The sequence below is a fragment of the Sphaerodactylus townsendi genome, linkage group LG12 (assembly GCF_021028975.2).
Source record: "Sphaerodactylus townsendi isolate TG3544 linkage group LG12, MPM_Stown_v2.3, whole genome shotgun sequence".
NCBI classification, from domain to species: domain Eukaryota; kingdom Metazoa; phylum Chordata; class Lepidosauria; order Squamata; family Sphaerodactylidae; genus Sphaerodactylus; species Sphaerodactylus townsendi.
This window is the reverse complement of record NC_059436.1, coordinates 6,976-151,154: the sequence shown is the minus strand read 5'-3', so window position 1 is coordinate 151,154 and position 144,179 is coordinate 6,976. Positions and strand designations below refer to the sequence as shown.

Below are 144,179 nucleotides of genomic sequence, written 5' to 3'. Positions count from 1 at the left end.
GGGACAGAATGACACACACACCTTCTCAAAAGCATTGAATTTTGGGCAGATAACCTCTGCAGAAATGTGTCCTGAAATTTAAAGCTGGACCAAGCCAAGGCCAGCCTTGAACTGCATTCCGACCCCCAAACTTCACATGAAGTTCCGGAGCAGGGTCCACAGTTGAATGGTGGATCCAGGCCCAACCTTGAACTGTGTACCCCACCCCCAAATTTCATGTAGAGTTTGGGGGTGAGGGCGAAGTTTGATGGTGGGCCCTCCTCTCCCACTGGGTTGCCTAGTGCACCTCCTCAAGAAGCATCCAGGGCATCTGGTTCCCCTCCCCCCATGGATACGCCACTGGCCAACCAAAGGCACTAGTGGGAGACTTCACCCATCTTGTTCTGATCACCCTGTTGAAAAGTATATAACACAGCTGGGAAAAATATAGAAAGGAGAAGCAAAATAATCTAGGGGTTGGAGCAGAGGTGGGATCCAGCAGGTTCTCACAGGTTCCCGAGAGTAAGTTACTAATTATTTGTGTGTGCCGAGAGGGGGTTACTAATTGGTGATTTTGCCACATGATTTTTGCCTTAGTTACGCCTTCCTCTCAGCAGTAGCGCGCAGAACTTGAAGAAGTCTAGCAGGAGGTGCACCGGCATGTGTGGCAGCCTGCACCTGCATGCATTCATTTCCCGCCCAAGGACCGGCGCAGTGGCTGCGTCCTTGCCACAGCCCTGCCCCAGGAATGCCCCACCCCCGGAATGCCTGGCCACGGCCCCATCGTGCCCCGCCCAGCCCCATTGGCACTACGCCACAGTTTGAATCCCACCACCATAGGAACCTGTTACTAAAATTTTTGGATCCCACCACTGGGTTGGAGTACCCCTCTTTTGAGGAAAAGCCAAAGAACTTGCTTTTTAGTTTGTGGGGGGCGGGGAGAGACAACTGAGCTGAGATTTGATGGAAGCTTCCAAACTATTTGTGGTGTGAAGGAAGTGAAGTTTTTCTCCCTTATCCATAAGACTGGGACTCAGGGGTGTCAAGCAAAATTGTCAGGAGGATTCAGGATGGGGAACAAGAAAGTATATCTTTGTGTACGTGTGTGCAAAGTGCCATCAAGTCATACTCAACTTCTGGCAACCCCAGCAAGGGACTTTCAAGGCAAGTGAGAAGCAGAGGTGGTTTGCCAGTGACGACTTCTGCAGAGTCTGCCTTGGTGGTCTTCCTTCCAAGTACCAACTCTGCTTAGCTCCTGAGATCTGCCCAGCTTAGGCTGCCAAGTATATCTTTACAACCACACAAATTATGGAATCCATTGCCACAAAACAGTGATAGCTGCTCACTCAACTTCAAAGGAGATTAGACCAGTTAGTGGAAGGTGGTTCCATCAACAGCTGTTAGCCATAATGGTGAAATAAAACTTCCATTTTCAGAAGCAGTATCTTTCTGAATGCCAGTTACTGGGGTATACTGGCAGAGGGAGGGTTTGTGTTCTGCTTATGGGCCTCCCAGGGGCATCTGGTTGGCTACTGTGGGAAAGAGAATGGTAGACTAGATGCGCCTTTTTCTGATTTACTAGGGTGTGTAACATCCTTGTAACAGCTCCTTGGACAGCTAAACTGCTTTGTGCAATATCCCCCACGGTATTTAGCTGCTGTCTGGAATGGCACCACTTGAATTTTCCAGCTCTGCATTAAATGACTTCAATTGATTTTGGTTCAACAGATTCATGGTGCAAAAGATCAAAAATCAGGACGGGCTCCAGTTTCTGTGACAGCATTTGGGGCTCTGTGCTGCTTTGGATCAGTGCTACTGCCTCCTGTTCCCTTCATTGATGTTTGTGCAGGAGAACTTACGATCTGTGTTTTTTCTTCTTCTTCTTCCCTTAGAATTTCCTCATTTTTATATAAAACAGCTGGGGGAGTAACAGTAACAGCCTTATTGGCTGAGGGAATACTTAGAAAAAAAAATTAATAGACAGATGCTCGTAAAAATAACCAGAGCGCTGCAGAAATAATGAAGGGTTGAAAATAGAAAATCTATTTCAGGAAAGGAGATCTTTGTCAAGCCAGTGCAACGTGCCACCTGCAACACAGGTTTTCTGAAAACAGATGCACACAGCTGACAAGACAACCTTGCTGGATAGTACAATGAACATTTGCAAAATGCAGGAAGTATTCCTGCCAGAACTACCTGTCAGGGCTTTGGGAACTGCACCCTCAGAGGGCTGCATTTCCTCTGTTATACCCTGTGGAACTTTATATTTATTTATAAAAATGTGTACCCTGCCTCACACCCACGTCTCTAGGAGGCTTACACAATTAAAACCACAATAAAACATCATAAATAAAATGTAACAATTATTTGCGTTATGTATCACGCTAAAGATCTTGGAACATATTCCAAGCAGAAAAATGGCTGGAAGAGATGAAGGCAAGAGGAGAAGCAGCCTTTTTTACTATCTGCGTGCTATATTTATCTAAAGGCCAGCTCTGTTCAAAGAACCACATCTACATTTTCACCCTGTCAGAAATGACTTCAGGGGCCACACAGATCACAAGTACAACACCTGGATCAGGTACCTGGCTTAATGCCTGGCACCCCCAGTAATAAAGAATCTGAGGTAAAAGGTGTTGTTTTACTCCATTTTTCAGCAGTTCGCTTTTTGAACTTATGAAGCTGCCTGGGTCAGATCATTATACCCTTGCCATTTGCCTGCCCAAAGTAGGCAGCCCATTGCCCTCAGTCTAAATCCCCTGCCCACACTCATTTGAGAAGCGGGAGAAAAATGGTGGAAGATGGCATTGATTGTGTTCCTCGAGTCTAGGAAATTCCCCAGTATCTATGGTAAAGATAGTTGAGACTGCTGGAATTCCTGGAGCATCAGCCATAAATCACATCACATTATCCAAACCCTCTGTGACACTCTAGGAACTTCCCCAGTCTCCACAGTCTTTACTATAGAGATTGGGGAAATTCCTAGAGTGTCACAGAGGATGGAACATCATATCCCCAGTAACTCTACCCTTCCCAAGCACACACACACCCCAGTTTCCTAGCATTTGCTGGATAAGGACTAGCACCCCTAGAACAATGGTCCATCTGTTTTAGGCCTATTATGCACAAGGAGTTTATCATGACCAGAAGGAGCATTCACTGCACAGTTGTTGCTTTGGGGTATGGTTGCTGTTATTACCCATTGCCTTCTGGGTTATTACCCACCTGGAGAGATGCTTTGAGCTCTGAGAACAGAGTTCCCGTTTTTTATTCTTCAGCACAGAGCCCCAGTGCAGACTGTAAGACTAATTACCATTTACAAAACCCTTGGGTCATGTCCAGGGCCCCATGACAATGTTCAGTCAGATGTGAGTTGCAAATTCTTCACTGGAAATACAGTTCCTAGGGAACAAGGCCCAACAGTGCCCACCCAAAGTGAATAAATTGCTTGCTTGACACCAGAGGCATAGCAAGGGAGGAAAGCACCTGGTGCATCAGTGTGTCCTCCACCCCTGCCCCAAAATGCCCCCATCCTGCCCCATCCTGCCCACCACGCCCCTGGAATGCCCCCACCACGCCCTCGCCACACACCCCAGGGGCGCGCCCAGGGCATGGCGCGCACCCCTCATTCCCTTGGAGCTACGCTTCTGCCTGATACAGAGTACTTTTTGACAACTACTATTTGCATCCTTCCTAAAAATCATGATCTCACTGCAATAATCTATGCCTAGTAGCATTCAAGCTTGACTAGAACACTCTGTTGTACATGGACCTCCCTTTTGATGACTCTTTGGAAACTTCGCCTGCTTTAGATGGCCATCTGTCAGGAGTGCTTTGATTGTGTGTTCCTTCATTGCAGGGGATTGGATTTGATGGCCCTTGGGGTCTCTTCCAACTCTATGGCCCCTTCCGCACACGCAAAATAATGCGTTTTCAAACCACTTTCACAACTGTTTGCAAGTGGATTTTGCCATTCCGCACAGCTTCAAAGAGCACTGAAAGCAGTTTGAAAGTGCATTATTCTTCATGTGCAGAATGAGCCTATGGTTCTAGATTATTGCAGCTGTGTCATTGCTCAGAGCTTGCTGTAACACTGAAAGAACTATGGTGATTCACTTCTGAGCACAACTGAAAGACCTAAATGGTACAGTTTCAGGGTACTTAAGGGGCTGTCTCCTCCAATATGAACCTACCTAGCAATTAAAGTTGTCTTTCCTAGCTTCAGAGGGAAGGCAGGAAGAGACACTTTTGTGTTGTAGTCCCCTGATTGTAGAACTTGTGCCAAAAGAATGTCCATTGAGTGCTATGAAATTTTTTGAAATTTTCAGGTGAGTGGCTGTTTTAGTCTGCAGTGATAAAACAAAATGAAACTCCAGTAGGACTTTGAAGACCCACAAGATTTCGCAGAGTATAAGCTTTTGTGAGTCGAAACTCACATCATCAGGTATCTGATGAAGCGTGCTTTGACTTAGAAAGTTGATACCCTGGAATTTTTTAAGGCGCTACTGGACTCAAAATTCATCCTGACTTTCTTGATGGTACCTACAGAGCTTTGTAGACTTTAATACAGGCTTAATGTGTGCATTGGAAGCTTTTCATAATGTGTGGAAACAGGCATCGGAAGTTTCTCAATTAAATAGCATCACCTGACAAATAAACTCATGAATCTTCTATTAAAGGGAAAAGATATTTTTCTCTAGGTCCATTGGATACCCTGTATCCAAACAGCAAAACTATCCCTAGACTGTGCCACTACAGGGTTTTTTGGGGGGGGATCACATGACTAATCACTCTTTGCAGGGGAAAGAACTTATGCAGAGAATAGTTATATGTAAGCACAAGTAGCTGAATCTGTCAGTGCAAGGATTCCCATTTCTCCTCCATTCCTGAAAACATTCGCTCTTGCAACAGTTCCTAGTTTGAAGTGGTACAGTCAAGGAACAGTTTTGCTGGCTTATCCACTAATGAAGTTCAGTAGGCCTGGCAGAGTTTTACAGAATGGTATTGTATGTGTGTATATATCACTTAATTTTCTTACATGTGCTGGAAATCTGGAAAAAGTAGGCAAATTGGAGTATTCTTGTCTGTATTGTGGTGTCTCCTTGAAGCGTGACAGCTGCAATTGCTTCCAGATGTTTTTCCAGCAGGCCTGGGTGGATGTGGTAAACTCCATGATGGAAACCAAAACCTAGACCAGATGTGCCATGTCCATTTCAGTAAAGCACACATCTGGCTTCAGGAACCACCAGAACAAACAGCTCTTATTCCTTTGACTGTCAGCATCAAACACTAGAACAGACTTTCCTTCAGCAAACTTATCTGGTAAGGTTTTGTACCTCCAGTGCCGCATGCTATCAAGACAGGTTATAGTGGACTCTCATGACTATCAGATGCAATGACCAATGATAAAAGTTCTTGAACGGTGCTAGCAAAAGTTGTCACACCTTTGAGAGCCGGCAGTGGTTGGACTAGGACTGGGGAGAGACTTGGGTTCAAATCCTGATTCAGCCTTGAAGCTCACTGTGTGGCCTGAGCCAGTCATTCTGACTCAGGCTCACGTACAGCACTGAGCTGGTGTCAGGATGAAATGGGGCGACAGAGAACCATGCATCAGTCCAATCCTTAGCACATTTCTGTCATTCGAAGTTATCATTCAATGGACTTAAAAAGGATATATCTCTTCTTAGGATCACATTATATGACACCCTGAGCTATAAGAACCTAAAAGTTGACAGTCCAAGAGAGGAGAATTGCATTTAAGTCTCTGACTCAGCAATAAAGGGTCTGCTTCCCCCACTCCCCCATCCCGGCACTGCTGCTGCTAAGAGTGACTCAGTGAAATTAAGCAGGGGATGCTTTGCTTCACAACTACCTAGGCTAGGAAATGCTTTCGTCGTGCAATTTCTGTGGTGTCAGTCTGTCATTAGAACGCTGGAACAGAGCCAGGAAAATAATATGGTGATGATCCCACTAATGCTTCTACTTGATTCCTGAGAGAGTGGCTAATGTATTGTCACTAGATAGTCTCCCATATAGCTTATCATAAAAGGCAAAAACCAAATGAACATCTAAAAGAGAAATAAAAATACAGTATGTTTGATCCAAAATGGAGCCACAGCTGAGGAGAATAAGGGTCAGTGTCTGTTTCAGTATCAAGGATGGTAGAAATCACTTCATCGACCAGTGTTCTTTCCTGTGCCAGGATAAACTCACTTGCAGGAAGAAACCTGAGAATGATGTCATGTTGCTCTAGGAATCACCAGAAATTCTGTGGTTTTCCCCTAGAGTTGCCATCAATTTCTAGCATGACATCACTTCTGAGTTTCTGCAAAGTGATGTCACACTGTGCATGCCACCAGCACCTCCGGGTCCCCACCCTTCATCTTCTGCTGGGTGCCAGCCATCATCTGACAGCTTCTATATAGTAAAAGTTGCTGAAGGTGTTTGGATAGCAGTTAATCTATAACAACTCTGAATAGGTCCACTGAGAGTGTAATTAAATGTTCTATTAAGCATGGAGTCAAATTTAAAATAGGGGAAATATTTATTACTAGTGAGCACTTGCTTAAAAGCAGCGCTGATTCTGGAATTGCAGAATTTAAAAATGTCGTGCACAGCAGAGAAAAAAGGAATTTTGTATAAGGGGTTGTGATTTTAAAGTTTGTTCTGGGTGTCCTTAATTTCATCCATGAAATGTTGTATCGCATGAATTGCTTTGGGGGAATTTTGTTTACAGATTCGGTTTAGTGTAAATTCTGTTTTTTAAAAAACAAACAAACCTGTGACCTTAGCTCAGGGGTCTGTAACCCGTGGCTCCGGAGCCGCATGCGGCTCCTTCAGCTTTATACTGCGGCTCCACGTGGCCTGGAGGTCGGAGGGTAGCGTGGGCGTATCCCTCCAGCCTTCCAGAGCAGCGCTGGAAGGAAAGGTGAGTAGAGGGGCCGAACCGGAGGAGGCTCCATGTGGAGCCGCCTCTCCAGCTCGGTAGATCTTCGGGGCCGTGGAAAACGGGTCCAAATGGCTCTTTGGGTGGTAAAAGTTGCCAACCCCTGCCTTAGCTCCACCACAATTTTATCTCAGATACATAAACTATCATAGTCTCCTACAAGAGAAACCTGGGTACTGTTGTTTGGTAAGGATGCTGAGAATTCTTCATTGGAGATCCCTAATTTACTTAACGGAAGTACAGTTCCACAGGCTTTTTGGGGGAAGGAAACATCTATTTAGTCAGTTAAAGGCTGCCTAGTTTTGACAAAAAGGATCACAAGTGGTTTGCAATAGATGAAAAATATAAGTATAAATAAATCTAAATTAAAACAACACCATTTAAAAGTCTCTCTCTGTGTATGTGCATGTAAAGGGGTGTCAAATCAGAGCTGACACATGGCAGCCCCATAGGGTTTTCAAGACAAGAAAAGGTGGTTTGCCATTTGCTTCTTCTGCAAAGTCTTCCTTGGTGGTCTCCCATCCACATTCCAACCCTGCTTAGTTTCTGAGATCTGACAGAATTGGACTAAACTATACAAGTCCACATCCCAAAAGCCACCGTAACAATGTCTAATGAATCCCCAAATGCCTAGTAGTGGGAACAAACAACCAAACAAATATTCACCACACACTGAGAAGAGACCAGGGGAGTGGGGCCTCTATAGATTTCTTGGGGCCCTCGCAGAAAATGCTGTGCTGCTTGTAGAGGACAATTCTCCCAACCTAAAATGACTGCAGCGAGGTACCTAATTGAGGAAACCTACCAGTGGTGCACATTCTGGCATCATTACAGGCTACCCTATCAGGGCAATTACTGACTCCTTGGGGCTGTTTCAAGTCAGGGGAGTGACATAACAGAGAAAGTTTAAGCCTCCTCCGTGTCACAGTCCCTATCAGAACTGGGTTCCCACCAGTGTGAGAAATGAGTTCTGAGCATGGAGCTCACAGCACATATCTAATAGGCAGGGCTCAGCCAGGATGTAAGGAAAATGTAATGAGTAGTTAAGCTAAGCTCCTAGCAGAGTCACTCAATGCAGAATGGTCACAGGTGAGATACCCGATTAAGATGCATCCACCCTCTTCAGGAATCAGTGGCCACATCAGCAGAAGAGAACAGGCAATTCCAGTGGTAATGGGGGCAGAGGAGTCCTTGAAGAGTAGCTACAAGGCTGCAGCAGTTGTGAAAGGTGACACTGGTGGAGGATCCTTCATAGGCAACAGCAGTACCACTTCAGGTAGCCCTGGTTATTACTCCACAGAAGAAAGCAATAGTTACAACTTCTGGTTGTCTCCTATTTCAAAAAGGGGGCTCCTATGATGAAACAATCCAATACTGAATGAGATGTAGTGGAACCGCTCAGATCAGACAGGACTCAATCAGTGGGGAAGAACTGAGGACATCTATGAATAGTGCTATTCTTAAAGACGCAAGTTGGACAATGAAAAAACTAAAATGAAAGTCGATTCAATTGAAATGTGGTATTGGAGGAGAGTTTTATGGATACCATGGACTGCCAAAAAGATAAATAATTGAGTTTTAGATCAAATCAAGTCTGAACTCTCCCTAAAAGCTAAAATGACTAAACAGAAGCTATTGTTTGGTCACATTATGAGAAGACAAGAATCACTATAAAAAAGACAATAATACTATGAAAAGTTGAAGACAAAGGAAAAGGGGAAGACCCAACATAAAGTGTATTGACTTTACAAAGGAAGCCACTGTCTTCAGTTTGCAAGACTTAAACAAGGCTGTTAACAATAGAATATTTTAGAGGTCCTTAATTCATAGGGGCACCATGGGTCACAAGTGACTTGAAAGCACTTCACACCTATAATCTACTACCCAGTCCTTAGTTTCAGGGATTGCTCTTGGAATCCTGGGAAATTATGCAAATAAAGCATATGCCCTGTCACAGAGCCAGAACCCCATCTGAAACCTAGAAGACAAAGTCACGTTTTGCCAGGTACCAAAAAACAGTGATTGTTCCAAGTAAATGTATGTGCTCCAGTGCTCTGTTGCTCTTCCGGGCCAAAACCACATACAGCTTGCAATCTCTTGACTTATCCTCATGATGCTGCCACATTGGGTGTTTGCTGCAGCTGCCTGTTGCGTCATCTCTCTGGTACCTGCTCAGTAGGGGGCTCAGGGGGAATGATTAATCTTGGCTAAGTACTTTGAAGATGAGAAGTGCTAAGTGTTGCGTGTTATTATCCTGCCAGTGGGAGTTGCTGCATTGGAATGCAAGTGGAGACATTTGGAGCAAGTTAATACAAAGTCAAATGACATTCAAAATGGCCTTATGAGATGGAAATAGCATGTTTTCCCCATCAAGACTGCAACACAAATGTGCTTTTGTACTTCCCAACCAGAAGAGATCAAAGCCCCCTCCCTATCCTGTTAGCAAAGCTACATTAGATCCTCTACACCCAACCCCAAACCAGTTAGTGATTTATTCCCTTAAGCAGCCCATGACTTGGCTTCATATTACTGTCATATTACTGTCTTTGCATCCCAGTGCAATACAAAATTTCAGGTGCAACCTATTACAGGTGAGAAAAGAGCCCTGGAGACTGGATATATTTTTGGTAAGATTGTTTACAAATGTACAAATTGTAGCAATCAGGCATCTGATAAACATTGTTAGCTTTAAAACAGTTCCCTCGTCCCTTTCTTTCCCACCATTTGCAAAAATAATCAAATGCCTGTCTTCTTTGCTAACATTCAAAACTGTTTCTCCCTAGCATCCATACAAGCAGGTGGAGTGTGCTTTGACAGCTAGTAGCCTTCAGCTGTTGAAAGTAATCCATGCTCATTGGAACAAGCATCTGCTAGTAAAAATTTACCCTGCCTTTCAGTGAACCAGGAAGGGCAAAGAACAAGGGGGCAAAGTCTGTATTCCTGCAGTTCTGAAGGCTAGCACAGGAGGAGAGTAAGAAGCCAGAAGTCTGTAAAAAGATAAATGTGTGGCATTGCTATACATAAAATAGCTATAAGACTACATAATCCATGGTGCATTGCAGAACTGAGCTAAAGAAAATACACACACCGGTAAGTATTTTGGCTAAAATCTATTCAGAAATTTTGTGCATAGGTAAAGAACTGAATTAAAATAAGTTGCTTCAAGTAAGTTTTGGATAATGTTAGATTTTCACAAGTGAGAACATAGACATTTCAACCAATATCCAACAGTGTATAGCGGATAAGTTCCAAAACACAAATATCTATCCCGCTAATATACAAGCCTCAATATAAAGTGCACAGTGCGTTTATTGTGCGAATGCGATTTCTAAACATCCACTTATCACTATACCTAACAGACTACCAATATTAACCATTTACATTTACATTTATATTTTTACTCTTCTGATAACTGTGGTTAATCGTTGCTGCTTTTAATGTTTTATTTACCTGTATTATTGTTTTTACCTGTTGTACACCGCCCAGAGCCCTTCGGGGATGGGGCGGTATAAAAGTTCCAAAAATAAATAAATAAAATAAATAAACTATTGCCTACCGGCAATTCTACCACATAACAAATACTTATTACCAAACATACAACTCTTACTCATAACATACAATTAAGACATGCAATTAAACATACAAACATACAAAAAAACCATTAAGAATGTAGAGATTGGGGGTGTTGGCCCTTAACTCATCAGTTTATGCACTCCAATTATATTAGCTTCCTCCTCTTCTTGGACCATGAAACCAAAACAACTCAGTTGTCCATATCAAAATTCCAATCAGTCACAAATCTTGGAGGCCATCCATATGGAAGACTTCTCTCTTCTCTCTGTCTGAGCATCTACTAATCACCCAGTCAGTTTTCACAACAAGATAGGGATTCAGGCTTTGGTCTCCCAGACTCTACTTTGAAGTCAAATCATACTTGTTTTCATAGGATGGCTGCTGTTGAACAGTTGCAAGGAGCCAGGCCTAGGTGAGTCATGCAACTTGGATGGTATCAAGTCACCCAGTGGTTGCTGCCAGCCTGGCCCCATGAATGTTCCCTCAAAGGCCAAAACAGCCTTGAAAAGGACCCTGTTCCTCCCCTGTTTTTTACTCATAGAAACCAAGCTTGGAAGGCTGTAGTTGCCTAGCAACAGTCATTGAGGGCATTTGTTTCTTAAAGTTACAGGCACTCCTTTTATCCTTTTGGGGTTTTTTTTAACCCCCCATGGATTTCAGATTTCTCTGGAAACCAGGGGCATATTTCAGGGTTGTGGGAAAATCTGTCTTGTCTGTTCACAGCTCCAGTCGCCAAATTTAAGTATCCCCCATTTGGCAGATTTTTCTGCTGGAACATTTGTGTGGGTCTATGAGACTCATGGAGGAAATCCCATCTGTCTGTTGATGGGCCAAGCACTGCTCCTGGGCTCCACTACAGGCCAGGCACAATTCCACACCACCATTACTGCTGCTGGCCCTGAGTGGCTCCTGGGTTCCACTGTAGATGGGCATGTTGTACTCGGATTTCTATGGCTGCCACCAGGCCCAGCACAACTCCCAGGCTCTGTTATAGCCACCAATAACTATGCAGGAGAACCATCTTTTTTTTTGGGGGGGGGGGGGGGGGGGTTTAAATCCCCAATGTATATTTTAAGATTTTAAATTTCCTTCCAGCCCCTGGGAGACAGTCCCTCTAAATCTGCAGGAAAATCTGTTTAGTGTCAGCATGGCTCCGATCCACAGATTTAGATATCTGCAGATCAGCCCACACATTAGATGCATAGATGACAATTCAAACAGACAACATTCTGTGATGACACACTCCCATATAAAGATGTTATTGGAATGCTATTGTATTGAATTAAGCGAAGGCATAACCATTTCTAGGCTCTTGTATAGCTCAAGATGTTTCTTTGATGGCTTGTGGCTGCTAACTGTGACACACACATACACACACACCCACTTGGATGTGGGTAGAAGAAAAGTATTTGGAATTGAACTATAGCCAACCAAGGAAGCAGAAATCAGAGCCTTCACACCCCCCTTTTTTTAATTTGATCAGCACGTTTCAGCAAATGCTGTCTGGTTCGGAACTTGATGCTACTTTACAAACTAAGGCCTGATTCACCCATGGCAAAGAATGAGGTAATAATATGGTGGCAGAGATTAGAGGTGTAGAGTGACCCCTACCACTTCAGACTGCAACTTTGCTACTCATCTTCCTTTGCATGAAAAACTGCATGCAAATAGTTAATAAGCACAGCAAGAAAAGTGCTCTACCCACTGTTGGCTGTGCTGGTTTTCCAGTTGCAAGGAGGTTTAACTTAGGGGAGCATTTCAAAATGTTCCTTCTTCTGCTTGTGTAAATCAGGCCTGTCTGGCTCCTTCACCCAGCCATTTTCAGCTGGTTCATGGCTAGGGAGACCTCCAGGTTTCCTGCCTGCTGCTAAGCAACAGAGGGGGAAAGCCAGGGGAATGGTGGGATTGGTGCCATGTTGATGGTGTGTCATCACTTCCAAAGTGGCATCATCGTGTTGAATGACACTTTAGCATATGCTCAAAACTTTATGGTTAAACCATAGAGTTTGGGTTGAATGCAAGAGTGTTGTCCCTAGCACAATGATGTCACTTCTGAGTTGCACCAGAAGTAACATCATGCCATCAGCACAACACTGAAAAATAACTACCTGTACTCATTCCACTCCAGGATTTTCCATACCAAACAATCCAGGAGACAAAGTACAGTGCCCAACAATATGGGGATCCAGGTTTCTTGGCTGAGTGAACTGAATGGACACTTCGCACATTTCATTCTTAAGGGTACCCTCATGGTGTTTTATTGCATCATAGCCCATATGATACTGCCACCTGGCTTTGCCCAGTTAGGGTAGGGGTGCCAACTCCAGGTTGAAAATACCTGGAAATTTGGGAGTGGGGGTGGAGCCTTATGAGGGATCCATATGTTTGATCCATAATACCCTGCATCTCTGTATCAACATTTACCCTGGATGGAAAATTCACCTTTACTTCTCTCTTCTGTGTGTAAAATGGCCCTTAAAAGAAACCTGCATTCCAAATGAAAAGCATGCATGCCTTTGGTACAATCTGCTGCTCAGTTAATTTCAGTTCTTTTGCTGTTTGTTTGAAACAGCATCTGTCTTTGTGTTCACATCAAACTCAGCCTGATTTTGATTTATGGCTTTCTTGAGTGACGATGAAACTGTCTTCCTTTCCTCTTTCTCAGCAATGATTTATGTTCCAGCCACTTTGTAAGTGTTTGGGGGAGTTCATTAAAATTCAGCAGGGGCTGTGTATTGTTTGGCGATAAAGATCGCAATGAATTTAACCTGCACAAAAGAGGATGCATTGGGCTTATCAGTTTATTAATAGGACTAGGAGAGGCCAAGGTTTGGGTCTGGGCCAATTCCCAGGGCCTTCTCATGTTTTAGAGAAAAGATAGGCCTAGGTTTGTGTGTTTCCACAGTGGGATGACTGCATCTTTTATATGTTAAGCTGTAGAACCATGTTGCATTGTATAACTGTTGATGTATATTTTGAGCTATCAACAACATAGGCCAGGACAATTGGGGCCAAAGACTGAATTATGTGGAATGGGTATGCTCTACCGGTAACTGAGGAGTGTGCGTGTGTGAATTGCCGAGGCTGTCAGCCCATTGCCATCATATTGGTCTATTTATGTGGTTTCAATTTTTTCCTCTCAAAACTCCTGTTTTCAAGATTGAGAGGGAGAGTGTGTACATATGAACGCATGCAAACACCTTTTGAATGGCTTAGAGCAGGGGTAGGGAACCTGCGGCTCGAGAGCCACATGTGGCTCTTCTGCCCTTGCACTGCGGCTCCACGAGCCAAGCCACTGGCCCCATCCTTGCCCACCCTGCAGGGTGGGCACACCAACTGCCGCGGCCGGCTGGGCCGCGGCGCGGGCGTCCCCTCTCGCCTGCCCCTTTGGAGCGGGGCGGGTGCTTTCCCGGCGGCTGGCGAGGCCGAGCCGCTGGCCCCATCCTTGCCCGCCCTGCAGGCAGCAGGGCGGACGCATCCATGCACTTCTCAGAATGAGCGGAGTAAAAGGTAAAAAAACCCAATATATACAGTGTTATCTTTATTTTAAATGTCAAAAATTATTTGCGGCTCCAAGTGTTTTCTTTTCCCATGGAAAATGGGTCCAAATGGCTCTTTGAGTGTTAAAGGTTCCCTACCCCTGGCTTAGAGGAAAGATTCCAAGACTTTGAGGATCACTGTCTTTTTCTAATGGGGAGTTCATTAAAATGGGGAGTTCATTCTACTCATTTTGAATGAGTAGAATAAGTAGCTTCCTACATTTTACGTGGAAGCAGGTAATTTTTGGATAAAATGAACTAACCACACAGGAGTTAGAGTCAAGCCTTCCACAGCATGTCACAGAGGTTTGCAAACTCCAGTTTAGAAAATTCTAGGAGATTTAGGGGCTGTGCCTGGGGAGGGCCGAGGGTGAGAAGGGGAGGGAGCTTTGCAGGGATGTAATATCATAGTCTTCCCTCCAAAAGCTGCCATTTTCTCCACAGGAACTACTGGGTAATCTGGAGGTCAATTTTGGGAGGTCTCCAGGTTGCATATGGAGATTGGCAATCCCATTTCTACTTGATAAACGACCTTACCTCCCCCATCCAGGTCAAAGAAACTAATTCTTTTGAGTCCTGTCTGTCCTTCCTTCCAGAGAGAGATGCAACTCATGTACACTCGTATTAGCAGGAATACCAACTATTTGGAAGGGGGAAAAAGTCCTGTCCCTTCTGTAGGAAGGGGGCATACAGCAAACAGCATCAATATATTTCAGTGGAGCAGAAAGAACATCTAGACAGTGGTGGCGAACCTTTGGCACTCCAGATGTTATAGACTACAATTCCCATCAGCCCCTGCCAGCATGGCCAATTGGCCATGCTGGCAGGGGCTGATGGGAATTGTAGTCCATAACATCTGGAGTGCCAAAGGTTCACCACCACGGATCTAGGATCAGAGGATGCTGTCTGCTGTTGCTAAGTGACTTCTGTTACTACAAGATTGACCTTGCGGTTGTCTCCTTCAGTCAGCACAAAAGTGATGGCGGATGGTGTCTTATAACTGCCAGCTTCCTCTTTCAGGATTTGCTGTAGGGTTGAGACCTAATAGTTTGCACCAGCTGTTCAGTATGTGCCTTAGTTCCTCCCATTTGGAAAATGGAGAAGAAATTGTGAACTACATTGCAGGTGTGATCCACCTTGAGTGTTTGAGCACAACCAGTACAACCACTGTGTAAACTGAGAACTACCCTACAAATGAGAAACATGGTGGGAGAGCTTCGGCTTCCTCATGTTTTACATAGGAACGCATTTTCCCCCTTCTGTTGAATTTATACCTCCTGTGCTTCCTGATTCCCCTTCTGGTGGCAAGGAAAGTGGAATCTCCTCTTGCACCAGCAAAAAAAAAGAATGTTGCATGGAAGCTTATTGGACCTCATGACCTCTCTCTGGAAAGCAAAGCAAGCCAGCTTGCCTGCCAAGTTGCTGGTCAGTAGCATCCGTGCATTTCCTGCCTGGAAGCCTGGTTACGGCAATAGAGCCCGCACCTCACCAGGCAGGAAACCGTACTTGGCTGTGTTCCGGAGCCTCATATTCTTTGGCACGGTGATGATGCAGCCAATTCAAGAGAACTGGTGAGCATTCCACGGTGGCACATCTGTTGAGAAAGCATCATTTTTTCCAGGCGCTGTTGCCCAAATACTTTTGGTGGAAGCAATTAAGACTTTCCCCAAGAGCCATTCAGTTTTATGCAGGCATAGTAAAAATGCGCAGCGTTTCAGTTATGTCTCATAAAGGCCAGAAGGCTGTTGCCTTTAAAAGCACAGAGAAATATCTTGCAGTTTTGAATGTTCAGGATCCTGCCCCCCCCCCCTTTTCCCTTGATCAAACCAAACTTTCCTCAGACAGCTCTCTGCCTGAATGATTTCGTCTGTGGTGGTGCATACACACACTTTACCTTATATAGTTTGATCAAGATCTTTGTCAGAGCAAAATAGAGATGACAAAATACTGTGAGATTTCATATAGGGCCTTGTTAGTGCAGATTGATTGAGAGAACCTTGGCTGCTTTAGTTATCCCCCATTTTCCCTGTCAAAAACCACTGTACATTTTCGAAGCATTCCTCATTCTGAGCACAAAATTCCACTGCATGCCAACTATCAAGTAATATAAATGGTTAAATATCAAACATTAACAGTTTTAAACTGTTTGTGAGAATCCACTGATTAACTTGGTTGGAAAGATGTGCCTTGGTTGGAAAGATGTGCCTTTTAAAACTTTTTTTTCTGTCACGTTTGTTGGGGAGGGAGGGTCAGGTTGTTAACATTTCAGCCACTTTATTCTGCCTAGACATTCTGCCTAACATTTCAGCCACTTTATTCTGCCTTTCAAGCTATGCTGGTTTTCCTTATTGCGTCTTTTAATGCGACTTAATACATTTTATGGCTCTTGTATTATTTCATCTTGCTTTGTTGTATTCACATTGCTACCTTTCAGCATACTATTGTATGATTTTATGTGGAAACTGCCTTCGGCACATTTTTTTTTGAATGATATAAACATAGATCAAACAGCACAACAAGTAGCATTTGAAGTTTTCAAAAATGTCTGTAATTTGGGGGTGAAGGTCAGTTTTTCTGTGAGATGGGATACATCGTATTAGCTAGGACTTTTCTGCAACTGCAGGAGTAGGATTAAGCCCGTCATCCATCTCCCCGGCCCCCAAGTACTCCCTGTTTCCCCTCCCCTCGGTCGGACATGCTTGTTTGGCCTTTGAATCCAGTGTTTCATTCTGGGTCCAAGGCCCTTTCAGCAGCCTAACTGCTCTGCAGTTCAGAGCCAGATTTATGGGCTGCTTTCAAGAACCAGATGGCAGGCTGTGCTTGGGGGAAGGTGCTTGACTTCCAACAGGCAGCACAGTGTTTTCATTCCCACATCCATGAAAAAAAAAAGGCCCCAGCAACTCCTGTGACATTCATTGCTCAATGCTGTGGAAAAACACCTCACTTCCAGGAACGGTAATGTGATGTCTCCCCCTCAGAGCGGAAATCAGCCTGCTCACATTTACATTGCATCAGTCGGTGAAGGAGTTGGGCAAAACCGCTGGAAAGAGTTTTCCCCTTGTCACTTCAGGCACTGCAGATCCTTTACTTCCTTGCCAGCCGGTAGTGGTGGGGTTGCGTGTGTATAAATGTGTGTGTTTGTTCCATGACTTGGCTTCCGAAATTGTGTTATTCAACTTGCTCCCACAGAGAAACCTTCAGCAGCTTCAGATTAAAGTCAAAAAGGCAAACTGAAGAACGAACAGCCTGATTTTACCACCTGGAAAAGTGTGTGACCTGCACATTTTATCAGTTTTTTCTATCTTTCCATCTTATGCCATGCTGTACATGCTCCTCCGATTGTCACGGTTTAGCTGGGACAACAGTTTTGACTTTCTAGTGCTTGATCTTAGTACATCCCTGTTTATTCCTTGTGAGGCTTTAGGTCTGGCCAAGGATCAGGAGAAAAATAGTTGGTGCAGCTATTTAATCTTCTACTGGATTTCATTTACAGGTGAAAGTTCATTCTCTAGGTTACAGCTTAGTAACTCTGCCTGGCTCTGGGACCTTCAAAGCCCAACACCTTAAAGAGCAGAGCTAGAGTGGCCATCTCACAACCCTGACACTTATTTCATGTCTAGATGCTGCCAGACAAGATATACCCACAGCTTCTCTCATCCATTACCTCTCTGATCCTATTTTTGCCCTAGGCTTGCCAGCCGATGAGTGCCAATATAACAAACACATTCTAAGACATTAAGGACATGATGTGTGATACAATATCAGCAATATTTTATTATTCTAGAACACATAGTCCTTCTATTAAAGTAAAGTTGCCTTTTGCAGTTGTGGCACGTTGCGTCTTCAAAAGGAACTCCAGTTTGCCACGTGGAGTAAAGGAGAGGGTGGGCCGCAGCCCTACAGAGGGAATATTTTGAAATTATTTCTGTAAGGTATATTTCCTCTGCAATACATCTGATGCAGAGGTGGGGGTTGCTGTATTCGAAGATTTAAATCCACATGTCCAGTACAAGTTCTAAAGAGGTATCCCCACTAGAGCCTGCTGGAAGATAAATTTCCCCTCTTGGCCGCCTGCTGTTTACGACAAACTGCTCCTCAAACATGTGTCCTGGGGCTTTGCCAAAGAGGCTCCGATTAAAGTGTGGAGTTTTGGGGTTTCACAGCTGACAAAATTCCATAATCAGCTCAGCTGTCATTTCTTCCCACTCAGAGTGAGAGTTTCTGTCTCCTGGTCCCAGAGCCATAGCGAATGAGGAGTTATTCCAAGAATCTGCCTGTCTACTTAACACTGCACAAAATCACCAAGAGGCCTTCGAATGTTCAGCGCAGTAGGGACCATGAGATCTCAACTGGGAAACAACGTGAAGTTGCCTTCTTCAGAAGGTACTTATTAGAAGGTACCTATTAGAAGGTACCTATTAATAGGAGTAAGGCAGAGGTGGGATCCAACCAGTTCTCACCACTTCTCTAGAAGTGGTTACTAATTTTTTCTGAGTGCCGAGAAGGGGTTACTAAAGCAACCTCCCTGCCCAATAGGGACTGGAGGTGCGTGTGTGCAGCGGCGCCTCTGTTTGAATCCCACCACCATTGGAACCTGTTATTAAAATGTTTGGATCCCACCACTGGAGTAAGGGTATATCTTGTCCGGCAGCATCTAGAAATGAAATAAGTGTCAGGGTTGTGAGATGGCCACTCTAGCTCTGCTCTTTAAGGTGTTGGGCTTTGAAGGTCCCAGAGCCAGGCAGAGTTACTAAGCTGTAACCTAGAGAATGAACGTTCACCTGTAAATGAAATCCAGTAGAAGATTAAATAGCTGCATCAACTATTTTTCTCCTGATCCTTGGCCAGGTTATAAGAACATAAAGGAGATCTCTACTTGGTCAGACCTAAGTATTTGTATACTCTAGCCTCCTGTTTCCAATAGTGGTCAGCCGGAGGGCATGGAGGTCACAGAATCATAGAGTTGGAAGAGACCACAAGGGCCATCAAGCCCAACCCCCTGCCCTGCAGGAACACACAATCAAAGCATTTTTAAAAGCTGTTTATATGGGAGATTATCCACTATGCATTATGAGTGACTTCTGTATATACATTTCACAACATAGGAAGTGATCTGAAGATTACAGAATCATCCCAGTAAAGAGTTAAAAATGCAATATGCACATTTTAAATAAAAGCACTTGTAAAAGAATGCATTTGAAAAATGAAATATCTGAGGTGCTTTTTCTAATATGAAGTAGTTGTGGCAAAGGGTCAAATGCAAGTAACACCTCAGCCTCATAAGAATAAGCAGCATTTGAGTGAGGAAAAAAGCCGCAAGGGGAAGAAAATACACCATTAAAAAACCCCTTGTTAGCAACACCTTTATTGGGAGGCTGACCAGTATGAGAAAAAAGCCAAGACAGAAAATGGGAGGCTGGGATTTTAAAAAATGGGGGTTTATCAGCATCAACCAATGAGGTTTTCGTAAGACGTGCAGTAGCTAGAACTGCACTCCAGAAAGATACAGCGTAGGTCAGTGGTTTGTGTTCTCAGGACTTCATCTTACAAACTCTGATTGGCCTTTCTTTGCAGCATTTAGAAATCAGTTATACTGCTGCACTTGTATAAGAAGGACCCATTTAGTTATCATGGTTAATAGTTTCTGACAGTCCAGTTTTTCTTGAGTGTCTGTTCCCCATCTAAGGCACTGGCTATATTGTATACTTACATCTTGTGTCAGTGGCTCCTTCTATGTTCAACTTGCTTTCCATCTAATTTAGAACCCTTCTCACAAGAATGCATATGGACCATTTTTCTGGTAAGAACTTACTTAGGCGTGACCAGGACACTAAAGTTGGGACTGAGGCACGCCTTTGTAGCCAGCAGGTGTTAAATTATGATTTACAGAAGTGCTGCAAAGGGATACTTACATCTTGTGTCAGTGAAAGGGATGAACCAGGGGCATTCTTTGGAGAGTCCAACTGGCCCTTTCTGAGCCACAAGTAGTTTTCCTCATACCTTCTTTATAGGATGGTGTCCCTTTCCTGGCCCCCAAGCAGGATCGGCAGCTCCCACAAAACATCTGGTTGTAGTTCAGGGTCAAGCTACACAAGATATCTGGAGTTCCATGTTGGGGTCTCTCAAGTGTTTTTTAAAAGTTATTTTTTTAATGAAACAGCAATCTATGCTTAATAGTTATCTACGGCATCCAGTGGTGGGATTCAAATAATTTAACAACTGGTTGTTTACAAGCACCATTTTAACAACCGGTTCTGCCGAAGTGGTGCGAACCTGCTGAATCCCACCACTGACAACATCCCATCTTGAAGCTTGCTTTTCCTGAAGATGACAAGAAGTCCATCTTTCAGCAATATTGTCAGCAGTGTCACAGTACTGTTCCTGATTTTAGTGGCACATGTACCCAGTGGCAAAGCCATGGTAGCAGAGGACATCAGAACAGCCACTGTCATAAATGGTCTGGGGTCATTTCTTTCAGGCTCCTCCTCAGTGAATGGGTACTGCAGGGTCATGTAGCCACAATGCTGTTCAGTACCAAATCAGACAGTCTGCAACTCAGTATTCTCTGCTCTAACTAGCTGTCCAAAGTCTCGGGCAGAAGTTATTTGCGGACTATCTACCTGCTTTGAGATGCCAGAAACAGAATCTGTAACCTTGTGTATGCAAAGCACTTCTTGACCGCTGACCATATAGATTATGGAGAGAAAATGTATGAAAAGGATTGTCCTTGTGCCAAAATGCCTGCTGAATGGGAACTGTGCTGCACATTGAGTCTGCATAGATACTTCATTCTGTGTGCAAGGAATGTAACTTCCAGTGACAGCCTTTTCCCTAAAGCTACTTGCTTGGACTGAGCTGTGGAGAACACTCTGAACTGTAACGGTTCTTTGGTCATGTCTGGCTGACCTGGATTTCCTGTTTGTGGACAGCAAATTTTCTTGTTCATTGGAACTATTTGACTAATGGTGTTCTCTTGCAACATCTGCACACAGGGAGAGGAATCTGATTCAGTGTGCATATGCCTCTTGTTATAAGCTAAAGTCCTCATAGTCAAGTGAACTGAGAAGACAATGACTTCACGTAACTTGCTGGTGTTACCTACAGTTATAATAGTTTTCCTTGGCTGTGATCTTCTATCTGCCAATAAACAAATCAATATTGTGCAGAGAGGGGGTGGCAGCTAACTGGATTCGTATCCCCCATGTGTTACTCACATGACTCTAACCAGATCCTGTTTATCAGCCTGGGACTCTGCACTCTGCTACAAACTGTCAGGAGCCAGCCCTTGGACACTGACCTGGGCACTGGGGATTCTGATGTAGAGCCTGAAGACACTGAATTCAGAGTTGGCTCCTCACTAGGAAATGCAGGGGGCAGAGCCCAGTTCCAAGCCCTTCCTTGCAAGCTCAGGCTGAGCTTGATGCCGTGGAGCTGAAAGAGCCACCAGTAATTTCAGAAGAGCCGAGTAAGGAGCCAGCTGCTCAATGAAGGCAAAGACAGAGGCTACAGCTGCAGCATAAAAGGAGAAGTGCTTGCATTGCAGCAAGGTGTGGCAGAAGGCTCTGCCAGATGGAGGCATCTTCATCTGAAGAGGATTGAGGATCCCAGCCTCATTAGCCAGGACTTTCTATATAAACCCTGCATTGGGCTTGGCTCTGCCTGGGTACAGCAAGTGTACTTCCTGGTAATCTCCACATGCCCGGTATCCCTCTGATTTCCAGCTTGCAGCCTGCCTGCCTGATCTTCTGCCTGTGGCTTGACTCACCTTGACCACACCTTTGCATGCTGCCTTCCCTGACCCTGTATTGCCTTGACCACACCTTTGCTTGCTGCCTGCTCTGACTGGTTATGACTACACCTTTGCTTGCAGCCTGTCCTGACTCCAGACTGGTTGTCTACGCCTCATGAGCTGCCCGCCTTGACTCTGGTTCAAATCAAATCAAATCAAATACCTTTAATGGCATATAAATAGAACAAAAATATAATATCACAACCTTCCTGTTAACACAGTTTAGAACAATTTAAGATTACACCGTTTAAAAATTTGGCCACAGCTTCCAGCACCTTACAGCAATGACTGTTTAAAAGAAATATAACCTTCCATTTATCAGTTGTATGACATATAGTAGTCCTAATTATTTATGTAGCTTTGGCCCCAATTCACAGTTCATACACAGATCCACTCAACCAAGTAGAGGGAAGCTGAAATAAATGTACAGGTAAGGGAGGCCAATGTTCAGGATTTGCTCCTAAAGCGCTGTTCTATGTACAAATCCAAAAACCTGGTGACTGCATCGTTTGCATCACTACTGGAGCTGTCCAACAGAAAAGTAATCTTTTGCAAGTCAGATGCATACTCTTTTTTGAATAGCAGAGGTGACAGGTATTTGACTCTGGGTCCTGTGTAAAGTGGACAATAAAGTAAGATATGATCTATAGAGTCTACACAGTTCCCGTTGCATATGCATAGCCTTTGGTGGTAAGGGGTTTTAGTGAATCTCCCCGTTGATACGGCTGATGGAAGGGCATTGCAACGGGCCAACATCATTGCTCTACGGAGCCTGGGCACGGTTATCTGGTGCAGGTACCGAGCCCCCCCGTTACCAGTGTAGGTGATACCCAGAGCTAAAGGAGAGCAAGTCCTGGCAGCCTTTTCGAGTAGGATCTGATGTTCCTGGTCAAACAGCCTTCTCCTCAGAAGCTGGAAAATCTCTTTGGATGGTAACATGGCCAGATAATCCAAGGAATAGCCTAATTTGTTAATTTTTGTTTCTATGATGCCCCACCATTCCGAGTGACAAGAAGTCTTGAGGGCTTTATATGACAAGGAGGCTGCATCGTGGTTGAAACAGATGCGCAGCCAATATTTGAGCGTGGCAAGCCATGCTCTTGTCTCTAAGAGATGTTGCCCAGTTTCGAGGCACAGGGTGGCGTAAGGCACGCAGTGAGGCATGCCCAAAAGTTTAAATAAAAAGCGAGATTGTACTCGCTCAGCTGTGTTAGACCAGGAGCCTATCCAAAGTGGGACTCCATATAATAATTGCTGGGCCACCTTGGTGTTAAAGACTTTTAATGCTGCAGGCACAAATTGATGGCCCTTGTTATAGAAAAAGCGTAAGATTGCTGATACACTGACCATGGAGTTTGTAACAGCATGGTCTCTGTGGCTAGCCCAACCCCCTCTATAATGGAGGTGCACTCCTAAATATTTAAAGCATTTGACCTGTTCCAATTCGTGCCTTCCTAGCATCCAACGGGATGGCTTCCAAGATTTTGCAAACACTACAACCTTCGATTTTTGAGAGTTGAGTGTCAAGCCATTGATTGTACAGTATCCGTTGCAAGTTGCTAGGAGTCGCTTCATGCCGATTTTGGTATACGACAGCAAAACTGCGTCGTCGGCATATAGCAATAGGGGGATTGGATGTCCATCTAGGTTTGGGCAGTGTGAATTTACAGATTTAAGTTTACTTGCTAGGTCATTTAAATAAAGATTGAAAAGAACTGGTGCAAGGACACAGCCTTGTTTTACTCCCTTGGAGATAGATATTTTGGGTGTAAGCGATCCCTCCTGATTGCATTTAACTTGACAGACTGTGTTCTGATGTAACACCTTGATTAGGGAGATCAATCTATTCTCTACACCCATTTTTCCAAGTTTAGCCCATAGCTTATCTCTTGGGACAGAATCAAAGGCCCCCTTGATGTCCAGGAATGCTGCATACAATGGCCTTTTGATTTTGTTACAGGTTTTGGTTATTAGTTGGTTAATGACCATTATGTGGTCAAGGGTAGATTTACCTTTGCAGAACCCTATCTGCTCGGGTCCTAGAACTCCATTTGAGACGACCCAATTGTTCAATCTGGTTAGTAAGAATTTAGCATAAATTTTTCCCGGTATTGATAATAGACTAATTGGCCTGTAGTTTTCTGGAGCAAGATGGTCACCTTTTTTGAAAATTGGGACTATTATAGCCTTTGTCCAGGCCTCTGGGATTAAGCCAGTTTTATTGATTGTTGACTCTGGTTTGTCCAGCCACACTCTGGCTCTGGCCTGCCTGCAGCACACAAGCTCAATGTGTCAAAGACGGAAGAAATTCAAGAAATACTTATGCTCCAGGCTTTTTTTCTTTCCTTTTTTCTTTTCCCAACCTCCGACCGGATAAACAAGTTCCAGGACAGGAATATGTGTCCTCTGAGTGCAGAGTCAAATCTGGAATTCATATACTCTGTAAATGTACTTTATTAAATGCAGGAATCAAGAAAGGTTTTGGAATGATTATGTAGGCGAGCTTGATAGCATTGTCAAGACTTGGAATTAAAGGATCGTTTTGGACGTGTAAGTCTGACCATGAAAAATTGGAGAATTATATGTTTTGACTTCATACCCTTACCCCTCCCTCTGAATTCCAAGCCACTATAAGTCAAGTGGAAAGCGTTTTAATATGTACACCAATGCTCTTCTTCAGTGGACATTTTGAAAAGTTTCCTACACTGCTTGGGCTCAAGGGATCTATATACTACTAGTACATAAAGATGTAAAAGTTGTAGAATCTTTTATTATGGGCTCCTGGACAAGTCTTATGAAATCTTCCGAATATGTCCAGATTTCACAACTTGCCACAACCTGGTTCAAATACACTGTGGGATGTTTCTTCAGGATATGTAAAGTTGTGGGCTGGAAATGTATGACACCGATATGTTGTGCAATCACTGTAGTGCTCTGGTTCCAATGGAAAAGCCAAAATGTGCAATTTTATTAAAAATTAAGAATTAGATCTGCTATAGCATACAGAATAAGACACTGAGCAGAGACCAGAGATCATGCTCTTGCCTCTACCATGAATTCACTATACCATGTCTCAATAAAACAGTGATGGCGAACCTATGGCACGGGTGCCAGAGGTGGCACTCGGAGCCCTCTCTATGGGCACGTACACACAGAGTTCATCATGTAGGGGTGGAAAATCACCCCACACACATACACACACATCTAGGCTGGCCACTGAGCACAATGGGCCACTGAGCACAATGTTCGCGCACCACAGTGAGCAGGGAGAACTCGGCTGGTGGGCCTGGTGCCTGTGCTCCGGGTGGCTGCTGCCCGAGGGGGAGGGGCACAGAGGAGGCAGAGATGCTAGAGAGGCACAGAGCGGTGTGAGCAGGACTTGCTGGAGGCTAGAGCAGGCTGGCCCCTGCCCGAGCGAGTGGGGCGGAGGAAGAGGGAGCCAACCGTTTTTTCTAAACTAAAACCTCAGCATTCAGGTTAAATTATCGTGTTGGCACTTTGCGATAAATAAGTGGGGTTTGGGTTGCAATTTGGGCACTCGGTCTCAAAAAGGTTCACCATCACTGCAATAAAAGATAAAAATGTGGTCATATGTAATGCAGCGGAAGTGAACGTTGTGTCCTTCCACAGTTCAAAAAAGTCCCGATTCTCTGGTAACATTAAAAAAGCTATTTTAAGTGCTGCTTATATCAAAACCTTTATTCTGTGCACTATTAAGTTTGATATTTTGATAAAAGAGCGTTTTGAGAGAATCCAAAGACTACTTGCAACACTTGCCTTTTTCTTATAACTGCACCCACCATTTTGTGTCAGTTTTAGTGCTTAATATTGCACAGAATAAAGGTTTTTACATAGGTGGCACTTATAGCTTTTTAAATGCTGCCGGGAGAATCAGGATGGGGTGCGAGGTGAGGAACAGAACTAATTTTCACAAACAGCAGACAAACGTGTTCCTGGGCTATGCTGCCATGTCGGAGGGCAAGTGTGCTCATGTGACATAGTGCTCACACATTTTTAAAAATAGGTGCAAATACAAATCCAGCATGTCAGGGGAAAGTTTTGACTAGAATCCTTCTCCCAAAAATGTTACTTCTTTTTATGCGGAGTAATTTTTGCAGTAGAGAAGCAATTCACTTGCAAACACTCCAGGGGTTCTTCAACAGGCAGAACAGGTTCATTCCAGTGGTGGGAGCCAAAAATTTTAGTAACAGGTTCCCATGGTGGTGGGATTCAAACTGTGGTGTAGCGCCAATGGGGCTGGGTGGGGCACAACAGAGGCGTGGCCGGGCATTCCGGGGGCGGGGCATTCCTGGGTGTATTGTGGTATGACGCAGCCGCTGCACTGGTCCTTGGAACGCATCAATAATGCACGCAGGTGCAGGCTGCTGCCACGCACGCTGGCGTGCACCTAAGCTAGACCGCTTCAAGTTCTGCGCGTATACTGCTGAGAGTGAGTAAGCGTAAATTAGGCAAAAATCAATGGCAAAATCACCAATTAGTAACCCTCAGTAATAATACATAAATAATCTTTCCAGTGTAACCTGGCAGCACGCCGTGGGAACCTGTGAGAACCTGCTGGATCCCACCTCTGGTTCATTCTCTTCAGTTGATTTCAGGTCAGGAAACTATTGAGGCCAATTTACAATGTGTTGGTTACCTAGCCCCATTTAGTGACAAATCAGAATGCATTATGTATTTATTTTCAATATATCCCACTTTTATGTCTGTACTTGTGTGTGCGTACTTCCATCTTGGATTTGCTCCTACTTATGATGGAGATTTTCCCCTTCCCCCTCTGTCGCTGCTGCCAAGTTAGCAGTTGCCTTAATTAATTTTGCACAGTGGAGCCTGAGAGTTTGGAAAGGGGGAGTCAAGGGTTTCGAAAATAGGCAGGGAAACCAATCTAATTAGGCAGAGAGGGAGCCAAAAGTTACTTAAGTGACGGTAATGAGATCCAGGTTCCCCTGCACCAGAGGGTGGGGAGAGAAACACCTTTTCCGCATTGAGAACAATCTGGCAGTGGCATCATCTTGTTTGCTGGAAAAGAAAGGCAGCAAGCCCTTGATGGTGGACTGCGCTGTCTCTGTTGCACAACATGGTACCCATTTGGGATGAAGTGGAAAGTGCTAGAACTGAAGAGCTCATCAGTACCAAGGCTAAACTGAGCAGACTGTCAATTCTGAATCCTCTCTGGGCTATACTAGATATGATTGGGGAGGTGGACCATGTGCAACTTTTCATTCATTTGGTTGTTCATGTGTGAAGGCTCTGAAAACACAGGTGACTTCTGAACTCTGAAAACACAGATAAGGGCACTTTTCCCAGCCATTCCTTGTCACAATATTTAAGTATGACAGGACCAAAATATTTTTGCACTGCAAAAAGTATTTTAGGGTTGCCAACTCTATCTTAGGAAATTCCTGGAGATGTGTAGGTGGTGCCTGGGAAGGCAGAGTTTTGGAAAGAAGGAATGAGATGCCCTGTAATTAGGGCTGCCAGGCTTCAGCTAACAGATCCTCCAAAATTACTGCTCATCTGCAGGCTTCAGACATCACTTTGCCTGGTAAAAAATGGAAGCTTTGGAGATGAACTCTATTGCATTGTACACCACTGAGGTCACTGTCCTCCTCCAGCTCCTTTCATAAGTCTCTAGGAGTTTCATCGCCCTCCCCTCCCACATCCCGTGCCAGTGGTCAAGGAGGACTTGGTTATCCACTTTCCAAAGTGGCCATTTCCTCCCTGGAAAACTGATCTCTGTGGACTGGACATCAGTTGCCCCTAGAGGTAAGGTGATGAACTGCATGCCCATGTGTGTTACTGACTAGCAGTGGCGTAGCGTCAAAGGGATGTGTGCGACGTGCCGAGGGCGCGCCGGTGCAGGGGCGTGGCAGGGGCAGGTGTGGCAGAGGTGCAGGGTTCACACATGCACTGAGCACAGTTTCCCCTCGCTCTGGCCTTGCTGACTAGGATGTAGAGGTGTATCTAGGGAAAATGTAGCCCGGTGAAAAATGTGAGTTTTCTGCTCCCACCCCCTACCCCCGTATGGGTGGCCATCCTCTCCTACCATGACCAAACAACTTTTTTTTGCACCGGTCTTGAAGTCAGTGTATGGACCCGAGGAGGAGGAGCAGGAGTGTGGAGGATAATTTTCCACTCCCCATGTGACTAAATGGCTGCAGCCCGGGGACATTTGACCCCACATGTCCCCCTGGGTGGTACGCCCCTGCTAGGATTCCTTCTACTTTTGAGGATGTCCAGGTTGTCAAGGTTCTCTCTCGTTACATAAAACTGAGTCAGGAGAAAGATTCTAAACCTAGCCTTCCTCCCATCACGTGCCACTATGCTAGCTTTGAGTTCGAATTGGAAGTTTGTTAGCTTAATGCAAAAGTATTCAGCCATGCAACTGTCTCGCCTATATAAAATGTAGCCCAGGAAGCATGCTACCACCTCATCTGTTGTTGGTATAAATTAGGCATGAGACAACCCTGCCACATTGCACCTGTATTTTATTTTTCACTGTCCCATTGCAGTGGGCTCTACTGGAATGAAACTTTGAGGTAAAAGGCACCGAGAACTTATCCACACTGGGATTTTTTTTTAAAAAAAACAATTTGCATTTATTAGTACAATTTTTAAAACTATATCAAATAAAATCTGTGTCTTCAAGACTATACACCTCTTATTCTTTTCACATTTCTGGCTAATTTGTTATGTAATTTTTCAGTAGATATGTATACTGTAGTTGGGTACTGGATTTGAGATCTGAGATCTTTGGGATAACAGCCTTCAACTAAATTGGTTGGATCCTGTGATATCTTTCCAACAAGTCTTTCTCCAATGGTGCAGACTTCCTTACCACCAAAGGAATAATCTTTTCTCCATTGGAGGAAGCCTTTCTTCATTGGAAGAAGTCTTTCTGTATTGAAGGAAGTCTTAGTGTGAGAGATTAATAGAATCCAGGTTACCAGAAGGGAGTCATGGGGGCTGTCAGGAAAATGGCACCGGGGGGTGGGGGTGGTCCTAAGCTCCCCCTTCCCCACACACCATGGTCCTTATTTAAGTCAGGCTGCCATGCACCTGTGAAATATAGAACTTCAGAACATGCCTGTCAACCTGATGTGGGGACATTTCCGGGGGAAACTGCCGTCAAGTGTCTGGATCATGTGAGGGTAAGAATATGCATTGGATACACATCCAACCTTGTTTTCAGGTGATGTTTAGCTGCACCCTAGGAGTGCAATGGTTGCGGGAGCCAGGATAGATGCTGCAGTGGCGGAAAAGCATTAGTCAAGAGATGAGGGCCTGCCAAAACCAGCAGGGTTAGGTCATTGATCTGAAGAGAATCCCAGCTGTTAACATCTGGCTCTGCATCTTCCCTTGCACTGGCTCCCAGTCAGTGAGAACAGCAAGTACACAAAAGCTCTGTTTTTCCAAGGATACAGTCCTTCTTCAAGTGGCTTTCTCCTTCTGTTTACTGGTAATACATTCTTTGTGGGCACAGATAAACATAATGATTGAAATTGCAACCAAGTCCCCATTTGTGGCTTCATCCTGGCTGTGTCATTCACATGACAGGTAGACATTCCATAACGTCACATGCCATTAGTCTTGTTCTTTCCTTCTTCCCGTATTTTGGGTGCATTAAAAATGTACCGCATTATATTTATTTGCTAGTGTGTTCATTTTTCTTTATTAATGGAAACTTCTTTAAAAATATTGCAAACTTATCTCAGAAGCTACATTTTGGGGTGTGTGGTACATGTCATATTAGTAACCCATGAGTAGCCAATCCATGCTATAAGTAGTGAGTTTTTGTTGATTGAAGAATTCAGTTTGTAGAACTTGATGGTGAAGAAAGAAGGACAGTGGTGGGATCCAAAAATTTTAGTAACAGGCTCCCATGGTGGTGGGATTCAAACTGTGGTGTAGTGCCAATGGAGCTGGGCGGGGCACAACGGGGGCGTGACCAGGCATTCTGGGGGTGGGGCATTCCTGGGCAGGGCTATGGCAAGGACGCAGTCGCTGTGCTGGTCCTTGGGCGGGAAACGAATGCATGCAGGCGCAGGCTGCCATGCACGCCGGTGCACCTCCTGCTAGACTGCTTCAAGTTCTGCGCGCTACTGCTGAGAGGAGGGGCATAACTAAGGCAAAAATCACGTGGCAGAATCACCCATTAGTAACCACCTCTCGGCACACACAAATAATTAGTAACCTACTCTCGGGAACCTGTGAGAACCTGCTGGATCCCACCTCTGAAGAAGGATGCCCTTATAATGAATGACAGGAGAGTGCTTCTAAACCAACCTTTTTAAAACATCGTCGTAACTGACATGGCAACCCCACAGCATTTCCTAGGCAAGAGACACTCAGAGATGGTTTGCCATTGCCTGCCTCACAACCCTAGTATTCCTTGGAGGTCTCCCATCCAAATACTACCCATGGTTGAGGCCTTGCTACTCTTGAAATCTTACACCTGTTTCACCTTAAATCACAGCAGATATACACAACTATCCCTTGTAATCTGCACTGCTACCCATTTTAAATGATTGTGGGGTGGGTGTTCATTTGTTTTCATTGGTAATGTTGAAGCAGGATTGTTTTGCACTATCCTATTTCAAGAGATGAAACCATTGTCATCCACATAAACCTTGTTTCAAACGTATGTTCTTTTTTCCAGGGCTTGAACAAAGGACACTAATTTTGCAGGTTTTTATTGTGGATCAGCTTGGGGGGAAAGTAACTGTAGACAGTGCAGGTTGGCTTGCCCCTCTGCTGTTGCCCCCTCCCATGCTCAAAACAGCTTTCCAAGTGTTTTAAGAATGTCTGTGGTTCACCAAAAAGAAAAGGGGGGGGGGCGTGGACACATAAACAGGTGTGTCAAGGAAACAGAGTAGTGGCCATATTAGTATGTGAGATCCTGACATACAGATGCAGACGGCAAATTGCAAAGTAGGACCACATTGTGAGCTAAGATCTTGTTGTGGCCACAGTTTAAATATTATGGCCACTTATGCACATGTGGTCTCCTTCACTTTGAGCGTACATGACCTCTAAGTTTGATTCTCATTTACTCACTCATTTCCCCCTCTTTGGTGCCACTCACTCCATTCTCAGATCTGAGAATCCCTGTGACTTTTTTCTCCCTTGCAGGGAAACTAAAGGAGATCCTTATGTGTTAACACTGCCTTGGGGTTTCTTGCTCCTCCTCACCTTCTGCTGCTCACACCACAGTTCCTTCCACTCCACTGGTTACCATTTTAGGACAAGAAGAAGCTCTGGGGATCTCCACCACCACCACCCCACGTTGGTTTTCATAGCCGCCTTCTTTCCTCTATCCCTCTCCTCCTGCAAGAAATCTTGCTTTTGTAACTTGGCATGACAGACCTTGCCCTGGCTGGTAAATCAAACTGTTTCAGCAAATTGTTGATGGTCTTTTAGATGCCCTCCACCCAAAAGGAGGCAGGCAACCTCCTAAAATGAAAGTTGCATGGCAACAAGAAACAGGCTGTTGGGTCGACTCAGATGGGGAAACAAAAAGACATGGTGAAACAAAGAAGGGTGCAAACAGGAAAATCCCACTGTGAAGCAAAGTTAGAGAATTAACTGCTTCACAGCCACAGGGTAAGTAGTAAATGCATAAATGGCCTATGTCTGTTTTCAGCTGTGTAGATTTATGCTGGACTAACAGTGTTTGGATGCTGCCAGTCGATTCAGTGACCGACAGACTTGGCTGTCTCTCAGCGAGCTTGCAATTTGCACGGGGCTTCTCCAGCACATTATTTTGTAAGCTCTCACTGGTTGTGTCTTACCCTGCTATATGTGGGTCAGCCAAAGGTAACGTACTTGGGATTATATTTCCTTAGCTGATGATCAGCTATACCCAGTGGGGGCTCAAAGAAGGATGGATTGGGGGGGCACTGTGCCAATGCATCCTTCCCCCGCAGGCACATGCCCACCTCCGGTTAATAATCGAATCATTAAGCTTCGTTCGTTTTTGATTTCTGGTCTGCCCCATTCTTAAAATCTGGGTAGACTGCAATACAGTTTAGCCTTCCTCACTGAGTGGCTCTAGAAAGGGCCCCATCCTGAATGGTCTTGGGGTCCCTGAAAAATCTGACAGGGGAGAATTGAGCCCCAGAGGCTAAAGACTTTGGGCATTCCCAATTTCAACGATCCCTTTAAACCTGCTTGCCATACAAATTAAGAATACAATTCTGAAAACACTTTCCTGGGAGAAAGACTAAATTAATAAAATGTGGTCTATTTTTGAGTAGACCTGTTTAGGATTGCTCCTTTAAGATAAGATTGACATCTGGCTTGGCTAGCTGAATTTTGCCTTGATTCTAAGTGTAATGTGAGAATTTTGCAGCTCAATTTTGGGGAAATGGGATACAGCAACCCTACTTAACAACATGCTCATGTGCTTTAAATGGAAATGGTCATGTCACAAATTAAAAATCATCAAAAACATTTTTGGGTGGTTCTGGTAGGTTTTCCAGGCCATGTGGCCGTGGTCTGGTAGATCTTGTTCCTAACGTTTTGCCTGCATCTGTGGCTGGCATCTTCAGAGGTGTATCACAGAGGGAAGTCTGTTACACACTATGTCTAGAGAGAAGGAAATGTTTGGGGTATGTATTGTCCATGTCCCAGGGTGGGGAACCTATCAGGGTGGGGAACCAGCCACAGATACAGGCAAAACGTTAGGGACAAGATCCACCAGACCATGGCCACACAGCCTGGAAAACCCACCAGAACCAGTTGAATCCGGCCGTGAAAGCTTTCGACAATACATTTTTGGGTGGGGCCAGTGAATGCACTGCAGTGAATGCATTCCAGTGATAGCCCAGGTGCAATAAGGCAACATACCTGATGGGATATCTCAGGGTAAAGTGCCTTGAAAGTGGATTGAAAGTGCATTATTCTGCATGGGCGGAAGAGACCTGAGAAGGCTGGCACAGTGTCACTTTGTCTCTAAAGATTCTGTACAGTATTCAGAAGAAATGGCATCATCAGAAATACACTGACGCTAGAAGAAGAAAGATATGTGTCCAGAATTAAACCAGCTTGAGCAGGCATTCCTTTTCAAGAATCTTGGCAACAGTATGGAGTGATGGGGAGTAGGCATATCTAACAGAATTTGCAGCACTTTTGACAGACTACAAACCCCAGAATTCTTCATGCTGATGGAGAAAAGTGGCCTAGAAGCTTTTAAAAATAATTTTTAATTAAAGGGAGGAATATGACAATTACTGTAGCACCAATATAAATTTATTGGAAAAGCAAACAATGATTATTGTGAAGCTAGCCTGTTTTGCCTTATCCATAGCTGCTCCCCAGAAATGGTATGGGGGCAGGATAGGGTTGCCAACTCCAGGTGGTGGCTGGCGAATTCCTGGAATTACAACTAATCTCCAGAAAACGAAGATCAGTTCACTTGGAGAAAATGGCTGCTTTGAAAGGTGGCATGTAAGGCATTCTAACCCACTGAGGTCCCTGCTGTCTCCAAACACTTCCCTCCACACGGTCCACCCCCAAATCGCCAGGTATTTCCCAACCTAAAGCTGTCAGCCCTAGGGCAGGGCCACCTCCTCCCTCCGCACTACAGTGGTCCTCACCAGAACCAGACCCCTATCGCAATCTTAAATTGATTTGCTCAGTGCTACAAAATGGAGGCTTGTCCAAAGCCCAACCTCTGGAGGTAGTGACATTCTCACACAAGGAGGGGGTCTGCCCCTTCTTTAGGCTGGTCTTTAAAAAGATGATGGAGACAGATTGGTCTTTGTTGGATGAAGAGCCTAGCAACCCTTTCCCTTTCCAGAGCTGAGGCCTTAATAGAATGGGCAAATGTCCCACCAAGCAGAACATGACAAGGCTACGATGTGGATTAATTTGTAGAGGATGAGTGTGTCTGTGCTCCTTCTTATGGAGGGACTTAGTCTAAATGACCTTTGGGTGTATTCCAGAGCCTGTTCTGTAATAGGTATGAGTTACAGTCCATTTTTGGACTGACATTCCTAAATTAAGACCCAGATCAAACACAGACCCTGCCAAACAGCTCTTTCCAAGCCATTTCTAAACGTGCTGCTCTCAGCATTACAGAACTGAGTCGGGGTGGGCTGGGGGGGCTGCAGTTATTCTTAAATCCATCTTAAAAGTACCAGGCAGTTCAAGGTGGTTTGGGGACAGAGCTCCTAAAGTGAGCTGCGAGAAAGCCTGCCAACATTTCTGCAGTTTGCATTTAAGACCCCGTACCAGAAGTTTCTGAAGAATAATTAGCTTTGGGCATAGGTGAGACTGATGACATCTGGGCAATGAATAATCTGAGCTCCTGGCTCACGTCAGCATCTGTGAAATAATGTCAGAGGGATCTGCAGGCACTAAAAGTCTTCCTTTGTTAAGTCATTTGCATAGACAAGACTCTAAAAATCTGAAATGGTAAGAAAGTGAGGATGTTTCAGAAGGGAATTCCAATTCATCTCGTGTCTGTGTGATTTAATGATCTTTCACACTGCTCTACTTTCTCTGCATATCGATTGCAGAGTCTAGAAGGTGCTTTTCCGCGTGCTCAGCATACTCCTGCTTTTTGGGAGCTGAGCCACAAACATTATAACCAGTTTGGACACAGTGGTTCTGCACACCAGCCCTCCTGTGCATTTCACAATTGTGGGCTCAGTTTATTTTTTTTTTCTGTGTGTGCCTTCAGTAATAAGAATTTTTGAGATAGACTGCTGTTGTCATTGGTAGTGTCATCAGTGGCACTACAGCACCCCACCCCTTTTTGCGTGGCACTAAAATATCAATATATGGCGGGAGCATTGTAACAGTATGCTTAGGACAGTGATGGCGAACCTTTTCGAGACCGAGTGCCCAAATTGCAACCCAAAACCCACTTATTTATCGCAAAGTGCCAACACGGCAATTTAACCTGAATACTGAGGTTTTAGTTTAGAAAAAACGGTTGGCTCTGAACTGTGTGTTACTCAGGAGTAAGCTTGGTAGTAGTCGGTGACTTTGCTTTGAAGCAACCGTGCAACTCTTCCAACAAGTGAATCACGACCCTAGGAGGGTTTACTCAGAAGCAAGCCCCATTGCCAGCAACTGAGCTTACTCCCGGGTAAAGGAACGCGCTTTAGTTCGCATGAAAATCAGTGGGGTTTAACAGCGCTTAACAGGGTTACCTACACTGCTTCCCCAAAACTAGGTCTTAGGTCAGTGATGGCGAACCTTTTCAAGACCGAGTGCCCAAACTGCAACCCAAAATCCACTTATTTATCACAAAGTGCCAACACGGCAATTTAACCTGAATACTGAGGTTTTTGTTTAGAAAAAATGTTTGGCTCTGAGGCCTGCGTTACTCGGGAGTAAACTTGGTGGTAGTTGTTGGCTTTGCTTTGAAGCAACCAGGCAACTCTTTGAACAGGTGAATTGCGAGCCTAGGAGGGTTTACTCAGAAGCAAGCCACATTGCCAGCAACCGAGCTTACTCCCAGGTAAAGGATCGCGCTTTAGTTCTTTGCATGAAAATCAGTGGGGTTTAACAGCGCTTAACAGGGTTTCCTATACTGCTTCCCCAAAACTAGGTCTTAGGTTTAATGCTAATAATCGAGCCCAGCGGCCCAGGCCAGCCTAAATGTGTGTGTGGGGGGGCGCGATTCCCCCCCCACATGATGAACTCTGTTTGTGCGTGCCCACTGAGAGGGCTCTGAGTGCCACCTCTGGCACCCATGCCATAGGTTCGCCATCACTGGCTTAGGAGGTTCTCTGAATTCCTAGCTTTCACTTTTTAAAAAGTAAGTCTCTGTCCTTCTCCCTTGCAGAGATATGACTTTCTCCTTACATCTCCATTGGGGTGAAGGCTGCAGACTTACTTTAAAAAAAAGCTGGGAATTCAGCCAACTTCCTAAGCCTATTGTTATAACTCTCCAGCTATATATATAGATATTTTAGTGCAGTTTTTTAAAACAGAAAAGTAAATCAGTTATCTTTGGGGTGGGGAGAGGGGATGCTTTAATGAAAATAACAGTCTAATAAGTGAAAAGTGGGATGGAGGTGGGAGTGAATGGAACAAAGAAAACCAATAGAAACATTACATAAAAACCTACTCAAAATCAGCTTCCAGAAATATTTCAGGGTAAAAGTGGTCTTGAAAGGGCCCGCCAAAAAAGGGGGGACCCCAAATTGAAAACTATAAAGGCACAAAAACACTTGTGGGAATCAAGAATAAGCATTATGGAGTCAAAACTGACCAAAAGAAACCCATGCAGAAAAGCTTTAAGAGCTAAGATATATCTGACCTTAACTGCCTGATTCCTTACACATCTGCAGTCAAAACTTGAGTCCAAACTACTAATTATATTCAAGTTCCATTACTAACGTTCCCATTGTGTGATTTGATCATTAAAAACAGTCACAAAGAGGGGAGCAGTATGGATCAGGTCTATTATGATGAGAAAAGAAGACTTCATTTATTCCTCCCTATACCATCTCCCTGATCAAAAATCCCTCTCCCAACAGCATACTGGGCTTGAAGCAGACAAAGGGACATTTCCAAATAGGGGAGGAAGAGGAATAGGGAGAAAGAACTAACCTTCTTTTACAATATTCTGGGTGGCCCTGATCCATACCAGCCCCTTTCAGTGGCTTATAGGGCCAAATTACCGCTCAGAACTTCAATATAACGTGTATGTTTCTAGCCACTACAGCACAGTGGGTCACAAATATTTATTTGTGGAGTCACACAAGTATGACTTTTCTGGCTATGGTATTGGAGGGTCGTAGTACTGAGTAGTTCAGCCTCTGTGTTAAACTTGCATTTTGTACCTTTTCCTTCTCATAAATTTTCAGCAGTGAAAGTTCATCATGCCTGCCGCTGAAAATTACAGCACTGCTTTTCCATCTATGTGCTCCATTTTTATCCTGCTGAGAAATAGTAACTGGCCCAAGGTCTCTCAGTGAGCTTCTTGGATAAGTAAGGATTTACATGCACATTTCCCCGGTTGCAGTGCAACGCTCTGGTGTCCAGAATTAGGTCCTCCTGAAACCATAATTCTGCCAAAACAATAACATACAGACACACTTACCTGTGTTGTGACATCATCACAACGTCTTTCTTCACTCCCCATCATTAACTGTTGCTGGTGATGGTAGGGAAATACACATGATGATGTCACAGAACGGGAGAGAAAAATGAACATGAGACTGACATTCTCAGTAGCAGCTGTGTGTGTGTCAAGCACAATTACTGCAGTTTTGCCCTCATACTATACATCTTTCCATAGGATCATAGATCATATAATAATACCTCATTTAACCTTCCCATCGTGTCTCCAATTTAGCAATTCCATCTTTTGATGATTCACTTGATATCTTATAAAAAAGAAAACGCTTCACTTGGATACAAGGATTCTGTCTGTACTGAACATACAGTTTGCAACAAGATTAGTTTAAAGACCTTTCTGGAATATCCCCAAGATACATATGTCATTTTTCAATGCTATAACCAGTTACTTATAGCGAATGATAAAATGGTGACAGAGCGCCCTCATGAAGTCTCAGTGTAGTGTACTGAGAGCACCACCTACTGGTGGGTTTCAACAGCTCTCATTCATTCCCGTGAAGCTGGTGCAAGAGAACTTCCCAATGGGTGTTGATGCATGGCTGGCCAGACCAGAGGTGTAGCTAGGGAAAATGTAGCCTGTTGCAAAATCTGAGTTTTGCTCCCCTCCCATGTTCATTTGTGTTTTTTGAATTTTTTAGTGTTTTTTCCGTTTTTGGCCTGCAGGGGGCGCAGTTTTCAGGCTAGCAGCATCAAATTGTCAGGTTATCTTTAGGAGACTATCCTGATGATACCAACCAGGTTTGGTGAAGTTTGGTTCAGGGGGTTCAAAGCTATGGACTCTCAAAGGTGTAGCCCCTATCTCCTATTAACTCCCATTGGAAACAATGGGGGATGGGGGCACCCCCTTCGGGAGCCCATAACCTTGGACCCCCTAAATCAAACCTCATCTAATTTGGCTGGTATCATCAGGAGAGTCCCCCGAAAACTCCCTGAAATGTTGGTGCTGCTAGCCTAAAAACTGCACCCCCTGCAGGCCAAAAACTGAAAAACACTAAAAAATACAAAAAACAAACCTGAAATTTTTGCCCCCCCCCCCCCCCAGGCATGCGCCCTGTGCAACATGCACACCCCGGCCCTCTTGTAGCTCTGCCTCTGGGCCAGACCCTCTCTTTCTGCTCCCCTTAATAGCAACTTCTTACCACAAAATAAGCCTATGATGTCGACTATCCTGATTCAAATTCTGTGCTTTCTCCAGTGTACAAATACTTGCTATTTTCTGACTGCAGACACTGTTCTAGGGCTGTCAACTCTGGGTTGGGAAAATTCTGGATTTTTTTTGGGGGGGGGCAGTTTGGAAAGGGTGAGATTTGGGGATGGAAAGGCCCTCAGCAGGGTATACGGTCATGGAATCCACCCTCCAAAGCAACCATTTTCTCAAGGAGAACGGATCTCTGTCATCTACAGATCAGTTGTTATTCTGGGATATCTCTGTTGGAAGATCCACACCTGGTGCGTGTGTATCCCTTGAAAAGTAGCAGAGTGCACAGAGGCTAAACACAGGGAAGCTTACCTGAGCACAAACTCGTGTTTGAGCTTGCTAGAGAGAACTTCAGACACAAAAGAAAGTCAGAGTCATTTGTAGTTTCTAATCTAATGAAAAGAGTATTTATTAGTGAACTCCATTCTGGATAGAAAGGTGGAGAGATAGGTTCACTATCTAATCTAATCTAGCTGGATGGAGGAGGATGCGTAGGAGACACATCCTCTCCCTAGGCATGGTGAAGGTAAGAGTAATGGAGAGGTCCGAGAAGAAGGCGGAAGCAAGGGAGGAAGTCCCTAAGAGTATCAGTCTACATCAAAGGGATAGACTCAGCATGATAGAGTAAAGGTGACAAATTCCTAAGTCCCTATCTAGCCACTAGCTCGCTAGTAAAAAACCCCTCTGTAGGATGAGGCAGGAAACAGCGTAAAGTCCCTTTTCTTCCAACAATCTCCAGGTCCCACCAGGAGGTTGGAAACCTTATGTGGCTTCTTTCAGTCATACTGTCGCCTCCCTGCTGCTCAAATAGTCTCCCAGCGATGACACCACCCACCCACGCAGCCCCTCTTGACGTGAGCATTCTCTGCCTCGGCTCATTCTGAGAAGCAGAAATGGAAATAATGATGTTGAAATGGCCAGAAGGGGAGACACAAATAGGAAAATAAACCTTGGCTGTGTATATGCAACAGACCAAAGCATGGTTTTTGCCAAATACAGTTAAAGCTGGTTTAATAGGAATGGGGGAGGCAGAAGGACTTTATTGTACAGCCCCACCTTTTAAGAGATCTGCAGGCATCTAGTGAATAATAAAACAACTAGCCAACAATAAAGCACACCAATAAAAAAGCTTGTTTGACAGTAATTAGGAGGAAATATATCAAGTTTAGATTATGGGAGTAAAGGAACCAGAAGGGAGGTCTTAATGGGGTTGCCAGTCTCCAGGTGAGGCCTGGAGATCCCTCGGGATTACAACTGTTCTCCAAATGACAGAGATCAGTTACCCTGGAGATAAGGGCTGCCATGGAGGGTAGGCTTAATAGCATTATACCTGCAAAGGCTCGTCCCTTTTACAGATCCTGTCGTATCAAGGCTCTACTCCCAAATCTCCAAGAATTTATCATCCTGGAGTTGGTAATCCTAGACCTTAATGAGATTCATAATTACCTTTGTGCCAATATCAACCTTGACAAAGTGGGGCAAATTTTGGACATAGACAATAGCTGAAGGGATTATCACAAAAGGCTAGATAGAATTGCCATGTTGGGAGAGATACCTGAAGAGTTTGAGGAGGGAAGGGGAGGGGCTTCAATGAGGTAATGCCATAGAGTTCACCTCCCAAAGCTGCCATTTTCTTCAGGTGAACTGATCTTTGTCGCCTGGAGATCTCTAGCCACCACTTGGAGGTTGGCAACGCTAGGACTGGCTAGGTCCCTTGTAATATGTGCACTCTTTGAGGCCTAACTGGACATGCTGGTAGTGGACAGTTTGGTTAAACCCCGAGCTGTCCCAATGCACATAAGGGAAAGTGGGCAGCACCAAACTTTTTTTTGAACCAATGGAGTTTGTGTGTTTGGTCTCTGTGTGTGAAACTCTACCCTCTCTTGCCCTCTCTTTACCTTCTGCCTTCTGGTTTATCTGCAACCTGGTGCTTCGCTACTTGGCTGATCTCTGAGAGCGGGCTTTTGGTTGACAGAAAGCTACGTGTGGAGAAAAGACAGGAGGTAGCGAATAGCAAACAAAGAAGTGTCTAGCTCCCTAAAGTTCTGCTTTTCAACTTAAAAATCAGATGACTTCTCAACTCAGTGCTGATTTTCCAGGCGAGCTATCCAAGTAATTGCTTGGGACAGCCCACTGAGGAGGATGACAAAACATCACATGCTCTTGACTCACTGTGAGAATGACTATGATCCCCTGAACCCACCTTGTCACTGAGTAGGACCAGAGGCTGACAGCAGTGAGTGGAAAAAAAACCCCCTTTCTTGGGCAACAAAATGTGTTCACTGTCTTTCTTCCAGACCTGCTCTCTATATAATTTTGGGTCAGGCTTCAGTTAAGCAAATGGGTGTGTCATTTGATCTTCAGAACAGTGCTAGCTGCGCACAGAATATTCCAAAAGAAACATTTCACATATTTTTTTCAAAATCAACAAGCCTGTAGATTTGGACTCTGGTAGGCCTCACTGGGGATAGAGTAATGGTTGATGCCGGAGGCTGATAAACACTTACACTGTGTGGCAGTGGCTCACAGCCAAATTGCTGAATTACTTAAAGGAATTGTTTTAGAAACAAAAAGTGTCTCTCTACAAAAACAACAGGTCCTGGAAGCATTGGCAAGGCCAGGCTTCCACCTGGGTGCCCACTAGGCTCAGTGGTGTTAAAACTTTTTGTACTTTGTTGGGGCTCTTAGAGCCACATTCACTTTGTATATACAATTTATGTGTTTCTTCTCACTTAAGATTGTATATACAGTGTATAGTTGAGAGCATCACCCAATTTAAGACCTTAGAGTTTAACTAGAGTTGCCCTGTGTTTAATTTTTTTCAAGGGGCACTCTTTTTTCCTAAATCAGTTCCTTTCAGTAATTCAGCAATTTGACATCGAGGCGCAAAGTGTAATTGTGCTAGCGTTTGTCTTCCTGTTTGTCTTCTTGTTACTGATCCCTAACCGTGGCTTGTAATGAGTGACTCTGTAGTAGTTCTGCATCGAGAATGCTGGAATTGTCCATTTGTACCTGATACAGACACAGACAGTAATTACTGGTCTTCAGAGGAGGTTCATTACTGTTTCTCTGCATGAGTCTCTGCTCTGCCCTGTCCATGAATTCTCCCAGTTTAACAGTGAAGCATGCTTGCAGTTTCAGTTCAAAAAATAGTGTGTAGAAGCTATCATGGGTTTGAGAAACAATGTGGTAGCAGAATAATGCACTTTCAAACTGCTTTCAGTGCTCTTTGAAGCTGTGCGGAATGGCAAAATCCACTTGCAAACAGTTGTGAAAGTGGTTTGAAAACGCATTATTTTGCGTGTGCGGAAGGGGGCTTAGTAGAGATGGTGAATGTGCTTTTGCAGGAAATTAAGGCAAAGCAATGGCTGCTCCCTACTCTAGTACATCTGGGACTCAAGGAAATTGGCATCTTCTGCATTCATTTACTCCCACTCTCCCCCCACCCTCGGGGTTCTTTTCTTTGCTCCCCCTTGCTCAGAAACACATTCAAAATGACAGCAATTGAAAACAGCACAGAGGATAATGGCGGGGAGGAGAAACTGAATCTGTGACAACTTTATGCTTACCAACTGCAACATAAGAGGGGTGTAACACCAGGGGCAGAGAGCAAATGTCAATTACTCTACCAACGCTCCTGCTCCCAGAGCAAATTAAGTGCCAATTTTCTGCACTGCTGAAGAGTAAAGAATAAAGATGATAAATAGCAGGAACTTTCTGATGAAAAGAAAGAGGAAACCAGGAGACTGTAAAGTTATGTCTCTTAGGGTGGAGATCAGCCTGTGAGTTACCAAGCGTAAGTATGCCACAGCTGTCTGCTGGCTCAGCAAGCAAAAGAGAAGGCGGCAAAAAGCAAGTATACCAAATATATAGCTGAGGCCCCTTCCGCACATGCAAAATAATGCGTTTTCAAACCACTTTCACAACTGTTTGCAAGTGGATTTTTCCATTCCACACAGCTTCAAAGAGCACTGAAAGCAGTTTGAAAGTGCATTATTCTGCATGTGCGGAATGAGCCTGAGGTTTGTTGTATTTATTTAGTTTATTTAAAAACCCTTTTGTGTTTTTCTTTTCATCTGATCAGGGCCCCCAAGGCGGCAAACAAATATTAGAACATCAGAACAATTAAAAACAGCCTTAAAATATAGACTAATCCAATTAAAACGCACAAAAGTCAGCACAAGAACTGGCTAAGAGGGCAAATAATTTTTCATTGCTGGTGGGCCTTTAGGCACAGAATTATGATGTGGGTCCTAAGTACCAGCTCAGCTTGGATCTCCAACGTCTTTGAGTCTGATGCCTCTGTCCTTATTCATTGGTGAGAGTTCTTATGGAGGGGAAGCGGGGCTAATGTGGAGGAGCCAAAGCAACTGGTGAAAAATAAATGGATTCATTGCAACAGAAGCTTTCCACTTTGCCTCATGCTGGAGAAGCTGCATGAGCTGAATTTTTCTCAGCTGTTCCTTTGCTTTGGGCTCCCTCTGCAGGAAATGTTCATCTTTACAGGACGTCAGCAGCATCTGCAAAGACTACAGCAGTGGTGGCGAACCTTTTCGAGACCGAGTGCCCAAATTGCAACCCAAAACCCACTTATTTATTGCAAAGTGCCAACACGGCAATTTAATCTGAATACCAAGATTTCAGTTTAGAAAAAACGGTTGGCTCCGAGGCTTGCGTTACTCGGGAGTAAGCTTGGTGGTAGTCGGTGGCTTTGCTTTGAAGCAATCGTTCAACTCTTCCAATGGGTGAATCATGACCCTAGGAGGGTTTACTCAGAAGCAAGCCCCATTGCCAGCAACTGAGCTTACTTCCAGGTAAAGGATCGCACTTTAGTTCTTTGCATGAAAATCAGTGGGGTTTAAGGGCGCTTAACAAGGTTACCTACACTGCTTCCCCAAAAGTAGGTCTTAGGTTTAATGCTAATAATCGAGCCCAGGCCAGTCTAGATGTGTGTGTGGGGGACTCTGTTTGCGTGTGCCCACAGAGAGGGCTCTAAGTGCCACCTCTGGCACCTGTACCAAAGGTTTGCCACCACTGGACTACAGTATATGACCCAAGTCAAGAATTATGATGTGAACAGCCCGGATTAAAACCCTAAGCACTGAAAACAGTATGGTATCCCCAAATACTGTATATGTAATTCAAAATAAAAACAATAGTAAACTGTGAAACACACCCATACACACACACTAATGAATAAATATCATTGTATGAAACAAAACACCTGTTATTCCATTGCTTTCTCGCCTTGAAGATACACAGCATTTTAACTTATAGGAATCAAGGATGCAAAATTATGCTTACTGTTGCTTACTTATAACTTTATACTACAAAAAAATTATCCTGCATTTTTTAATTGCAAAGTCTTCGATCATATCCTCAAATGTGCTTCAATACTTAGCAGAAATAAGGAGAAAAAACCTCTGAGGCCCTCTTTACTTGGGGCCCTAAGCACATGCTTATTTTGCTAAATGTGAATCTATAGCTGGATGTGAACCTGATACAAACTCGCATGAGCTCTTCTTGCTCCATATTTCTAATTTCTATGCATTGCCTCTGGGGGAAATAACCAGCTCAGCCTGTGGGCTTTCTTGTGACAACAAATTTGTGGATCAAGAAGCTGCACTTGTTAGTGGAGGAGAGTGACACATAATGGTAATCCAGATATTATAGACTGTTACCTTTCTCATCAGTTTCTGGCAAGCATGGCCAATTGGCCATGCTTGCAGGGGCTGATGGGAATTGTAGTCCATAACACCTGGAGTGCCAAAGGTTCGCCACCACGGGTAGGGTATTGCTGAGCCTGATCCGGTTTCAGCTTTGCATAGGATTTATTTTACTGTAATTCTGCAAAGTGTAAGGCTATGTAAAACGTTTTCCCCTGTTGCTCCCTTCCATAAGACTTCCTCAAATAAAGAAAAACCTGATGAAAGGCAATCTTCATAACATAACAGAAAGGATTCCTAGGATGTAGTAAAGAAAAACCTGATGAAAGGCAATCTTTATAATATAACAGAAAGGATTCTTAGGATGTAATAAAGAAAAACCTGATGAAAGGCAATCTTCATAATATAACAGAAAGGATTCCTAGGATATAATAAAGAAAAACCTGATGAAAGGCGATCTTCATAATATGACAGAAAGGATTCCTACGATGTAATAAAGAAAAACCTGATGAAAGGCAATCTTCATAATATGACAGAAAGGATTCCTACGATGTAATAAAGAAAAACCTGATGAAAGGCAATCTTCATAACATAACAGAAAGGATTCCTAGGATGTAACCGAATGGCTTTTCAGAGAATGGCAGAGCAATCCCATCTGCAGCTATACCAGCTGAGCTGAGTGAGACAGCTTTCTGCATCGTTTCTGTGGGCCCCATACAAACTTGTAACATGTTCCCTTCATCCCATATTAAATGAGTTTTAAAAAGTCTATTTCATTTCTAGACTGTCAAAAAGACCACGTCTACTCAATAAGTTCGTAGCCTGGCCAACCCAAGGCCCTTCTGGATCCCTGGACCCCAGTAAAAGGAACTCATTTTCTTCCCCTTTCTTCCTCTTTCTCTGGCCTTGAATCTAGCTGTTCTACTGCAAACCAACATGACCCTAGGAATTAAAAAAAAAAATTTTTAAGCACTGCTTGTATTTATCTGTTTTTGCATGTATCTGTCATGAATTCATCTGTTTTTGAATTGCCCTCACTAAAGGAAACCTTGGCTTAGGTGAGGGGAGGTTTCTTAGCAACTTCATGGAGGAGTCAGCCAAGCACCTTCTGTAAAAAAATTCCAGAACTACATTTTAGAGCGAAGGTCTTCTCTTTCCTTTTATTAGCAAAAACCACCAGATGGTGCTGTTTTGCTACGTGTAGTTTTAAAACATTGTACAAGTTCTCTGGAATAGAAGTTGAAAAAACAGTTTGCTATGGGAATGCGAACATTTTTTTTCACTATGCCTGCTGCTGATATACAGAAGTTTAACAGAGGAAGTTTCCCCCAACATCTGTGGCAGACAGGGGAACTCTCAAATCACAATTCATATAGGTGTACTGATATCGAAGCTCCCAGGTAGCAGACTGCTGTTATAGAAGAGCAGATCCAGCTGTTTGTTTAAAAGAAAAGACTAGCTTGTTTTCTACACTCAGATATTTAAGGGTGTGTTCCTCAGTATAGTAGATAAGAGTTAATATAACATGCTTGCATATGTTGTACTTGAATGATGACTGTAGATGTGAATTGCTTGTCACAGATCAAACACCCAAACAATTATTTTTATTTGCTGAGGTTCACACCTTCAGTTGTGTGCCATCAGGTGATAAAGACTAGAACATTATACATGTGCCAAGTACCAATTCAATATTGTGCATCTGATTAATCAAGTTCAAACTCGTGAAGGTTTATGCTGGAATAAATTTTGTTTTAAGGTGTCATAGGATTCCTGACACAAACTTTCTAAAGGAAGTCATTGTCTTTCCTTATGTGTTTCTTTACACTATTAACCTTGTTGTGGTCAGAAGGGGGTGACTGGCTCTGGTATTCACTGGGTTTATGCTTGCTAAAAGCTTGGAAAAAATTGGGCTTTAATTTACCAAGTGATGCTGTTCACCTCCATACTATAAAAAGGTTCCACTACCCGTTTTTGCACATTAAACCTCTGTTAAGAGACACAATATTTTTTCTCCAGGTGGCAACACTAATTTTAGTTGACGCTTGTATTCATTCAGTTGGATCTTGTATTATAGGAACTATAGCACACCTACTGCTGCCTCTTGCTTTGATTGTTCTTTTTTACTTGGCTATTAATTTTCCCTCTTCTCTCTCAGAGCATGTACACCTACTGACTTCAGTGATTGCTTTGTGCGAGTGATGTAATTGGCTCTGAGTCAAGAAATCTGGAGCCAAGCTAAATATGATTGAGATTCAAGAAGCCAGAATACTCCTTAATGTTTTGATTAAAAGTTGTCGAGTCCAAGAAGATCAGAATGGCAAAAAATAGCCTGTTCACAAGCACATGATGGTGTGGGTGTCAATTTTCTTCGCAGTTTCATCCATATGCTCTTCAAAGATGTGGTCTTTGCTAGCTGGGGGAGAATCTACCCTCATCACACCAGATATATCCAATGATAGGTTTGAGCACTGAGTTCTTTGCAATGAAGGAGCCCACTGGAAACAAAGCGCCCCTCTATCCCCTGCAAATGAAAGGTATCCCTTTGCATAAAAAGAAATTAACATCATGCAGACTTTCCTGCAGAGAGGCCTCCTGCTCTCTCTTGGGCCGAGCGTGCATTTTTACAGCATGAGAAGATTGGAATGGCTAGAGGGGGTGGGTAATAGAGTTCAACCTGGAATTTAGTTTGTAAGGAAAAAACCACAGGGGTTCTTAAACCTCGCCGCCTTCTGAGACTCAAGCCCAGCCGTCTGGTTAGAAACTCCCAGGGCGCAGTCAGCTTCCTTTTGCCAAAGATTACAAAACATCCTTTTCCTCCGACCAGCAGCTTTGCTTTCTGACAGATGCCCCTGGCCCATCCCTCCCTGCCTAAGTTCGTCCCCTTCCTTCCACAGAGTTCCTTCTCCCTTACGCCTGTGTTGCAAGAAGCAAAGGACTTTGCAGCTTTGCAGCTGGAAAGGTAGGACGCTGTAACGGGATGGGGAAAATCTTTACTTCAGGCTGGAAAACAAAACCAGCCAATCAGACTTCTGCATCAAGAGGTTTACCCTGTTAATCTGAACTGAAAGCCCACAAGCAGGGTTCAGAGGGTGTATTTTCCCTGTTTTGTGGGTTGGAGTTTACTGAAAAGGGATAGCTCATCCATTTAAGGAATGGCAGATCTGCCTGGTAAGTTCAGAACTTGACTGCTTTGGGCCTAGAATGGGCAGCTATTCCCTGGATGGCTCTTGAGCCTTGGTCAGCCAGTCACTTTGCTGCCAGTGGGAAGGAGGAGCAGGCAGTTGCTAGGCAACTGCAAAATATTTCTTGCCACTCACATCACTAGGTGTGGCTAGTCAAAAATGATGCCTTGAACTTACTAGCTGACTAGAGCATTAAACTGTGTGATGCTGACTGAGGGTCCACGATCAGGTCCTCGGGTGTATAATTTAGCTGCAAAAGGCAGCCAGCACAGAAGAGAGCAATCTATTTGAGGTTTACTATGGGGTGTGTGTCTATAGGTAAGGGGGTTACTATCCTCTTTTGTGCTACTTTCCTGGTTAAATTACCCCACTGAGGTTGCTGTAAGCACAGTCAGGAGAGAAAAAATAGATAGCTGCTTATATCCCCCCCCCTTTTTTTCCCCCCTGGGCTTAATAGAGCCCAGGGGAAGAGGTATTTCAAACTGGAGAAACAGCAGTTAAGGGGTGGGAAGTTAACTGCACCTTCCCCAACATCATAACCACATCTTTTTGCCCAGAGCTGGGGTTTTTTTAAAAAAGTTTTGTGTTTGGGGATTCAAATGTACATATCTCCCACACACCCCTATCAAAGGTAATGTCGCAAAACTTACTAGTTGTACCTTGGGCTGGTCTTTTAGCTTATTCACCTCTCAAGGGTGTTATGTGGGTAGAGGTGGAGGACATCCTGTACAGTACCTTGAACTCTTATTCTAGATATTTACAGCTTTTTTCCCCAATGGAGACCCAGAGTAGCTTGCAACATCATTCTGACTGCCTCCGTTTAATTTCCGCAACAATTCCTGTGAGGTAAGTTAGGCTGAGAGAGAGTGATAGGCCCAAGGTCATCCAACAGGCTTGTCATAAAATAGGGGAGAAAATAGAAATGTATAGAACAGGCAGACAATTCATGCTTCTTTCCTCAGCTCTCAAATGGCAGGGAGTCAAATATGTATTGGCTTTCCACTAGCATAAGAACATCCCTAATAATGGAGCGGGAGGGGACGCGGAGTGTCCAATCAGGCAGGTTTAAAATGTGCATCTCTAGTAGTACATGGCGGTTGTAACATCAGCAGGGTAGATGAGTTCTGTGTTATGTCATTAGGCAAGAAAATAGTTTCTGGTAATAAACACATAAAGTGGCCTTATGCTGAAATAGGCCATTGGTCTATCAAAGTCTCTGTTACATGTTTTGACTGGCAGCTGCTCTCTAGGGTGTCTGGCAGAGGTCTTTCACATCTTCTACTTGGTCCTTTTAACTGGAGATGCCTGCGGACCTTCTGCCTACAAAACAGATGCTCTGTCGCTGGCATAATCAATATGTGGCTTGAGGCAATGTTTGGCTGGTCCAGGAAATAACCATTTGAAGTGGATTTGGGCTTAAATTGCAGTATTTAGAAGTTAGAAGCCTCCATGAGTCACAGTTCTGGGCTGTGCCTCTGTCCTTTCAGGAGGTGTGTCCAGAGCAGCAACATACAGGAGTTTCCAGCAGGTGAACTCTCCTGAAATCAGGCAGTTTTACTACATCTCAGTGGGGGCATTGTGAGTTCCAGGAGGCAAGAGTAAAGTATTATGGAAACTTTTAAAAAGTGTTGTTTCACCTACCATTAAGAGAGAATTTTCAAAACCAGATATGCAAAATAACTGTTTAGGAGTGACAGTGAACAATACTAGATGCTGTACAGAACACAGAAGGGATATGCCTTCTGTCCGGTGGGTTTACTTTAGCTAGACAAGCCAAAAACAGGAAGAGAACCAAGGCAATGGTGGGAGTTTAGCCAATGGTCAGGGGAACGGGAGCGGGGAAAGATTAGATTGCCCTCGGGTGTAGTTGAAATGATGAGACAGCAAGTAAGCAGTCCTTCCCGGCAGCCAGAGTGATTTCTTCCACCTTGGAGCACTCTGAGTGTAATTCATAGCTCACATTGCCTGATGGCTCCCATGGGAGTCCCCAGGAGGCATTTAAAGGAACAATGTAAGTCACGGCCAATCTCAGCACTTAGTCACCCTTTTCAGAAATACACAAGATAGGATACCCTAAAGCAAGGGTCTGGTTTTGCTCACTTCCCAGCACTTGGAACTTTCCATGGTGTTGGTTTGTGGCTAAATATTCTCATCTGCTTCTCTACTGGCAGACGCCACTGTGGCACGGCCTGAGCGGCGTACAGTGTTTCCAGGCAGTGTTTCCAGGCACAGAAAGGTTCTGGGACAGCCAGAGGGGCTACAGAAGGACGCCTTGACTTTCCCAGGAACAAACAAAACGCTGCACCGTGAAGGGTGAGTTGATCATTATCCATGCTCAGTCTGAGTAAAAGTTTGTGGGCAATCCTGACAGCTTAAAACCTGCCTCCAGCTTGGTATCTGGGACACACTTGATCCACTGCTGATCCACTTACTTCTCTAGGAACAATGGTTTTTCCTGCCTGCCTGCGTTAAAAAGTGCTGAGACTACTGGAAGTGCTTCCAGAGGAAAGAAGAAAAGAATGCCCAGGTTGTTTGGAACAGAGCACTTTAAAACTCAGAAATGATTTTTGAAAAAGATGGGCAGCCCTATAAAACTGACCACGCTTCCTGGCAGCGTGGGGACACTTAAAATACAAAAAAGCCTCTCTGCTGCCCAATGGGGTTACCAGGACTTACGCCTGAGGGCCAAGGTGCTGCACTTCCAGCCCTCAGTCATGGGAGGAAGCAGACTAATGTTGGCTCCGCCCCTGGGAACACCACAGCCTGTGCCCCCCATGCTGTCATCCAATCAGAATGCCAGCCCAGCCCTGCTGCAACCCAGACTTCCTGTTTTGCAGCAGTGGGCTAAGGGGTGAGCAGCGATCAACACATCTGCCCCCTCCTCTGGGGTAAATGCCTTAGGGAGGGCGAATGTGCTGGTGCAAGGCCACACTGCTCCCTGAAGCCCTTTTGACCCCCCCACCCTGGATGGGGCTGTTAGCTATCAAAATAAACTTTGGGTCCTTATGTTGTTTCCTGTACATCATAGTATAATGCAGTGATGGCTAACCTTTTAGGCTCAGTATGTCCAAAAAAATTAGAAAATGCCTAACTTGACTCTGTTGGCATGTCGCTCCCCACCCCCTTGAGCAAAAGAGAATCAATTCTTTACTTACATATTTTTTTTAAAAAAATACAGTCCAATCATGTGTATTATTATATAAAGAAATATCAAATGATTACAAAAAAATGACTCAAACAGGGAGAATAGTTTTTATTGGGTGTTGGTGAATGCTGGCATGTCACCCAAAACCTTTTGACACATGTGTCATAGATTCACCAATACATGCAGTTTATAATAGTACATTTCAGCGTACTTTGTAATGCCTAAAGCACAGCTTCTGCAGGTATACACTTCTCTATACTAATGAATGCCAGCAAGAAATTTTGAATTAGTTCTGGGTGTACAACTAGCTGGACAAAATAATACAAGATATATCTTTCTATTTTAATATATGTAGGCCATGATTCTTGTGGGTGTACAAACACCCTTATATTCATTACCAAGAGAAAGGAGTGGAGGTTTGTAAAATTATGCATGATGTCAATAGATTTTTTCTCCCTTTTCCATTACACTGGAACTCAAGGATATCCAATAAACTTTATGACCTGTAGATTCAAGACAGACAAAGTACTATTTCATTTAACGTGTAAATATGTTGTGGAAGCTACTTCAGTAAATTGTTGGCCAATCAATGATGCTTTAAATAGATTTGATAAATTCATGGATGACGGATTTGATAAATTCATTCTAGTGCTATCAATGACAACTAATAGGGTTGCCCAATCCTAGTGAAAAATGTCCTGTCCCTTTAATGTTTGGAAATGGGCAATTGAAGCTTTTGTGGCATAAAGTTAAATAATATCCCATTAAGCCTGTATTTAAGGGGCAGAACATCTCTCTCCAGCTGTATTGGCAATGCAAGCTATTAGACACAAGTAATAAAAGGAATCTCCATTCCAAGTGAAGGGAATCTCTCTGCATACCAGTTGCTGAGGATGAGGCCTTTGTATAAGGCCTTGCTATTCACCTGATCTAGCAGGACTGCTCTTACGTAATTTTGGACACAGAACAAATAATAACAAATACATAACAAATGGCAACAGTTTACTGAATGATCCACAGACTTTTAAAGTCCCAACTGTGTCCTAGGCAGATTTTACATGAAGACTTTCAGCTTTCCCCTCAACATATCAGCAATGCTGACCCAACAAAAGAAATTTTCAGATCTTTGCAAAACAGTTGACGTTCGAACACATTCCATTTGCACATTTTATGCTCATTGCAGAATGCAGCTTTTTCGGGCACAGAATGTAGAATTCAGAGGTACAACTCTCTCATTACTTATCCACACATTGCTGAAACCGACACAGCCGGGGATAGAGAAGGTGAGATTCAGTGCAATACATTCTCATCAGTTTCTGAGTAAACATCATTCTTAATGTAAATTCAATCAACATGATTAAAGAGTGAGCCAGTGGATGTTGTGGGTATATATCTCTTTAAAGTCAGGGGCCTGGCTCTGCAGGACAGGAAAAACTGAGCTGTTGCCGCTTGGCAGGACTCCCTGTTTTATGAAGCCTCAGAAAACTTCCTGGAGAAAAATGATTGCATTCTTGGGACACCCGTAGATCACTGCAGAGGTTTCTGGAGCCAAACTGCACTTGCCTCTCTCTTTTTGCAGTATATTTGGGAGGCAAATGACTTGCACTGCATTCTTTTTTTATATATAATTATTTACAAAGTCTGCTTGGTAGAGTTTTAACAATTAAGGCCGTCCCTTAAGGAGGAGGAGCAGTGGCGTAGGAGGTTAAGAGCTCGTGTATCTAATCTGGAGGAACCGGGTTTAATTCCCAGCTCTGCCGCCTGAGCTGTGAAGGCTTATCTGGGGAATTCAGATTAGCCTGTACACTCCCACACACGCCAGCTGGGTGACTTGGGCTAGTCACAGCTTCTCGGAGCTCTCTCAGCCCCACCTACCTCACAGGGTGTTTGTTGTGAGGGGGGAAGGGCAAGGAGATTGTAAGCCCCTTTGAGTCTCCTGCAGGAGAGAAAGGGGGGATATAAATCCAAACTCCTCCTCCTCCTCCTCCTCCTTCTCCTTCTTCCTCCTCCTCCTCCTCCTTAGTTGAGAATAAAACCAAGTTTTAGAACTGGCTTATTTTTAAAGCCCATCTTCTGCCCACCCATCTTGTCCCCCCAGATTAAAGATCTTACTTTATCCAATCTCGATGTGGGAAACCGGCCAGTCTGGGCCCATTTGCTTCTATGCCTTTCTTTTCCAGCAGGTCACTTTAGGACAGAGAGATTCACTCAGCCACAGCACATCGCCCTGAGTCAAGAAATGAATGCTTTGAAATCCCTTGTAGAGTTGGAAGGAATCCTGTAGGTCATCAAGTTCAACCTTCTCTTCAGTGTAGGAATTCCTGAGCTAAATCATCCCAGACATATGGTTGCTAAGCTTAAGCTCGTAAAAAGGTAGCAAGAGAAAGGCTCTCCCCACTCAATGCAATTAGCTCCATTGTCACTCTGTTCTTACCCTTAGGGCAGTGATGGCGAACCTTTTTGAGACCGAGTACCCAAACTGAAACCCAAAACCCACTTATTTATCGCAAAGTGCCAACATGGCAATTTAACCTGAATACTGAGGTTTTAATTTAGAAAAAATGTTGGCTCTAAGGTGTGTGTTACTCGGGAGTAAGCTTGGTGGTAGTTGTTGGCTTTGCTTCGAAGCAACCATGCAACTCTTCGAACGGGTGAATCATGACCCTAGGAGAGTTTACTCAGAAGCAAGCCCCATTGCCAGCAACCAAGCTTACTCCCAGGTAAAGGATTGCGCTTTAGTTCTTTGCATGAAAATCAGTGGGGTTTTACAGCGCTTAACAGGGTTACCTACACTGCTTCCCCAAAACTAGGTCTTAGGTTTAATGCTAATAATCGAGCCCAGCGGCCCAGGCCGGCCTAGATGTGGGGGGGCACTCTGTTTGCGCGTGCCCACTGAGAGGGCTCTGAGTGCCACCTCTGGCACCTGTGCCATAGGTTCACCATCACTGCCTTAGGGAGTTGGCTTGCAACTGAAGTCTACCCTCCTGCAATTTAAGCCCATTAAATCTATTTAGTTTTTTCTTTTGGAGGAGCAGAGAAGAGATGACATCTTTTCATGTGTTTGAGGAATTCTGTTAAATCCACCTTGTTGTTGTCCGGGCCATGCTAAACCTACACTCTTCTTTCAACGCTTCAGTTTCCTAGAATACTTTTCTCTTGCCTGGCTGTTGGAATCAAATGATTGGGATTGCATCAAGGAAGGAAGCCCTTAAATCTGGGTCCTGAGCGGAACTAAGATTTGTAGTGTCAGAAATTGAAGCAACCACTTTTTAGAGGGGTCAGCTGCAGACAGGGACTGGTGTCTTTTACATGGAAGAAATAATGTTGATTGTCGTGAAGGGATGGACCAAGCTGCACACACCTCTTGAAAGTCACTCTTCTGATAGTATAATCTCTCTCTCATTGTTCACAGTCATCCTACCACCTCTTCCTCCCCTCCCCACTTTCTTGGCAAGGCTATGGTCTGTTTGACAATAGTGTTGCAAGCAGAAATCAAACCAGAGAAATCCAACTGCATGCAGAGAAAAGCTTCATCTTTTGAATATTTTGCAAACCAAACCTAATAGGTCATTCTATGCAAACTACCACTATAAGCTAATTCACTATCTAGCACAGTGGTTCTCAACCTGTGGGTTGTGACCCCTTTGGGGGTCGAACGACCCTTTCACAGGGGTCACATGAGACACTCTGCATCAGTGTTCTCTATCTGTAAAATGGATAAATGTTAGGGTTGGGGGTCACCATAACATGAGGAACTGTATTAAAGGGTCGTGGCATTAGGAAGGTTGAGAACCACTGATCTAGCAGCCTTTACAGGAGATTCAATCCAGGGTGCAAGGAACATACAGCATGAATGTGGAAAGTAACATGTACAGACAGATATGTGCATAAATATACAGACATCTTTGCATCTGGATAGTCATTCCGAAACAGAGAGGCAGTATTTTAACTGTCCTTGTCACTGTGGCTTGAAGAGCAACCCAGCCCATGAAACTTAACTGCTACACTTCTGACAGTCAGGGAACTAAAACTAATGTATGTGGAAGTGGGGGGGTGGGAAACTTCCTTGTGTCAGACTCAGGCAATAAAGGTAACCTTTGTCTTAAAAGTAAAGGAGCAAGGCTACTAAAAGAATGTATTGTCCAAGGCTTTCATGACCAGATTCAACTGGTTGTTGTGGGTTTTCAGGGCTGTGTGGCTGTGGTCTGGTAGATCTTGTTCCGAACGTTTCTTCGCCTGCATCTGTGGCTGGCATCTTCAGAGGTGTATCTCAGCGAGTAACAGGCTTTCCTCTGTGATACATCTCTGAAGATGCCAGCCACAGATGCAGGCAAAACGTTAGGAACAAGATCTACCAGACCACAGCCACACAGCCCTGAAAACCCATAACAACCTACTAAAAGAAGTTAGCAGCCTTCTCTCCAAACTGGCAGAAGTTTACCAAGTTGTCAACAGTCTCACTGCTTTGAATCAGATGCCTTTAACAGCAGCCTTACAGGCAGAAATTAACAGGTGAAGCTTTCCTAGCTCCCCAGTGAGGCAAAAAGACCTACTGTACTGCCATCTCTGAGTTAAAAGCACAGGAGCCCTGTCTGAAAAACAATGGCAGCTGCAGAAGTTTAGAAATAAGATTGCCAACCTATGCTTTGGACAGCCCCAGAAGAGCAGGGCTTCTCATTAAAGGCTCGGGTTAACTTCCCTGGTTTGGGGCTGTTGTAAAAGGCACAGGAGCAGGGCTCGCAAAAAAAGTTGGCCGCCTTTATTGCCAAGGCTGCTTCCTCTTCTGGTCTCGGCGCCCGTCCCAGCTGTTCCGTTGGTTGCTCAACCTCGCCCTTCCGCACCTGCAATCCTGGCCCGGCCCGCCTCTCCCGGAGCTGGGCGAGTCCCTCCATCCCGAAGCGTCTTGTCCCGCTGTCCTGACCCCCGCTCAGGCAAGCGAGAGCCTCCGTGGCGATGGGGGGATTCCAAAGCCGTCCCCACCCACCCCCGCCGCCCCCGCCTCTTCCTGCAACTCTCGGGGCAGGGAAGGAGTCGAACCCGGGACGGCCAGTAGGGGCCGGGTGAGTGCCGGGCGGGGGCGCGCGTTGGGGACCCTCTTGAGCGCCCAGTTGCTCGCCTTGTTTGGAAAGGCCGGGAAGGCGCCCCTCTGGTAGCAAAAGCTTTTGACCTGCGGGCTCCCTAAGGCGGGGAGGGGGAGCCTGAAAGGTGCCCCCTCCCCGCTTCAGGGCACCGGCACCCACCGGTCAAGGGAGCAGCAGACAAGGGAAGGAAGGAAGCCTGCTTCTTGCAAAGCCTTTTTTTTAAAGGAGTTGTAGAACTGGACTTGGGTGCAGACCTCTGCCTTGCAGGTTGGAGGAAGGATTATGGCTAATCTCTCAATTCACACAGAAACGTTACTCCCCTTTTTGGCACTCTCTGTAGTCCTCTTGTGGTTCGCTGACTGCCTTGTTAGTTGACTGCACTCTCCCACTCTGTTGGGTGTGTAAACCTGCTTTGGGTCTCTGGAGAGGTAGTTGTTGACTTTGAAAACTCTTGAACGCTTCGCATTCAGATCTTGGGATCTGAAGGGTTTACTGTAGCATGTAGCCCTGTTGATCTTTTGTTTGCCCCAAGACTCTGTATTTCTGTATGGCTTTGGAATTGGTCAAAAGAAACCGGTTTTGCTTTCAAAGCGGTAAGATGGGCCATTGGTGAACATGCCTTGAAAACAAACAAGTATGATGCACTAAAGGAAAACTCTATTTATGGGTGTTGTCATTAGGCTATGCTTGCAGACATCTAGGTGAAACCTCCATGTGCAAAAGCAGTGTACCTATGAGATTCTTGGTTCTGACATTTGGCCAAGGCTGTCATCTTTATCCTAATTTATGACCTTCTGGATGGACCATTGTAGGAGTCAGAGCACAGGTATAATGCTAGCAATCTCTTAACCAGGGTTAAGAGACTGGAAAAAGGGCTGCTAAATCCTACATTCCTTCTTTCCTCAGGCACAAATTCTCCCCAGTTTTGATCATGAATTAAGGATTATTTTAGCATGGCCCTTACCCGGGTTTTTAATCTGGGCTTCCTCCCTCCCCAATTAAATCTTTTTATTAGTACTTAAACAGCTTTATGTCACAAAAGACACGAAAAAGAATCGCAGAAGAACAAAGTACATTTTCCGTAAGGACTCCCAGTTTTGTCTTCATGAAGTACTAACACCAAAACAAAATACCACTTGCTCTTTAACAGGATGAGTAAAATTGGATCTTTAGAGTAATAACTAATAAAAGTCACACTTTTCTCTATTGGATCTTAATTTAACAATCCCTAACCTTCAAAACCACTAATCATCAATTCATTTTTCTCTGTTTTATCCAAATAATCTGTCAGGGTTTCCAGTAGTTCAAACCTTTTAACCTGGGCTTCCTAACCAACTTCAAACCCTTGTTTTGAATCCATATTAAGAGGATTTGCTTAACCACAGGTGATGCTGGTGCTGTTGTCATGTTTGACTATGGAAGCAGAAATCCAGGCATGATGGACTGAGGGCAGGGGATGCATAAGCCTGTGGTCGGCTTTGCTCTTGAAACCATGGCTCTTGGATGTTTTTCCCCGCCTGCAGTGGTGTAGCTTTATAAAACAGCACTTGGGGTTAACCCTGCGCATTGCGCCCCTCTCTCCTCCCACCTACGCTCTGCTGAACTCTGTGTGGCACTTGAGAATCGGGCCAGCCAGCTTGCACTGACCCTGATCTCCACAGGGAGTTCAGGGACAGGATGAGCCCCACTCGCTGGTGGTTCAACTGCGCCAGACATCACTGCAATCTTCATTTTAGAGATCTTTTATTCCTAGCTGGGATAGAAGCGGTGAGCTTTTTGGAAGTGGTTCCAAGACTCTTGAGGTCAATGGCAGCACCCCTGTATTAGAACATAAGAACAAGCCTGCTGGATCAGACCAGAGTCCATCTAGTCCAGCACTCTGCTACTCGCAGTGGCCCACCAGGTGCCTTTGGGAGCTCACGTGCAGGATGTGAAAGCAATGACCTTCTGCGGCTGTTGCTCCCGATATCACAGCAAGTTGCCAGGAGGTCAGTCCCTGGCATCCCTCCAGTGAAAATAGCAGGTATTAGAAAAGACTTTTATCTTCTAGAAACCCCTGGAGAATCATTGCTGATCAGGTCAGATGGATTCCACTCAGTATAGGAGAATGTGATGAATTCATTTTCCTGCACGTGGAGCAGCCTGGAAAGGACATAGAATGGAAGAGTTCATCAAATGCCAGAGAAATCCACAGTCTCTTTTTGCAATCCGAGGCATGTGACTGATTCCCCCAAAGCCTCATTGCCCTTTAGCAAGACTCTCCTTCGGCTTGTGATAAGAGCAGCCTTTCCTAGGCATTTTTGTTGGCTTGTTTTGTCTGAAGTGTTGCGAAATTATAAGCCCAGGCCACACCTTCTGTCCTTGGAAGACTTTAACCCCAGTCAGAAATTGTATGGGGATTTCTCACTCTCATCAGTGAAAAATGGCACTGTGCATATGCTCAGAGAACTTGGTTTACATGCAGAGCATCAACTGAGTTGTGGCTTACTCATAGAATATTACCTACCAAATCTGTACCCTGTGCTAGGAAAGTCACAGCGTTAACTTATGAATGTTTGCTCCATTGGATGAATAGTGGCTCTTGTTGATCATTTCAGGTTTCGGGAAATGGCATAAAGAAGAAATCTCAACCAGCCCCTCCCTTTATGGTGCTGTCCCATGCCTGCTAACTGCATTTTTAAAGGGGGGGGGGCCCTCCAGTACTAGGCTTGGAACTCCCAAAATAATATCATTCATTTATTATGGTCATTGGCCAGAAATATAAGCAACTGAAATAAAGTCTTACCAAACACCATTTCTGAATTACAAAAATACCAGTTAAAAATTAGGACACCACATATAAAGCACATTAAAATCTCTTTAAGATTCTGCTTCATAATACATTTTTCAGATCCTTCAAAGCAAGGCACAAAATCTGGCAACTTGTGATATCTGAGAATTCTTACAGAGTGCAATTTGATTTAAGTCTCCTATCTAGTAGTGGGTTCAACATAATATCTGGTTCAGCCCTTCATGTAGCAAGACCTGTGAACTGATTTGCACCTGACCCTAACCATCTGTGTTTAGCTGACTTGGTACTCAACTGCTGCAGACCCATGTCTCTTAACACTGGCAGCAAAGGTTCTAGCAGTTTAATACACAGAAATGAGCACTTGGGTGGCTATAGTAACTCTCTTTACTGAATTGCACTGAAAGATTGTAAGAGAACTGTGGTTAGAACAGTGGTTGTCAACCTTCCTAATGCCGCGACCCTAAGGAGGAGTGGTTCTCGGGTTCAACCCCCCCCACATTGCATGTCCGAAGCTCCACCCACCATTTGTGATTTTTTTATTTTAAAGTGTTTATTTTAAAGTGTTATTTATTTATTTATTTATTTATTTATTATTTTAAAGTGTTTATTTTAAAGTGTTTATTTTAAAGTGTTTTATTTATTTATTTTTATTTATTTATTTTAAAGTGTTTATTTTAAAGTGTTTTTGTTTTTGGCCTGCAGGGGGTGCATTTTTTAGGCTAGTGGCACCAAAATTTCAGGCTATCGTCAGGTGACACTCCTGATGATACCAGCCAAGTTTGGTGAAGTTTGGTTCAGGGGGCCAAAGTTATGGACCTCCAAAGGGGGTGCCCCAACCCCCATTGTTTCCAATGGAAGCTAATAGTAGATGGGGCTACCCTTTTGAGGGTCCATATCTTTGGACCCCCCTGAACCAAACTTCACTAAACCTGGGTGGTATCATCAGGAGAGTGTCCTGCTGACACCAGCCACGTTTGGTGAAGGTTGGCTCAGGGGATCCAAAGTTATGGACTCCCAAAAGGGGTGCCCCACCCCCCATTGTTTCCAATAGGAGCTAATAGAAGATGGACCTTTGAAGGTCCATAACTTTGGACTCCCTAAACCAAACTTCACCAAACCAGGGTAATATCATCAGGAGAGTCTCCTAAAGATACTCTGAAAGTTTGGTGCTGCTAGCTTAACAATTGCACCCCGGACAGCAGGAAAATTGACCCCCCAGATTTCCCCAGATTCTCCTTTTGAATCCAATCCCTTTGGCATCTGAGATCCCCAGATTAAACCTTGAAAATGATGCTGTTTCAGGGTGGGGGATAATCCACCCCAAAACAGCAACACTTTTAATGTTGTTTTAACTAGGGACCCCAGATTCTCCCTTTAAGATGGATTTTAAAGGAGAATCTGGGCTCCCTAATTTAAACACCATTGAAAGTGATGCTGTTTGGGGGTGGATTTCAGTATCACAGCAGCCACCCATGGGGGGGGGGGCACAAACCTCAGGTTTTGCACCAGGCTCCATTTTCCCTAGCTACCCCTCCACCTGGAGGGGAGGGAGAAGGGACTGCCGCTACCAGCTGGGAGCCCAGCTGGTGGGGTGGCGGGGCAGGGCAGGGGAGTCTGCCATCTCTGGCCATGGAGAGCTGCTTTTATAAGCACTGAGGCCAGGGGTGGGGCTTGGGGAAGTGTGGCCACGCCCCCAGGGGTGGGGGGCGTGGCCCACAGGTTGAGAACTACTGGGTTAGAAGGTACTGTATCCCCCGCTCCCAAATGTGGGGCCTTTTGCCCTTTAAATCGCATATCCCCCCAACCCCTCTTAATACACAACTGAGGCAGAAGACCCATATGTAAAGGAATTGATGTAGTGCTGTTGTGTGTAATTTGGGCTCAAGTACCATTGAAATGTCAGTCTCTGTCTTTTCTAATTCAGTTCAAGATTCAATTATGAGCCCCTGATGTTGAAAATGAATCCTGTTGATTTCAGTGGGACTTCCTTCCTAGGATCCATGTTCAAGACTGCAACCCTGCAAATTATTGTTTTACAGTATGAATGACTGTAGACTTAGTACTGTACAGCATGTAGAATGAATAGATTATAATCTGTCATACAGATACTATAGTATATAGTAACAATGTAGTGGAAGCAAAACTTGTTCTGCAGGTTGAGACTAAAAGATAAGGAGATGCATTCTTATAAGGAGATGCATTCTTTCATTGCCAGTTTTTTTTCCCCCAGCTCTGCTTCAGTGACTTGGACAATCACCTGGCACTGTGGATAGTGAGCAGGGAAAGCTTCATCTTATCATTTCATCTTCTACCAGAAAAAAACCCTTTATTAAATCTCTGCCTGTTAGATGCTACTGAAGGCATGGGCATCCTGTCCCCCCCCCCAAGTTAGAATCTATTTATTGCCTTTTGCCCCCTCATTGAACCTGCCCAATTGGTACATCACGCTTTCAATTTCTAGATTTCTGTCTTCCAAAATTTATGAATTTTAAATATTGTTGCCAAATGTCCAGCAAGTGAGAAATGGGCAATGCCAAAATGTGTCCCCTTTCCCTCTATACTCTTCCTTCAGCTTCCTCCTATGTGCAGGAATGAATGTTCTTGCCTGTACCTCAGAGTATCCATGTGAACCCAGCCTTTGTACTGTGGATGTAACGTTGGAACTCTTATGGAATTTGCTCACTGCCACTTGAGGGTTGATGAGCTCATATATTTCTAATGGCAGTTCTGGGTTAAAGCCATGCTAAAGTGCATTTAGCTAAATATGGAAGATCTCTTACTGTTTGCAAATGTTCCAGGACTCGCATTAACTTTTTGGGTGCCAGCATTTTCCTAAGCATTTCTAACCTGGGGTGCCCTGCCTTTAAAAACTGCAGGATTCTAATTCTGCATCTCCCAAATATCTATGCAGTCCATAAGTTGCTTAACAATCTCTCAGGAAGAGCAAAAATCCCAGCACTAGATCGCTTCACTGATAGAACTTATTCTCACAGTTAAATTGAGAATGTACATACTGCCTCATCTCACAGTTTATTCATTTGAAATGTTAACGTCACGTCCTCTTACATTAAAAATGCATAGGGCATCTTATTACTTAACCTCTATAAAACAAGGCAAAAATTAAAACAGAACTACAAAATGGCCAAAATAAAACACTCTTTTTAAATCGTAATTGTTTCTGTCCTTTTAGAATGTTCTGCTTTTTAAAAGAAGAAAATGGGCAGTAAAATGAGTTGGATGAAACCAGAATTTACATAAGCTGCAAGGTCAATTAAAAAAAAGAGGACCCACACTGAAATAGGTTAGCAGCATTCCACGGTTGTAGCGGCATTCAACCAATGCTATATTTAATTAAAAGGGGAGCTAAAAAAGTTAAAAGACTGATTGCGACAGAAGTGAGAAAAGAATGTAATATCATAACACATACATGTGCAAAATGCCCTAGTAAATAAAAAAGGAATTCACCTGACTGCTTTTCTGCAGATCTTGGCACCAAGAAATGTTCTCAGCAGAGGATGTTTCAAAACCTCGGTGCCACCACCAAAAAAAGCCTGTGTTGAGGCATGTTTTGACTGTGTGGAAATACGTATGTCTGTCTACAATCCTGTTTGTTCTCCAAGAAATAGCGTGCATACATGAAGCTGTCTTTCCGTTTAATCCTGGGGGCAAGTGCAATTACCGTATCTAACCATGTTAACTTGTTGCTTTTAAACTATAATGTTTTTAATTATGCTTTCTCAGCCACCTTGAACTTCAAGGAAAAGTGGTTACAATGAGAATGGGTAACTGTTCTAATGTCATTGAGTGAGCTTCGTGATTCGGTGAGGATGTAAACCCAAGTCCCTAGCATGCTATCCAGCATTATTACACTGGAAGTTTAGAAAGAACACCAGACGTTTGCAGTTATGGATTGGCCTGTGGTCAACAAACTTCCACATTTGATCAAGGCTGTTATTCTAGGGTCCAAAGTGAAAGAGAAAGAAAGAAGTTCTATATAGAATTGAGACATTTTCATTCAGTGGTATTAAGTTTGTATTTTTCAAGATGGTGGATGCATGAACATGGGCATGTGTTAACTTATGTATGCATACAGAGCACCCATTTTCTTGCCAAATATGTAGGACAAAAGTGCAATTACTACTGACCATAACAATATGATGCAGGGATTGCTAGTGTGGTGCCTATGGTAAGCTGCCACTTTTCCTCATACCCACCAAGGTTTTTTTTAGAAAATGAGTGGAGCTCATACCCAGCTTTAGAGTAATATAATTTTTTTAGCAGCAGCTGCAAGCAAAGTATTTGTTATATATTCTCACATTGCTGATTCCCACAGTATTTTAAAAACTTACTCCTATTGTTCCCTATATTTGCAATTCCTTTGTGTGTGGCTCTGCCTCTTGTGGCAGCCATTTTTTTGGTTTCACTTTCCACCCTGTGTCAGAATTATTTTTGAGCCCACAGGCTTAAAAAGACTAGGGACCTGATACAATGCATGATACCACTCCTCAAAGATTATAACATCAAGCCTAGAGCAATAAAACCAGTAGAGAAACCAGAAAAACAGAAGGAACTACAACAGTGGCATCAAAACTGATAAATGCCAGTGGAAACAACACTAAAAAGGAGGAACGAAACTAAGTCAACCACCTCAGTGAAAACCCTAGTGAAATAAAACCATTTCTGCCTGCTCAGTATATAAAGTTCAATGATCTAGAAAAATGTCTGTGAGGGCAGAATTAGTTGAGGTGCCAAAACAAACAAAAGCCCTGCCTTTGGTAGACACTCTCCATGGCCAACACTACAATGAGGCAAGGTGGTGGCCTCAGGTAGCATATTTTGGGAAGTGGTAGCCTCGCCACATACCATCTTGACCTTGCCAATGTGGCCATTGTTACCGAATTTACCTGTTGCCACACCCTTTGCTGCTGCTGTTTCCACCACCTCTCATTGTTCCTGTTACCAACCTGGAGCCAGGGCACCTAATTATACTTTCCCCTTTCTTCCAGGGGTCTTTAAAGTCAATACAGCACACCTTACTGTGGTTTACTGGAATATATTTAAAGATGCTTGATGAATGAGAAAAGGATGGAGCATAAGCTGCTCTGGGGTGGGAATGGAGATGGCCAAAGGTAGTGGCAATAAGGGGTGGCCGTGGCAGGCAGTACACTTGCTATGCTGCCACTACTACTCCTTTGCCTTTCCAACAGGACTGTGTAGAGTAAGGCTTCTGTAGCAGAGTGTATTTTATGGGTTTTTGTTTCACAGTATTACAAACTGGAACTGGCAATCAAATTAGCAGCCTACATTGCTGATGGATATTTTTGGACAAATTGACTTGGGCTTGTTATTGAGGATCTATATAGCAACAGCAATTTTTCACACTTGTGTTAAGTGCAATAGGTGAGTCATTGTGATACTGTTGCCTTTTGCATTGTGTTGACATGCCCTTGGAATCCAGAAGCCTTGCTTCACTTTGGAACAAAAGGACTCTTGGAGGTGAAAAATAAAACCTTTGAGGGCATTGGATGATTAGATGCGTTCCATTGCAATCTGCCTTCCTGCTGCAGTTTACTCTATTTGGTCCTTTCTCTTTCGACCATCATTGGCTGTATCCTAGCAACCAGATGCTGGCAACAGTAGATTTTCAGAGAAAAGGGAATTTCATTTTTCTTCACCAGTGTCTCTCTCCTAGTGTACAGATCTTTAATAAAAATGTGGCAATGCACAAATTTGGCAGCTATATATGTATCTGAAGAGAAGCTGATAGAACCAGTTAAATTTTCATCTATGATGTTGCAGCTACTCATGGCATAATTAGTCTTTACATAAAACCTCTCATGATGTGCAGCTGTTAATCTTGATTCAACTGTTACTCACTGGTTTTTAAATGGAACCTTAAGTTATAATGTAAATGATGTAACCAACTGAGTCATGGTGGCTTCAGTTGGTATGCAGAGAAGGATATATCATCAAAATATCTCATTCTCTATGTGCCCCCCCCCCCCCCCCGGTGGATGCTTACATCCAGAGACTGGAGCCATGAATAGGCAGGGCAGATCTTTCTACCAAAGTGAGGGAAGCATCAGGTTTGCCTAAAAGGTGAAAATCTTTAAAATAAAAAGGGGTTTAAACCCCCAAAATAATAAAAGCAGCACCTGTAACTCTAAGAAGAAAATGCCTTTTGCTCAGCAACTACAACAGCACTGCCAGTCTTCATGGTGGTTTCTGTCAAGAAAAGGCAGGGGATGAGGGCTATTTTTGACTTTCAGTGAGACTCACTGGGGCCAGATCTGACAGTAACCACTGGCAGTTCCAGCTGCTTTCTACTATTTAACAACAGCTACCGCTCAAAAGCCAGTGTAGTATAGTAGTCAAGAATTTCAGATTACGATCTGGGAGACCCAGTTCAAATGCCCACTTTGCTATGGAAGCTTCCAGGAAACTGAACAAAATTTTAGAAGGAATTTGAAATATGCAACCCAGAATAAACTACCACATGGTAAACTAAGTTGGTCCACAGCGGGCAGGTCTACTTATTACTTTTCAATTGATGGCAGACCAGTCTTCTGAGCAGCCAAGATTGAATCCGTGTCTGTGTAGCTACAAAGGTAGCTCATTGAATTTTTTTTTAAAAAAAGGAAAACCACATATTGCTGGAATTGGCAAGATGAGCTGAGTACAACTATGTACTCTTCTCCTGAACAGTCACCCAGGATCGAAACATGCAGAGCAAACATCCTAAGGCAGTGGTGCCAAAGGTTCGCCACCACGGTCCTAAGGCAACCTGCAGCAAATGGAGGCAGGGAAAAATCCCTTTTGCAGCACACAAAACATTGGACTCAAGCTGAGGGGGAAACTGACCAGAGAGCGAAACGATTGGGCAGGAAAAAGCCTCTTTCCCCCTCTGATACTTTTGCTGTCCAGAAAACAAACCAGAAGCCATCTCTTCTTAAGATGTCCCACAAACGTCTTTTTTTGGGGTGTGCGGAGTGAAAACAAGCAACTGCATCTTTTTAAGACGTCCCTTGGATTGGGTTTTTTTGTGCTGTGAGGAGCAGACCTATGTGTTCACTTCCTCAGATCTACATCAGGGCCTCTTCCCACTTCATGTTCCTTAGCAACAGCTAAAAAATGTTTTGTAACTACGGTTACTGCAAAACTCTGTGTTGAAGAGGATATGTGTGCACAACCCTCCTGTCAGTGGAGGTGAGCCAGGATTTCAGATTGTCGGGGTTTCTTTCAGTCCCAGAAAAACGAACACACACACTCTCCTGTTTATTATTCTGAGGGGAAACAGTGTTCCAACTAAGGAAAAATGATAATCTTGAAGCGCCCTCTAGTGAGTTTTGTCTCAAAAGCTTCTACTAGAGAAATGGTAGCATTCCTGTCGCTGTGCTTTTTCCTTCTTGTTTATTTCAGAGCCGAAGGATTTGCTTTAATAAAAAGGTGGCTTAATATCTGAGAGACCCAAGCTCAAGTGCCATCTCTATCATGGAAGTTCACTGGGGGACCTTGGGCCAGACTCTTTCGTATTCCTTCAGCCAAATCTGGAGTTGTTTCATGGGGTTGTTGTAGGGGTTTCATGGGGTTGTTGTTGTGAAGTAAAATGGAAAAGGAGAAAGTGATGTTGTGAGCACTTGCTTGATAATGTTCTGTGAGTTTTTAGGGGTCACAAGAGTTGCAGGTGACAGAAGCATTGTGGGGACTTTTCTGCAAGATTGGCCTTTCAAGCAAAGGGAATGTCTGTGGGTATAAGACTTAAATGGGAACAGGATTAATAAAACTGCAAAGATTGTCATGCCCTTGTATAAAGCAGTGGTGCGACCGCACTTGGGAGTACTGTGTCCAGTTCTGGTCGCTGCATCTCAAAAAGGATATTGAGGAGATAGAAAAAGTGCAGAGAAGGGCAACAAGGATGATTGAGGAACTGGAGCACCTTCCCTATGAGGAGAGGCTGCAGCGTTTGGGACTCTTTAGTTTGGAGAGGAGGCGGCTGAGGGGGGATATGATTGAAGTCTACAAAATTATGCATGGGGTAGAAAATGTTGACAGAGAGAAATTTTTCTCTCTTTCTCCACAATACACTCAGGAACCAGGGTATTCCATTGAAAAAATGTGCTGGGGGGAAGAATTAGGATCTAATAAAAGGAAACACTTCTTCACGCAACGTGTGATTGGTGTTTGGAATATGCTGCCACAGTGAGGGTGGCAGTGATGGCCACCAACCTGGGATAGCTTTAAAAGGGGCTTGAGGACAGATTTATGGAGGAGAAGTCGATTTATGGCTACCAATCTTGATCCTCTTTGATCTGAGATTGCAAATGCCGCTTGATACAAGACCAGGGTGATCGTGGGGAGTTAAACAGCCGCAGAAGGCCATTGCGTTCACATCCTACATGTGAGCTCCCAAAGGCACCTGGTGGGCCACTGAGAGTAGCAGAGAGCTGGACTAGATGGACTTTGGTCTGATCCAGCTGGCTTGTTCTTATGTTCTTATCATCTACTAATATCTATATATGTGACAATCTTTTCATGCCTACCTTAAGAAGGAACTGCAAGGATCCTGTGTGAAGGGTCTCTTTTCCCTGCCCTGCTGTGATCTTGCTACAAGAGAGAAACCTTCTCATGTTTATTGCTTGAACAGCTGCCTTTCCTTGGCACAGTGACGGGTCAAAGGAATATGGTCCCCAGCTGGCATCAGCTGTTGCCCGGCAAAGATTGAAATTGAGCCAGTTACTGATGGGAAAAAAATCACGAGTTTCTCTGTGTCTGGCATTGTCTGTGCCCCCTTTCATTATGTGCACAAGAAGAGACTCAATTAAACAAGAGCGGATCCCGGAGGTGGCTGCAACAACAGTTGGCAGAAACAGAAAATGATGCCTAATGGAGTCAAGCAATGGGATCTTTCTGAGCATCAGCCAAAATCTGGCGCATTGTGTTCTTGGTATACACTGTTTGCATGGAAGGTGTGTGTTTTTGCAGCTCCTCCACACATCAGTGATATATCCTTATCCCAGTACTCCATGGACATTCCCTCCCCACCCCCAGGCCACTGGAGGGCTTTTTCTCTTTAAACATTTGCATGTTGTTTTCATGTCAGGGACATGTTGCTATAGCTTAATGCTGTACCAATATGCCAATTACCTATTTAAAGAAGCTTAGAAAAGCTAGGGTGGGGGAAAGGAGGAAGGAAACTCTGGAGCACAACTTCTTCGTGGACACAACCCCATTGCCACGCAGGAAGTTAATTTCAGGTGGGCAGGCATGTTCTACTCTCCATGCTTTAAACAATGTGTTTTGCATTGTGCCTCTGCATCTTGATTCCAACTGTCCTTTCTTTGCATCATCCCTCCAGCCTTCTGATACCCCTCTGACCTTCATCCTTGTTTGTATCTGATGAAAGCTTTGACTCAAGAAAGCTGGAAATTTTTGCTGGTCTTTAAGGTGCTGTTGGCCTCTAATTTTCCCTGGCGCGAGAGGCTCCCTTCTTGGCAGCACTTATTGTGCTGCTTTGACAATAGAAGGATGTTGCCAGCTGCCGCCTCCTCCTCCTGACTGGCTCTAGCTTTTCCTGGTCCTCGTCCAACAAGTGTTGATTTAAAGGAATTTGCTGAACAGCAGTTTGACTGCTGGCAGCAAGCGAAGGCCTTGGCTCCATCACAGTTGCTCCTCTTCTGGCTTTAGTGATCTGCAGGGCCACATGTGGCTCTTAAATGTAGCAGTGTTGTTAAAAAAGGTGTCCTTTACATCAGTCAGTCCTAGGAAAGAGAGACTTTTAAACCCTGTGCTTAAATATTTTATTGTTAGTCTATCCTGCCGCTGAACTCAGGTTATATGATTATAGGAATGCGTGTTTAATGTCTTTTCTTTCATTCTCACAACAGTGCAGTAGGTTAGGCTGAGCAGCCAAGGTCCTGCAATCCATTTTGTGTAACAATTTGAATCAGTATTTCAAGCCATTGTACCAGACACTTTTCAGCCTTGAGGCAGCGAACCTTTTTAGACAAGTCTGCCTCAACTCCAGATAGCTTTGCCTGTGATGGACAGGAGACTGTCCTGTGTACGGAAGGAAAAACAGCCACTCAGCTGCTTCATCCCGAACCTGCGTGAGTGCTGCTCCAGCATCCAGTTACCTTTTAGAGGTGAGGAGGCATGTTTGAGGGAAGCACAGAGGTGGTTTAGTTCAGGTTTGCAGTGATAGTTTTAGGCCTGCCTCAGCAAAAGAGCAGACCATTTGAAGGGTAGCTCTGCCTGGTAGCATGGTGTAACGAAAGCCACTTATATATAAGTTCTGCTTTCTGCGCTGCCACCAATAATATTTTTCCTTATATAGCCCACTCAATACTGATTTTCCCCAGACACCACCCTTTGCGGGGAACACACAGACACTGACAGACAAATAATAAAGACTGGAGAGGTTTTTATAATGAACAAAACTGAAAACTTTTATTTGCGGTTTAACAGAGGCTTCTCAGGTAAACTGGAGAGGTTTAACGCTTGTTGGTTTCAGAATAAGTTTGTCTTAAGATGTTACTTCAGATTCATATGCACACCGACACACGCAGGTGTCTCTTAAGGGAAGATTTAGCTTTGAACTAATAAATTCCCTTACGCACACACAGACATCTATTCCTCACTGCTCCAATACCCACTGATCACACCTGTGCCACTGCCAGTCCAAGCCCAGGAGATTCTGGCACGCCATACCTCTCTCCCACTAGTCCTACATATGGCTTCACTGCCTCTGGACTGGCTTCTCCCAGACTGGTGATTCTGGGTGATACACCCAGGGGCAAGGCAGACTAGATAGGTCTGGGCAGTTTTAAAACCGCCAAGCTCCTGAAGGGCACTTCAGTCTGCACCCAGTCAGGGCCTCCTCTCTCTGTCAAGCATACACCGCTTAGACAGGGACTGGACTTCTGTCAGCCAACTCTGCTGAGACAGAATCCTTTTCTTCCAGAGCTGACAGACTCCTCTCTGCCAGACTCTGCTCTGCTCTCCTTGACCGACTCCGAACAGAACTCAACTCTCCTCTCAGTGCTCTAAGCCCACTGGCTCCCCCTAGCTCTTGCCAAACGTTACTGGACCTTTTTCAGCCAATCAGGTCGGTTCTCTCCTTGTGGAGCCTTTTTTTCTTTTTCTGGCTGTTGCTAAGGCCTTCTCCCTTTGGCCTGCTGTACGCCAGCCCTTCAGGGTGGGGCAAGTTCGTTACACATGGCAAAGGGGTTTAGCACTATCTCTGGGAGAGAGTAGAGTACTTCATTGTTAGGCCTGTCTCTGGTGATAAGCAGACCTCATATCATTTAGTCTGACTCATTGGAAACCATATGCTGATGTAAGTGGAATCCTGTGTGTGAAAGGACCCAGCTTAGTGGCTAGTCAGTTAAAGCCCACTTGTAACTGGAAGCATTCATGAAAATTCAAACCATACCCAGAAACCATAACTTGCTTGACTTTATGTGCCACAGCCAGATTATTCCTTTGACTATCTGGAGAACTAGTTGACTTCTTCAAAAACAAACTGTAAATAAGATCTTTGTTACTTATATACAACTCCTGCATCAGTGATCTCTGTGTTCTTTTTGCTCATTCTAAAATTTACCTTATGGCCTTTACACTTTCTATCCTAAGAACATCTTCTAAGTGAGGGGGAAGGTTTACAATTCTAAACAAACCTGGTCTCCCAAAATCATAAAAGGCCGTTTTGGTCCCCTCAGTTGGAAGAAAAGGCCTATCATAGCACCACACTAGTCCAAACTACAATACACGTTCAATCCTCCTTTAATATCTCCCTGGAGATATTATTCCCAGATTGAATAGTACCAATTCTTTAAAAGATGAAGAGCAGAAAGCACATTTTTCAGTCCAGCAATAAACAGACATAACTATCCCTGTCATGTCTAGCTTGGCCTTGTGAATTCATATGCTGGAGCCTTTTAAAAATGGTATACAAATATTAAACTTATCTAAGGTCTTTTTTCTAGGGTCCTCTCAAGGACAATTGTATTTTGTAATAAACTACATTTCTACATTTTTTTTACTGTCTTCCAAAAACATGTACAACGATGGGAATATTTTAGCTGACAATTCTAGTCTTCCTCAGCCGTGGCTCAGGGCCTAGAGAATTGAGGTCATGGCCTCAGTTGTAGCCTCACAGGAGAGATAATGCCAGCATTTGGAACAAATCATTTGGTGCAGCACTGTGTGTTCCTTCCTGGTCCTTAGTGTTCATGTGAGGGTAACAAGTCTCTCTTTCCCTTCTCTGCGAAGTTCAAGCCTTCCTGCCCATAGACTAAAACTGGGATAATTTGTTCAAAGATGCTCTCTTGTACCTGTACCACATCTTCAAGCAGTATCTGCTGAGGGCATATCTGTATTATTTTTTTCTGATTCCTGTGCAGACCAAAAATTTAAAAAATCACATTCCAGCTTCTATGGATACTGGTGAAACGAATTGTTAAAAGGGGGGCAATTTCTCCTCAAGTGATGTCTGCACAGGCACAAACACTGGAAAAAATTCTCCAAGGTTGTTGCAGCAACCCAAAATTGTGCCTGAAGGAGGATAGCAAGGAGTGCAGGAACATACAACACACTGAACTAGATCCAGTGAACAAGGGGGGTTGGTGGGAGGAAAGAAACCTGGAGCAGAACCGCTGTGAGGTTGGAAGGGAAGGGACTGGAGGCATTGGAAGGGACTGGAGCTGGACTTGGGAGGGGAATAGGCTCCAGTGGACAAAACAGGATTGCTACTCCCTGACAGTTCTTGTGCCTGTGTTCCTTTTTATGGTCAAGTTACACATTGAGAATTCCAGGCCTAAAGTTCCAGCATCATAAATAGTGCGACCTGTTTGTAAAGATGTATGGGTGTGTATTTGTGAGACATCAAGTCACAGCTGACTTTATGAAGACCTTGTAAGGAGGTGGTTTGCCATTGCCTGCCTCCGCCTGGGCTGAGACAGTTCTGAGGGAACTGTGACTGGTCCAAAGAAACCCAGCAGGCTTCATGCTGAGGAGTGGGGAATCCAACCCTGCTGTCCAAATTACGGTCTGCCACTCTTCACCACCACGCCTTACTGGCTCTGTTTGTAAAGGTATCACACCAGTAATTATCTTGTTGTACATTTACTTTCTCACCCATCACCTGTTTATAGCTCCCGCTCCCTTAATCATCAATCATTAATTTTTGATATTTGCATTAACTAGATGCTCTGTAGCCAGCAGTAGCTTTGCATGTTCATGAAGAAGTGTTTTTTTGTATGCTTATCTAGCTGGGTCCAATTGATTCTTCACAAACGTGGAGGGGCTCATGATTATTTAGGAGAGTGTGCTGACTTTTTAAAAAGGACTTTTTAAATGAATCTTGTGGTCATACCTGTTACATGCACATGCAGCATTAAAAGTGCTGAAATGAACCTTTAGAATAGCATTAGTCCTTCTGATACCCGTTTCTGCAGCTGGCCATTGATTACTTAGGCTGCATCAACATACTGTCAGATATTGCATTCTTGCAGTCATTTGCCATTGGATTTTCCTGTGTGGATAAGGCAATCCAGTTGCCAGTGGTCACTACAGGGCAACTATAGCAACTATAGCACTGTATTCAGCAGTGAGTGAATGCAGCCCTAGCCTTGGACCCTAATCCTTGTTTCACTTTTTGCTACAACTTCAACTAAAGCAAAAGGAGGAAATGTGTTGTGTGGGGGAGTGGCAGGAGAAAGTCAAGATTGTAAATAAGGACGATCAGCCTGAGAATCAATTGCCAAGTTATCCTCAGGTGGGGTTTGTCTGTGTGTGTGTGTGAGAGAGAGAGAGAGAGAGAGAGAGAAAGAGAGAGATGTTTCTTTTTAGGAGTGGTGATTTCAGCCCTGGTTACCATAAAAAGCTTCTTCTGCTCAGTGATCCATCACTTTGCTGCCCCCCCCCTCCCCAAGAGCTTATAGGAAGCATAAACCATGTCAGGAGTTTTATGAGTATCTTGACATATGGGATTTTTTTTTGCTACAGGACCTCAACTTATTTGTAATAAATTATATAGCACTTTTTGATTTCAGTTTTCTCCTGTTTTTGCAAAGTGAAACTCGATGCAGGGTGATGGGCCTTTTTAAGACAGCAACTCAGTCTATCTGCAGGTGCACAGGCTTAGAAAACCAAGGTCATGGCTTCTATTGTTGCTTTGTGGGAGGAGGATGGCCTCTCTTCAAGACTCTGTACTCTTGCACATACGAAGTGCCTTTCTCTACTACAGGGGCTCCCAAACTGTGTCCAGTAAACTCTTGGGTTCCTCAGAGATAGTGGTCCAATTGGAGATTCGGGTCCCCACATAGCGTCAACTTGTTTCTCTTTTTAAAAAATGTTCAAAGAAATGGGAAAGAGAAATTAGAACTGAAAAAGGAAGGCGATAAGGAGGAGGTGAGCGGGGGTGAAGAAGCAGAGAAATGTTTAAAAGTGGGTCTTAAGTGGTGAACTGAGCTGAAAGATGGGTCTGAGGTCTGAAAAGGTTGAAGGATACTTCTCAGAGTGGGGGACAATGCTGATAACCTTCCCAAGAAGGTCATCAGGGCAGAAGAGGAAGAGTTTGGATCTACATCCCCCTTTCTCTCCTGTAGGAGACTCAAAGGAGCTTGCAATCTCCTTTCCCTTCCCCCACAACAAACACCCTGTGAGGTAGGTGGGGCTGAGAGAGCTCCGAAGCACTGTGACTAGCCCAAGGTCACCCAGTTGGCATGTGTTGGAGTGCACAGGCTAATCTGAATTCCCCAGATAAGCCTCCACAGCTCAGGTGGCAGAGCTGGGAATCAAACCCGGTTCTCCAGATTAGAGTGCACCTGCTCTTAACCACTACACCATGCTGGTGTCTTCCATGCGTCTTCTACAGCACACTCCCAGGTACACAGGTGAAACCACAAGGGCCTGGCCAGTGTTCCTGACAGGACAGTCTTATGCAGTTATATTAGTCTAAATCAGGGGTCTGCAACCTGCCCATCTAGATCCCAGAAAGAAACTAAGTAGAGTTGGGCCTGGTTTGTGCTGGGATGGGAAGACCACTGAGGAAGCCTAAGATTGCCACACAGTATTGGATTGAGTGGGGCTTGTATGGGAACAAAGGTGATCTAATAGACCTCTCCCCCCCGCCCCCCATCCCCTAGTTTCCGCTTGGTCAGGTGATGGTCGTTTGCCCTGGCAACACAAAGCGATTATAATGCAAAAATTGGACTCGTTATTGATTTTGGTAAGGTTCATGTTTTTGCGAGTACGCACAGGATCTCTGCCTTTGTGAACCATTTCACAACTGAGGTGGGAGTGAGTCTGCACTTGCCACCTGATCTGGACCCCGCAGCTCTGTATGTCGCTTGCAAACTCCTTGCACGCTGAATTCACACGTACATTATTTGGGGGTACGGACTGTTTTTTCCAAGTAACGTCTGAAAGGCTCGCGAGCGCTTGCAGCAGAGGGGGGTCCTGCTGGCGGCCTCCCTCTCTCTGAGCCTGCCGGGCTGGCCCTCGCCCCTCCCCGCAGCGCCCCCAGGGCGGCCTGAAGGTTGGCTGGTGGAGAGGGAGGCGGCTTTCGGGAAACCCATAATGTGGCTGCCCCCCAGGGTGGCGGCCAGCAGGCCAGCTGCTGCTGCAAGCCCGCGCGCGAGCGTGCACAGCCCAGCCGCAACCGGTGAGGGCTGCTGCAGCCGCCGCCGCCGCCAGTAGAGGACAGGGATGCGCGCTTGGGAGGGGTCCCCGCCGCCTGCAGCAGCTTCGGTAGGGCCGGGGAGGAGGAGGAGGGCTCCGGCACGCCTCCGGAGAAAGCCTGCCCGGTGGGAGGAAGCGGCCGCGAGGCGGAGAAGGGAAGCGCGAAGGCGCGCTGCTGCTGCTGCTGCTGCTGCTGCTAACCACATCCGCGCCGGATCGACCCCGCAAGGCTGGCGCGGGCTGGGCTGCCCTTCCCTTCCCTTCTGACGGCGGCGCAGCGGCGGACGGAGGCGGCTGGGCCGGTCAGCTGCGCGCCCCGATGGCCTTCAGCTCCTCGTCCTGGCTGTCCCCCGTGCAGTGGGCCAAGTGGACGTGGTCCGCCGTGAGAGGCGGAGCGGGGCCCGAGCAGGAGGATGCCCTCGCCGGGGGAGACGGGGAGGCTCCAGCCGCGCCGGGCTTGGAGGACGACGACGAGGAAGCGCAGGGCGAGACCAAGTCGCTGAGTCTCAGGCAAGTCCCCGCAGGTTCGGCGCGCGACCCGTTCACACGTTACGCAGAGCCGAATCCGGGTTTGCCTGGGCGTCTCTCTCGCATCGACCTGGGACCCGGGTTGGCTCGCATGTGTGTGCGCATGTCTTATGATTTTGGTGCCCCGGCGATAGATCGCGATGGCTTCAAGCACGTGGTTCGTGTCGCCTGCCAACGCAGATCGAGTTGAGTACAATAACGGTTGAGCTCTGGATCTCCGTGACGCTCGGTGCGGATTCAGTTTGAACTGGCCACAGCCAGTGGATTCATTTGACTGGCCACAGCCAGTCAAATGTATTCAGTTGCGGTACAGGCATGTGAGTCAACCAGGCCGTGATGAATGGCAGCTGAACGTGTGAACTGATTCCACTGCAAAAGGTTACATTTGATGCCCAGAGATGGTTCTCTGTGGTCCTGCATTTATAATAGCCAATTAATTAATGGAAATCCTTGCTTGATGTGGCATTGAGCTGATGGGAAATGTGAACTAGCTTTTGAAATAGGTGGTGTGCCCAATCAGATCTCCATTAAGAGTGAACTCCTGCCAGGATCACATTTGAAGTGTATAATGTATGAAGTACTGTATATACTGGCGTATAAGACTACTTTTGAACCCTGGGAAATCGTCTGTAAAGTGTGGGGTCGTCTTATACGCCGGGTACTCTTATATGGCGAGTATATCCCAAACTCTATATTTTAACTGGAAAAGTGGGGGGGTCGTCTTATACACCCAGTCGTCTTATACGCCGGTATATACGGTAGCTCTTTATTTTTTAGTGAATCATGTTGAGCCCGATGAGAATGCTTGTGTGCAGCTCTGGAGGAGTGGAAAATATTAATAGAACAGTGCCTCTGAGCATGTGCAAAATGCATTTATCGCACTGCCGAGATGATGCAAAACAGAGCCTGCTGAAGGCACTCTGTGATAAGAGGAAATGTATCCAGCGTGTATTTTGAAGGACCACTTCTCTGGCAGATTACAAGGATCGGGCTTCTTGGTTTGTAAAACAACCCACAATTGATTTGGAATTCCAATACTTCTTTTTTAGGAACCAAGATTGTCTGAGAGCCATTTCACCTTTTTATGCAGGATTTTTTTTACATCTAATACAAGTTCAGGGACTGTAGTCTGACTGTGGTAGTCAGTGGCAATCTGAACATGCTCGGGTGCCCTTTGCTCCTTACCACTTACTCCAAGACTGAGTTGACGAATGAGAGTGGAAGCTACATTCTAAAAGAAAACCTGGTTAAAATAAAGTCTTGTCTTTGAACAGTCAGAACAACTCACCTGTTACGTGGTTGGCAAAATGAGAAGGGGTAGAGTGTAATTCCTGCCCAGCTGATGCACCTTTGGATTGTGAAGCCCTTCCTTCTCTGGTCGTGTGGTGTGAGAGATGCGCTCTGTGCATGCTTTAAAAATCATGTGGTTTCCCTTTTCTATGCTTGAGCCTAGGTACAACAAACAGACTTTCCAAGCTGTTCAACAGAAAGCCCTTTTAAACATGAAAATGTGGCCTCTAGTTTTCCTGCACCATGAACTGTGATGTGAACAGGCAATGCACATCCTTGAAAAGGCGTGTCCATTTGCAGTTCCTTGTTGCATGTGCCTGACGTTTTGGGATGTGTACCCATTCCATGTCGCATTGTATTGGGCCCTGGCAGCTGTCATGCAGGAGGTGGCCTTCTGAGAACATGCCAGTTGGTCTCTGTTGAGGATCAGCTGTGAGTGGAAGTGAGTCATAGTTATGGCAGCGTAGATTTTTGATAGTTGTTTTGGATAGACAGGGCAGATGGACTGTCTTCCATCCATCCATCTCTCCGGTAGTTGCTGTGGGAAATCCAGTGGTATCCAAACTGACATGTAACCCATGAAGATGTAAGGAAGTCATTCTAGTGGTGAATTTATAGGAACTCCATTTTGGGACTTTGCAATTGTGACTTCTCCATTGGCAGTTCTGACTTCTTCACCTGAGATCTCGCCTCCTGCTAAGTCCAGGGCATTCTTTCCCGTTTGTGCCAACTGCTGGGCCACCTCAGTGCCGGCTGCCACAGCCTCTGTCTTTCTGCTTTTACAGTTGCTCTTCCTCCCCTACAGGGCAGCCCTGCCCCAGCGGGTGAGAACCATTGCTACCCAGTGACAGTCAGGCTGCAGTGGCTGAGTGGAGGGTTAAACAGGAAGGCAGATGTCTTTGGGCATAAACACAGCAGTGGGAGGACTTGCACAGTGTATGTGCTTGGCAGAGAGAAGGCGACCTTCACGCTGTGCCTTTTATGTTTTGGGTAATGGCGGTGGGGTTCTCCAAGGCATTAACCTTTTGCTGCCTCTTCTTCTCATATCCAGAGTTTCTTGAAAGCAGCGTCCAGGCATTGAGAGGGGAGGGAGCCAGGCCCAACCAACACATTATCTTTTTTATTTCTGTGTCTTCCTGCTTGATTGTGGGGGGATGTGTGTCCTTGAGAAAAGCTGTGTCCCCAGCTGTTCCCTCTGGGTTGAATTTCCATCTAACACAAGGAGGCTGGGAACAGCATGAAACACGTTAAACTACATCAGCAAATAAGCTGTGCTTTATTCAGCCAGATCAAAACACCACAGGGGCAGCAAAGGTGTTGGGAAACATGGTTTTTTTTAAAAAAAATCTTTACCTTGGCAAATGAGGGTGGTAGCTGCTGCTGAGTCACCCATTCCTTATAATGGAAGCTGATATCCCGAATCCTAGCTTTTGCTGGCCTCTCCTTCTCATTGAGGGAAAGGTGTTTGGCACATGCTTGGAAGTCCTGTCTATTTGAAATATTTGCAGGGCTGAATGAATCATGGTGGAAGGGTCTATCAAAAAGCTCTCAGTTGTGAAAGCGCTGTAGAACCTCCATGTCCAGCCGCTGTGAACTCCTGAGTACCAGTTGCTGGGGAAAAACAGCAGGGGATAGACATCACTTTCCTACCCCAGTCTGGGGCATTTGGTTGGGGCATTTGGTTGACCACTGGTGGAAATAGAGCCCTGCACTAGATGGTCTGATCCAGGAAGGCCGTCCTTCTGAGATATCCTGACTACTCAGCGGAATTCTGGAAGGTTGGTAAACCCCTATCCAAGATTGTTTTCATGGCTGATTTGGAAGTGGTTAATTCGTCCTTCTCTCCCTTCCTCCTTGGCAGCTCGGACTCGGAAGGCAATTTCGATACCCCCGAAGCGGAGACCCCAATACGCTCTCCAGAAAAGGAGCTCCCAGACGCAACCTTGGAAGTGTTCCAAGCTGAAGTTAAATCCCAAGGTAAATAGGCGGTGAGCTATTACTTTCATCCCTGTTGTAATGAAGCTGGATGGATGCAGTTATGCTGACTGCAGGCGGATGGTTTCTAGGACCTTGATGCAGAGCCTGATCAGGTTGCATATCCTTGGGCCTTGGTGGGTGATCAGTAACCTCTCTAAAGTGGTACAGGGGTGTCTATAGCACAATGGTTTACAAGCTTTTTTATCTTGATGCCAACCATTGGTCCATTTAGTCCAGGGTCATGCACCATAGAGGAGTGTGTTCCTCGCCGGCTGTGGCTGCTACTCATATGGGAGGACTGAAGAACTTTGACCAGAACTGTGTGGTTTCCTTGATTATATTGCAGAGGCACATAAAATGGTGTCAAGGACAGGATTCAGCTTTCTAGTTGTTATGACTAGCAACAAGCAACAATGTGTATTCACTTGGGTGCTGTGTGGTTTCCGGGCTGTATGGCCATGTTCTAGCAGCATTCTCTCCTGACGTTTCGCCTGCATCTGTGGCTGGCATCTTCAGAGGATCATCCTCTGAAGATGCCAGCCAGGATGATCCTCTGAAGATGCCAGCCACAGATGCAGGCGAAACGTCAGGAGAGAATGCTGCTAGAACACGGCCATACAGCCCGGAAACCACACAGCACCCAAGTGATTCCGGCCTTTGACAATAAATACAATGAGTATTCAGCTCTAGGACTTTGGGTTCAGTTCCCTCCATGTATAGGACTGAGTTCTCCAAAAATTAGCAGAAATAAAATGTATGTTAAACAAGTACAAACATGGTAATTTTCATTATACACCTATAAACCCACAAGTTGGGAACCAGCAAGCACCTATGGGGAAGAGAAGAATCTCCCTCATCCAATTCCCCCCCTTTTATGCTCTGCCATGCTTACTTGATCTCCTTCCTTTGCTCTGCCTTGCCTCATGTTCCTCCCTGAGTGTCCTTCCTCATCTATACCCTATCCACCTCCACCTCCCTTGCAGCCCCATAGTGTTTGTCTTGTGGCATGGGTTTTTATGTGCTATTTTGGGTTGTTTTGGAGGATTCATCCTGTAATCTTGCTTTTTAAATTTGTTTTGTTTTATAAATGTTATGGCATTCTCCTTAGGTTTGCAGAAACCTCTGTTCTGCGTGTGTTTTCTTTAAGAATTTTTAAAATTTGCAGGTGGGGGATACTTGGCCGTTACGTGTGTGTGTGTGAAGTGCTGTCAGGTCGCTTCTAACCCATGACAACTCTATGAATTAATGTTCTCCCAAACATCCTGTTGTTAACAACCTTGCTCAGGTCTTGCAAACTGAGGGCTGAGTCAGTCTGTCTCATGTTGGGTGTTTCTCTTTTCCTGCTGCCTCCAATTGTTCCTGGCATTATTGTCTTTTCCAGTGATACTTGTCTTCTTAGGTTGTGACCAAAATTCAATAGCCTCAGTTCAATCATTTTAGCTTCTAGTGAGAGTTCAGGTTTGATTCTATGAAGAATCTCCTCATTTGTTTTTTTTGGTGGTCCGCAGTATCCATACAACTATCCTCCAACACCATATTTCAAATGGATCAATTTTCTTCCTGTAAACTTTCTTCATTGTCTGAGTTTCACACCCATGTATGGTAATGGTGTGAATTAACTTGATCTTGGTTGCCATCAACACATCCTTACACTTAAGAATCTTGTCTAGCTCCTTCATAGCTGCCCTTCCCAGTCTCAGTCTCCTGATTGCTTAATTATAATTTCTCTTTTGGTTGATGATCGAGCCAAGGAATAGAAAATCTCAAACAATTGCAGTTTTTCATTGTCAGCCTTAAAGTTGTGTAATCCCCTAGTCGCCATTACTTTTGTCTTCTGTAATCCTGCTTTGGCAACTTCTGTTTTAACTTTCATCAATAGTTGTTTCAGGTCTTCACTGTTTTCTGCCAGTAATGTGGTTTCATCTGCGTATCTCAAATTGTTTGTGCTCCTTCTGCAAATTTCATTCTACCTTCATCTAAATCTACTCCCTTTGTCTTTATGATGTGTTCTGCATATAGATTGAAGAGGCAGTGCAATAAAACAACTTTGACAATTAGAAACCATTCTGTCTCTCCATATTCTCTCCTAACAGTAGCTTCTTGTGTGGAACACAGGTTATGAATCAGAACAGTAAGATACTGAGCTCTTCCAGTTCTTTTAAAACCAACCATAGTATTTCATGATCTACACAGTCAAAAGCTTTGCTGAAATCTACAAAACACAAGCTGATTTTCTTCTGAGAAACATCTGGCATTTCTTGTTCTGCATATGGTAACAGTTTTGGTTGCAAAATTTTGAGCATCACTTTACTTGCATGATAAATTAATGAGATCGCCCAATAGTTGCTGCAACCTTTGATGTCTCCTTTTTTCAGAATTGGAATGTAAATTGACTGTTTTCTGTCTGAGAGCAACTGTTTTGTTTTCAATATTTGTTTGCATATTCTTATTAAGATTTTGATGGACTCCGTTGCTATGGCCTGGAATAACTCCACTGAAATCCCATCTGCTCCTGGTGATTTGTTTCTCACAATTGCTCTCATTGCATCTTTTACTTCACTTTCTAAAACTGTAGGTTCTTTAAAAAAATTCTCCTTGGAAGGAATCTATCTATCATCTGTTCGTGACTTTTGAATAATGTTTCAAGGTATTGCTCCCATCTATTCTTTATTTTGTCTTGTTCAGTCAATGTATTTCCATGTTGATCTTTCAGCATGTTTAACTGTGCTTTAAATTTCCCTTTAATTTCCTGGATTTTGTGGAACAGATTCCTTGTTCTTCTTTTTGTTGTTGCCCCTTTCTGTTTTTAAGCTTGTTATTATTATCTCTTTGTTTCTGTGCACGAGTTGCTAGAGGGCTACATTTAGGCATTTCTGTTTCCATCACCTTTTAATTTTGCTTCTTATTTATCCTTAGCAATTTTAAGCATTTCATCAGTCTTCCATCCAGGCATTTAATTTTTTTTGCCTGCAGGAAGAGTCTTCACACATTTAGATACATAGAGTGTGTGTGTGTGTGTGTGTGTGTGTGTCTGTGTGTCTGTGTGTCTGTGTGTGTGTGTGTGTGTGTGTGTGCGCTTGCGTGTTTGTGTGTGTTTGAGAAAGGTAGCAGGGCGCATTTTTCCTGGTGCTGAATGTTGATTTTTCACACCTACAAAGGACACAAAGTTGTTGTAGCCAGGAATGTTGGCATGGACAGAATGCATTCCTGCTCTGTGTGCCTTTCTGTTTTGTTGTTTTTTAATTCAAAGGATTATGTTTCTAGCCCTCTTCACAAGAAGGATGCATTTTTTAAGCTGTATAGCCAGTGTCTATGAAAAGTTCCCACTGTTGATGGATGGATGCTGATTCCATCTTGACAGCCTCCAGCCATGTTTCCTTTCAGTCACTCCTCTCATCTCTCTATTTCCTACAATGTTCTTGCCAGTATTTGGTATTTTTATTGCAGAGGTTCTTGAAATTAATGTTAGAACATTGTGCATTGTCCTAGGGCATTATGGTCCATTTCCAGCTGGCTTTCACATAAAATTCCACATGTTCTAGGGGTCAGAACTATGCCATATTATGCTCCTCTATCCTTAATAGCACGGGCAGTCTGCTGCCTCTCTTGTAGGCAAACTTTAATAAGTAGACTATAATACTCCCATTTAGCATTTATATTGTGCTTTTAGCATTCATAGCTCCTCAGATGCATGGTCCTTATAGGATCCCTTGTAAGGATCACTGATGCTGTTATTCTAGAGGAGGAGCTGTGCTAAAAGTCACCCAATGAATTCATGTCACATATGAGATGTCAACTAATGTCCTTCCTGGATCACAACTCACTCTCTTCGCCAGTTCCCTCTACTAGCTCCTGTGAATGAGGCAAGTTATTTGGAGTTGCAATTTTCCTGCTAAGCCATAGTGCATTTCCTGAATTCAGATGGGAAATGCAACAAAGCCCATTTGCAAAATGGCTGGTAGAAGCTGGAGAATGAAAAGTTCTTTGCTAAACCCCAAGAAGCCTTCTTGAAATAGCCTGCTCAGAACAGTCTGTGGGTTGGGGCTTGGGTGTGGGTAGGAAAGCCGCAGCATCGGGTTAGCTGAGCTATATAAGGAAAAACACAGTAGCATGAGCTCTGGGTAAGGCACCATACAGGGAAGTGGAAGAAAACCTTTGCTGCTCTAAGTTATAATTCATAGCAGTTTAACTCCACAGTCTTCCTCATTCAATTGTATGTCGTTTGTTCAGCATGGTGCCTAGTTTTCCAACATGGGTGTTTTGTTGGGAGGGGACCTCAGTGAGAAGATTACAGCCAGAGTTCCTTGGAAAACAATTGGCCCAGCATTTGATAAGAACCAAATTAGAGACCAGCTCCATAAATGAGCTCCAAAGTGTGAAAAAGAAACACGAAGCCCTGTTTTAGATTAAAGAAAATACAAAAAAAAGTTTCTCCAAATGCTGTTTTTCAGATCTAAACTTTGCCAAGTAACTCTTTTGTTTCTAGAAAGCCAAGATTGGAACCTAACATCAGCACCATTTTAAATTCCCATGCCTGCTCAACATTTTATCCAGGCTGCCAAAGATCAATCCCCCCCCCCGCCCCCATTTTTCTACATCCAGTCTGATTAAGAGTTCTGGTGAATTCAAAGATATTGTGATACTTTGGTTGGTTCTAATAAACAGTATTCGGTGGCTTTTTTCTGTTTTTTTCTGTAGCCTTTTACCCCACTGGGGAAACAAATTGTGTCCCCAGTCTGTATTCGGGTCTCATATGGCTGCCATCGCTGGTGTTTCAGCTGCGTCAAGAGGAGAGGCTGACGTGTCTCCAAACCTTGCAACTACTTGTTGGTTTTTCATGTGGTATAATAGATCTTCAGACATTTTTGGGCATATTAGAATTGCTGGCAGGCTCTAGCAAATGTTGGGGGTCCTCAGCTGTCCTCAGTTTCAGCTTTAGTGGGAAATTCCAGCAGCCTGTATGTTTCTTATGTGTGTTTCATAGCATTTCTCCCCCAGCCTTTTCCTCTGTTTGCCTTTTAAGACACCAGAATTCTTTTATAGAAGAGGAAATGACACTTCCTGCCAGCAAGGATCTGATTCATCACCCATCCATGCAACTGCTTCTTGTTTCCAGTGGGGCATTATGGTTCTGTGACATCTTTGAAGCAAATGTGTTGGGTGATGCAGTCCATTGGAGAAACTGCTTGTCACTCCGTTCCTTCGGCAAAGCCGGGTTTAGCATTTTTGTCATTGTTGCAAATGAGAAGGAAAAGAGGCCTCTTGCTCCAACCCCTGTTGATGGCAGAGACAATATCCATGAGTATCTACTGCTTCATTTGGCAACTCTCAGTCTGTGCACAGGACAAGCCCTGTGGCCGGTTTTAAACTCAGACCTCCTTTAACCCATAGGACACCTTGCTGAAAAATTCCCAACAGCTGGCCAACTTGCATTTGGTGAATTGTTTATAACTGACCTCCTTCAGGCAACATGTTGCAAATCCCAGGCTTTTGGAAAACATGTTTCACCAGGCCTGTGCTTGAAGATAGCAGCGATAATACATCTTAACCAGGCCTCAGTTTCTTTCCCCTTCCTTCTTTTCCCCCTGTTCCTTCCCTTTAACCCTTGTGGTTCCTTTTTCCTTTGTCCTCCTTAAATGGGATGCCCCTCTCTTTGTCTTAACCTGGGAACTGTCCATTGACACCTCCTCTATCTGTGTGTCCGTTGTCCTCTCCACTTTCCACATGGCTCTTAATGGAGTCACACATAAACAGTGCCTCATACTTCCATACACATGATGCTGGATTATCTGGCCATTTGTGACAGGGAAAAGAACTCTTCAGGTTTTGGTTTCTTCCTTTTGACTGCAATTTGAATGTGGACAGAAATACCCCAATAAAGTGATGTAAGGTAGCAGCAGAGATATCTGTACATTGTTGTTTGAATATGTACCTTTGCAGTCTTGCCTGAGTGTAACTACAAACCAACTTACATAGGTCACCCCAGTTTTTTCTTTTGTGGCACAGAAAAAACAAAGCCTCTTTGTACACTGTTCAGAATTTCATAAACCTCCTGCACATTCCTTCGTTGTTTTGCTCCTGCACTTTTTGTTATAGGGAAGGTGCTGCAGCTTCAGAGCTGCAAAGTGTCTTCCATAGGCCTACTAGGAGAAAGATCAGAGAAGGTGTTTCAGGGGTGGTGGTTTTGGGGAGGGGTGGGCTTGGTGGGCTTCTGGGCCTGTTTATTAGAGGCAGATAGGAAAGAGACATCAGACGGACTGCAGTCTTGCCTTTTGGTCAAAGACAGCTTTTCTTCTTGGGGCACCTCAGGAAAAAATCTTGAAGGTTTGGTGAGACTGGAGATTGCAGCAGCTTCAGTGGTGGCCCCTCCCTCCCCTGGCTGAACAGTTGTGGGGGAGGAAGAAAGGAAGCTGTTTATGCCACTCAGCTGAGGTTGACTCAGCACTCACAGACACCACTATTCAAGCTTTTAAAAAAATCATTATTTGGACATTGGCTGTCTGTGTCTCTGCACAAAACAGGCTCTGCAGAAACAGCGTTAAAATGGAATCTTTACCGGAGATGCACAAAATGGTGGAAGTCTTTTGAGGCCGGTACTGTGTGCTCTTCTTTGCAGAGAAGTGTCTATTTCTCAGAAACATCTTGTCTTTGTAAATGTTCATAGACAGGACATGTGGATTTGTGTGTGCGCATGATAGAGCTGTTGTGGAGGGAGAGTGTGTATACTGGGAGGCCATGGATCTTCTCAGTTGGTCATTCACTTGCCAAGTGGCCTTCAGCAACACATTGCTTCTCAGCCTCTGCTCTGTACCATCGCTCCCCCTAGTTTGTGACATGGGTGTATTACTACTTGGGCTAGTTTAACAAAGGGATTTCCCTCCTCTGATTGCAGAAAACTTCCACAGGGGTCGAATCCACACTACTGTCTTAGCCAGGTTTCAGAACACAAACTAAGGTCATTTGTGTTCTGAAACCTGGCTAAGACGGTAGTGAGGATTCGACCAGGGAGGTCCTTCCTCAAACCTGGTTAGTTTGTGTTCTGAAACCTGGCTAAGACGACAGTGGGGATTCGACCAGGGAAGGAGAAAGTGTAGACAATGTCATACTGAGTCTGCACGTGACTCAAGTCATCTGGCTCCTGTTTTATCCTCCTTTATTCCAGGGGATGACCCCCTGATCTCCTCCCTGAGCCCTTTAAAGATCTTTCCCCCTTTCTTCATTCAGTCATGCTGTATCTCTACCGTATGGCTGGAGGAAAGAAAGGGAAAATGGCTGGTAAAGGGGAGCTGCAGATTGGGGAGGGCAGCTGCGGGAAGTGCAGGCACAGGGAGCAGGGGAGGAGCAGGTGGTACCAGCCAAGAAAGCAGCATAGGGATGTGGTTTGTGGGGGATGCTGTACCTGCACCGCTTGGTGTTGTTGCCATGGTGGGGCATGTTTTTGTGGCCTCACCTGGAAGCAACTGTCAGGGGGTGTCTTGCTGCCCTAACGTAGCCAAAGCGTACCTATCAAGTTGCCTTATACTTAGCCAGCCACTCAGTATTGTGTAATTGACTAGCTCGGGCTCTCCAGGGCTTAGGTAGGGAAGTGTCTTTCCCAGCAACTGTGCTGTGGCCTTTCCATTTCAAGGAGCAGCAGTGGCGTAGGAGGTTAAGAGCTCGTGTATCTAGTCTGGAGGAACCGGGTTTGATTCCCAGCTCTGCCGCCTGAGCTGTGGAGGCTTATCTGGGGAATTCAGATTAGCCTGTGCACTCCCACACATGCCACCTGGGTGACCTTGGGCTAGTCACAGCTCTTCGGAGCTCTCTCAGCCCCACCTACCTCACAGGGTGTTTGTTGTGAAGGGGGAAGGGCAAGGAGATTGTAAGCCCCTTTGAGTCTCCTGCAGGAGAGAAAAGGGGGATATAAATCCAAACTCTTCTTCCTCTTCTCTTCTTCCATGTGCTTTTCAGGCCCAAAAATTCATCCACTATTATAGCCTTGTGTGTTTTTTAAATTGTTGCTAAAGTTTTAGGCAGAAATCTTGCCCAGTGCAGTTAACCCCATATTCTTTAGCTTGAGATGCTATGATGGAATCGGACATTCTGTAGGCAAAGCCTGTGCCCTTCCGCTGAGCTTGGGCAAGTCTCTGATTTTTATGTAACATTATTGTAGGCCGGGTCCTGGCGTTGAAATTAGGCTCAAGAGCTAAACCCTGAATTTCATAATCACCCTTCAAGACAGTAGCAAGTTCTTCTCCCCCCCCCCCAAATCCATTACACAGCGTACTCTTACTAGATGAACTGAGTGTGTCAAGTTAGATCTCACAGCCGACTGATTGTCAAAGCCCTCCAGTAACCCATGCCAGGTTCTTTCTAGCAATATGATGGTGTTCAAAATAGCCAGAACTGTGTGCCACCCCCAAGCCTGTGCTTGAAATTCATTTGTGTACCAGTCAAGCTATTTTTGACATTAATGTGCATTAGAAGTTACTCTGATTGTGTGGTTTTGGTTTTGACAGTTTGTAATATTGGAGGCAGACAAGGGAAGAGAATGAAGATTAGGCTTGGTGGTACAGCAAAGGAAGGCAGAGGAGGTTGCTAAGCAGATAAAATAAAGGTGGATCATTTAAAGTTTAGGCCCAAATCTCTCTCTCTCTCTCTCTCTGCTTAGAGATGTCAAGGCTTTCAGTACTATATAGGTTACTTTATGGTGCTGCATCAACTCTAACTGCATGAAACCGTTTCTTTCTAATAATTAACTTTTTGCTTACTACAAAAGATGTGTTTTCTGTTTCTAATTTATTTTTCCCTTTCTCTCAGCTGGCAGAAACTGAGATGCATGCATTAAGGTAGCATAGGGGGCAGCAGTTTGCAAATCTTTTTTTAGCATTGTATATTCACATTTTTGCTTATAGAACATGAAGCCATTTGTTCTTTTAAACTGCATAAATATGCCACACAGTGCAATTTTATCAGATGACTAAGTTTTAAATGATGCATTTCATGCTGTTGAAGTATTGAAATAAAACTCGATAGTGTATTACATCTGATTCACACCTCCACCATCATTTCAGTTCTTTTCTAGTGAAAAAAATGAACCCCCCCCCCTTAGCTTCAAAAGTATATGCACATTTTATATCGCTATCAATGGTTGCTTAACATTCAGCAGATGCAACAAACATCATGAGTTTAAAAATTCTTTACAGCTAGACATTTTGCTTTGTAAGGAAAAAGATGTCGGAATTTGAGTGAGTGTGTGTGGCTCATGGGGTACACACACTGTCAGCTAAGACATTTACCTACATAAGTTTTTTTTAAATGTCCAGGAAATTCCCAGTGGATTGTCTGCCCCAGAAAGGAAAATGTCATGGACCTGCCCTTATTGTGTCCCTGAACAGACAAGTAGATTGCAGGTATTTTTGGAAGCATCCAGACCTGCAGTACGAATTGCTAGACCATAGGCCTACTATAGCTGGACTGATACAGCCATTAAAATTCTCTTGATTTCTTTATTCAGTTCCTGGGAAGCAGTGAGGAGCATTATTTTGTGCAGGTGACACATACTGGGTTGAGTGAATTGCATGCTGCTATCAAGCTAGGGAGCCATTAAAATGCCTTAACTAGGGGATCTGTCTCTCTTTAAAAGCTGCTTGTTTCTGGTTGAATAACAGAGTTGCTGTTCCATGGTGTTGTGGGGGAAGGTTCATTCAGATCCTCTTTAGAAGTAGCTGCAGCACTCACCAGGAAGTGTGTGGATCTGATGTGCTGTTCTAGTTCATCTGATATTCACAAAAAGCAGAATGTTTGGGGGCTATTATGTTCCCTGTAACTTCGGCGTTCTATGCCAGTCCATAAAGGTTTTGATGGACGCTGAAAATTTGCAAAGCATGGGCTCCTGTTTCCTGCCTCCTCCGTGCAAAACAGGATCATGGCCAGAGCAGTTAATTTCAGATGGCTCCAATAAGCAAGACAGATTACTTTCTACAAAGAAGGCAAAAATTCTAGAATAATAACAATCTGATTTTGGCAAGGGAGGATTAACTTCCAGTTTCTGTGATTTATATCCTAAGTATGATTATAAGTTCCATCCCAAGAATATTTGGGGGTGGGTGGGTAGGGGTGTAACTTCCTTCCATATTTTCCTATTCTTTCTGTTGGGTTCTCTCCAGCCTTTGCAATGGAGATTAAAAACTGGTGGGATGGATCCTGGCTCAGTGGCAGAGCATTATAGGCAGAAGGGCAAACCCCAGCATCTCTGTCACTGCCCTGAGCCCTGTTGGGATAGGGCGGTATATCAAATTTAATAAATAATAATAATAATAATAATAATAATAATAATAATAATAATAATAATAATAATGGAAGTCAACAGCAGAAAACTGCTCAAAGTGCAAAAGACAAAGAGTGAATACCGTAAAAATACACTGCAAAGCAGAAGAGAAAACTGGCAAAAGAAGGCTCTCCATGGACAGTTCCTAGAAAAAATTGAGGACAAAATTGACAAGGAAAAAACCTGGTTGTGGCTCACAAATGGAACTTTGAAAAAGGAGACTGAGAGCTTGATTCTTGCAGCCCAAGAACAAGCAATTCGAACAAATGCCATCAAAGGCAGAATTGAAAAGTCAACTACAGATCCCAAGTGCAGACTCTGCAAGGAAGCAGACGAAACAATAGATCACATACTTAGCTGCTGCAAGAAGATCGCGCAGACGGACTACAAGCAGAGGCATAATACTGTTGCTCAGATGATTCACTGGAACTTGTGCCACAACTACCATCTGCCTGTGACAAAGAACTGGTGGAATCACAAACCTGAAAAGGTCACTGAAAATGAACACGTAAAACTACTCTGGGACTTCCGAATTCAGACTGACAAAGTTTTGGAGCACAATACTCCTGACCTCACGATTGTGGAAAAAAAGAAAGTGTGGATAGTTGATGTTGCAATTCCTGGTGACAGCGGGATTGATGAGAAGCAACTGGAAAAACTTACACGATACGAGGATTTAAGGATTGAACTACAAAGACTCTGGCACAAACCAGTAAAGGTGGTCCCAGTGGTGATCGGCACACTGGGTGCAGTGCCTAAAGATCTTGAACGGCACTTAAAAACAATTGGCGCTGACAAAATCACCATATGTCAGCTGCAAAAGGCCACCCTACTCGGCTCTGCACGCATTATTCGTCAGTACATCACACAGTCCTAGATGCTTGGGAAGTGTCCGACGTGTGATGTAATACAAAATCCAGCATATTGATCTTGCTTGCTGTGTGTAACTGTTTTGTATAATAATAATAATAATAATAATAATAATAATAATAATAATAATAATAATAATAATAATAATAATAATAATAATAAAAGGATCAGGTAACAGGTGATGTGCAGTACCTGTGTCTGAAGTCTGGAGAGCTCCTGCCAGTAGACAGTACTGCTATTTATGAGCCAGTGGTTTGATTCGGTATAAGGCCGAATAATGACCCGAGGGCCAGATATGTCCTCCTTGAAGATTAAGAGCAAGTCTTCCTCTCCACTTGCCAATCCAGAGGTAAGAAAAATGTGGTGAAGGGCTGAGGGCTGAGACAAGGAGACTTACTGGCAGGACCACACTTAGAGGCAGGTATCCCTGGGGAAACAGACTAGGAAAGTGTCAGTTACAGGCTGCTTACTTAGCTATCCACTCAGTTGCTTAAAACAACAGTACAAACAGTTCATTTTTGTTTGTAAAACTAGCAAACATGCTTCCCTATACAACAGTATTTTAAAACATTTTAGGTATTACATTTAAAAAAGAAGCTGTACACTTAAAGAAAACAATTTGGATTTCCTTTGTGTGTGTGCACACATAAAAATCAGGAATGCATATAGAAGATCCTGGCATGTATATTTGTATTGCATGGCAGGAAAAATTGAAACTGTGCAGTGAAGTCTAGAAATGGGCTATAAGCAGAATCAAAGTAAGGTATTCCAAAGATTAACAATTCACCTAAGGTAGATGTTCATTGACTGCGACTCCATTTTGTCTAGGGCTAGTCTGGTTTGCTAACATGTGTGCTGGGAGGTCCCAAAAGTCAAGCTTGTAGGGTAGCCACATGTTGCCCTTCTCCAAATCTTTTATTTGCAATCACACAGTGATCAATAAGCTACCCATGTGTTTTTGGTAACTGCTGATGATCACAAAGTTGTATAGAGTTTCACAGTCTTCCGTGGGGATCTTGTACGAGAAGGAGAATTGACAAACAGGCAGAAGCACCACACAGTATTTTCCTGTAAGTCCCCTCTCTGCAAGCGCACATGGCCAGATCAAAAATTATTAGGTTTTGTTGCTAAGGCACAGATGATTATCTTAAAATAAACAAAGTCTCCCATAAACCCACAGCAGCCGCTCACAGAAGACAGTCTGTTGCTTCTTTGTATGATTCCAGTCTTGCATCTTATTAGATGCAAAGCACTTTGAACACAGAACAGTATTAGGACTATTCCTCCCAATCATCAGCCTCTGTTTCTGCTGCATTTCTGCATCCGATGTGAGTGGATTGCTCAATCACTGTCGATACAGAATGGCTGCCAAATCACTTCCTTTTGAAATAGATGCCTGTTGTATCACTTCTCCTCTAATGATACAAGCAGGAAATCACAGAGACAAATTGCTAAGTGAATGAGAAATATTCACTGTTGATATGCTCCAAAGCTGTCTTTTTTGGTGTAAGAATGATGTTCCTCCAATTTTAATTAAGCAGAAAGAGAGTGAGAGAGATGTGCCTCAGTTATCAGATATTTGGGAAACATTGTTCTGTGTAGTGCCAGAGATTTGGATTCAGGGTAGCAGAGATGGGTTTGCCATCGTCTGATTGATACCTGTTTGCTCATCATTTGATGACTGGCTCCACTGAAGAGCATTTTGTTTGAGATGACATCAGAGGACAGGAAAGGCTCTACTTGGGATGTTACATCACTCATGGCCCAATCCCATGTGATGCATACGTGACACTAAATCAGCCGTTGGGTTTCAGGGCAATAACATTTTAAGTGGGAGGGAAGAAGCTGTACAGGGTTGGGCTTGGCTTTTCCTTAGCAGTGCCCTGGGCCTGGTGATGTGCCGTAGCAGGTTTCTCCAGTTTTTCAGAACATCTCAGAACTTGAACTCTTCCCTTGGCCTTTGCTAATTCTCTGTGGAGGTGAGATTCTCTCTGGTTTAAGGGAGGATTGGCTGTGTCTGCGCTTGGGAATTTGAAGTATGCAGCTGACTCCCCATCCAACACCCTGCTCCTCTTTGTAGCAGACCAACATGCCTGTCTTGTTGAGACTGTTGCCCCATTCTCAGTGTGACCTTGCTAAGTGACCTTTTGCAGATTGGAACTGGGTGGACTCCAGAAGAACTGCTGTGCACTCCTCTTTCACAAACTTTTTTTGCCAAGAGCTGAAATGAGGCTGTCTTTGGTGAGGTTTGCATAATCCTTACTGCCGTAGCAGTGCTAGGGTGGCACATTTGCTTCGGCACATCTCGGTATCACAACTCATGCTGATTTGGCTCCAGAGATGTTTATTGTTGTTATTATTTTACTTATTATTGTTTTATTTGATTTACATCTCACCCTATCCCCGCAGGGCTCTGGGCGGGTCGCAACACAAAAACTCAGTAACAGTCGTTAAGCTCAGCTCATGTGAGCCTGCAGCGTTCATATGTGTTGAAGTGTTCACTGGGCTAGCCAGCTAGCTTGCTTTTCAAAGGCCCTGTCTCTAATCTTCATCAGAGCAAGTTAATAAATACAATCAAGATATAAATCAGAAGTCTTATCACTTCATCTGAATGGCACAGAGCTGTAAGACTGCCATTGCTGCTCTTAGTGGTGATGACTGGAAGCTCCTGATTGCAATCTCATTCCCTTATGGCAGGGGTCCCCAAACTTTTTAAACAGGGGGCCAGTTCACTGTCCCTCAGATTGTTGGAGGGCCGGACTAAAAAAAACTATGAACAAATTCCTATGGACAAATGATTGTAAAATGTTTGATTTCACCTTTCAGCCTTTCTGTCATGGTCTATGTTTAGAACAGTGACCAAAGTATGTCAAGTATAGGGTGGGCTCCAAATATTGTTGGGGAGGCTGTGGCATACCTTCCCCTGTAAAAAAAAAAGCAGAACTTTCCCAATGAAGCATTCCATCTAACCCAGGATCAGGTATCTTCCTGGGTTCTTTCCTCCCTAGCAGCCAGCCAGCGATTCGCCAGCCTGGCTGATGCCAATGGGAGTGAGGCGGAACAGAAACCCTGAGAGCAACACATGAAGTAGCCGAGAGGGAAGGGCGGAGGAGGCGTTGCCACATGTAAGGTTTCCAACTCTGGGTCAGAAAATGTATGGAGATTTGGGGGTGTCATCATGTAACTGCAATCAACGGCCGTTGGGGCCAGTTCCTCCTCTCCCTCGAGCCCCCACTGCACATGAATGGAGCCATTGCTGCCATGCCTGGCGGGCCGGATAAATGCCTTCAGGGGGCCACATTTGGCCCCCGGGCCGTAGTTTGGGGACCCCTGCCTTATGGTGTTTAGCAGTTGCTTGTTTAATGCTGTGGGGCCGGCATTGGGGTTGGGCATAGGAAATCTGAAAAGCAATGTGTGGTGGTGGTGGGTGACCAGTGTTAGCATGAAAAGCAACGTGTGGATGACGACCATGCTTCCTCTCACTCCATTGCTTCAGCTACAGTTCCTCCAGCCTATGAATGGGAAAGACCCATGAATATTTATTTAGAGCATTTATATGGTGCTTTGCCCTTCTGGCACAAAGAAGTGTGTATTAAATGTAAATGCTGTAAAAATCCCACATGCCTTAAAATAGCTTTTAAAACTGTACACAAGAGCTTAAAACCTCCAAAACCGAGGAAATAGTTCCACTAATTCAGGCTGTCCTGAAAGAGAGCAAAGATCAAGAGCGCTGCAACTTATACGGCAACCCGAAGAAGTGGGCCATTCCAGGAAAAGCCCTGTGTAGGAGCTGTTGCTGTTCTCCCAGGAATTTGGTGGTTCTTGTCATGTCACATTCAGCCCTTGGTCACACAACTCTCTCGGTAGCCTTGAGAAAGCCTCAGATTCCTACCTCACTGAGTTTTATTAGGCTTGAAAAAAGGATGGAGGTGATAACTGATCCCTTGAGAAGGTGGGAAAGAAGTTGAAACAAAATGCCCAAAGGCCATCTAATGTAGGTGACGATGATAATTAAAGTGCTGTTTAGTGTGTTATCCCTTTACCACCAGATCTTTTCATCCTTTTGTCTTGGAAATGTTTTTCTACATGCCTGACAGCAGGCATAGCTTCAGATGATATTCAGTGTGGAGATTATTTTCTGTTGGGTACCCATGCTAGACTGCCGCCGCCAAAATAGCAAACTTTTGTGGCCTTTTAAAATCTGATGAATGAATTGCAGCAGAATCTTCTGTGAGCCAGAGCATGCTTTGCCAGATGCATGAAGTGTTATGTTCAGTCCTCAGACATTTAAGCCTAGACATTAAGTTACAAACAGAAGATGAGAGGGGGCATTTCCCCAAAAGGACAGGGCTGCAAGTCTGGTTTTCCAGGATAAGGTGTGTGACATTATAATGTCTAGCACTGATGATGCCAAGTTCTCCTGAAGAGTAAACAGTTCATTAGGAGGAGGTAAAGACTTCATAGATTAATTTAAGTAGCATACATAAATCTGTAAGGAGGAACAATAATTTTTTGTAGTGAGCCTCTTATTCCAAGTCCCTGTTGAGTCTACCTCAAATAGTAGCAGATCTGTAGATTAAATCCAACTCAGCAGTTTTTCACTGAACTTCCCTTTTAAACCTCTTCTGCTGAAATATTGTCAGCTTTTTTGTCCCGGGAGATTGAAGCACTTCCTCCCACTGGTTTCTGGATGTTTACCTTTTCAGTGTTTGATTTGTATCAGTTTAATGCTCTTGCATAGAGACTATCCAGTTTGGCCTAAAGAGGGTAGGAGAGAAAGAAGAAAAGAGAAATCTGGGGGAAAGAACCTGTCTTTGGACCCCTTTTCAGCTTTTTAAGTGTCAGGTCATTTGTGCACATGTGGTCTCCTTCTCTTTGAGCTTACATTCCCGTATGTTTTGGTAATCTGTAATCTGTAATAATCGGTTTCAGTCATCGGTAATAATCTGTTTGGGCAATCAGTAATAATAGGTAATAATCTGTATCAGTTATCAGTAATAATCAATAATAATTGGTTTCAGTAATCGATAATAATCAGTTTCGGTATTGGTAATAATCGATTTCGGTGCTGGTATTCATTGGTAAAAATCAGATTCAGTAATCAATAATAATTTGTTTTGGTAATTGGTAATAATCCATTTTGGTATCGGTAATAATAGGTAATAATCAGTTTTGTAATTGGTAATCATTAATAATCAGTTTCATTAATCGGTAATATTCTGTTTCAGTAATCAGTAATCATCAGTAATAATCGGTTTCAGTAATCGGTAATGGTAATAATCAGTAATAATTGGTTTTGGTATCAGTATCAATTGGTAATAATCGGTTTCAGTAATCGGTAATAATCGGTTTCGTAATCTATAATAATCTATAATAATAAATTTCAGAGGATCGTCTGTGGAATGTGACTGTCTGAGCAGTCCTTATTGTAAGTCTATAGTTTTTGGCCACTATTAACAGCAATCAGAGGAAGAGCTGGTGTTGCGTAGTGACTTAGTTTGGAGACTTTGGGAGTCTCCCAGTTAATGGTATAATGTAGGCTATGAGTGCTGGACTTGCACTAGATGTTCCTGGGTTTAAATAATTGCTTGGAAAGTTCCTGGGTGACTTACAAGTAGTAAGTTGTTTTCAGCCTAGCCTACTACACAGGGTTGTTGTAGGAAGAAAAAGTAGTATGAGACCATTGTAATACTACGTTGCGTTTCTTGAAGAAAGGGTGCCATACAAGCCAGAGGAATGAATGCATGAGATGGACAGATCAAGACTGCAAAGTCCAATCCATGTAATCTCCATTGAAATGAACAGCAGCTGCACAATAGAGTGTTCAAGCAGTGCTGTGGATATTTATCTATTTAGAATATTTAGAGTCTGCTTTTCTCCCCAGAGTGGCTCACATCCTCCTCCTTTCCTCCATTTTATCCTCATTCCTCCATTTTGTCCACCCTGAGACAATAGACTAGGATGAGAGTGAGTAACTGACCCAAGGTCACTACCAACTTCTCAGGGGAAAGGGGAGGGAGTTGAACTTGGGTCTTCCAAATCCTTCTCTGACATTCTAACCACTTCATAACTTTCCAGACTCACAAATGTACTGTTAGCTGAACTCACATAGACATAGTCTGCTCTATCAGAAGTGGGATGCCTTTCGCCCATAAAACTGTTCCAGACGCTTCTGATATTTGCAGCATCATTCATGCCAGATGGAAGAACTATTTTCCCTAAGTTCTTTCCAGCTGCTTTCATGTCTGAGAGGGGGGATGCTATTTGGATCTTCCATATTTGGCATTAAAAGTTTCAGGCCAAGTTATACCCCTAACAGAGTAATGTCTGCTTTTCCTTTAGGTCTTGCGGGGTAAGGGTAGCTATTCTGTGAGAAATAACTTTTCTGCAGCTGCTAAAGTGGTGAGGGGCTTTCTCAGTTCTGCTGAGGTCCTGTCAAGCTCACCCTTGATTTCTTTATTTGTGCTTGTGCTCGGATGCTAGGGATTCTTGGTTCCCCGCCCTGGGCCTCTCCCGTAATAAATAAAACAGACAACAGTCACCTCAGATGAGTTGACAGGAGCTTCAGCGATGATTGCACCCAAATAGACATGTTTAGCAGAAACCTGTCACACCCTCTTATTATCTCACAGTAGATCTTTCTTGCTTTCCCCCACCCACAGTCTTTACAAATGAATCCTGAGAAGACCAAGGTTTGCAGCAAGCCCTAACAATTCCTAGATCTGGTGGGAATGAAGGAAAGTGAAGATTTGTGGGGAACAGCACCTGTCTAGTTGAGTCCTGGGGCACAAGTTGATTAATTAGTTGAACTACTTATAGCCCATCTTATGATTATTAAGAATAAAGATCTCAAAGACTAAATTGACTATGGTGCAGCGTTCCTAGACCAGACACGCTAAGTGTTGTTTCTTGCTAGCCTGTTCTAAGAATAGCTGTTTTCAGATGTTTCGTGGGTGGGTGTTGTAGCTGTATGGTTTTTCCCACACTCTCTGCTTCATTGTATTTCTTTCTCTAGAATTCGGCATGAATGTCCTTTCCCAATTCTGTTGTTGGAATACGTTATGCAGATTCTTCAAAATGCATGTCAATTCCCGCTTCAGCTTGTAGCTTTGTTTTTGTGGAGGGATGCAGCTGAGCCATTCAGCACCTCTAGTTTCACATATGTGAGGTCAGGTAGCAGGTTGTGTTGGAGTTCCATGATAGAATCTCCCAACTTTCCCTTTTGTACTTGTTTTATCCCGAAAGCATGTCTATTTAGTAAATCTTTATCTTACCCTTCCCCCAAGGAGCTTAAAATGACATATAGATCTCTTTTCTTTTTTGCTTTGACAAGAGCCCTATGAGGTAGGTTAGTCTGACTGAGATCATATAGCTTTGTCCTGAGACCACTAAGCAATCTCTGTGACAGAGTGTGGATTTGAATCCAAGTCTGCTATATTCCAATGTGACACTCTAAGCACTACACCATGCTCACAAATATGTGATGGAGGGGCATTCAGATCAGGGCTGAGGTGTAAGACATTTTCAGTTTATTTTTAACTCTTTTCCCTTCCCCAGTGCTGATTTTCCCGATCAGCCACCCCTGTGGACCTGTTTATAGTTCTTATAGAGAAAAGAAGATAACATATCTGACTTGCTTCTTTATTGGACTTAAAAGCAACTGGTAGTGGTGCATTTTTGATTGGGAAAACAGCCGGGGGAGTTAACTTTCCTATTACTTGGCATTGCAAGCTTCATTCATGTCAGGGTCTCCCATGGCTGCATTTTGCAGCTAAAATTGTACCCTGTGATTTGATTGCACATCTCCAGTATCATGTGTTGAATGATATAAACAGTTGAATGATATAAACAGTTAATTGGATGGAACTTTAATTGCAAATTCTTTAGATTCGCCATGAGTAATATATGGGAATTGACTGGGATAGGCAAATGTTAATAAATTAATCAGAATTTGTTGCTCAGTCATAAATTCTCTATCATCAGCAGAAGATCTACTTGCTATGGATAAATAAGGTACTTAGTGGTCAATTGCTTGCAAAAGGCACAATCCAGCCTCATTTAAAACTGTTCTGTTTCTGTACAACAGTGGTTCTCAACCTTCCTAATGCCACCTTTAATACAGTTCCTCATGTTGTGGTGACCCCCAACCCTAACATTTATCCATTTTACAGATGGAGAATACTGATGAAGAAAGTCGTAGGCGACCCCTTTGAAGTCGTTCGACCCCCAAAGGGGTCCTGACCCCCAGGTTGAGAACCACTGCTGTACAACTTTTGTTTACTGGTATTCAGGCAGAGAATTTTTTATTTATTTTATTTTATTTATTTATGGGATTTCTATACCGCCCAATCCCCAAAGGGCTGAAATTCAACACAAATTACACAGTGTAAGTCAGTACAATCAATAGGATGTTTACTCTAATAAGCAATGTAAGGGGACTAGAAATTTGCAGACAGAGCTGTCTTCTGAACAAAGCATAACTATTAAACATAACAAGCAGGGGCCGCCTTAGAGAATGTTTGTATACAGACAGTTGTTGAACTTGCCTGTCTGCTGGGTGGCACTTGCTGAAGACTCTGCTCAGATGAGCGAAGTTGTTGTGGTAGGATATATAGATGGAGAGGTACTTTTGCCAATATGAGAGTCCAAGGCCTTGAAAGTCTTTGTACATGATAGCTATTACTTTGAATTGAGCAGCCAATGAATAGTGTCATGTAAAAAATAACTTGCTATCTTTGGAAAGGTAGTTTGAAAAGCAGCATACCAAGCAGAGGCCTAGCTCTCACAGAGTTATGTAGCTTTTGTCTGGGCTATATCTCTTCAACTACTGATGGCGGCCTTCATGATTGAATGCTCCTCTGTGTAGAAAACAAGGAGGCAAAGGGAAGGGGGGATGATAAAACATAGCCTTCCCCTTGACATGCTAAGTTTATGTATGCAGGGTTTAAAAAATGTTTAAATCACATGAGCCCCAACCTCAGGTCCAGGCACAGGTCTAGAATATTCCTGATAAAATTTAAAAATTGGTCTTATAATGTGTTTCCCAGGTCTAACAATCAGGTTGAAGCTCACTCTTTGCAGAGTTATTTATATAAATGGTGTTCTCTTAACCTGGTTCTTCTGTCTCTCTTATTTTCCAGCATCTCATGGAAGTGATGTAGCCTTGGTAGCCAAGGTTTTAGAGGAGACCTTGCAGCAGAAAAATTCAGCTCCAGCTGAGAATGATTTGCAGGCAGACACTGCAGTCCCTCAGAGCGACAAGCTGCTGGCATTGGATTCCGACGTTGGCAAGGTTTCATCCATGACTCCCTGTGCGCCCACAGCAGAACTGTCTGCAGAACCGCTTGGAGCTGTTGCAGAGGAAAGGGCTTTTCTGGAACAGTCAGCTCTAGACCAAACTTTAGCAAGCTCTGTGCTGCCAGCTACTGCAGAGGAACAGCAGAGAACACCCTCAGAAGACACGGAGGTCCCAGCTGAAGGGTCTGCAGGAGCCAAGCTGAGCGGGGAAGCATTCGTGAGCAAGAGCAAACTCCCGAGAGCAAAACCTATTGCCCTCCAGAAGAAAATGGGAGGAGAGAATGCTGAAAGCGAAACAGCCCCAGAGGGTAGCCCTGTACCTAAAGCTTCCTACCGCTTTGACCCAGAGGCGTACAACGAAAACATGAACCCGTTTGTGATGGGAGGCTCCAAGCTCCAAAATTCTCCCCCTGCATCCCAGCAAGGCTTTGACCTTCCAACGAATGACACAAAGGAGTCCAGTGTGGGGACAGCCAGTGAGTTGGAGGGCCAGGCTGTGAGATTAGAATTTGATTTTTCGGAAGGAGGAGAGAGCATGGAGGCCAAGAAAGCCCCACTGAGGAAAACTGGCAGAAAGCCTGCCAGCAAATTATCTCCTAAGAGGCAAAGAGGTGGTGCCAGCCGACCTTTGGCAGGTCCTGAGCAGGTGACAAAAGCAACCGCTTCTGATGCCCTTGAGGTGCCGCTTCCTAAGGTCACCTACCAGGTGGACAGCAGCCAGTGGGACGATCCTAACTTTAACCCCTTTGGGAGCAACTCAGCTTTTCAGAGCTCCCCACCTTTGCAAAAGGGTTCATATAATTTTGAGACAGCGGACCCTTTCAAGGCCTCCGCTGGTGCCAGAGCTGACTCCTGCTCCACTGCAGAGAACAGCCTCAACGAGATTTTGGAGTCCCAGGTGCTGGAGATCCAGGGAGGTGAACTGAAGAAAGGTTCCGCCTCACCAAAGAAGGCCAAGTCACGGTTGATAACGTGAGTGATGACGACCTTGGGACCTCTGGCTGTGTCCCATGGGGAGGTAGCCCTCTGGCTTGCAAAGATGAAATACCTTGTTCATGTTAAGCAAAGCAGAATTTTGCAAATATTTGTATGTACTGAATCTCTTACTTTTATGTTAGTCATGGACAAGGGGCATGGAGTTATTCAGGGTTCTGAAGCTCTGCCTCTTGACCCAGCAATTCCCAGAATATGGACCAGTGCTTACGAGAGAGCTGTCAGTTGAACATTTAGATCCTCCTCCATGAGTGCAAAAAGGCTAATCCCCTCGCCCACCACAGAAGGCTACCTGCAGAACCTCTGTTCTGACTGCTCCTGTTCCCAGTCGGCCTCTGCTTGGGGGTGTGGGAAATAGATAGATAACTCTGCAGCGTCTCTGTAGTGAGTGAAGTGAGGAATCACTCATACCAGAGATGGGACAGTCTTAGCCCCCCCAGAAGAGGCTGATTGTTGCATCTCTTGACGAGTTGCTGAATCTGGTTTGCCACCTTTTAAACAAGGAGGTCCTAGAGTGATACAGTCATGTTAGTGGATAGCTATTTCTTACCTTTTAAACTTTGGGGGTAAATGACTCGTGTGTGTTTCCAGCTGTAGTAAAACGGGGCTCATCCATTTGGGGTGTGGAAAATCTTCTTTCAAACCTACCTTCTCACTTATAAAGGCCAGAAACTTGCGTTGTTTAAACAAGATTCTTGGGATGCTGAATTCTGCACTTGGATGGAATCATAGGCTATTAGAGACACAGGTGTAAGGATCCGCTTTATTCGGAGCTAGGCTAATGGAGGCTGGCGTAGCATGAACATTTCTCTGGCCTACATCCTCAGACAGTTTAAATGGACATGCTGGACATTGTGCACGAGGCTTTTATTCACAGAGCACCAGTCAGCCACTGAATGAAGGCCCTTCCTAGTTGAAATGGTTTTTCCAAAGCAGGTTGTAAATCCACCTTGTCTAGTCCACTAGTCAGAGCAATCCACCAGTTTCTGGGCTGAGGTTGTTCTAGCTGTTCAGGGCCTAGAATTTTTAAACTATTGATGCCAAGCACAGATTGCATTGTTATGTGCTGTACCACTAAGCTGTGTCCATTCTCCATTTTGTTTATGAGGTGCAGGAAGACATTCAGAGGTGAATGTCCCTATCATTTAGAACTGTTCAGTGAGCAAGTGTTGGCATTACAAAATTCCCAGAAACTCTCAAGCTATTTAATTCCCCTGCATGATTAAATAGGTGGGATTTGTGTTATAAGTAGCAATGCTTAAAGAGACTCATAGGAGTGAAATTGTTCCTGGACTGTATCACTTTAAACTGCAGGTGGGTAGACTGTCTGATTGCATTCCGCTTCATATGCTAACACTGGCTGTCCACAGAAAATTAGCAAGTCTGTGAAAGGACCCTAACTATGACTTCTTCTTGTTATGATAGCTTTCTTTGTACAAGGTCTCTTTTCCCCCCACAGAGGAGTGCCTGATTCTTCTGTCTACAGCAGTATAGTGTAGAACAATTTTGTTATATTGTGTTGCATTTATTTAGAACCTACGTGATTGGAAAGGAATCCTGATTTTTAATATGATTCTGGATGTTAAAAGAGATACAGGGTTTGGTATGCCAAGATTGAAGGTGGGCAAGTTTTGATTTCAATTAAGCATCTGATGGCTGTGTTTATGGACACCCATTGTTCATCAGTATAATTAGATGACCCCCAAGTACCTGTTGGGACAAGGAGAAGAAAATTCTATTAACTTTGATTCAGGTTATGTACACGAAAGAGTTGAATATTTGAAACATGCTGTATAACTGATTATTCTTATTATTAATAATAATGTATCAGTATAATTAGGTGCCATTTGAAAGCTTCCTGTCATGCAGCTATTATATGAATGCAGTTTTTAATTCATTCTTACAGAGCTGGGAAAGGGGGCTTTGATTGGTAAAAGCTTGAAGAGGCAACTCAGATGTTGTCCTCTTGAGGAGGAAACTGTTCCTCCTTTGCCATACAAACAGAATGTAGCTGAGGAAGAGAAAAAAATAACTTTCACCCAAAACATCAGAATAACTTGAGCTGGTCCTTGTTGGATTGCAAAAGGGGCAGAAATCCACTGACCTTGGATTCAGAAAACCCGATACAGTCTTGTGGAAAGCCAGCAAAGCAGAAATGATGCTTGTATATTTTCCCCAAGGCATCTTTAGACCTTTGCATTTCCAGTCCTTCACTCTTTAATTATTAAGTTTTAATTATTTAGCGCTCCAAGTACAGTTAAGGAACCCGTAAGAGCCAAGGTTAGAATTGCAAAGCAGGGTTTGGAAGTGCTCAGAGCGAGCAGTATCAGTGCCCTCAGCTCATTTAGATAGGACTTTCATCTCCTCCTCCGTGTCTCTAATGCACAATACATATGACACAAGTCAGAACACAGGTGCCCAACTCATCACATTTAGAATCGGTGTAACTCATGTTGAAAGGACTCAATTGCTTTGTGTAGCCTCAGACACTGCAAGGGGAGAGGAGGAGCTTCAGACTCCCTTCCTGTGCTGCTTTTGCTGGCAGAAACTGCCATGGGGACTGTGCTAAGGAAGAGGCAACAACCCCCATAGCCATTTCTACTGACAACAAAGATATGGGAGGGAAGCCTGAAGCACCTTTCCCCCATGACAGGATTTGGAGCTGTGAGGAGCAATACAGTGTGAAGAGTTACACTGATCCTGTGCATGGGAAGGTGTCAGAACTGGTACCCGTGTCACCACTTGTGTCACCTGTTTAATATATTTTGTTTCTTAAGGTATCAAGTTTTCAAAGTTCAGCAAATACTAGCAAAACTGTGTGTCAGAACTTCCTAAACCCATGGTAGTGAACCTATGGCACTCCAGATGTTCATGGACTATAATTCCCATCATCCCCCTGCTAGAATGGCAAATTGGCCATGCTGGCAGGGGATGATGGGAATTGTAGTTCATGAACATCTGGAGTGCCATAGGTTCGCCACCACTGTCCTAAACTATGAAGCAAATTCTACTCTGGAAACTTGTCAATGCAAGAAATCGTCTGTAGCTCATACCTAAATTGTCATGGATGCCAGTTGCATAAAGGTTTGTGTTATTGCAGTGTAACCTGCTGTGATATTAGCCAGCACTGCCCTGCCTGTGTGTGCTGGGTACATAGGAAGCCTTAAATGTGCACGTATGATCCTTTCTACGTGGAAATAGGGACCTCCTTCTCTTTGAAACGGCTCTCCATTCCTAATGCTGCCAATCTGTTTTGTTCCAGCCAAATTGGGAACACTGTTGAGAAGTGAGTACCAGTTTTGGGTACAAATTCAGTACACGGTAGCAGCTGGCGTGCGTAGCAAGAAGGTAGTTACTGCTGGTCTTAGGCAGCACTTCAGATGCCCTGCAGAATAACAAATATTAGCTCAACAAGTTTGTAAGAGATGGGCAGTTTGAGATCAGTGAGAACTTGTCCCCCAAAATCGTATCTTCTGATACAGTGGGTGGCAGTGAGCAAGGATGCATAAAACTGTGCTGAAATAATTGAAATTCTATACTCAAGCTGTCTGAGGCTGATTCTGCACAGGCAGCAATGGGTTCATGAAACTTCTACCTGCTGCCCTGCTACCATTTGCACGGCAGTTGCAGGAGCCATCCGAGATCGCTGGGATCCTGGAGACAAAAGGCAGCATGGTTGACACAGAAACACAGTGTTTCCATGTGAACCACACAACTGAGAATCCCCCCCACTTGAGAATCATCCGAGAATCCCTCCCCCCCACCTAACTTCATGGCATGGCTTGGCAGCCACCTATTAGAGTATCCCCTCTAATGGCAGCTGCCTGGGGAATCCACCATAATGGTGGAGGGAACCTGCTTGCTGTAGTTCGCACAGGCAACCAGTAAGCATTTGCAACCTGGGTTTAAGGAAAAAACTCACAGAATAGGCGATTTTATTAAACCCGGGTTCTGGCCACTAAAATGGGTTAGCAGCGTTTGGGGGGGCGAGTTCTGTGTTAACTCCCTCCCCCTCTTTAAACGGGTCTGAACCCATTTTAATTGGCCCATGCAGAATGGGCCTGAATCCTGCAGCTGATAGAAATTCTTTTCTATTTTACATAGGGTTCTTTTTACTTTCTCATGTACATTTTTCAAAATGTTGAAAGGAAGAATGCTAAAATTGTCTCCAGCCTCTGGACATCTTTCTTGACCACCTCTCTGTCTCCTGATATTTCAGCAGGTCTTGTCAACATTCTTTCAGGCATAGTTGTGTAGCTGCAAAGGCTAGAAACTTGGCTTAATAATAGAAATTAACAGAAGGGAATTCTTCGTACAACATACTATACCTTTTTTTTGGACCCTTGCGTACACATGACATTGCCTTATTACTGGATCTCAGACTGTTAAGAACATAAGAACATAAGAACTAGCCTGCTGGATCAGACCAGAGTCCATCTAGTCCAGCATTCTGCTACTCGCAGTGGCCCACCAGGTGCCTTTGGGAGCTCACATGCAGGATGTGAAAGCAATGGCCTTCTGCTGCTGCTGCTGCTGCTGCTCCTGAGCACCTGGTCTGCTAAGGCATTTGCAATCTGAGATCAAGAAGGATCAAGATTGGTAGCCATAGATTGACTTCTCCATAAATCTGTCCAAGCCCTTTTTAAAGCTATCCAGGTTAGTGGCCATCACTGTTGGTCTATCAAGGTCTGTATTGCCCACACCTCTCTAGGGTTTCAGATGGAGGTCTGTCACATCACCTACTAAATAAAATAAATGAATACATACATACATACATACATTCCTACATACATGCATTCATACATTCATTCATACATGCATGCATTCATACATACATGCAACCTAATTGTGTTTACCAGGGATGGTGGGGATTGAACCAGGGACCCTCTGTATGCAAAGCAGATGCTCTGGCACTGAGTCATAGTCCCACCCAGGCGTGCAGTACTAATATAGGCACAGTGGAGACTAGGAGCTCCCCTCTTTAGAAATGTCCTATTTTCCCAGCAGCAGTGAGCATTTGAAGTGCCCATCTCTTCTTGCATGCTTCCCCCATCCATAAAGTTACACTTTGCATTTTATGTAGGGAGGAAGTATATTCAGGTTTTTCACATGCTTTTATTTTCTCCCCCTTCCATTTCTCTGCCTGTCTTTCTTGTCTGTCCATTATTGGTGCATCAGGACTACTGAGCAAGTGAGATTTCTCTGTTTTCTGTTGTAAGTACTCTTTTTTTCTTTCTTCCTCGTTCCCTTTTGGGCTCCCCACACCCGCCCTTGGCCTTCTGTCTCTGCTGCATGCAGCTTCCTCTTGGCCTTTACCTTTTCTTTTTGTAGTTTGTTGTCTGGCTCTTGTTCACAGCCTCCTCTTAAAGGATGTTATTTTATCTGACAGCTTGGCTTGCCATGGAATGAGGAAAGGGGAAGATGGCTGTGTAGCCCTCCCAGCATGTCAGATTTGCAATAGATTTTCATAGCGTTACTGAATTGAATTGAAACCTTTAATGGCATTTTCATAGCATTACTGAAAAACGATGTGATCAGTGTCTGTTCCTTCTCTTCCTGTTGTGTTCTGTGTGGCCCGGGCAAATGATATTAGGGCTTTTCTCTAATTCCTGGGTAAGGAATTCTCAGACTGTGAACAGGTTTGTCTGAAGAGACAAAGGGATGGAGCTTCCTCAAGGGTAAATAAGTCTGCGCTCCAGAGGCCACAGTCCTTGCAGTTTGTGGTACATGGGTGGTATCTTTGCTCTGTGCTTGCCTTCAGTGCTTTGTAGATGTGTGCATGGGGATATCCTAAGAACACAAGTACCTTTCTGGTCTGGCCAAACACACATGCAGTAGTAATATTTTGAGATGGTAGAATAGATTGCAACACTTCAAACTACAGATGGCTAATCACTTTTTGGAATTGGTTGTGGTGGGTTTTCTGGGCTGTGTGGCCGTGGTCTGGTAGATCTTGTTCCTAATGTATCACCTGCATATGTGGCTGGCATCTTCAGAGGTGTATCACAGAGAAAAGTCTGTTTCACATTGTGTGTGAAACCACGGCCATGGCCACACAGCCTGGAAAACCCAGCACAACCAGTTGAATCCGGCCGTGAAAGCTTTTGACAATACTTTTTGGAATGTTCTCCTGTACTTATGAAAAGCTCCCTGCCAATAGAAAAACAGCTCAGCAAGTAAAGCGAAGGGATTTAGAACCTTTTCCCTGTCATGCTACGTTTCTGTTTGCGTCTGTTTGCTTTTTAAAGCAAAGGAGCATTCAAAGCTGAAGTTAACCATTTGCAGTTTGATCTGGGCCCAGCACTTCATTCCCACTGTGCCCTGAAGATGCCATCACCTTTTTGCCATCATTTAATAATAGTGTGGCAGGCTGAGGTGGTCTTGTGTCCCCCCACTCCCACCGTGCATTATCAAATGCCAAAACAGCCACAAACCGACCACAACTGTTTTGGCCCTTGAAAAGTCTTGTGGGGGCACAAGCACACCGCATTGCAATTTTAAAAGACTTTAAAATGGCATTGTCATCTTTGTCGGGACCACGAGGGTACTACCATGTCTGGTCTGGCTCTCACTGATAATTGTACCATGAGGGAAGGTGAGGCTGCTTCCCTGGGCAGAAGAACTGGGGTGATATTAAGACAATCCCCAGGATGTACTTCAGATGTCCTAGAAAACTGTCCATTAGCTTTCTCTATGTGTTATTTAGGGTAAGATAAGCTGTGCCCTCCCAACCATATCAAAATTTATTGAGACACGCAGGAATGTTTCCAGATGTCTGATTGTATGCTGGAGATATGGCCATCTTGGCCACCAACCCCACCACCCACCACCCACCCCCAAAAGAAGAAGAATACAGACAGGCTGACAGATTGGCAGAAATGAGAGCAAGGGCCCGTTATTAGAGCTCTGTGCTCAGAAGACAATTAAACTCAAATAATTTGACAGAATCACCTGACTTCTGCATCAAGGGACGTTGAAGTCTGAGGCCTGTGTAAGTTAGGAACAGCTTTGTCCATGATACACTTTATGACATGCTTGAAAAGATGCATTTCTTGTCACTCAGAGCCAGTATGCAAATGTGATTGGTTTTGCAAAGAGCTGAAAAATAAATTGAGTTCCATAGTGCCACCATCTGATCTCTAGTTGCCTAGTTGAGGTAAGATGGAGAGAACTGGTTTAACATTTGTGTGTAAAATAGGGCTGCATGTAAATTTACCACAGTTGCTTAGAGGTTTTTTAGTATACTTGCCATTGACTGCCAGAAGATGGGATGTGTGTGACAAGCCTTTTTTTCCCCTACTGAGCCTCCTAAGCTTTTGGGGATCTTGGTTAGTTTTGAACTATAAACCTTCCCCGCAGTTTCCAGCTGTATAGACTTTGGTTTTGTGGCTGTAAGGTATGTTTTGCGTTGCACAGTTCATTATTAAGATATCCGAGGCTGCATTAATATAAATACAACTAAGAAGATTTATTTGCAGGTTGGTTTTAAAGGAACAAACCAGGTCTCTAGGTAGACAAAGTAAAAACCTGACAGGGGCACAAAAATGTAAACCGGCTGCGGCTTCAGAGAGTAGTTAGACTTTTCCACAGTGCTTCCAGCTACTGACAGACTTCTATGGACTAGCCACTAGGTTGGCTCCTCTCTCACACGCATGATTCCACCCATACCAGGCTGTCCTTTCCCCAGAGCCAGACTAAATTATACAATGTCTGCTCATCCCCAGAGGTAGACATTTTCTTCTCTCCCAGAGATAGAGCTAAACCACTCTGCCACTCTACCAGGTAGAGCTACCTTTCACCCTGTCTGCTCTTGTTTCTGAGCCAGACCTGGGCTGTCACCGCTTTCTCCCAGAGGTAAAACCGAACTACTACTTCTTCTTCTGTGATCCCCCTTCTTGAAGTTGACTGGAGCACTCCTGTGGATTCACCTGAGTAGTTGATTTTGCCTTCAGGGGCAGGACAGCCTTCTGTTCATCACAGGGAGGAGGCAGATTTCCCACAGGTTCCTTATCTGGTTGCCTGAAAGAGAGTCTAATGTCTAATTCTCCATAGGTTACCAATAGATATGTATGATACAGATGTAAAACCAAAGGTATGATGCTATGTGCTGCTATTGTATCTCCAAGCATGAATTGTGCACACTGCCTTGGTATGCATGAGCAATCCTCCACATCTGGTGCTCCTGGAGATTACGTTCTGCTGTGCTGTGTGCTGTACCTTTCCCTTTGTATCCTCCCTTGCAGTGGTATTGGGTATTTTGCTTCCTGTCTTTGTTCCTAGCAAAAAGGAAAACAAGTAGAGACCATCAAGCAGGTGGCATCATGTCTTGGTCTCCCTTGAAGTGCATCAGCTCATTTTCCTTTGGCTTGACCAAAGATCAGCCACCAAGCTTTGTAGCCAAGTTATTAGGAGTCAAAATGTTTGCTTTAGAAAGCTTTTGCAAGTGAAAACTGGAAGAGCAGAAGCAAGGCTAGGATAAACAAGGTACATTAGAGGTAGCATGCCCCTTGCAGGCACAGATCTTTCACTTCAGCCCTTAGGCAGAGAGCGATAAGCAGGAGTGGGGAGAAGAGGCAAACATGATAGAATTGACTTTAAGGGGAAATTACAAGTCTGGATGTGTTGAAGACCACTGCTGATAAGTTTTGGAGATGGCTATGAAATCTTGTTCTCTTTCAGGTGCAAATTCTTTTTTACTTCATCTATCTGTAATAAAAAGAATAAAGATGTTTCTTTGGGGGGCTGTTTGGGGAGGTGGGTGAATCATTTAACTGTTTGGTGTAGAAAAAGGCCCAATTCTACATCAGTCAAGAGAATGTGTTTAGGGCTAAGATGTTGTGTGTTGTTTCGTTGCATGAGTGTGTTATTCTTTTTGTGGCCATGGAGGCATGGGAATCCCTCCTGGAAATAGCACCATGTAAGACTGGTTACAGCACACCTTTTAGAGCGGAAATTTAGAGGGAAGAGAAGAGATTTGTTTGTTTGTTTGTTTATTTGACTTTTATACCGCCCACCCCCCCCACCCCCCGGAGGTGGGATAGGAGAATGTTCGATACATCGATCTAGAGCTGGTAAAAGTGAAATCTGGGAAAACATGGACCGGGAGTGAGCTGCCTATAAAAGGGCTGAAGAGGGGAGAGAGGGGAGAAAATTGAGGATGGGGTCTGTTTGGGTGAAGGGAGGGAGATTAAAGTCCTGCAGCAATTTTGGCACCAAGAAGTCTGTTTTTCGCCACCCACACAAAGCCGACCAAGCCAGTAGATAAGGGCTCGTTTATAAAACTGGATGGGACCCGATAGGAGAGACTTACTACCTCCTATATAAAAAAAGTGACTATTCCTTTTCTAAAGCTGGAATCAGCAATTTTCACAATTAAAGAGTCTTCAAAATTCAGAGCAAGAGAGCAACAAAAAACAGTGTAAGAATGGTCATTTACACTACTGTAAACATACGATGTATAACTGTACATTACTGACTCAATGTTTACAAGCCATAAAGATTCTACAGCCCAAACAATGGCTGTTTCCCCTTTTTATTAGGAAGTGGCACCCGTGAGATTTCACAATGCATTTTAAATATACACAAGAGCACCCAGCACAATTATTTGGTGCACTGGTATAAATCTTTCACGTTGATTTTATGTACGTATTTACCATATTTATAATCCACTTTTCTCATTGAGACTCAAAGTTGATTACACAGTGTAAACCGATAACAGCCCGTACTAAGAAACAAAGAGCTTAGTGTAAGTCGGTATGATCAGTATGATGAGAAATCTAATGAGCAGTGTGCTAGGAGACTAGGATTACTGAAATCTGAATTAGTATAGCATATTAGGCATGATACAGAGTATGGCTATAATGAAGAAAATATTACATCAGAAGAAAACAATGAACTTATTGGCAACTCTTCACTTCTTTTCCTTTCTGCAAAGCTCTATGTATCTCATTAAAATATTTTCCTGCCATTCTTTTCTCACACTGAATAACATAGTATCCATCTTCCTCTACAAAATACCTTGATTTAGAGGTTTCATTTGTGTAGATCCGTATTTAGTTTCCCACTGGACTATGTTTAGCTATAGAGCCATGCAGATCCATGCTGTAAAGGAATTGAACCCTTTTTAGCAAGGGTATCAGTTTTCCTTTCTTGACTTCAGGAAAGCCTTCTGCATCATACTTTTTAAAAAAAATCACAATATTTCGCAAATGGTTCAAATGGCTCTTTATATCATTTGTATTTAATGTAAGCAGAAAGTTAACCAGCAAAAGGGGATCTAGGAAGAAGGCCGCCCAAGTATGCTTCCCCCCACACACATCCTGCTGGTTAATTGCATGGTGATGGAGGATGCCTGGTAGTATAATTATGCCCTTCCCAGGAGCCTCCTTGATGTGTGACCTGCAGGAGGGAACTGAACCTGTTATTCGTCAACTTTCTCCTATATAGATGGCTGAAACTGGATGAATGCTTGGACGGGGAAGCAGAAATAAATATTCTAGAGGTACAGTTCCCAAGGTAGAGCATGAAGTGCTTACATCCCGTGTTTAAACTACTAAAACAATATCTGAGGACAAGCAAGGCAGTGTTCTAGGAAGAAGTGCATACATGTATGATAGCCAAGTCATTGAAATCTGCATTTTCAGCGGAATCAGTTTAAGTTCGGAGCCTTCCTCTTTTTTTTGTTGCCCAAATGGCAACCTCCTCCGCCTCTCTCATCCTTTTCCTCCCAAGAACCAGAAAGCCTAATACTGATATGTATTCCTTTTCTTGTTGCAGAAGCGGCTGCAAGGTGAAGAAATATGAAACACAGTCTCTGGTTCTAGATGCTTGTGCTAAGGTAGGGCAACTCCTTACACTGGAAGCAAGCTTAGATTGGGGGAAGGCCATGCCAATTCCAAGACATGGGAATTCCTAGCTTCATCCCTTTATCTGGATCCATTTTGGATTGAGCCAGCCAGTCTAGAATCTGATCCAAAAATGCATTGGTGGAGAAGAGAATTTTAAGACTGAATGTCCTGTTCGCACTTCTCCCTCTTCCAAAGTTCATTCCATCTCCAGTCTTGGCACTGCTTGCTGGGACATCTTTAGAAAATACAGTTTTGTTAATCCTTAAGGAGCTTGATAGGCAAGAACTAAAGTGATTTGTGTATTTATTTACATGTTTCTACCCCACCTTTCTCCCCAAAGCAGCTTTCCACATCACTCTCCCCACCTCCATTGTATCCTTGTTAACAACAGTCCTGTGAAGTAGGATTGAGAAGGACTGGCCAAAGCTTCCATGGCAGAGTAGGGATTCGAAGCGGGGTCTAGTCTAATCACCATGCTAGTGAGCTTTTATTGTGAGCTCTTTATGGATGATAAAATCCTTGGTATTTTCTTAGCACTTCTAAATGCTGACTCACTCCCACTGTTCTTGAGAGCACTTAATTCTCCTGTGCAGTTCACAGCCAGTGCATTTAAAGGTCAAGCAGCTGAAACTTTTGGTCAGTATTGGTGGCTTCCAGGTTTAGGCATCTAAAGCTACCCCACCTCCCCTGTTCTTTCGTTGGTTCCCATTTAAAACTGAAAAAAGGTATTTCCCAAACCTGTAGTGGTAGACTCAGCCCTGTTTAAACTGTCTTCTTAATTGCTCAGGATGAAGAGGATGGAGCACTCATATCCCATATCCCAGACCTTGCCAGTCGGGATGGAAGTGCCACAGATGAAGAGAAATTGGCTTCTACATCCTCTAGTCAGAAGTCAGCTGGGTCAGAGGTGAAAGGTGAGCCCGAAGAAGACCTGGAGTACTTTGAGTGTTCCAATGTTCCTGTGTCTGCCATAAATCATACATTTTCATCCTCAGGAAAAGGTATGAGTACCATCCCTCTCTTCATTATACCTCTCTTTTGTTTAATATTATAGATCATGGAATATGTGGTTCTGGGAGGGCTATCAACCAGTTTAGCAATTTAATTAACTAACCACTTGTCCATTTAAAAAAAACACTGTATACATATGCATATACATATACATATGTATACATATACACACACATCCCACCATCATGGAACTCCAAGTGGATCACATGGGATAGCCAGGCAGCCTTCCATCCAGAACCAACCCTGCTTAGCTTTAGCAAGGTTGCTATATTATATCTCCTCCAACTATATCTGGGAACCATTTAATTAACCTCTAGCTTTCTGTCATTGGTCAGCTGTCATGGCAGATAAACAGGACCTTCAGGTTCTGAGGCAGAAAGAATTCTAATTTCTGGAAGACAAGCAACAGGGGAGTGTGATTGACTACCTGTACTTCTTGTGAGTTTCCCAAAAGTATCTGCTTAATCAAGATTTTGGCCTACGTGAACCTGGGTAGTAGTGGCATCGCTTATGAGGTATAAGGGGAGCGACCACTCCCTTTGAACACATTTTTTAAAAGTGGTACTTTTTTTAAAAAAAAAACCCCTTCCAGCCCAAACCTTGCTCCCAGGGCCGAGCTCTTCCTCCCCAGGCTCTTGCTTGTGCCACTATTTGATATGTGTCATGGTGCCTTTTTTCATAGGCTTCCATCCCCTGGACTTTAGAATCTGGCTACTGCCCTGCTTGGCTGTCTAAACCAGTAGGGTCCTCCTCATTTATCTAACTGCCTTGTCTGTCTCACCTATCTCATTCTTATGTTCCTGCTGTTCTGTTCCTATGCGTTTCTGGAACAGCTGGCTATTGTTAGCATTTACTTTTTTCACATCCTTGTTGTAGGAATGCTGCAGATCTAAAACAAATTAGAGTGTGCCCAGAATCTTATGTTTCATTGATTAAATGTGGTCTTTATTTAATAATCTACTGAAGATTTTCTGGACTTGATCTACTAATGCAGTACATAACCAACCTTAATTCTTTCTTTTTTTTTGCAGGGGGAGGGGGTGTAGGAACCAAGTAACCTTTGATTAGTGGTGGGTAGACCAGCCCTGACCCAAATGATCTGGAGTAAACAGATTAATTGGTGGGATGTCTACTGAATATCTAACAGATTGTGTCCAGAACTCATCAGGTCTTTAGGTTCTGTTGTATTTTTACTGCTAACCAAGGCTTAAGGGCCTTTTTAGTTCCAGTGTTTCTGGAAGCCCTCCTTACCATTCTCTCACCCCCAAATCCAATGTAGACCAAAGTGAGGGCATGGAAAGCTCTAGGATTTGCAGATATCTATGGTTCATTGTTGAATTTTAACCCCCTCTGGAATATCCCACACTCCAACCCTAGGTTCAGCAGTACTTAGAGATTTGAGGATGGAATCTGACAGAATGGGGTTCAAGGAGGGAAAGATCTTAGCGGGGTGTAATGCCACGTAGTCCACCTTCCAAAGCAGCCATTTCCCCCAGAAGTGAAATAAATGTTTTAAATGAAGAAATAATCAGCTGTTTACGTAGTTTGGAGATAATTTGTAATTCCAGGAGATTTTCAGCCATACAAGGAAGTTGGCAACCCTACCCACGCTGTCAGTTCCAGTTTTCACCAGAAGTGATGTCAGCATATCTGTGCAAAACTGGTGCTCCATCTCCTGTCCCTTAAATCTTTAAATGGGCAACCCTCATTGGGCTGGACGACCTGACCTGAAATGGATGGGGGTAACCACTTGAGAAAGGAAGATTCTAAAATCCAGTATCTTCACCCTTCCTTTTCCTGAACTCTCACCATCTCTAATGTTGACATTCCAGTGCACATATTCACCAGTTACTTTAGAACCATTCAAGCTGCCAGGATTTCAGAAGTGCAGTGTTGTTAATGCTTTCAGGAGTTAGATTATGCAGGCCAATATAGTGAGCTCTTAATGATCAAACCCTTGAAGGCATTTTCTTAGTACTTTTGAGCCTGTCTATGCTGATACCGTTCCTGGCTGCTTTTGTGCTCTTTTCCCCAGTACAATTTGCAACCAGTGCATTTAGGCGTAATTAAAGCCCAGGCAACGTTTAATCAGTGTCAGTGGTTTCCAGGTGCAGGCATCTAGAAGTGCCAGGCTGAATGTATGTGGCCATTACTTTCTTCTGCTTTAAAATCATTTGTTTTGGAGCATATGAGAGAGCTGTAAAATGCCTGGGGTGAGGTGGAATCCTATAGGCTTATTTGTCTCAGCAATTGTCAATAATGCAGGCAGTTAACTAAATCATGTTGGTTAGCTTGGGTTTATGGAAATTTAATGAAGTGGGCTTAGCATTTTGAAGGCAAACGAAACCTTCATTTATTTAATGTATTTATACCCTGCTTTTCAGCCATATTGGTTTCCAGTGTGGTCTGGAAGTGAAATCTGCAACATTTTTTCATTAGATTTAGTTACTGAACTGCAGAGTTCCTTTTTAAAACATGGGCGGGGGGAGACATTTTGAGGCCTACTAGAATGTTGAGATGCTGTTGCTATAGTTGATAGAGAGGATGATGAGGGAAGTTAGTCCTCTGCTCACATCCCTGCCTTCCAACTGCTGATGGCTTCTAATTGCTGGGCCCTGTGGCCCAATGGTAAGGGCTTTCTGCCTGGAGGAAAAATGGGCACCACAAAAGATATTAATCATGAGAGCACCGGGAGCCACTAAGACCAGGTGACAGAGGCGTAGCAAGGGGGGAAAGTGCCCGGTACACTGTTGCATCCTCTGCCGCTGCCACGCCTGGAATGCCTCCGCCACGCTCCCACAGGGCCATGTCCCCGGTGTGTCACGCACCCCCCCTTGCAGCCTCCTTGGAGCTACACCTCTGCCTGGTAGAACACTGGGAAGCTGGAACTGTCAGTTGGTAGTGATAACAGCAGCATGAACATCCAAAATGTTAGATAGTTGGAAATACCCTTTGCTGCTTTATCCCCAGAAAGAGGAGGGGAAGGTATGGAGGGTTCAGTCAAGGAAACATGTGAAGGAGGATTTAACCACCACCCCTGTTTTCAGTGTTGTGACCATAATCCACAGTAAGTCACATTTTCTAGGAGCAAATAAGAATTCTGGAAACTGATTGACCCAGTAAAGGAAGCTACAGCACCCGGTCTGCAAGGCCTGTGCAAGGATTTTAAGGATAGAACAGTTTTGGAGGACATTAATTCATCTGGTTGCTGTAAGTTGAAAGTGACTTGATGGCACTTAACTCACACCCAAGACCTCTGGAACTCCGGCTTCTCAAGTAGTCAGGCTGCAGGACAGAGAAAACCAAAGGGGATAACAAAGCCTGTGGCTGCTTTTCTCCATCTCTTTATCTTCTCTCTCTCTTTTAAGTGCTTAATTTTCTCTAGGGCAGTGGTGGCGAACCTTTGGCACTCCAGATGTTATGGACTACAATTCCCACCAAGGTTCGCCGCCACGGCTCTAGGGGATGGGAGCAAAGCAGTGGGGATGATTAACTGCTAAGAAAGGTGATGACCATTAGAAATATTTCTCTCCTGACTGACAGGCGTCCAGGGCCAGCATCTGTACTAACTCAGAAAGAGTTATGTATTTTATTTTATTGCATATGTTATAGCCCAACTTGTCCCTCATTTTCCAGACCATAGGCATTCAGTTTTGCCTGTGAAATACTGTGGCTTTCACAGAAAACCCTGGAGCATGTCAGAATTTTATCAGGGACTCCTTAGCAACAAGATGTCTGGTGAACTTTTTTGTAAGACAGTTGGTCAACCATTGTAGCTTTCCACCATAGCTTTCCCTCAACAATTCGTAGGATGTGTTCCAGGTCATCCTGTCAGATCATGCAGTATGTGTGACACAGGACAGGTCACTCTGGTTTCCCATGTGAACTGAAGCGAGCATCTTAGAGTACCCTTCTACAGACGTACAAATCCTCAGCACCGTGGATGTTCTCTTTGTAGAAATGGTTGCCTAATTGCCGAACAATTTGTAAACCGCTGCTTTAGCAGACAATGCAGGACTCGGGGACCCCCCCATGACTGAGTAAAGAGATACTGCAAAGGCATGTTCTGTGTGTCTTATTTACAGCTAGAGATGGTATTTATTTGCCCAGAGGATAAGAATAGAAGGGGACATGTGAAATTTGCAATTGGCTTGAGGGCCTGGCTGGTCAGACACTTGCATTCTTGTCATTCTGAGGGAAGAAACAGCTGTTCTTGACCACCTCATGCAAATACCAACAGCCTGTTGTGTCCCATTCCATTGAGTTGCTGCCTCAGAAGGTGGGGTTTAGGAGAAACAGCTGTTTCTGCTAAAAAGCAATAAAAGGTGGGGGGACGGGAGAATAAGGGAACAAAAAGTACAGAAGGACCTTTATTTGGATGTTGCTTATTTTCTGCATGTGGAAAATTTGGGAAAGACATTTTGGTGTCTGAGGCAGAAAATCCAAGTGTGGTCTCCCCACCCTCACCCAACCCCGGCACAGGTCACAATTCACTAGGAAACTTTTTCTATTCAAGCTTCACTGAGCTGAATGGGATCATCACCAGAATAACTGGGGCCTGCTTGAGGAATGTCCCTCCTTTCTGAAGGAGTTTAGAGTACTGCGTGTGGTGGAGGTATCGTAACAACCTGGTGACTTGGGTGACATTGAACCAAGAGTGCGTTGTAGTTAAGTGGAATTTGAATACAAATCTTCTGAAGCCAGTTCTCTGTTCCGTCACACCACACTGGTTCTGGCCTGAGGTGACTACTTCACCTTGTCCCATGGTGGGATCTTTTCTGATTTGTATCTGGCCAGACAAGGGATGCATGATACAATGCCAGAGAAATGTGGAGGTGCCACGTAAATAGTTCAGGTTTCTGGCATAATATTTACATTCCAAAAGCCCAGTGGGCCATATTTGTGTTTTATATTTGTAGGTGTTAAGCTTAGAATGGTGCAACTCTGCTCAGGACTGTGTTGTTTGCATACTGCATGGTTCTGGTGGCTCCACCTTAAAAAGGAACATACCTCAGAGGCCATAACTATCAAGGGAGTGGGCAGCGCCTTCCCTGGGAGGAGAGATTACGCACTGGAGACTTGCCACATTACAAAAAGATCATTGTGGGAATATGATAGAGGCTTAAAAAATTAGATAAGGTTTCAAGAAAATAGTGAGTTTTTCTGCCGTAATACTGGCACGAAAATATCGGTATACCTTATTAAGTTAATCGGCGGTGTATTAGGACAGTTTGAAAAAAGAACCTCAGACCATTCATAATTCCATGCACACTTTTTCATACCATCCAATGCTTGCCAAAATTCGTATGAATCAACCAACAGTTGTCAATTGCAGGATGCTGAAGGATGAAGTGATGTATAATGTGCTTTATGAACCTGTCCCAGGATTGCCACAAAGTGCAGGGGTGGGCGGGAACCCTTTCAACCCAAACACAGTCTCTCCTACAACACTCCAGGGCAAACTGCACAATACATTTTTAACATGTTGGATCCACACCCACAGACCTTCTTCAGAGAAGGTTGTTGTTAAAGTTTGCAGGGAGCAATCTGACTCGGGGAGGGAGAGGCTCCCCCCCCTCCCCGCTGCCATGCCATTGTCCAGAGCAGAAACTGCTGGGTGGGGGAGGAGAGTTATTTGCACAATTTTGGAGCTGCACATGCCCTCAAACCCAACCAATTTTAAAAAGCATATTGTATTATTTGACCCCATGTATTTGGACAATAGCAGAGACCTGGAACTGAGAGCAGACTGATGCTTCCTTTGTTTCAGTTAATACCTTGCTAAAGTGCTCTCAGAGCATATAACCCACTTGTGTTCTTTTGCTTCAGCTTTTAATAAGGAGCCACCCTGCAACCCAACAGAGACCAGTGGTTTCAGCAGTATATTGGTAAGTGTGAGGGCCTGTCTGTCCTCCATTGGAAATACAAAGCATCTCCATCTCTATGGGCCATTGAAAGCTCCCCCCACCCCTGATCCAGGTGGCTTTTTTCACACCATAGCCCCTTCCGCACATGCAGAATAATGCACTCACAGTTGTTTGAAAGTGGATTTTGCTATTCAGCACAGTAAAATCCAGCTGCAAAGTGCATTGAAAGTGGATTGAAAGTGCATTGTTCGGCATGTGAGGAGGGGGCCCATGTTTGTTGTGGGGTGTTGTGTGGTTTCTGGGCTGTATGTTTGTTGTGTTCGTATGTAGGGTGATCTACACTGCAGTTCTGCAGGAGTACCAGACAGTCACTGACTGCTGCATAGTCACTGCAAATGATTTTTTCCAAGAATCTCCATTTTTAAAATTATTGTTATGGATGCCTGATTTCTCTCACTTTGTGTAATTTAGTCTGCCTTCGCTAGTTGTAGAAAAGGCCAAAGAGATGCTATTGTCATCAGACTAACATCTCATTAGGCATTGCCTTTTCAAGCATATCTTTGCAATCGTCAGGGTGAAAAACTTGCTTGTTACAAAAAATGAAAACTGAAATTCTGAGCAGGTTGAATTGGGTGTGTTTGAGGCTGTTTTCTGTACTTCTAGAGAGTCCCAGTATTCATGAACTCTGTGGGTAGAATAGGCTGTATGAGAAGAGGTGAGACCTCCTCTGCTCCAAAAAATTATTTACTCTCTCATTCCCGACAGCAGAGCACCACTTGGCTAGCTTTCCTGAGAAGACTGACTTTCAAGTTAATAACCATAGCTCCCACTTCCAAATCACTCACCTCATAGAGCAAAACTTGGTAAATAATTCTGCCCTCTCCCATAAGAGCATATTCTTCAGGCTGGTGAAGTCCGGCCATTTTTTTAACATTGCCGCATTGTTTGCCATGCAGCATAACCTGTCATTCAGGAGTGGGTAGGGTAAAATGAAAGAACCCCATGTATGTTGCCTTGAGCTGCTGGAAGGAAGGAAGGATGGCACGTGAACATTATTTTTTTGAAAGGGTTTGTGGAAACGACATAGAATCAGAACGGAAATCTTGCTGCCAGGGAGATCTGTCCAGTCAGATGGAAGTTTCAGAACATTGGATTTCAAAGGCCTGACTGACTCTGAATCTGGGCCGTGGTTTCCTGCCTTGCACTGTAAAACGGAGGCTCAGACCTGTGCCCTCTGCTGGCAGCTGCATAGAGATAGATCTTGGAGAAGGTCTCTGCTATGCTGCACTGTGGCAAAGAGTGTGATTGCTGAATGGAATAAAATTATTTTATTATTTCTGAGACCAATTGGGGCTAGCTTATACTTTTTAACACCCCCCTCCATGCGATTATACAATAAAAAGTTGTGGTTTTTTTGCATAAAATGAACTGTCATAAATAACTCCATTCATTTGTGTGTGTGTGTGTTTTAAACCTGAGAGTGTTTTACTGTTCTGCAATGCTTTCCTTTTATGTTTGTTAGTGGTAGTGATCATACGCCAAACAAACATACACACACACATGTGTGTATAAGTTGTGTTTTTAACTATTTGTTGTAAAATTCCTTGGCAGCATGCACTGAAAAACGGAAATGTTTTATAGAAAGAATAAGGGGCATCTGACCTAGTTTTGTCCATCTTATTTTAAACCGTGTCTGTGGCTTTGCTTTCTTGGGTGTCCGACTTTATGCTTATGGTTAAAAAGTCACAAAATGTCCATGCTGCATTTGTTCAAATGCTCAAATCTCTAAACAGAATCTTTCATAGTTATTTTTGCTACTTGGAGTGCATGTTAGGAGTTGGAAATGTTTATCAGTTCATTTTGAACCCCTTGGCTTTGTGTATCTTTTGCTCTTTCCTGCACTCACTGTAACATTTTTATCTGAATTTTTATCTAAATTTAATCTTGGGCTTTAAACTGAGAATGTATTGGGAGTTTTATCGCTGCTTTTAAATGTTATTTAATTACACTGTTTTAAATACTGTACACCGCCCAGAGCCCCTCGGGGATGGGGCGGTATAAAAATCGAATAAAATAAATAAATAAAATAAATAAACATTCCAAACCTACAAAGCAAACAAACAAAATCCCAACAAAAGATAGCTAACAAATACCTATTGACTAGTCAATTTTAAGTTTTTCTACAGACAAATTTGGAAAACCATTATTACCAAAACTCTTTTATGTGTTGTTTTGGGGCTTTGAAGTGAATTCAGCCAACTGCTATTGAGTTCAAGATGGATGGCTGTATTCCTGACCAGTCATTCTTTCCACAGGACAATTCTGAGCTGTGTTCTGCGGAGAAGTCCTCTAAAGTTACAACGGCTGGCATGAGGGGGAGTGCTGAAAGCCCCTTGGATGCCATTTGCCTCAATGAATCAGATAAGATGGCAGTTCTGACTCTGATCAGAGAGGAGGTGAGAAACAGACTGACTCAACTGTGTGCTAACTGTGGGTATGCACCTCTGGGGCTGAAAGGTGTGGGGCCGTGGTGGTGAACCTATGGTGCTCCAGATGTTCATGGACTACAATTCCCATCAGCCCCTGCCAGTTGGCCATGCTGGAAGGGGCTGATGGGAATTGTAGTCCATGGACATCTGGAGTGCCATAGGTTCGCCACCACTGGTGTGGGGTTTATTTAAAAAGGGAGAGGAGAGAGTAGAAAATGCTGAGGAAAGGGTAGCCAGTGGCTTACAGCAGAACCATGCCTTGGAGTGAGAAGGATTGCTATAGATTTGGAAGGGGAGGACTACCTAGGATAAGTCACACCTCTGAAGGAAGCCACAGGTCAGAGTGGGAGGTTGATTGAGAGGACCACCCTCTGGAGGCATGGTGAGATGAATAGAATTGGGCAGGTTCATCACTGACTTGGACTCAGAGTCAAGGGATAGAGGGAGGGTCTGCATGGGAAAGAGAAGATGTTGGATGATTCCTTTGGGGAAATGTTTTCTTGTTTCTTTTGTTTTAAAATTCTGGCTTATTGGAAATGTGTTTTTCCTCTTGGGATTTTGTTTTTTAACAGCAAGTTACATCAAGCCTTTGGAGTAGTACAGGATAATAATCTAAGTAAATAAAATGAAACCTTCACCGTGTTCTGTGTGCTCTATTCACTACCTCAGCGCTTAAGCGGACATGCTCAGAAGTTTCACTGAACTGAATGGGGCTTACTCCTAAATAAGCATACATATGACTTGCAATATGGAAAGGGACATATTGCAGCAGAGCATCTACAGAAACTGTTGCAGGAAAGGCTAGAACTTGAAAGGGGGCAGGTTAAACTCTTTTTATTGATACTTTCCCCCCTCAAATACTCCCATAGAGCTGATATGTTTCCTGTTACGCAGGCAATTTTTTTCGTTTCCTGTGTTTCTGTTTGTGAGGCAAATTGGAACTCTTGGCTGATACTTGAGATTAGGAAAACTGTGTGGGAAGAAAGGGTTGACACACACACCCCACTCTCCTTCCCAGTGGCCCCCATCCAAACCCACCCCTCTGTGGCTACTGTTTACCAATTAGTTGTGAGTTCCCTTCAAGGATCTCCCAGCATTTTCTCTACTTTGGCTCAGCTGCTATTTTTCCTAAGAAGTTGGGAGAAAGGAGGAGCTAGAGGGAAGTAGTCACTGAGAACAACAACAGTGGGATACAAATGGCAGCAGCCCCTTTTTCACTGAAAGTGTGCGTATGTGTGTTTCTGAGCCTTCAGAATTTTCTATCATTCTGGAGCTCCTGCCATATTTAATGTGTAGCCAGACTTTCATTTATTGCAGCAGGAACTCAAATAGACAAGAATTTGTTGCCATTGGACAGCAAAAAGATGGGAAAGGAGTTAAATAAATCTGCTTGGATTCAGTCAGGGGAACGGATTTTGTCTGCTTAGACCGGGGGGTGGGGGTGGGGGTGTTAGAAATATTGGCCCTCCTGAAATGGCAGACAATGAAAATCTGTAAATTGGCCTTGCCTGTAATAAGTTCCAGGAGCCTGGGTTAATTTGTTTTCCTAGCTAGTTAAGTAGCAATCTGTCTCTGAATCAAGTTCCCAACTCTAGCCACTGAAAAATAGAACAGAACATTATCCAATCATTTGCAGTTGGGAAGCACATTGATAAAGTGGGGTCCAGTTCTTTTTGTTAATCACTCTCAACATTAACCTTGAGAGGCAGTGTGATGTAATGGTTAGAGTGTTGGACTAGGATCTGGAAGACCCAGATTCCAATCCCCATACTGCCATGAAGCTTTCTGAGCTAGTCATTCACTCAAATAGAGTTGTTGTAAGGGGGAAAATGCTGCTCTAATCTCGGTGAAGGAAGGCAGGATAGACAATATAGTAAATAACTTTGTGACTGTGGCATGTGGCTTAATGACTTCGGGTAGTTAGATGAACATCCTGTTTTCAAAGACAGAGGTACCTCGGCCACTGAAAGCTGAAGGCAGAGCTTGTGGGTTTGCATCAGACAACCCTAAATATGCTTTGTGCCCCACTGAATGTTAAAGAAAGGAATAGTACTAATAACACCAGGTGGATGTATTGCTTTTCTTTTTCCAAAGGGGTGGGGAGGGGAGGGAAGGATTGTGATCAGAAGAGCTAAAATCTGTTCCTTTGTTTCCATTCTTTCTAGATCATCTCTAAAGAGATTGAAGCAAATGAATGGAAGCGAAAGTATGAAGGGAGCTGGCAGGAGGTTTTGGAAATGAGGTAAAAAAAAATCAACCCCAAAACACTTCGAACAACTTTTCCAAACATGCACCAATATGAGGAACAGATTTGTGGAATGTTTATATGGGCTGTTGGTTGTAGAAACTAGAACTGGATGTTGCTGGGATGGTGCAGATGGGCTCCCATCCTTGTTGACTTAAAAGTTTTATTATATTCTGGCCTGGTGTTAGAGCTTACAGTAGAGCCACTGTGGTACAGTGGTTGGACTAGACAGTGGTGGCGAACCTTTGGCACTCCAGATGTTATGGACTACAATTCCCATCAGCCCCTGCCAGCACGTCCAATTGGCCATTCTGGCAGGGACTGATGGGAATTGTAGTCCATAACATCTGGAGTGCCAAAGGTTCACCACCATGGGACTAGGATCTGAGAGACCCAGGTTCGGATACCTATTCTGCCATAGAAGCTTGGGCCAGTCACATACGCTCAGCCTAACGTAACACTCAAGTTTGGTTGTGAGGTCAAAGTGGAGGGGGGGGAATGTTGTCAGCTGCTTGGATCCCTGCTGGGGAGAAAGGCAACATATAATGAAAGACTACATGAATAAATAATTCCCCTAAACCATTCATTTGACCCCTGTAAAGTTTTTTCCTCAAGATTTGTGTCCATTTACAGGTTCTCCCTTGTCATCTTTGATATCAGTGGCTGAGGGTGGTGCCTTCTTTTTTACTTCTGAATGTCTAATGAAATTAACCTGGTTGGCTGAGGGGAATCTGTACCTCCCTAGCTTTGGAGGGGCTCTGGGTCACAGGCAGAGAACCTGCCCTGCACATGAAATTCCCAGGTTGCATCCCTGGATCTCTGATAGCAGGTGACAGGAAAAAAAACCTTTAGGGGAAGGCCCATAGGACATGGCACATGTCTTGCATTCAGAAGGCTCCATGTTTGAAGCCTGGCATCTCTCCAGATAAAGAAGAGGTGTGGTGCAAAGCAAGAAAACACAAGGTTTGGCTGTGATGTACCTGTGTGTGGTCTAATGCAGAAGGCTATTGGAGTTGGAACAGGTTCAAATGCTGGCTAACGTGCAAGCTTACTGGATCATGCTGGGCCCAGTCATATTCTCTGCTTGATGGGATAGTTGGGAGAGGCACTACATGCACCATCACCATTTTATTGTTACAGTAATTGAGAAATAATGAGCAAGAACCCAATTACATATACCAGCTTTCTTATTTGGAAGCCAGACAATTAGATAGACTTGAGAGGACCATAGATATGCATGAAATCATCCTGAAGCAAATTGAGATCTCTGTAGAGGAGGAAGTTCAGGAGTGGCTCTGGTCTAAGTGCAACAGATGTCTCTGCCTAGGAAGTGAATTGGCAGGAAGTTTCTAGAAAAGGAAGGAAATGAGATGCATCAGAGATTTCCATTTGTTACAGAAAGAAATAAACATTCTGACTGTAATGTGTGTCCTCCCCCTCATTTTCTGTAGGAAGATAGTGGCTGAATACGAGAAGACCATCGCCCAGATGATAGGTAAGCAGTTGTCAAGTGCTGGGTGCTTGGTTGAGAACAGCTGTGGTTGGAAGGTCAACAAGCTTCACTGCATATCTTATGCAAATTTCTTCCCTCCCCTGTAAATAAATCTGCTAATCCAGACCACAAAGTTTGTAGAGCATAGAGCAACGTTCACCTGTGTTGCTCTGCTTGAGTTGTATTGTGGTATGCCTGTTCTCTGCTGATGATACACAGTGCTCTGTATTACGGAGTGGCTCATGGCAGCGCATCATTGTGTAAGAATGAAGGATGGTGGTTGGCTAGATAGTTCTTTCACCCCACTCCAATTCTGTCCTTTGCTTAATGATGCAAATGAGCCAAGTTGCATGTTACTAGGTTTTCAGGCAGCAGCATGGATCACATCCTATCTACATTGATATGTTTTGGGAAAGGCTCTGTGTATACCTCATATGCATGTATTCCAAAAGAGTTTAGGATCTGGTATGGAGTACAGCATGCAGGTAGCATCTAATAAAGTTGCAGTGTCCAGAAAGGTTGATGTGGAGGGTCAAATGGGGCAGCACTTTCTCTCTGCTCCAAGTGGGTCTCATGTTCCCTCTGCCTTTGAATTCACAGAAGATGAACAGAGATCAAGCATGTCCTCCCAGAAGAGTCTTCAACAGCTCACAATGGAGAAGGAACAAGCATTGTCTGACCTGAATTCAGTGGAAAGGTCCCTGTCTGACCTGTTCAGGAGATACGAGAACCTAAAGGGTGTCCTGGAAGGTTTCAAGAAGGTCTGCTATGAAAGAAACTTTCTCCTCTTAACTTGCTACACTGATGCTCAACAGCTCTGTCCTGCCTTTTGTTTTCCTTGGAACAGGACATTAAACGCTTCAAGTAATCAATAGCTACAAAAGCGCATTGTCCTCTTCTCCAGTTAAAGGACCTTGGTCTTGACTGAAATGTGATCCTGGCAGGGCAAAGAGCTTCTCTGTGTGACTTTGTATGGGCTCTCTGTCTCTTTGATTGTGTTTCAGCTCCCACAAAACTACTGTGCGCACTTAACCATGGCAGAACAGTATGCTCTAGGACTGGAGATCTCGGACTGGCAAGCTATAGACACATATCTGCTTTGTAGCACAATTTCAATTAGACACCAAGCCCATTCAAAATTAAATGGTGGGGGAGCTCTTCTGCCCCACCTAGTATCATGTTTAAATCAAGCCCTAAATAGGTAGCTGGAAAAGACCTCTGTGTGTGGCTCTGGAAAACTGTTGCTGAATAGCATAGGCTGAGGTCAGTATACCAACAATGTCTTAGTACCAGCTAGTATCATAGCTTCTTCATATGCAGAGAAATGTCTTGAATGGTTCTCTTGCTTTTGTACCCCTGCATAATAGTAAATATTAGCAAGACATAGAAACCTGGGTGTGCAAGGCTCTTTGTGTAAATGAGATGTCTTTGTGTAAATGAGATCAAGAGGGAATTTCACCTCCATTTATACGCATGTGTAGGATATGAAGTACAGTCCTATTACAGAGCCTCTACTTTTCATATACCTTTCATTTCCACACTTCCTTTCTTTTCATTAACTTGCAATGCAATTCTTATGCAAACTTCTGTCGTTGTTTACTCACCCCTCCCAGAATGAAGAAGCCTTGAAAAAATGTGCTCAAGACTACCTAACTCGCGTCAAACAAGAGGAGCAGCGGTACCAGGCCTTGAAAATCCATGCAGAAGAGAAGTTAGACAAGTAAGAAATCTAGGCATTTAGAGATTAGTGGGGTGTTGGTGTTCTTCCAGTCACACTCACAGATGTATGAATGTGGTTTTCCTGCTTGCATCGTTTTGAGAAAATGCTGTCAACTTAATAATGTACTAGGAGGAGGCTGAAAAAATCGAAGAATTACAATATGTTATGTAAGGACTGTTGTACATGTCATGCATGCAGTTGAAGCTCTGCCATTATTTATCTCCAAAGGGATTTCTGCAAAGGGAATGCATGCCTTATGATGCAGTACTGACACCTTGGTGGAATACTGAGTTGTTCGAGGTTTTGACCTTTAAAGCCCTTCACAGTCAGGGACTTTGCTCATCAAGTGACAACTTGCTGGTGGTCCCTGGCCTGAAAAACATCCAGGTGTCTTTGACCAGAACCAGAGCTCTGACCCAGAACATTTGGCTCTGTCCCTAGCCTGGGGGAACGCTCTCTCAGGTGCAACTTGGGCTCCGTGGGATGTGATGCAGTGCTTCAGGGCTTGCAAGACTGATGTTCTGCCAACCCTGTGGTTGAGGACAGTGACGGTTTCCAATTTGCTGGCCTCCTTTTCCCTGTTCCCATTAACCCCCTCCCTTCCCCCCTTCCCACTTTTCCCCTTTCCTTTTCCCGTTCCTCTGTATTATATCATCCATTCGTGTAATCTGCACTCGTTTGTTAGAATTTATTTTGACCTGCCCTTTCTTTAATTGGTCTTTGGTTGTCATGACACCATAGAGTTGTATCAATTAAGATTTTAATGTTTATATTGTTGAGAAATGTATTGGAATTCACCCTGAACCCAACGTGTTGGGAAAGAGTGGGGTAGAAGAGGAAGGAAGGAAGGAAGGAAGGAAGGAAGGAAGGAAGGAAGGAAGGAAGGAAGGAAGGAAGGAAGGAAGGAAGGAAGGAAGGAAGGAAGGAAGGAAGGAAGGAAGGAAGGAAGGAAGGAAGGAAGGAAGGAAGGAAGGAAGGAAGGAAGGAAGGAAGGAAGGAAGGAAGGAAGGAAGGAAGGAAGGAAGGAAGGAAGGAAGGAAGGAAGGAAGGAAGGAAGGAAGGAAGGAAGTTAGTTCCCAAAAGATGAAGATCATCTTCAATATCTTGCAGGGCAGGGTGGGAGGGAATGGGCCACAAGCCTTGCATGCAGAAATCCTCAGTTAAAGTTCCTTGGACAGCAGGTATTGGGAAAGGCCATTCTCTGTCTGAGGCCTTGGAAGTTGCTGCCAATCAGAATAGTCAGCGCTGAGCAAGAGCAGCTTCAGTTGTGTTTGTTTCTTTCCATGCAGAGCCAATGAAGAAATTGCTCAGGTGCGTGCCAAGGCTAAAGCAGAAGGTGCAGCTCTTCATGCTGGGCTCCGAAAAGAACAAATGAAGGTGGAGTCTCTGGAAAGAGCCCTGCAGCAGAAGGTGAAGCCCCTTCCCCATTTTTGCTGGGGAAAGAATTCACTGGGTTGGGTCTTAAACTAAGGCAAGGTGTTCTGCTTGGAAGGCCAGGTGTAATTTCTACCTGTTCCCTTTTCCTGCTGCAGATTGCCCGTTTGTCCCTCATGCTGTTCTGAGTGTCTCCTGTGGCCCATGAGCAGAATTTGGGGGAGATCAGTGGGATGCAGTGGGAGAGAAGAAGGCAGGGAAATTCTGTTCCACCCATTCAACTGCCTTCTAGTAATAGAAAATTTAGTCTGGTTCCAATCCTATGTTCCAATTCATCCTGTGTTCTTTTTCAGTTGGGAGCTTTTCAGTAAGCAAAGAGGCTAAGAGGGCATGATAGAGGTTTATAAAATTATGTGTGGGGTGGATCTTGTTTGATCTTGCAAATTCCAAACTTGGTTTTTGCTGCTCAGATTTGATGTACTGATACAGGCAGTCTCTGGAGGAGTGATTTGATGAAGGAGATTAAGCAGCACTATGTTACCTTTTTGCAATTTCTTTTTCTAATCTTCCAGAATCAGGAAATTGAAGAGCTGACCAAGATCTGTGATGAGCTGATTGCCAAGCTAGGAAAGACTGACTGATCCATACTCTGTTGCCTAGAGCCCCATGCTTGACTGCTTCCTGTTTGTCTGCACCTTCAAGCAAGCACCTTGTCTTCTTTCCCAGGAATAATCTCCCCCTGCAGCAGAGAGAAAAGCACACATATACCTAGCTTCGAAACTGAGCAATTGCCAGCTGCAAGAACCAGGGGCCCTGGCCTATGTTCACTTATAGCATTTTGCTGGGCCAGATCTCCCTGGCTAAATTTCTGCTGCTAACTTTTAGCTGGCAGCCCTAATTCCTTATATTTGCCCAACTGGTATAAGAAAGGTATGCATTAGAGATGAATTATTTGCTACTGTGTGTGATGAGAACAGGCACTCAGGATATTGTAGAGATCCAGTCCATAGAAGGTGCTGGATTGCTGTCTCAAGAACAGTTGCATGACAGAAGAGGTGCCATTGATGATGATCGCTGTTTGGTTGAGAGGGATAGACCAGTATCAGATATGGGTTACCTAAGCATGTGCCCTGTTGTTTGCCATTGGAAATTTAGTGTGACATAATTGAAGATCTATATCTGAAGGCATGAGAAATGAGGCCAGCTCAAACAGAATGAAGCTCAGATTGGCTTCCATGGATGGATCACACATGGGATCCAAGTTAAAGAACATTAGCTCCTAGTAAAATAAGCCTTTATGGGTCATGGCCCAGAAACCAGGAAAAGAAGTGCCTGACTTCTTGATTGTTCACATCAGTGTTGAGGCATGAGGAATGAGACCTTCATGAAAGAGCACAAATTTCCCTGAATGCACATGGAATGCAGAGTCTTTCAAGGTAGAGGGCAACCAATAGAAGTTCAGAATTATGCAATGAAAACTTATCTCTCTGGTGAAGCTAAGGATTCCAAGATGTATCAACATCTCTTCAGAAAGTGGGCGAAAGACTGGATGCTAGGCTTCTGCTTACATATATCTGCCATCCTCAGAAGCACCTTTTCCTCAGTGTTCCCAAAGAACCTGGAATGATGTAAAACCTAAAATATTTTACAGAAAACCAAAAATGGGACAAGTAGATGGATATCTAATTCCTTGGGGAGTTTGTGCTGCTGTTGAAATTGTGTATAGTGAAGTTGAGGGCTTCTAAGATGTACTTGTCAGCCCACAGAGGGGCACCAGTTAGACTCCTGTTTTTTGTCTTTTAGTTGGTCAATGCAGAATTGTGGAAGTGCTTTGGATACTCCCGCAAGGAGATCTGCTGTTCGTTTTTTTGTGTCGTGCTTTCATTGAAGTCTCATGTGATTCAACTGTAGTCAGATTTCTTTCTTTTAACCTGGGGTGCCCCCCTGCTTTGCTCTAACATGGCTTGTCTTGGTCAGTGTGTGCTGAGTTCTTCTGATGACCACAGTGAAGCTGATGTTTCAAAGCCATGGGCTGTGCTACCTGTGATGGCTGTTTTTTTGGGTGGTCCATCTTCTGTGCCTAAATATCACATGCAGTCTTCTTTACAATTTAGGTTCCTGAGAACTTCAACTGGAGCATAATTTCTGTTCCTCCCTGGTAATCTCTAGCTGGGACCACCAGATACTCAGTTCCTTTTTGATGATCTGAAAGGGGCAGTCTTTCTCTCAAATTATGGCCTTTATTATGTTTTTCCTGGGTGTGTCTCCAAGTTTTTTTTTTGGGGGGGGGGGGCTCTTTACTTGTTCCAGGCATACAGGTCTTTGATTAGCACAGAAAGAGGGTGATAGACCTCTTCCTTTGCCATTATGCTAACCTGAAATGACCCGAGAGCTACTATTTGCTGGGTTAGGAAATTGACATGTAGCTATATTAGTATCCCAGCAGGGAAAATAATAGCTTCCTGGGCTGTTTCAGGACAGAAAAATGGCATGTAAGCTCCTGTTCCCTGTGCTTCATAGCTCCAGTCTGAATTGGATCACTGTGTGCTTGGGAAGCACAGAACTCATAGACTGTGTTTGACCTGAACCTGGAATATACAAGGGGGGAAAATCATGTAGTTACACTTTAAGGATTTAATTATGCCTCAGGTTACTGAAAGAGACTTCCTCACTCCCTCTTCCCTTTTTCAGCTTGATAAGAGTCTGGTGACCCATGGAGCAGGAACCATTAGCTCTAAATTAGATATTATATCTGGTATAGTTGCCACATGCAACACAGGTGGAACCCCACAGCAGAGCAAATTGACTCTCCAAGGCTATTTTAGCTCCAGAAAAATAATCTGGAAGAGCAGACTGAAGCTACAGTTCTGAGCCAAATCACTTGGGAACCTAGGTTGCCTGATGTCGCATTATTGCGGTGCAAAACTCAGAGATAGGTTCGGGGAACCCTGACTTGTACCAGAAGTAATGCCTATTTTGCATCTTAGTGTTTTGTAAAGAGCTGTGCTTCTAAGCTTGTAATATTAAAAAAAATGCTCCCATCACCTATGAAATCACAATCCTAACCATCTGGAAATGTGATTCTGGTCACTTTGGCAGGTTACAAATAAAAACCCTGAATAAGCATTCTTTATCTCTAAAGGAAGGAGGAAGGCGAAGCCTGTTCTTAAGGCATGTATTCTCCTCTCCTGCCGAAACCTCGTGGTCTGATCGCATCTCCCCAGTTTTCCTCTGGGTTCCAGCGGTTGCACTTTTCTTTGTTGTGTGTGTGAGCGCGCACTGTGCCAAATGCTCTCTCGTTTTGTGTGCCTCTCAAGCATGCCACTATAAATGTGGGCAAACAAGATTCCTAAGGAATGACATTATTAACTATAATATGGTTATTATAGTTTGTGCAGATATTAAAAAAATATGTGTGTATACATATATGGATAGATAGATACATAGATGATGACTAAAGTTCTATACTGTGGATGGTGTGTGTGATTTATATTTGTGTTAACTGTCGCACCTCATGAGCTCTTGTATAGCAAGAGGGAAGCTACGCTATGCAGACTGACCATTGGTTCGACCCCTATAATACTATCCTTATAGGAAAATAGCTTCTGCCCATCTATAGTGTTTGCAGGAGGATTTGAACAGTGGCTACTGCACCTGATAATGGAGTGTTTAATGCAATACGTAAGGCTGAGTAAGAATGTAACTGCACCAGCACTTAACTTGATCGCATCTTACTTTCATTGTGCAGCTTCCCCCATGGGATCAGTGCCAGGACTCCAGAGCTGAGCAGCGCTGTGGGGTGTATACAGCAGACAGATGCACCTCTGTTTTAATCATGTCCCTGCTCACTTGCAGGAGTGGCTTTGGCACTGGGCTACCCCATGTTACTCCGTCCCTGTTTTCTGAACTACCAAGTACCTCGTAGCTGTTCCTTCCTCTTTAGTTCTAGAGGCAGCGGAAGCAGCATGCAGACTCAGTCGTATCTCAATCATGTGAGAGGTATAGGCTTACAATTCTCTTCCTGGTGGGCAAATCTATGCTTATATTGAGGTAAAAACGTTGCTGCCTGTGCCCTGAATTCAAAATCCAGAAAAATAACAGATTCTGATTCAACATGCTGGAGTCTGCTTTTGCATGTTGGTTGTGGGGACTCTAGAGAGACATGCCATATTTTGGGAATGGTATGGAGTGAATTGGGCCTAACCAGATCTAGGCCAGGGTACACCAAGTCAGTCAATCCATTATAAACACAGTGACATGCCTACCCTTAGCCTTGGCCAGAATAAAAAATCCTTATCTGGATTATTTTCTGGATTGTATTTTAACAACATACAGAAAAGTAAATCAGCAGGGCTGGATTATTTCCAGCACTGAATAGAAGGTTTTTGCTGTTCTATGGTTCCAATCATTTTCCCACTGCAGTGAAATCTAAGCAGCCTTTTGCACAAAGGATCTTGTCTATAAAAAGCAACCATTCTTGCTTTCTGCCAATGTACTTTATAACAGGGCCCCCAAGAATTAATATTAACCTCACTATTTATCTGCTTTGCCTGTATCACCTACAAAGGTTCTCTGACATCCAGGACAAGAAACTCCTGCAGTTTGGGTCAGTTTGTACAGTTGAGTGTGAGTAACTTGCCGCATTCACACATTTGATATGTATGATGATTTCCCTTTTCTATGTCAAGTAAATATTTGTAAGAGTTATACTCACACAAATGGGATTATTATGATGATTACTAATATATTTTTTTCATGTTCCATTGCCTGAATAAAAATAATGTGTTTCCAATTTGGGAGTGACTTTTCTTTTACTGGCAGGATTTGTTTTTTGAGGAGGGTATGTGTGGGTGACATTTGCCTTTTTTTCACCATCTTTTGATTCACCTGTGACTAAAGTCAAACCAGGTTTTGAAATTCCTTTCTGATATTTGATCAACCTGGGCCCTTTCGTGGGACATCTGTTTTTCTAAGGCTAGTCAGATGGAGCCAGAGCGACAGGATGTGGAGCCCCAAGCATTGACATGAATCAGTTTTTCTGCGGGTAAAAAATGATCACTGAAAATGATGTTGAGGATTTGCAGGAACAAAAGCTATCTGGGATGGGGGCTGTAGTACAGGCAAAACACTTGTTACTAAATGGCATTGGCATTCCTGTGCCAGAGTGGTTTTTGGAATGGATTGCTGGGAGTGCTTGCAAGTACACACACTTAGCAGCTGCTGGAACCATCCCTGACAATGGTTTCAGAAACTGAATTCAAGCTTACAGATTTTATTGTTTCCTTACATCTTCTGCGGTTCAGACTCTTGAGGCCGGGAGCAGTGCCCGAGAGCTCAAACTTGGCACCTGTCAGAGATGGGAGAGGAAATGGTGGCATTTGGAGGGTTTTTGTTTTGTTTAAAATTGATCTCAAGCCCCTCTACTTAACTCCAGTATGGAAGTTTTGTCCTCTTTCCCGTGCATTTCTGTAACATATTTGTTACAAGCTGGGGCCCTGTGAGGAATTGCAAGGGCAGAGGAATGACTTGGAAATCACACCCACGCCACATACACACACCAAGTCTCACCTTTCTAGGATTCTAAATGCTCTTTGGCATCCTCACTCCAAAAACTTAACTGCTCTCAATATTTATCATTTCCTGGATTATGCGCTGTACTCAACAGACCCAATGTGGTTTTTTTGGGGGGGGGGGGGAGGGAGAAGAGGTATGGTTAATTTATGTTTATTTTTCTGCATATCTGGGAAGGCTCCTGAGTATGTTGAAATCCCGACCTTCAGTAGGTGGTCTTATTTTCGTAAATTGGTGTTAACTGCTATTTTACTATTCACTATAACAGTGCCTGAATTTATGATTACCTTTTAGTCTTGCAGAAACAAAATATTGAGAATATTGGGGAAACTGGGTGGTTTTTAAAACTAGTCTGTGAAAAACACCTTGCACCTTTATTTCTGTCTCCTGGCACTAAGCTGTACTTCCCCTAAAGAGGGAGGTTAAAACCCTAAACATTCAACCCCGGGCACTCTACACTGTAGAGGATGGCATTAGATCAAGCTGTTTAATGTGATGGCATTAAAAAAATGTCATGCCAATATGACGTATCTTTAGGACGAGGGCAAGTTGTACTAGGACTACAGAGAATTGCAGGAGACATGAATAAGCAGCAATTTCTGTATCCAAACATCTTGCTCACTTAAACTAATAACATTTCAACCATTTGGCCTCTGTCGACTCAGTTTTCCCTCACAGTGTGAATCTCCTCCCTTCCTTTATATCGCATCATCAGCAGAACTCAAATGTTCAGATGTGAGCATTCTCATGCAGCTGTTCTCCCAGAGGGCAGAGCAACACACCATCTCCTTGGCCACTTGAGGGCTCTGTTCATTTGAAGAAGTGTGCCCTCTAATATACAGGAAATGAGAACAGAGTAGAACAGAAAGCAGATTTGCAGACAAAAACTGGTTCTCAGCCTGCACTCTGCAGATATTTTTGGCTGTTCCTGTGCTAAAAACAATCCCATTTCTTCACTTATCTTCACTCTGTGTCTTTAACAGCCATTGGCAGATCATTAAGCTTGTTTTCATGTTGTGAAAAATTCCGATTTCTACTGCTCAAGTTGCTATATAGATTCATATATCTTTGCCTGTTTGCTGCTGGAGACATCTCTGTTTGATATAATTATTTCTAAACTTATTGCAAACAGTCTGCTTTTTTTAATTAATGAGCTCAAATCCCCCTCCCCATCCCCCCCCCCACATTTTGAAATGTCACCCTTAGCAATGCCTGTTAAATTGAAATGTTTGTCACTGTCAAGGGGTGGAACTTCTTCATACTTTTGTGCAGTAAACTTCAGCTCTATCCCTGTTTTCCATGATAAACAGGACTGCTTTGATAAGGCTGCCTTCCCTGCACGGTTAAGGGGTGCAAATGAACGCCTCAGGTGTTTTCCTGCCCTTTTCAAAAGCTCCCCTTTCTGTATAGATAAGCCCCTCCCCTCTGGTCCCCTCAACTCTACAGCAATTCTGTGCAGTTATATATTTTATTCAATATAAAATATTTTTCAAAACCCCTCACACACACAGGCTCCATATCCCATGTGTTTTTTTTAAAAAAAAACCCTTCTATTTTACTTCAGTTTTAATTTTTTGCCACACCTGTTGCAAATGTTTCATGCCACATTTATTTAATTTAATCCTCCTGACTGTTGCTTTCTCTTCATGGCTTCTTTTGGGGGTCATAAAAGCAACTGGTGCTTTTGTTTCTCCAGTGATTCTGCTCTACAATGCAGGCATGCCCACCTTGTGACCCTTAACATTCACATACCTTACAGCAAAAAGAAACTTTAAAGCTGTTCTCTGTTCCATAAACAATGATGTGCAGCCCAACAAAGAAATAAGGCACACCAATGCAGAACCAATAACCAACATATAATTGTTCTGACCTGCTGTGCAAAACAGGCTAGCAGGGCCTCAGCCCTTCACAGTTCTCTCTAGCTGGGTCCTGCAGCACCCCTAAGGGACTCCCAGCCTTGCTGAGCCCTCTCCCCTTATGGCCAAGCCTTCCAGGGCAGCCCTGCAATAAATATAATTATTTCATAACAGCTGAACCCTCTGAGGTAAATTAGCTGCAGGCCTCTTAACAAATTTCAGGTAATGGAGCCTTATGGAAAACCTGAGCTCTTTAGCTCCCCCTCATGGACTCTGGGTTTACCCAAAATGGACTTTTTGACTGTGGCTAATAATGTCCTTGCAAAAAGCATTTTCCCCTCTTGTATGTAATTTAAAGTCTGTAGAACAAACTGGAGGCTAAATTTAAGTTGCTCACTGTGGTCAATGCTTGGCCCATGAGCAGTCAGTCCCCCTCCCCCCCGGCTAATTATATCTTACATCAAAGTATAGATTCATATATCTTTGCCTGTTTGCTGCTGGAGACATCCCTCAGCTTGATATAATTATTTCCAAATCTATTGTAAACAGTCTGCTTTTTTATTAAGGAGCTCAAATCCTCCTCCCCATTTTATTCCACATTTTTGAAATATCAGCAATGCCTGGCAAACTGAATGTTTAAGTCACTGTCAAGGAGGGGAAACTTCTCCTTCATACTTTTGTGCACTAAACTTCAGCTCTGTCTCTGTTTCCCATGATAAACAGGACTGCTTTGATAAGGCTGCATTCACGGTTAAGGGGTGCAAATGAAAGCCTCAGATGTTTTCCCGCCGTTTTCAAAAGCTCCCCTTTCTGGATAAATAAGCCCCTCCCCTCAGGTCCTCTCAACTCTGCAGCAATTCTGTGAAGTAAACTATATATATATATTTTACAACCATGTCCTAGAGCAAGTAAGCCAGTTTAGATATCTAGGGCTCCTATTCAGCTACAACCTATCTTGGGTCCCCCACAGCAAACAAGTAGAGAACAAAGCTAAGGTGAACGCTGCAGCGATTCTCCGATTTTTCTATTCTAAAGGACACCAATTTGTCCCCGCTGCATTGAAAATCTTCAATGCAAAGATAATCCCTCAGCTATTATACGGAGCCCCAATATGGATTTACTCCAAATTAAATCACCTTTCGAAATAAGTACAGGCATACTTTTGTATGTAAGAATTTTAGGGTCACCAAGGTGTGTCCCTTATGACACCCTACGTAGAGAAACTGGACAAAATAGGGCATGGAATTGACGGCATGGATGTTAAGAACATTTAAGTACTGGACCCAAATTCATTTTGAGCCCAAACCCAATAGCTTTATACATCAACTCTTATCAGAATCTGCTTCTGTGAAATGGTTGGCTGACATAGATAAGAAACTTAACAACATGGGCTTAACAGCTGACCAGTTCCAAACTATGTCTGCCATCAGAATTCATAATGAAATTTAATCTGTTTTAGTTGAAAGAGAGAAACTGGAAATGGTGCCGGGGGGGGGGGGGGGAGCTGCTCTCCACAGGCCTTGGGAACTGTCCGATCAGACCATTGTGCCAACTATTTGTACATTTTGTGCAATCCCAAACAACGCAGAGCGTACACTTTGGCTCGTTTTAACGCTCTGCCTAATGCTATGACTCTTGGCAGGTATAATAACACTCCATATGAGAACAGGTTATGCCAATGTAATATGGTCGTTGTTGAGACTGTTCAACATAAAATTATTGGAATGTCCAATGTGAAGTCACATTTCTGAGTATATTATCTGTCCATTGATAGAGAGCTCCAAACGATGTCAGGCTACCATCTGTTATGAATTTTCTACTCAACGGTTCCTGTGATCTCGTATGTGAGAATGTTGCAAGTTTTTGGAGGAACTATTTGGTCAGGCGCAATCATTGCCTACATAGTAGTCACGGCTAAATTATTTTATGTGTGCTTGAATGTTGTGAATGTTCAATGTTTTTTAAATGTATTTTAATATTTTAATGTCTCAGTTAGTAGATAAATGCCCCTTTTTACTAACTCTGTAATTTATAATGCCAATAAAGGCTTTGGAATTGGAATATATATTTTACTGTAATTTTTTTAAAATAAAAACCTTTTTTGCTGTGTTTCAAGATTATCCCTGCCTCTTTTCATGGCCAATTTTACACAGTTTTCTTTCTGCTGCATTCAAGTGTTTGCATCTCTGCCTGCTTGCTGTTGGGATACATTTTTTTTTCAGTTTGATACAAGATTTCCAAATCTATTTTATCTGTTTTTATCAAGGAGCTCAAATCCCCCTGCCCATTTCCACCCCCCCCCCACACATTTTTGAAATATCACCCTTAACAATGCCTGTTAAATTGAAATATTTGTCACTGTCAGGGGGGGTGGGGCTTCTTCATACTTTTGTGCATTAAACTTCAGCTCTATCCCTGTTTCCCATGATAAACAGGACTCCTTTTATAAGGCTGCCTTCCCTGCATGGTTAAGGGGGGGTGACTGAAGCGCGTCAGAACTGCATCTGGCATTTCCCTGCCTTTCTCGAAAGCTCCCCTTTTTAGATAGATAAGCCCCGTCTCTCAGGTCCCCCTCAAATCTGCAGCAATTCTGTGAAGTAAACTATATTTTCACACAGGGTTCTTTCTGCTGCATTAAAGTATATGTATCTGTTTGCCCTGGGCTACCTCTTTTCCAGCATCTTATTATTTAAAGTTAATATCACTTTGATATCTTAGTAGGCTGCAGGCGAATCCTTATAATTCATGATAAGACTATCAGCCCCTGCCAGCATGACCAATTGGCCATGCTGGCAGGGGCTGATGGGAATTGTAGTCCATAACATCTGGAGTGCCAAAGGTTCGCCACCACTGCCCTAGTACATAGTTGTCAAACTCGCAGACCTCCAGATGTTATGGACTACAGTTCCCAGCATCCCGCTAGCACGATGCTGGCAGGGGATGATGGGAACTGTAGTCCATAAATTATGCCTAATAAAGGTTTACTGTACTGTACTGCAGTCTATAACATCTGGAGGGCCGTGAGTTTGACACCTGTGCCCTAGTAGCTTCAAACAGTTATTTGTGATAAATCAAAACACTTCAGCGCATAAGGTCCAGACTTGCTTGAATCTGTGCTTCATTAGGACTCAGAATTTGCTTAATTGCTGAATCGAGACTCTAATTTGCAATTCTGACCCTTAATTAGGACTTAATTTGCAATTCTGACCCTCAGGTGAAGTGGCTGCAGCCCCAAAATTACTGTCAAAAGTGGATCCATCCCCAAACTTGTTTCCATGGAAGGAATCACCGCCCACCACAAAATGATCTGATACTGAGGAGAATTATTGGTTAGGTTTATTGGTTAGAATAAAGTGTGTTTTATAATGGTGGATGTCTTTGAGGAGGTTACATGCAAGGCAGCCACATTTATGTTTCTCTCAGACAAACTTAGAGCACAGAAAGATGGTAGCATAAAGGCTAAGTTATAAATTGTATATATATACCATATCAACCTTGCAACTTTTAAGGCTGTGTTTTTCTTGACCTCAGTGTACAGGAATTAGTTTTAAAATGGTTTGCATTTTAATCTATTTTAACCTGCTGATATATTATTGCTGAATTTGAAAGGCTTACGGCTATCAAATAAAGACTGGCTGATTGATTGGACTCGTCTGTATTTTATGCAGGTGGTCAGCTTAACAGGGTATTTCTGAAAAGCAGGGGCATAACTGGGCCAAACTGCACCAGGGGCAGATTCTATGTTCCACACACACCCCATAGCCCCCCTGCATTCCCCCTCTCACTTACCTTAGTTCAGGCTGAAAAGGTTCAGGCCTGTTCAGTTCAGGCTGAAAAAAGTCTGTGGAGGTTTATCAGGTGAACCAGATTAGCTTGTGCACTCCAACACAGGCCAGCTGGGTGACCTTGGGCTAGTCACAGTTCTTTGGCGCTCTCTCAGACCCACCCACCTCACAGGGTGTTTGTTGTGGGGAGAAGAAGGGAATGGAGCTTGTAAGCCCCATTCCACAACAGAACTGTCCAAAGTGCGAATCCGCTGTCCATGAGGCTGGTTGACATGCATAGTCCTGGCTTGGGTAAGGCAGAACTGGGGCAAGGAGGCTATCCCAGTCAGGCAACAGAGGCAGGGTGGTGAGGTGCTCAGATCGAGGCCAGCTCCCTGAGTTTTTAAAGGGCCATGTGCAAAAGAAGCAGAGGCAGTAGTGTTGGTTCGCCCCCACCCTGTGGATTTTCCTAGAAGAAAAAGACAAACTCCAGCTCGCTTTTAGTAAAAGAGATGATAAGAATGTGTGTTATGTGGTAGCAGTGGGTGAGGCACAGAGAGTGAAAGTTACCTGCTTGTGAGGGGGGGGGAACCCCACCTGACATCTCACACTGCAAAGTGTGTGTGTGTTTCACTTCCACTCGTGTTACCTAACAGTATTACCTATTTACTGTCTTCACTGCTCATCTCTGCCCATCTGCATGAACATCCTAAGCCCTCATCCCAAGCCCTCAGGCCACAGACAGACAGGCTGCACCAACATTCTAAAGGTGACAGTTAAACACAGCCAGCTTCATGGCCTGGTGTGCCAGGAAAAAGACGATTTACCTGGCTCAGGTATGGACTTTCTTCGCCAGCGCATTTGAAGTCCGGGACATCTTCGCGCAACAGGGAGGAACGCTATGTGGTGCAATTTGGGGGCGGTCCGGCTCCAGCCGTTTCGGCTTTAGGGAGTCACCAACAAAACAGAGTAGTTAGCTTTTAAAGCTGTGTTTCGGCTGTAATGTCAGAAATTTAGCAGCATTCTCCTGACGCTTCGGGCCTCGCTGTATTCAGGCATCTATAGTGATCTGATGTTGGAAAGCAAGTGGAGTATTAAGTATCTGTCCAGGGTGTGTAAGAGTGTCCAGGTGGGTGTGTTCTGTCTATGAGTAAATGTGCTGCGGCAACCAGGTCATTAGTTGAGGCATCTGAATAGAAGTGCATACCAATTGAAGTACTATAGCTGTATAACCCTTTTGTAGATAGTAAAGTGTCACCGTGGAGCATCTGAATAGAAGTATTCCAAATTTTGTCTATGGTCATCCTGTGTTTGTGTGTGGAGCTGGTTTGACACACAGTCTTGACCCTGGGTATTTTTCAACACTGGCAGCCAAGTTCTGTTCATTTTCAGAGTTTCTTTCCTTCCTGTTAAAATTGTCCATGTGTGCTTATGGATTTCAATTGCTTCTCTGTGTAGTCTGACGAGTGGCTTTCAGAGTGTCCGTAATTTCTGTTTTTTTCAAATAATATTCTATGTCCAGGCTGGTTTTATCATGTGTTCTGCTATTGCTGATTTTTCTGGCTGAAATAGTCTGCAGTGCCGGTTCTTTTTTGATACGCAGGTTCGCGCGCCCGCGCTTTGGTGGTTCCTTATGTAGACTTGTCCACAGCCGCATGTAGCGCGATAGACCCTGCAGCTTAGAGATCCTCTTCTTATCCTTTGCTGAACGTGAAAGCATCTGTTGAATTTTCTTAGTGGGTCTGTAGGATTGTTTGTGCTTCTTCATCAGTTTTCTATACATCAGTGGTTCCCTTTGATGTGCGTAAGAACACCTTCTAGATGCTCTTATCTTTGTTCATGGTTTGTTCTGTCTGCAGCCCTTCTGATTTCTTGGTAGTATTGAGTAACCATTAGCCTGTAGAGCCCTGTTTAGGTGATTCAATTCATCTTGTAGGAGGGAGGTTCACAGATCTTGTTTGCTGACAAAATTCGTTGCTTTTATGGTGCTCCTTGCCCTGATGATTTCGAGTTTGCGTAGATATCTGTCTGTGTGAGTGTGCTTTCTGTATAAATTGTGTGTCCCAATTGCTATTTCCATATTTATGGATTTAATTGTTCATCTAAAAAAATGCAGTTTTCCCTTCATATTTTCTTTCTCTCCATAGTAAATTGGATGTTTGGGTGGATCTTGTTGATATGGTCCAGAAACCGTTTAAGTTCTTTCTTTCCGTGAACAATGGTGGAATGTGTCATCCAACGGAAACCATGGTAACTTTTTTGAAGTGCTTGCTTCTTGCTTCTCAAAATGTTCCATATAAAATTAGCTGCTATAGCTAAGAGGGCTACCCATGGCTACCCCATCTTTCTTTCTAGAAATTCAGATAGTATTCATATTATTATACCAACAAGTAGCTGGTGGTGTGAGACAATGTTGTAAAACAGGGTTGATGTTCCTGGAATTTCTGGTTAATGAGTGTCATGGTGTTCACAAGGGACCTTAGACAGGACACCAGCATCAAAACTGACTCCGAAGTTTCGGTCAATGGGTGCTTTCGAGTTTCAGCTTATTGGATTTTTTCTAATGAAGTGAGTTGGTGTCCTTTAATGTAATGTGTAGTGTTTCCCAATATGGATTTCCAGAAGCCAGGTGGCCAGAAATCCCTTTGCCACAGATCATATGTAGGATCCAATTTGCACCTACAATAGGTCTGAGGGAGTGACCTCGTGGATTTTGGGAGTCCATGGTAGAGTCTAGAGGGTGAGCTCAGATTTTGCAGAGACGCTTAAGGGGTCGATTGATCAATTCGAGGAGCTTTTAACCTAAGGTGTTGGTTTTCCTGGTGATTTTGTTGGTTGGGTCCTTCCTGTTTTAATTTTTTTTGTATGTTGTTGTGGGTCCAAAAGTTGTCTGATTTTTCGTATTGGTCTTTTGCTTCCATGATAACTCCGGCATTACCTTTATCTGCTGGTAGAACGGATGATTTCTAAATCAAAACCGAGATCTTTTGATGCTTTTCTCTTTCTTCCTTTGTTATGTTACTGGAGGGAAGTTTTGCCTTTCTCAGAATCCTTACGCTTCTCCTCTTACTTCCTCCCGCTTCTTCCATATTAAACGCCGACCCGCCATTAGCCGCCATAAGCTTCACCGGAATTTGGTGGTGGCAATACAGCAAGTACCATTCCCTTGCTAAGATGATATTTGAAATTTCAGAGAGTTGCCTCTTCGTCGCATCGGATGATAACCGCGATGGTCCAGTACAGGTTTCACCTGATAAGCTGGCAGATTTGTCGAATTTTAGGTTTCGCCTTTAGCGCAGGTTTTACGTCTTCTCCATTTTGCTGTAGGTGTGAGTTATTAATTTTATCCCAGTCTTGTGCACTCCATCTTTTAGCGGTATTGGAGCAGGAAGGACTAATAACTCCCTGTCTAAGTTTGCAAGCCTTTTATGGTGGTGGATTCTCTCAATGAAGCGCATTTTTCCTCTAGGCGCGTTGCAGCAGATGCAGTTTCCAGTGTTTTGAAAACCTTTTGCAAGAAGATGGATAGTACTGTGCCCCGCAGCTGAGAAGAAAGCAAGCGAGAACGAATAGTGCTTTCCTTGTTTCTCGCAGTTTTTCCGCAATTTCCGTGTCTTGGAAACAATTTCTCCCAGAGATAGCGTTCAATGTATTGTCGGCGCTTTCACGGCCGGAATCACTTCAGCGGTGGTTTCTGTATTGTATGGGTCGCGAGTTCGCAGCACTTTCTCCTCCTGACGCTTCTGCATCTGTGGCTGGCATCTTCAGAGGATCTGATGTTGAAAAAGCAAGTGGAGTATATATCTGTCCAGGGTGTGTGGGGAGTGTCCAGGGTGGGTGGGGAAAACCTTTGTTCGCGAGTAACAAAGGCGGCAACCAGGTAAATAGTTGAGGGCATCGGAATAGGCATGAGTAACAACAATGAAGACTATAGCTTGGGAGTAACCCTGTAGATAGCAAGGGCGTCACCAGGCATCCAACAGAAGCTTCATCCTGGCCTGTTTCTTTTGTCTGCGGTCATCCTGTGGTGTTTTGCGGTTTGGTTTGACACACAGTTCTGACCTTAAAGTATTTCTTTCAACACTGCGTTGCTTCTGTTCATTTTCAGAGTTTCTTCCTTCCTACAAAATTCGTCCATGCTTATATTCAACGTAGTCTGACGTGAGGGCTTTCAGAGTGGTCCAGAATTTCTGTTTTTCAAACAATATTCTATGTCCAGGCTATTGGTTTATCATGTGTTCTGCTATTGCTGATTTTTCTGGCTGAAATAGTCTGCAGTGCCTTTCGTTCTTTGATACGCGGTCTGCTGCGCGCCATGGTTCCTATGACTTGTCCACAGCCGCTGCCATAGGACTCCTGCAGCTAGAGGATCCTCTATCCTTTTACAAGAACGTAGCATCTGTTGGAATTTTCTTAGTGGGTCTGTAGATTGTTTGTAGGTTGTGCTTCTTCATCACTTTCCTATGCATCAGTGGTTCCCTCGATGCGGTAAGAACATTCCCCTGATGGTCTCTTTATCTTTGTTCATGTGGCTTCGTTCTCGGGCTTGCAGCCCTTCTGATTTCTGCATTAGGAAAACCACGCCCGGTGGAAAAGCACACACTTACTCGTGTTCTTTCTAACCTTCTTTCTACGCCAGAGACAGGTACTATCCCATCATTTCTTTGCAGCCAAAAGGACTTTCAAAACACCACAGGCTCACCGTGATCTATAACCGCCTTAGAACGTGACGCTTTACGCGGAGAGAATCCTTTACACCCACCCGCAGAAAGAAGGTAAACTTTGTGGAGCACATATCCTCTTAAGTATCAATACCAAAAGATGAGTACAAGACTGGGATAAATTGACAACTTCACCTTACCTACAGCAAAATGGGAGAAAGCATATATACTACCACAAATTAAAAGGCAGAAACTAAAATCGCACAAATGCCAAAAATATCAGGCAAACCTGTAATTGGACACATCACGGACTATCATCAATCTGACTGAGAGGCAATCCTCTGAGGCTGAAGTATCCATCTTAGCAAAAGGAGGTAATTTTGCTGTTACCACCACCAGAATTCCAGTAGAGTCATCACGCTAATGTGGAATCAGCTGCATTTATCACCGGAGGAAGAAGCGGAGGAAGTAAGAGGAGAAACAGCAAGGATTCTGAGAAACTTCCCTCTCCCAGTAACAACATAACAACAAGGGCAAGCAGTGCCACAAAGATCTTCAATTCTGATTCAGAAATCATCATTCTACCAAAGTGATAAAGGTACGCCAAGTTATCAGTGAAACAGACTTACTAAAGAAAAATCAGGTAACTTTTGGACCCTACAACATACAAAAGTTAAAACAGACCCAACCAACAAAATCACCAGGAAACCAACACCTGATTAAAACTCCTTAATTGATCCAATTATCGCGAACGTTCTAAATTCAGCTCTCCGTAGACTCTATGGACTCCTAAAATCCACAAGGAATCCACTCCACTCAGACCTGCCAGGAAAGTAAATGATCTCCTACATATGACCTGGCAAAGTTTTGGCTAACCCTAAAATCCATATTGGACTTACTAATATTGATACATTACGACTCAACTCTACCATTGAAAAAAAATCAGCAAACTCCAACTCAAATAACTAATGCATGCAAACTGATCGCTTCTTTATGGGAAGTCCCGATTCATATAAGTCCCTATAGTAGACAATACACTATGACACTCATATTAACCAGAAAAATTCTGTAAAGACATCATACAGCCCTGTTTCCAACATTGTCTCTACTACCAGCTACTTCCAGTGGGATAATGAATACTGGCAATGAAGCATAGTACGCTGGGTGTTCCTCCTAGCCCTGCATGTTAATTTTGAGTGGGAACATACTTTAAGGGAAGGCACTCTGGAAAACAGTTAATTTAAAAGCTTCCACTTATATGGTTCCGGCAAGTATGTGGATGACACATCTACCATTTGGAGCTATCGAGGCGAAGAACGTCAAGTTCCTGGACCATATCAACAAGATCCACCCAAAGATCCAATTTACTATGGAGAAAGAAAATGAAGGAGAAAACTACCATTTTGATGTTTGTCAACCGCAAACCAAGTCCAGCAAATGGGACAACACACAGTATGTTCCTTACTCACACAGACAGATATCTACACAAAACCTAAGAAATCACCATCCAGGGTAAAAAAAAAAGAGCACCTATGGAAACCTTGGTACATCGCGCAGACCTGCCAGGAACTCACCTCCTATAAGATGAATTGAACTCTACTCCTGGAAACAGGGCTCTACGGCAGGCTAATGGTTACTTCCACAGAAATCAGAAAGGGCTAAAAAGACCAAGAACAAGCATGAACAAAGATAAAGAGCCATCTAGAGGAAGGCGGTTCTTTACCATACATCAAGGGAACCACTGATCTATATAGGAAACTGATGAAGAAGCACAACCCATGTAAACAATCTACAGACCCACTAAGAAAATTCAACAGATGCTAATGCCGCTCAGCAGCGATAAGAGGATCCTCTAGCTACTGTATAGAGTCTATCGATACCATGCAGCCGTGGACAAGCCTACATAGGAGTCCACCAAACGAGCTAATGGTGACACGTATCAAAGAACACTCTAAAGGCACTGCAGACTATTTCAGCCAGAAAATCAGAAAGGCAATAGCAGAACACATGATAAACCAACCTTGGACATAGAATATTATTTGCAAAAAACAGAAATTTTGACCACTCTTGAAAAGCTACTCACGGCCAGACTACACAGATAGAAGCAATTGAAATCCATAAGCACATGGAATATCAATGCAACAGGAAGGAAGAAACCTGAAAACAGCCTGGAACTTGGCTGCCAGTGTTGAAAAAAATACTAGGGTCAAGACTGTACAAGCCAAACCAGCTCCACACAAAACACAGGATAACTATAGACAAAAGAAACAGGCCAGGATACTTCTATTCAGCGTTCCCCACCAGTGAGACCTTGCTATCTGCTATGCTACC

At 43.9% G+C, this 144,179-nt stretch overlaps 1 protein-coding gene and 1 long non-coding RNA gene across 5 annotated transcripts; one reads left to right on the top strand and one right to left on the bottom strand.

Moving 5' to 3' along the window:
- Positions 1–50,257: 50,257 nt before the first annotated feature.
- Positions 50,258–55,105, bottom strand: LOC125441660. Its single transcript, XR_007245883.1, has 3 exons — positions 54,976–55,105; positions 52,247–52,361; positions 50,258–50,637 (listed from the first exon to the last, which is right to left on the bottom strand). It is a non-coding gene; the product is annotated as an uncharacterized LOC125441660 (long non-coding RNA).
- Positions 55,031–130,788, top strand: TACC1 (transforming acidic coiled-coil containing protein 1). 4 transcript variants are annotated; one of them, XM_048512378.1, is made up of 14 exons: positions 55,031–55,194; positions 77,367–77,482; positions 97,802–98,930; positions 104,130–104,165; positions 109,728–109,788; positions 110,586–110,799; positions 116,639–116,697; positions 118,992–119,132; positions 121,331–121,407; positions 122,862–122,905; positions 123,503–123,663; positions 124,516–124,622; positions 125,912–126,032; positions 126,569–130,788. In XM_048512378.1, exons 1-14 carry the CDS (start codon positions 55,088–55,090, stop codon positions 126,635–126,637), a joined length of 2,442 nt encoding a protein of 813 aa, XP_048368335.1. In that variant the 5' UTR covers positions 55,031–55,087; the 3' UTR covers positions 126,638–130,788. The 4 variants fall into 4 exon arrangements, with proteins under 4 accessions (XP_048368335.1, XP_048368336.1, XP_048368333.1 ...); XM_048512379.1 differs by lacking the exon at positions 55,031–55,194 and adding an exon at positions 73,571–74,197 and having other exon boundaries at positions 110,586–110,712; XM_048512376.1 differs by lacking the exon at positions 55,031–55,194 and adding an exon at positions 73,571–74,197.
- Positions 130,789–144,179: the final 13,391 nt, after the last annotated feature.

Excerpts from the sequence above, each read along its gene's own strand:
- TACC1 (XM_048512376.1), top strand. The coding sequence starts at position 74,007 with ATGGCCTTCAGCTCCTCGTCCTGGCTGTCCCCCGTGCAGTGGGCCAAG. Across the intron at positions 74,198-77,366 it reads ACCAAGTCGCTGAGTCTCAG|CTCGGACTCGGAAGGCAATT; the intron begins GCAAGTCCCCGC and ends CCTCCTTGGCAG. Across the intron at positions 77,483-97,801 it reads AGCTGAAGTTAAATCCCAAG|CATCTCATGGAAGTGATGTA; the intron begins GTAAATAGGCGG and ends CTTATTTTCCAG.